The sequence below is a fragment of the Syngnathoides biaculeatus genome, chromosome 9 (genome assembly GCF_019802595.1).
Source record: "Syngnathoides biaculeatus isolate LvHL_M chromosome 9, ASM1980259v1, whole genome shotgun sequence".
Classification (NCBI taxonomy): domain Eukaryota; kingdom Metazoa; phylum Chordata; class Actinopteri; order Syngnathiformes; family Syngnathidae; genus Syngnathoides; species Syngnathoides biaculeatus.
The window spans coordinates 29,236,258-29,340,590 of NC_084648.1; the positions used below are offsets into that span (position 1 = coordinate 29,236,258).

Consider the following 104,333-nt stretch of genomic DNA (forward strand, 5'->3'; position numbering starts at 1 on the left):
TGCTATATTGCAAGTTCTCCCACTTAGAAATCATGGAGGGGTGTGACATTTTCATCGGAGGTGCATGTGCACTGTGTGAGAGATAATCTAAACGATTTATTTGTGGGATACAGCTGCAAATAAGTATTTGAACACCTGATAAAAACAATGTTAATATTTGGTACAGTAGCCTTTGTTTGCAATTACAGAGGTCAAATGTTTCCTGGAATTGTTCACCAGGTTTGCACACACCAGGAGGGATTTTGGCCCACTCCTCCACACAGGTCTGCTCTAGATCAGACAGGTTTCTGGGCTGTCACTGAGAAAACGGAGTTTCAGCTCCCTCCAAAGATTTTCTATTGGGTTTAGGTCTGGAGACTGGCTAGGCCCCGCCAGAACCTTGATATGCTTCTTATGGAGCCACTTTTTGGTTTTCCTGGCTGTGTGCAGCGACAACCTATCTTCAATGCTCTGACTGAGGGAAAGAGGTTGTTCCCCAAAATCTCATAATACATGGCTGCTGTCCTCCTCTCCTTAATACAGTGCAGTCATCCTGTCCCATGTGTAGAAAAACACCCCTAAAGCATGATGCTACCACCCCCATGCTTCACAGTAAGGATGGTGGATGGAACTCATCATTCGTCTTCCTCTAAACACGGTTAGTGGAATTATGACCAAAAAGTTCCAGTTTGGTCTCATCTGATCAAAAAAAAAAAAAACTTTCTCCCATGACTCCTCTGTATCATCCAAATGGTCATTGGCAAACTTAAGACAGGGCTTGACATGTGCTGGTTTAAGGAGGGGTACCTTCTGCGCCATGCATGATTTCAAACCATGACGTCTTAATGTATTAGCAACAGTCACCTTTTGAAACGGTGGTCCCAGCTCTGGAAACGGTGGTCCCAGCTCTTTTCAGGTCATTGACCAAGTCCTGTCGTGTAGTCCTGGGTTTACAATCAGTGACCTCCTTCAGATTACATAGTCTGGACAAATTATAATCAACCTGCGAAGTCCACCACCATCTGTCCCTCAAAGTTCCTTTCCTGGATGGCGTACTTACCCATCACTTCTTCGTCGCCCCTGTTTCCTTCACCAACATGTCTATTATAATCTGCACCAATCTCAACTTTCTGTCTGTCTGGGATACTCAGAACTACTTCATCCAGCTCCTTCCAGAATTTCTCTTTCATCTCTAGGTCACATCGTGTGGGGCATAGTCGTTAATCACATTATACAGAACACCCTCCATTTCAAATTTCAGCCTCATCAATCGATCTGATACTCTGTTCACTTCCAAGCCATTCTTAGACAGCTCTTCCTTTAAAATAACCCCTACTCCCTTTCTCTTCCCATCTACTCCATGATAAAATAATTTAAACCCTGTTCCTAAACTTCTAGCCTGACTACTTTTCCACCTGCTCTCTTGGATGCACAGTCGATCAACCTTTCTTCTAATCATCATGTCAACCAACATCTGGGCTTTTCCTGTCATAATCCCAACATTCAAAGTCCCTACACTCAGTTGTAGTCTCAGTGCATTCCTCTAATTCTTCTGCTGACCAATCCGGTTTCCTCTTCTTCTTTGTCTTCGACCCACAGTAGCTGAATTTCCACCGACCACCTGCAGGTTAGCGGTACCAGGGGCGAGCGTTGTTAACCCGGGCCACAACCAATCCGGTATGGGATTCTTTAGATGAACGCTCATATTTGTTGTTGCACAGTTTTACGCCGGATGGCTTTCCTGACGCCACCCTTTGCATTAATCCGGGTTTGGGATCGGCCTACAGATTGCACTGGCTTGTGCCCACATAGGGCTGCATTGTGTTGTTGTTTGGAATATGACTATTATTATTAGTAGTCGTAGTAGTAGTAGTAGTCGTAATACTGGTATTAATATTCTCTTTTTAATTTTTATTTTCCCATACATTTTAGATTGGTTTGCATGTTGAGAATACACATGTAGGGAATAGGGATTTTCTTCTCTTGTCCCTGTGTTTGCACAGGAACGGGCTGTGGGAGAGTATCTCAAGGATATGGGGGTGGAAACCTGGGGGTGACTTCTCTCAGAGTATTGGCTATGTGATGCTGACTCTCCCGTGTTTAATGGGTAATGGGGTGGTGCCAGCTGGCGCCCTACTGGTCCTCCCCTCTAGCTGGTGGTGGGGTTGGGAGGGCTCCTTTGTTGCTCTTCGGGGTGGCTTCCTCCTCTCTATTCAATGTGTGGTTCTGCGTTTGCCTCCTCCTCTTCCTTGCTGGCAGGGGGTGGGAGGGGGCTATACAAGTAAACACGTGTAACAAGGATTTGAATTAAAAATGCCAGTGAAAATTTTTATGTGGTGTAGTATGTGAAGTCACATGACTAAGAAAGCGTAACTGGATTGGCTGGGGGTTGGGTTCTGAAATCCTTTGCTAATGTCTGTGAAGTAACCCTGCCTGTTTTACACTGAATTTAGACGTTGAATTTCAGACAGCGAATTTTAGCCAGTTGAATTTTAGCCAGTTGAATTTCAGACAGCGAATTTTCATCAGTTGAATCTCAGGAGAAAATACTGTTTAAATTCTGAAAGGTTGATTTTTTTTTGATATGCCGAATTTGTTAACATTGAAAAGTTAAACTGAAATACAGCTATTGAAAATGTGATCACTTTGAATTCACAATATGAATTTTGTAGCCAATGTAGTTAAAATATGTATTAAAAAATACAACATAACATTTTCAGTGGTATTTTTAATTAAAATCCCAATGGCACATATTTACTTCCATAGGGGCCTGGGTGGATCCCTGCAGGCTATATGGCCTGATGTGCTTTTTTTGTGTCCATGCCTTGTCTGGATGACCGCTGTGTAGAACTGTCTCAGTAGCTCTTGTGACAGGCCGTGCTTCCGCAGAAGCCGCAAGAATTACATTCTTTGCTAATTCGCTAATCTCTTTCTTTGGATGACCTTCTTTATTTTGGGGTTCCATCACCAAGTCTCCTTCTCCCCTTTGTGCAAACTGCAATGGGTCCAGCTGGGGACATGTGACGCTCCTGAGGTGATCCAGCACAAGGCGTTCAAAGGACTTCATGACCACAGATGTCAAGGCATCAGTGGCTGTCCGGCCTGATGAACAGACCTGCAGGAGCCATACCTCTTAATCCCTCAGTTAACACACACACACTACTCACTGTACGTCCATCCATCCATCCATCCATTTTCTGAGCTGATTAACCTAGGGTCACGAGAGTGCCAGAGCCTTTCCCAGCTATCATTGGGCAGGAGGCGAGGTACACCCTGAATTTGTTACCAGCCAATCACAGAGCACATGAAGACAGACAACAGTTACACTCACAATCACACCTTCGGGTAATTTAGAGTCCCCAATTAATGCATGTTTCTGGGATGCGGGAAGAAACCGGAGCACCTGGAGCTCTCCCTGACCCCATAGATTTTAAATGCACTACACACAGACACACACATATCCACTTTACCTTTTAATGTGCTGTCCCCGATCTCTGGGGGCAGTGAGTTGCTGGTGGAGGGGTTTGGCTTTGAGGTAGTAGTGCCTGACACCCCTGCCTTCATGCTTCATCTCCTGTCCTTGTCCTATCCTATCTTGTCCTGTTCATCCTTCACAGGGTGTAGCGCTACAGTCACATACAACATGCATATTTAAAGGTCAACTGACAGCCATATATACATTTTAAAATAAATAGTATAAATATATATTATGAAAACTACATATAATATTATTCGCGTCAATGGCTATATGTTAAAAAAAAATGAGTGGAGAGCGTGTCATTCATGCGGAAACTTGCAGAGGTCTCACTCGATATCCCAGTGGCAGCCATATTCCTGCAATGTTATTTGCAGATGTCACACTCGGACAGTTGCCATTGAGAAGAGGCTCCACCACCTGCTATGGGAGATGAACAAGAGAGATTGCGGGTGGGGGCTCCTTTTTCTCCTCCCCACACGCGGCAAAACCACCTCCCCGCCTGATTCACCTCCAGTCTGAGTACCGTACCTGGAGAAAACTCATGCAGGTACATAGAGAACATCTAAATTCTACAGTTTTTAATTCTAATTTTATTTTTAAGCTGTTACAGCTGTCCTGTTCAGCTCTAACAGCGCCATTTTAAATTATGAGTTTCTTTGTAATGGTAATCTGAAGCTCTGATTATAAATTAAAACAAAGAACAAAAAAAACCAAAGAATAATATAATATTATGGTCTCGTTATAGCATCAGTAAATATTTTCAAACAAACAAACAACCAGTCAGATGCATTAAAGCAGGTACTCGATCGAAAATGAAGCTATGGTGGCTGTAAATAAAACATAAATATATAGAGAGAAAGAACATATTCAACCATGCTTTTTTGAAGACTCTTTCACCCATCCATCCATTTTTTGAGCCACATATCGTCACAAGGGTCGTGGAAGTGCAGGAGCCGATCTTAGCTATCTTCAGGAGGCGGGGAACAACCTGAACTGGTTGCCAGCAAGTCCAGCGGATTTTTTAATTTCTCAATGTTAGACCAATTTTAAAAGAAATGAGCAAACTAAATTCATCCCATTATACCCGACAGTCATATAATGACAATAAAGGCTTTTGGTTGATTGAGTTAAAATCTGAACCAAGTATCACATTCCACCACTAAGAAAAATCATAGTTTGACATCTTATCCAGAAATGATCATGTGCGCTGATATTTATTTATTTTTTTTTTTTAATGACTAATTATATACTGTATATCCATCCATTTTCTAAACCGCTTAACCTCACAAGGGTCACTTGAGTACTGGAGCCAATTCCGGCTAGCTCTGTACAAGAGCCGAGATAAAAAAGTATCATAGTGTATTATTACATGTATTCTAGTATTTTAGAAATACCATCCCCACAGGCACAAAAAACCATTTAAAGTTTTTGTGAAAAAAGACATTTGTTCAACCGATGAACGCCCCGTGATATAACAAACCAATCTGTACAAAAATGGAATTTAATAGAATGAAAGAGCAAATTAAATAATTGATTTGTGTGAGCCTCTATTGTAGACATTATAAGGACTCAAATACATTTCTTGCAAATCTCAACCTCATGAAAATTCATTGCTAAATTGCTTCAATACCACTTTAACTGCGCCTTGTGAAAAAACAGCAATGAAAAAATTATGCAAATGATTGTATTCACTGCGGATTTTACATAACTATACAGTACTGTATATTGCACGTTTCTCCTCTACACTGTCATACATTGCACAAATACATGTTTCTGAAGAAAAAACTAATTCCACAGATGATTGAGAACAAAAAGGAAGGAGTCCTACTCTTCGACGCCTATACATCACCTCCTCTGTCCTCATTCTTGCCCTCAATTCCCAAAGCAATCTCAAGTCACCGGTTCTATTAAAACAACACAGCCTCATGCAAATTGCTACTGTCAAGCCTCTTGGTTTTATTTCTTGTCCTGAAAACAGCTCGATGCTTTAATGGAGAAGGCACCGTGCAAACTTTGCACCGTCAGGTCGGATCAATGGTATCTATAAAACAATCTGATGATGGTCATTGGCCCACATCCATGTAAAATAAGTATCAGATGACACTGAAAGGATGAATACTTAATTGAAAGTAGGTGCAACAAAAGCATGTAATTACAGCCAAGGGCAACAAATATAAGATCACCTACACAGCTTTCTTGTCTGTAACATTTTGCTGCTGTAAATTAATTATCCTAATTGGAAGGTGGCAGTATGCGCTATTGTTTGCTATTGCAGCTACCAACTGTTAATGACCCACCATGCACGCCATGTTAGCTCCTACTCATCCATGAACCTGCAGCTGAATGCGGGGAAAAAAATCACCTGTAGTCTTAACCTAATCTATATCTTGTTTGATTCACTGAAAACCTAGCAGCACTTCTGGTTGCAATTTTGTCATCTTAATGCCATTTATTTCCTCACATTGATTATTTAATACCGTATCTGCTAGGTATTTCCATACATAAATATAGTAAGTACTCTATTGAATACACATCATCATTATCTGCCATTTGTGGTGTTTTGTTGGTAAACAGCAGGTTTGGACAATCAATTACTGTTCAGCACCTTTGAAGGGCATAAACGTTATAAAATAATTTCTTGAGGCGGCATGGTGGAGACCAGTTGGAGTTTCTGCCTCACAGTTGTGAGGACCAGGGTACATATCCCAGCCACGCCAGTCTGGGGTTTGTATGTTCTACCCATGCCTGTGTGGGTTTTCTCCAGTTTCCCCCCACATTCCAAAAATATGCACGTTAGGTCAATTGAAGACTCCAAATTGTCCCTTAGTGTGAATGTGAGTGAATGTGTCCTGCAAATGGCTGGCAACCAGTCAAAGGTGCACCAGAACTCATGCCCACAGTTAACTGAATAAAGCACCAGCAATCCCGAGACCCCTCTGAGGATGGCAGGCTCAGAAAATTGATGGATGCATGTACATATTTGGATAACTACGTTTTACTTTAGGCATAGTTTTCCAAAAGTAACAGTACTCTTACTTGACTACAATATTTGACTACTCTATCCACCTCTTTATAAGTCATGTGTTTATGTGGCATATTTAAAAAAAACAATGGCTACGATAGAACTACAACCCTAAGAGTGGCCTTAAACCTTTACGCAGTGTGTTGTTTCTTTGTTAAATCTGTCCAAAAACAGGAAAAAAAAAAATCAATTTAATAAGGTCTCCTCTTTTTGTAAAGGGGACTGATTTTTCTTAACTTTCTGACAATGTGATGTAGGATTAATTTCATTTGCAGGACTTGAGAATATGTTGGACCTTGGTAAACTCAAGGCTTTGAATTTATCCCTTTTTATTATTTTTGGTAGTTTCCTCCTAAATAGGTAAATGCTAGGTCACTGGGGCTTGTCATTAGAAAATGGTTCAAATTTACAACAAAAGAATTCCTCATTTTCAGAAGCATGCACAAATTCTATTTGACATTTAACATTTATCTGTGTTGTGCATTCTATATACAAATGCAAAATATTGTAAACCTTTCCTCTGCAACTGGTTCTAATGTGAAAATGGCATAAATCAGGACAGACTGTGATAACTGTGGCAAATAATATATGCCCATGTCCAATTTGTATTGAGTATTTGAAATGCTGTATTTCATTATTCTTTCAGATAGCAGATAAAGGAAACACAAAATGAGAGTAGGAGACAGCATCTGTAGTACTGATGTCTCTAATGGAATCAAAGAAAAAAAAACAGATAAGCAGCAGTTACTGATGGGAAATACTTCTTATTCACTTGGGTAGCCATTGACAAATGATGGGATGTGATTCTCACACCAACACGTGCACTCAACCAAGGGTTATGATGGCAGTCTTCCGTCAGTTTTCAACATTAAGTAGAGAAAAGAAAAAAATTTGCAAAGCTTGTACAAGGTGTATAATTGCCTCTTTAAAATACCAGCAAGACACTTTATTTCTTACTTTCACGATGTGCAAGTTCAATACGGAAATACAATATAAACACTGAATGTGTGCTCATAGTTGCAGAGATAGTCGGGGTTTGAGAATGGGAGCTTATGCACATCCAGAATCAGGTTGTTCATCTTGGAGTTCATGTGTCTTGTCAAACTGGTCACAGCATCTTCCTCTTCTCGAACTCCTGAAGACAAGCAAGAAAGGAGAAAAGCAACAGGGAATTAAATGACAGAGACAGAAGGGAATTATTAATTTTTGCTAATATCTTACAGCTTTATTGAAAAGGGGGAAATGGTAGCAGAGAAGGAGAGAGCCTGTTTGTATTTTTCCCGAGAGTACCAAGTTGCAGCTATGAAGGCCACTCAATTTCTGTGACTGATGCGGACAGGTTGCACCAGCAATAGTCTGATCGATGCAATAGTTTTTGTTCACCAGCCAAATCATAGAATAAATTAGAAGCAGTAAATGTAGCCATTTAAAAAAGCTATTTACTTACTGAATTTCAGACATAATCACGCAAAACTTGGGATGATAGAATATGTCCTTCGCTCAAAAACTCCTACTCAATGGGGTGTAGGGCGGTATAGTAATGCAAATGCCATCTATCAGGTCCGCAGAACAAGGACTGCATGGCCCATTTCAATGAGGCCCGGAGATACCTAGCGGTATACTGCCACCTTGAGGAGCATCGGGTGAATGTGTTAAACCCTCTTCAAAGCCTTTAAAGCCTCTTGTTGTTATGGGAATGGGCAAATGAATTAAGAAACCTTTTGGTGGGTCAACATGGGATTTGTGCTGGATTGCAAACAGCTGCGTTAACAAGGCCCAGTCATTTGGGATGAAAAAGTGTAATGGCATGAATAAAAGGAATGAGAGAAAAGCAAGATAGCACAAAGATGCTTTAGTGTGGTACAATGGAGTAAAGCCACAGTATTTGTGAAAGGGGAGGAGAGACTTTGGAAAGAGATACACACCATATGTAAAGGAGTAAAAACGAGGGAATGGAGGTTGCCGCTCAAACAATGTCAAACTGCTATTGAAAGGGCGACAAGAGCAAGAAAACATCTGGAAAAAAAGTGCGAGCCATTTAAAGAGAGCAATGGCAAGCGCTCAAGCCACCTGTGTCAGAAAGTGTGACAGTCCACGCTGACTCAGCCATCCTTAAGTTCACATAGGAAAATTGACTTGAAAAGCGCTTGTGTAGGAGATTAAGTTATATAAACGAAGTATGGGAGGTTGGAATTATTCTAGCACATTAATTACATTGCTCGATGAGCAATTTTTTCCCCACCTTTCTGACCATAGGCGTTGCAAATTCTAGCGGCTACCATTGGATATCACATATTTGAATTAGTTTCAAAATGTCATCCAGAGCTTTGGAAATAGGAATATGAACTGTACAAATTATTGAATTTTGGAAATAAAACAAATGACTAATATTGAGTTCAATAAAACTACATCTGAAATATGAAAACTTTTAATCAATTGTTGATTGAAGTCACATGGATTCTTTTTTCGTGCAATGTGCAGTCTACAATATGTTATACAAATCTCCTTTACTCAATAAAAGTAGCGGTAGGTCAGCATATTTCAAGAGCAAGTAAACAAAAAAAATGTACATATTCAAATGAAGTGCTTAATTATGGAACATGTGTTTTCTGTTTGGCAACTGAACTGAAAACTGAGAATTTTACATTTTAAACAATCTTAGCTGAAATGTTTAAGAGGTTAGGTTTGTTCAAAATCTTTTTTTGTTTCATATTGGAGTTTCAGCATCTTACTCAACTTTCCTGCTGAGTCTCTTTCTACTAGGCTATGTTTCTCCTGGTCTCTGGGCTTCAAGCAGTCAGTGATTACGACCTGAAATTTTATTTCAAGTGGGTGGCTAACTACTATTTGATTGACCGATTTGCATGAGTACTTAAAACAACAATGGTGCAGTAACTGCTTTGAAGAGTTTGTGCGTCTTCTACAAGCAAAGCCTACATTTACTGAAACACTACTGCGTTTGGCACATTCACATTCAATGGTAAAATCTTCATATTTCATAAAAGCAGGACTTAATTGTAAAAAAAAAAAAAAAAAAAAAAAATGGTAATGATCATTAATTGCATCAAACTGATCTTTGATTAATTTTGACTTGAAGCAATACATTTACATTTTAATATGATATTCGATGTCTTATGTTAGAAATGTATATGTATTAGGGTAATGTGCGCCGCCAACCTGAGCTCTCTGACCTCCTTGCTGGAGTTTGCCATTTTACGATCGTTAGTGTCGCATAACTGTTGCTACTGCACCAAACATCATAAATGGCTGCACGTGTGTTTAACTTAAACTAAGACAAAAAAAATTGATTACAAGGGCTGGTTATGCAGCCGCTTTTAAAAGAACTCTTGCCAAAGAAGTGGGCTACCTCGAAGCAGCGCAGAAGTTCAAAGCAACGGGATCTCAAATTAAGTAGAAATGAGTGTAATGGGCAGACTTTGAATGCTTATTTTTGCTGTGGGGTGGGGGGGTCTTGGAACAGATTAGGCTATTTACATGTAAAATTAGGTAATTATGAAATTGTATGTGTGCATACATCAGTCAATCATATATGAAAAATGTACAGGTGTGGTGAGTAATGCCCGCAGACAAAGTTGTGGGTGTGATTAGGAATGAAATATCAGTACATTACTAAATTGGGGAAAAAAAAAAACAACTTTAAAACTTAACAGCATAATATAACAATTAAGTTAAAAATAAAATAAATACATGACTAAATTAGAAAAAAAATGTCGAACTCAGCAATGATAATTTCTAATCTCAACTGATATTAGAAGAGCATAATATAAACGGTATTTAAAAATTTCTTTTTTTTTTTAATCAATATGGGGTGGTGTGTGTATGTTGGAGAAAAATGGAACTCAAATGATTTTCGCAAATGGCTGCAAAATAATTCACTGTATTCACTGTATAACTGACATACTTGTGAATATAAACTGTTTTTCACCTTTGATTAGGTGACTGAGGTATAAAAAAAATGAAAATAAAAAGATGCACCATCAAGCTTCTTCTGACAAAAAAAAGGATCTATTATTGTGTATATAACAGAATCTAATTGTTCATTACTCAGTTATGATGTTGTTTTCCATTTTTAGAAAATACTCACCTTGAACATAGTGCTGCCCAGCTGGGCAGGGGACATGCTAACTACAACTCCAGCAGACTGCAGGGCAGCAATCTTCTCTTTGGCTCCTCCTTTTCCACCAGCTATTATAGCACCGGCATGACCCATCCTTCGCCCAGGAGGAGCAGTTAGCCCAGCAATGAAGGACACCACAGGCTTAGCGTTAGCACCCTGGACACATCAGAAAAATGGGGACAATTGGAGGTGTGGGGAGGGGGGGGGGGTTGTAGTTAATAAAGGATAAGGATAAAAGGAGGTGAAAAGACACTAAAAGGATAATCATCTAATTTCCCAGTGTGACGTCTTTAACATAGCATCCTAATGGCGTCATCATAGGAACAACAGAAAGAAATATGCGGGGGTGGGGTGTGCATAAATCAGGGCAATTTGTTTTCTGCACCTGCATTTTATTCATTCATTACAAATTAAACAACCCATGTCCTCCCATTACAGAGCCCTGATGATAAGAGTCTTATCTAAGAAGCCCTCTCTGCCTCAGCCTGTATTATTAAAACAAAGGGTCAATCAAGCAGTTTAATTGCATGGGTTGGTGGATGACCGGATAGGGGCCAAGCGCCTGCCATCTCAAATCATCTCATTTCTGAGATGGTAATTAGTCATGCAGCCGCTGATTAGCTCAGCGCCCGTCTGTCTATACTGCTTGCTCCTTGATGGATGTTGTGCTCAACACTTTAGATCATTTCCAAGGTGAGGCGCACTAATATCATCCACCGCAATAACATCATAACTGGAAAGAGGGACTGTCTGAGTGCTAAAACACCGGTTCAAATCATACAGTACCTAATACCCATGCACAGCATAAAAATAAGGGCATACAGTGTAACCCATTAGATCAACAACACAAAATGTTTTAAAGGGATTAATATTGGGGTAGGGGAGGTATGCTACTAAAGTGGCATAAAACCTTTGAGCTGTCAACTCTGCTTGCATCCTCACTTGGTTTTGGTCTTTTGCAAAAACTATTCCAAAAGTTAAACCGCAGTCATCTAAGATATCACAAGCAACATCTGGATATCGCGCAATACCTCAGCTTTAAGGATTAACATTGCACTAGTTTTGCAATACAAAAGGAGGAGCATCAACAATGGATGTTAGTAGATGAAGGGGAAAGAATACAGTACACACTACAAAGAAAGCAGACTCATTCTAAACTGCAGGATTCTGATTACAGTGGTTAACTTCCTTTTTAAACATGAAACGTAGGAAATCTAATTACTGTCCTGTATACAGTAACATGCTACTTTGCCCGTTTCGCTAACTTTGTAACATGTTACCATCATCACAACCTGAAACCAGTCACTCACATTTGACGAGCGTGAAGGCGTGCGAGCGCCATCGTCAAATCTGCACAGTTGAGAACGAAAAATCATGCACGTAAAATGTTAAGAGTAGAAAAAAATAGATATTGAAAAACATTGCTTATTTTGTGTAGTTTTGACATTAACTTACATGTTTATTTCATAAACGTTAACTAAACAAGCCTGTTCCTAAACAATCAGTATTCACCCGTTAACCGTACTGTGCATGTACGGAAGTGATTCCAAAACGCACATGTTCCGAGCTGCTTCACGTACTATCAACGCATTTACTTCGAAAGTCATCAACATAATGAGCCATGTCAAAGGAAATTCGGTTACACCAGGGGTGATCAATGTGTCAATCGCGAGGCAGTGTGACGGCATATTTAAATAAATAAATAAATAAATAAACTTTAGACTCATCCACCTCTTCGCTTGATTCAGGTGTGGTCAATACGTCGAACGCACGCAGATAAAAGGCGTATGCCGGCCTCCTATTTACGGCAGTCGCGGTGATGTGGAAGTGCACCCCCCACCCCCAACAATACATCACGATTGCCGGCAGGAATGTTTGTTACAATGTATCGCTAGCTTGTTGCCACTAACGCTGATTATGTTGAACTAAACTTTCAGCATTTTCAAAACATTGCAGGTATAGACCGTTCGTGTTAATTCCTTGACAGGCCAGATCATTTAACTTTTCTTCAGATAAAGTTTGTGAGATCAAGAATTTTTATTGATGAAAAATTTTAAATACCGTTTATCATGTTCAACTAATAGTTGAAATTGGAAATGATCATTTCTGAGTTTGAAATTTTTGTTTTCTATTATAGTTTTATATTTTAAGGTCTGGGGATTTCCATTCCTAATCACACCCGCAACTTTATCTGCGAGCATGATTGACTACACTCGTACATTTTTCAAATGTGAGTGACAAACACATTCCAAAAAAGCTTGAGGGGTAACAAAAGAGATGGATGCTCAGGAATGCGTGTTTGGAATGTTCCACAAGGGAACAGGTTAACTGAAAACAAGTGATGTCAGGATTGGGGTAAAAAGGAGCATCCCCGTTAAGCTCAGTTACTATAAAGAAGATTAAAAACCAGCATCATATCATTGCGACACGAGTTTAGGGAACAATTAAGAAAAATTTTTTAAAAAAAACTCTGTCAGTTAACACAGTTCACCACTACATCTACAAATACTAGCATGCAAACCCAAAGCCATACATCAAAATACCAAGAAATGCAGCCGGCTTCTCTGAGCCTGAGCTCATCTCAGATGGACACAGAGTGGAAAAGTGTGTTGTGGTCTTTACAAGTTATTTTAAAGTGGAAAGCATGTATGTCATGCGCTCCACATCAAAGAGGAAAAGGACCACAAGTATTATAAGACCAAACTTAGCAAGCCAGTTTCTGCAATGCCACAGATATGCGTTTGTACAAAGAGGAATAGTAACTGGCACATCTCTGAAGGTAGCATTAATGCTGAATTATTCTTTTTCCTTTCGGCTTGTCCCGTTCGGAGTCACCACAGCGTGTCATCTTTTTCCATCTAAGCCTATCTCGTGCATCTTCTTCTTTAACACCCACTGTCCTCATGTCCTATGGCATCATAGAAAGAGTGTGAGTACTCGATGGTCTGCCAGCAGACCAGAACTGAAAATATGGAGACGCTGGACTGTTTAGAAATTGATTTTGTATAAGACATTTTCTGGACGACAAGCCACTATTTATTTCTGGCAAAGTGAGATCTGCAGGATATTTAACGACAGAGGGGGAAAAAAAAAGTCACTAAGTAAACAAAGTACAACAAAAAATTGTTTGAAAGAAATGCTTAAAACATGGCCATTCCCTATAATGCACTTGGGTTTAGACATGCGCAGATGCCTCCAATGTGAAGAGGGAGAAGACTGTACATTCATTGTGGGTAGAAGAAGAATCTAGCTCAATTGTGTGGATAACAAATCTACCTCAATTTTCTGTAAAAGACAAAACTATCCAGCATGCTAGTTTTTGCCCTCAAATCAGGATGCACCACAACACGTAGGAATGCAAAATCTATATTTTTCATTTAATTAATTTCAAATCTTTCACAATAATTGCCCGCATGCAAAGGTCTTCCTTTTCTATGGTCTGCCAGTGGGTTTTAAACAGATTGAGCAGCAAGAAAATCTCTGACCACCAATGAATTAAAAGGCTGGACTGCTACGTGAGAACAGCACAACTTCAGGACTAAATGTGTTTCGAGATAAAAAATATATTGAGAGCAAGAGAAGGACTGAAATTGTGTCTGATGGAGATTTTCAGAGGCTTTTCAACTCTGATACTGAAGACGAAGACTTTAGTGGTTTCAGTGAACAGGAAGATGATAAAAACTGTTTTACTACCCTGTTACAATAACTTTTTGGAAACGAGATATGTAAATATTTACAAAGTCTTTGTGTGAATATCTAATTTCACAACATAGCAGTAAGTACGGTACATATATCCGCGGCGTATGGTCAGGCGCAACTTGTGTATGGGGGGCGGGGATGCTACATAGAGTGGGCACATCTTAAAACCAAATCATTGTATTGTGCATTTAATTACATTTCACACAACGTGCCAACTTCATTGGAATTGGGATTTATACTAAAGTAAGCATTCCCCGTAAGGGTGATTGAGTAGAAGTAGTTTATCCAATGAGATTAAAGTGAGGCTAAGACCACAAATAAGACCAAATCTAATACTGACATGGTTGTATCCACATTGGAAGCCTGGCATTTATCTTGCTCAGTTTTTTTGCAGATCACATTCCCATGCAGTGTTCTTTACTCAAAACTATAAGTGGTTTTGTAAGCTTGAGGAAAACAAGCTGGGCTAAGAGTTATGAAGCTGAAATGCAATCACTAAAACCTTCATGGAAGCTTGGGTGAAAGATAGTCAAGCAAATTATCACACACTAATCTTGTGTAATCCCCTATTTGTGAATTCAGGAATCCAGAAATGGATAGCAGACCTTTGATACAAGTGACAATACCATATGTTGGCAAGCACAGAAGAAACTGAAACCCAGAGAATCTAAAAGGGGAAATTCAATGGTTTGCATTAACAATGTATCCAATTGTTCATGTAATATGTACTCTATTTTGACAATGTGATGTGAAATCCTCTCATTTAATAGTGTTTTGAGAAGATTTTTATTGACAATTACGAATTTTCAGGGGCACTGCCATTTTTGCAAGTCACATGACCTATGTCTGCGGATGTGAGGTGTTATGTGGCACAACAAAGGCTTGATTAAATGGGACACATTTATGCCCAGCTTCTCGGATTTATCCTCATCTGATGAAGAAATAGCAGTATTTGTTGATCTGGAAGACAGAGGAATACTTCCATATACAGCCGTGAGCGGCATGGCTGCTCGGTTGATCGGGAAGACTGAGGAATACTTCCATATACAGCCGTGCCATGAAGTATTCCTCAGTCTTCCCGATCAAGCCGGATAAAGCTGTGAATGGAAGTTCTCCTCCGTCTTCCTGATCAACCTAACCGCGATATTGTTATTTCACCATCAATGAACGATAAAACTGAGAAATCAGCGCTGGGCATAAATGGTGTCCCATGTAATCGAGCCTTTGTTGAGGCACATAACACATCACATCTGCGCACATAGGTCATGTGACTTGCGAAAATGGCAGCACCCCTGAAAATTTGTAATTGTCGATAAAAATCTTTTCAAAACTATTAAATGAAAGGATTTAACATCACATAGTCAAAATAGAGTACATATTACATGAACTATTAGATACATTGTTAATGCAAACCATTAGATTTCCTCTTAAAAATATGCCCGACAACATAAAATCTGACAGCAGATGTAGTGCAAGGTTGTTTTTTCGGGGGGCTGGGGGGGTTTAACCCAATAAGGACATTCATTAACTGTCTCCAGCAATTTGAATTAATAATAGTTATTTTTCACAACCTGACACAAAACAATGAGCCATTATTATTGCCAAACTGGCAGACAATTGTCTGAATTCCCTATTGCTACAACATATCGCAGAAAATTAAATGTAGTCTCGTGAGAATTAGGGCTGTCATTGGAACGTGTGCGCGCAATAGTCTCATTGCAGAAAGTGTAATATTAATGAGCAACCAGCAGAGGGACCTGGTAGCGCATGGTAATGCGATAGGACCCAATGTTGCGTTACATTATAACTCAGAAGGAACAGGCCAGAGTTTTAGATTTTTGTTTGATGAGTATTAATGAGGACACGGGAAACAATTACGAGCCAGCATTTACGGTTTCTCTCTCTCTCTCTCTCTCCCTCTCTCCATAATGTGCCGAACGAATGTATGTCACAACAGATTAAACTTGGTGTATGTGTTGCGGGCTGGAATAACATTATTGAAAGGATGAACTTCAGATGTACACGTCTTGCTTACACACACACACACACACACACACACACACACACACACACACACACACACACACACACACACACACACACACACACACACACACACACACACAAATATAAATGTACAGTATATGTTAAAACAGGTGTAAAATTAAGTAATATATAAGACAGTCCTTTGTGGAGGAGAGGCAGAGTCTGTCTTGCCATGCTTTTCCTGCAGATTTTAAATGCACAACACATATTCACATTTCCTTTTGGTAGCTTTTCGACTTGGGTGGCAGTGACAGTGGCAGGTCATTAATGCTCTGTGACCATCTCACCTCACCCCCACCAGTTCTCCAATTTTAACTTCGCCCAAAATTCCACACAGGCGAGGTAGGATTTGAACCTGGATCCTCCCACTGTGAGGCTGATCCACTAACCGGTCACCTACCATGCCGCTCAACGTAAAAAAGTGTGAGGAAATTGAGCGATGACAAATATTTCATTAGTATGTTTTTTTTTTATTTTTTTTTTTTTTTAAATACTAGACCAGATGCATCTGAGACAGATGTAAGGCCTAGATTTTCTTTTTTATGATTGCACCGTCAGAGTACTGCAATAAAATCATGTATTCTGATAACACCGCATCCCGTTTTCACGATCATTGGGCTTCATCTGGTAAACTCACACGTGACTGGATATGTTCATTACCATTGGGAAGGCAATAAGAGTGGATCCCGCCTACTGTATTATCAGGACAAAATGAGAAAAATTGTGAGTACAAAATGAGGTAAAATGTGAGTTGGGGCTCACCACTGTTCAGGAGAGGATATGGCTCGCAAGCAGGCAACAAAACATTTTATAGCCTAGCAGACTAGTGATAACATTGATGGATGTGCGTAAACATGCTTGCGTTCTGTCAAATCATGCTCTCGGGTTTTGGTACGGCTAATTTAAATAAAGTCATTTAATAATAAGTCACACCGATTATTTCTGTCATGTTTTAAATGTTGGTTATACCTGGCTGATTAGAATACATGATTTAGCTAGAAGAGTGGTTTCCAACATTTATGGACCCAAGGCACATTTTACAATTGAAAAAAAATCTCATGGTGGACCAACAAACAAATGTCACAAAAAGTGGATACATGACTGTATGAGCTTCCTGCCATCTAATAGAAGACCTATTGTTCTATCTGTCACTGTGCCTCAAGACATGAACAGATGACCAAAGATACATTTATTAATATATGGATGGATATTTATCTGAGCAATTAAGTCCACACAAACAAATGAACAGGTCATTTAAATTTTTTTTAGTCATTGATCAGCCCCAAAAATCCTGATCGTGTGAAGTCTATTATTAAGTAGATAATTTTCAGTCCAAGGTTCTACACAGTCAACTTTCAGTGTAAGGTGCATTACCTACTCTCTCACTTGTTTCATTACAACCGTGCCTCAATGTCGAAACTTTGGGTGACAGGCTGTGTTGGTTGCTTTTTGTACCAGTATTTATTTGTGGAGCGAGCGAGCAAGAAGTTATTCTCTGGAGACGCTTGCAGAAGATTTGCATAGATTAGAGTTCTGGGGGTAAATCAAATTTCTCAGCATGAGAGCACCATGAACACACAAAGACCGAAACAAAGCACGCACAGTTAGCAACAAAGGTGCGGGTGTAGCCTGTATTTAAATATGTCAATTACAGTTTCTTGCTGCACAAGCGAATCATCTGGGTGCTCTATATTTTCACAAAAGATGTGCTGCTCACAGACATGGTACATTTGCGAAACATGCCCCATGAGTACAATGCTCAAACACCCATCTGCCATTTTTTTTTTTTTTAAATCATGTTAATCACACAGACTCCTCAGGCAAAAAAAAGGAGGCCTGGGGCTGTGATCATGAAGAAACATTTTCAGAGATCAAATTGTGTTCTTAATTTAGGCTGTACAATGTTATATTGAAGAAGGTACCTTATACTGCTATATTAGAAGCACCGTCAAAGAAGGGTAAGAAAGAGCATAAAGTAAACAATTCTGTGTCCCTTACGGAGTTGTGTTGCTTAAGATAGTCTGCTGCATTCTCCTCTGCATTTCCTCCAATCTCCCCAATCAGGATGATGCCTTCTGTCTTGGGATCCTGCAGGAACACCTCCAGGCAATCTATGAAGTTTGTACCATTGAATGGGTCCCCACCAATACCTTTGTAGGAGACAAAGCAAAAGCCGTTGTATACCCAATGTCTTTCTCAGGAGCATCCACGTGAATATTTGAGGACCACTTGGAAACACAGGCTGACAATGGAATGCAAATCAGCCGAAGAGGATTTTAAGCAAGTCTATCACCACAGCAGCAGTGCACTCCTTCGTGGCTTTCTAATGAAAATTCAGCACAGCTGGAATTGTTTATTGTGAGCAAACAATATATTAGAAAATTGATTTCCTTTCAGCATTAATTTTGTGTTTATTCTACATTGAGTGCATTTATTCTGCCTCATCAGGCGATGTGTTGACTTCTACTTGAAACAACCACTAAGTATTGCGACCTTACCATTTGCACACTACAGTACTTTTTACATACAATTAGAGAAAAAAAAGATGACAAAAAGGTTTCCATTGTATTCCCATCTTTAGGGTATTGAGCAGCTTTATTTTAAAATTTGGTTTCAATCCACAAGATTTTTTGTTTGATAATTAGTATCACACAGGTCCTTTCAGATAGTACTGAGGGAATTAGCCACCCATTTCACATTTTAATGTTAAAAGTTACGTACTTGAGCTGGTTGTTTACAAGTTTGGCAAACAGTTTTGGCATTACAACAATCTGAAATAGGGAAAAAGAAAAGTTGAAGAAACACAGGACAGTCACGTAAGATCACAGATATTGATGAACTACAAACAGATATGAAGAGACCCACAACAGCAGTTTTTGGGAATAAATGAAGGGATCAGAATAGTACTGGATGATAATTGATTTTCTTTTAATATAATGTTATGAATGACTATTTTTTTGGTCTCCAGTTCCCGAAATGGTGACCAAAAAAATCGAGTAGGCTCCGACCTGCACGACCATTCAATAACTAAATCCTGCTGAATTTGGACCGAATGCTGTGAATACTCGACGTGGGATACCCCTGGTGATGATTTAAGTGGGGGGGGGGGGGGGGAAATCAGCATTTGACTAACTCGGGAACATACTGAACACACCCAAGTAACATATGTAATCAAATATTTGCTGAGGAGGTAAACATCAATCATGAGTACTTACACGACCTGCAAAACCTACGTTTCGTACACAACGAGGACCGTGGGTACTTAATAGGAAGTTGGGAGAGTGGAAACGTCAATTTAAACTTGCTTACAGGCCCACACCACCTTAGCTTAGGTGGCTAACAACGAGTCGCGTTTGCAATGAAACCGTGCTGTTGAAGAAACATCGAACGAGAGTAACTTCACGACGTGTAGAACGAGGGACGTGAGGACTGATAGGAAATTTAACAAGTCTTCTGTTAGTACCCAAATATGAGCCATATTGTTCGCGTTGAAGCCTAGCCTAGAGCGCTAACAACCTTACCCAATCCCTTACATCCACATATCCGTTGAATCGTCATATCCATTACATTTTTACACAAGTAGTATGTGATTTGTGTACCTTATGTGCTGACTGTGTTTATTTCATAGCTTTCATCTGACTTTAACTTTAACATAGATTATGTAGTATGTAAATTGTGTATCTTATGTGTTGACTGTATATTTGACTGCTTGTTTTGACTATCTGCAGCCCAAAAGGGGGCAAAATTTCTGTGCGTCCTGGAGGCCGGTCCCAAACCTGGATAATGCAGAGCGTTGCGGCAGGAAGGGCATCCGGCGTAAAAATGTGCCAAACATATACAGTGAAGAAAATAAGTATTTGAACACCCTGCTATATTGCAAGTTCTCCCACTGAGAAATCATGGAGGGGTCTGAAATTTTCCTGATCCTTAGAAAGGTGAGAAATCAGCCCAGGACTACACGACAAGATTTGGTCAATAACCTGAAAAGAGTTGGAACCACCGTTTCCAACGTCACTGTTGGTAATACACTAAGACGTCATGGTTTGAAATCATCCATACAATGGAAGGTTCCACTGCTTAAACCAGCAGATGTCAAGGCCAGTCTTATGTTTCCCAATGACCATTTGGATAATACAGAGGAATGGGAAAAAGTTTTGTGGTGAGATGAGACCAACTTTTTAACTTTTTGGTCATAATTCCACTAACCGTGCTTGGAGGAAGAAGAATGATGTTCCATCCCAAGAACACCATCCCTACTGTGAAGCATGGAGGTGGTAGCATCATGCTTTGGGCGTGTTTTTCTGCACTGTATTAAGGAGAGGATGACCGCGGCCATGTATTGTGAGATTTTGGGGAACAACCTCTTTCCCTCAGTCAGAGCATTGAAAATGGCTCGTGGCTGGGTCTTTCAACATGACAATGACCCGAAGCACACAGTCAGGAAAACCAAGTGCGGCTCCGTAAGAAGCATATCAAGGTTCTGGCGTGGCCTAGCCAGTCTTCAGACCTAAACCCAACAGAAAATCTTTGGAAGGAGCTCAAAATCCGTGTTTCTCAGCGACAGCCCAGAAACCTGTCTAATCTAGAGAAGATCTGTGTGGAGGAGTGGGCCAACATTCCTCCTGCAGAGTGTGCAAACCTTGTGAACAACTACAGGAAACGTTTGACATCTGTAATTGCAAACAAAGGCTACTGTACCAAATATTAACATTGGTTTTCTCAGGTGTTCAAATACTTATTTGCAGCTGTATCCCACAAATAAATGGTGAGAAAAAAAAAAACATTGTGATTTCTGGATTTTGGCAATTTTAGAAGAAGTTATGAATAATATGAAAGAAAAGCACAATAAAAGGTAACACGGATGACATTAAATATTGTACCAATGGCAATCTGGAACAGCCTGCAGGTCAGAGTGAGATTTTAAAGACTCTGTCGTAGTACCACCAATAAAGGACTTTAATAAACTCTACAGAATTAAAATTAAAATCCATTCCAGCAGTGTGCCCTTTATGAAGTCAGACTGGAGGACAAGTCTTAATTAAAATGTCAATCATAATGAACCCAAGTTGCTTTTGTGTTAATTTGGGTATCAGACTTGAAATGTCAGATAATTTGGCCAGATTTCAAATGTTCTATTTTTAAAAATTTACAATATACTTGAAAAAAATAGAATGGAAACAGCCATTTTAGCCACAGTAATTTTTTTGATTACACCATTACCTGCATGATCAGATATATTGACAAATGTGTGTGTATGAAATTATTATACATTTAAAAATAACCAGTAACAGGGTTCATACTCAATCTGACCAAAAAAAATTAAGGGCTTTTTAGGGCCATTCTTAGGGGCTGACACGAAAAATTTAGGGCTGACACGGAAAAAATTTAGGGCCATCGTGGGAAATCAAGAGTAAGGAAAAAAGACTCACCCAATGGTGCCATCAACCGTTCTTGGTTCATCAAATGTTCCAGTACCTCAGTACCTGTGACAGTGATCACCTGTCGCCCCTTGTGGTAGTTCTCATTGATATGACCATTGTAAACGTCTTCACGTAACAGTATACAGAAAAACAGATTCTAACTACAATTGCAACTATATACACAAATGTCTTCTACTGATGTCTGTTTCAGCACCCCTACTCTAGCTCCTTGTGCCTACTCAGTGCCTCCTCTTTGTTGCTGCAGAGGTGCCAAAGTGGCTCTCTTGTCCTTTGCTCTGCCTCTCTCGGTGATAAACCTCAGATTCCTCTTTTCTTCTGCCTCCTCACACAGCCTGTCAGCCTTCTCAATAAGCGTTGATATGTCAGTCTCTATTCTGGCTTTTTTGGCTTTGAGGCAGTAGAGGTGAAAAGTGGGCAGCGATGCCAAATGTAGCCAGGTACGAAGTCTTCCTTTCCCCACGGTGGAAGTTTTTAGCAATGTCACTGTCTGGGAACATGACTGCAAACACTTTCAAATTATTTTCACAAGATTTGTAAGTGTAATGGCTGCAGATCACTTTCAAAGTCCACACGATCTCTGCCTTTTAACGAGTCCATCTTAGTGTATTGAACTACATTCATAAAGCCTGACTTCTGGCTGGACAACTGTAGGTGCGCATTAGGGATCGCAACCGGTTACAAATAACCGTTTTTTTTTTTTTTAAAAAAACAGAAACCGTAATTGGACTTTCGAAATAAGTTAAAATTTCTTCCGGTTCCGGTACTCCACATTGCGCTATTTTTTTCAACATCATTTCAACTTTTTTTCAAGTTTCGCTGTTAGAGTAAAGTTGGACTCAAAAGAACATTCAGTTAAATCAAAGAAACATCAAACATGGCATCGAGGAAACTCTCCAAAGTATGGGAGTAAACTTGTTTTATTGGCAGACATCAAAACACTACTCACATAACGGGGGGAACTCTAAACTCGTCACTCTGGAAGAGCAACAACAAAAACAGTCCGTGCAGAACCCCGCACCCTAACTTGAGGTCCCGTGGGTGAATTATGTAAACACCAGTATGGTACAATTTTTTTGCTACAGCTGTTCAGTTAAAACCGGTTATGAAAGTAAGCGTTTTTTTGCGATCCCTAGTGCGCATGCACTGCTAGTACCACTGCCTGAAGTTGATGCTTCACTATCTTGATATTTTAGAAACAGATTCATACCAACAGAAGATGAGAGTCTTCGCCAAATCAGCGTGTCTCCTGTTTTTCCGGTGCGACTCCAGCGCTTTGACGCCCATCTTTTCAAGCTGGTAACTCTGCTTGCACAGATGGCAGTAAAACATGTGCCGATCTTTTGGATCTCGCCGAACCCAGCTCCCAAACTCCTTACTTTCAACCAAAGCTTCTTGAAAAATGCACTTCCCCGTGATACAAGTTGGATCGATGAAAGAACTACACTACGTCGTAACGAAGACGAAGTGAAATGCCTACTCACGGAAACAAACAATGGAATATCGACAAAATGGCGACTTCCGTTGACAATTTCCGACTGTTTTGGACGCCAGACCGATCGCAATTTTTTTTAAAATAAAATTTATTTATTTTTTTTAGGGAGAATTTTGGCGGTAGAGGTCTTCCAATTGATTTTTTTTAAGGCCTTTTTAGGGGCTTGACCGGTTTTCGGGGATTTTAAGGACTTTTAGGAGCCCCTAAATGTACCTTCGAAAATTTAGGAGTTTTTAGGGACTTTTAGGGCCGCGTGCGAACCCTGTATTTAAGACAGTCAAAAAAATATTCCAACACCCTTGTTTGTTCAATTTAATGCCTGGTAGCACGGAAGACATTTTGCATTTAAAATACATGAGTTTAATTGTATTATTAAATGTTTCTTATGATCAAAAAAAAAAAAACACTGACACCTGCTACAGCTAGATAGATCGTTTATTAACGCATCAGCTAATTTCATTGGAATAATTATATTTGTCCAAATATACACTTAGTTGCCCCACACTTTAAAATAAACAAATTGAAAAAACAAGGTTTCTAATATTTTTTCCATGACCTGATTTCTATTCATACATAATTCACTTTACTCACAAATAATACTGTACTACACCAAGCTTTACGTGTGCAGCATTGTTGTATTTGACTTCGCCCATTGTAAACTGTACATGTGTACCCACTCAGTGGCAGCCCGGGCCATGCTGTTTATCATTGCCTACAGACCCACAATCTCGCTCTATCTGGATGAAGTGATTTTCTTTTATATTTCAGGTGGATTTTTAATTCTTCTTAAAAAAAAAAAAAAAAAAAAAAAAAACCCTTCCAGTGTAGTTTCAGATGACAAATGTAGCTTTTATCCGGGTTGAGTGCTCCACGCTGAGCTCTTATGAGACATCGTCCAATGCTATCAATCTCCTACTGGTAACCCTGACTCTCTTGTGCATTGAATGCTGTTTCCCTGTCACCACAGGAAATCCACTGCATAGAATACTGAGTTTGCTCACAGAGCCTCGTGAGTTGTAGACGATAAAGTTATGTGTCCGCAGCAGGCAGGAATTATTGTTAAATCACAAAGTCACTGTGACTAACAAATTTGTGAAAGACTAGGTCAATTTCACATGCCACCCCCAAACCTGATTACCACCACAATGCACCACATTTCACAATGTGAAATGGGCTATAAGATCTCAAGAACCAACGTACCATGCAATGATCCATCTATATTCAAGAATGAGGAAAACAAGTGATTGCACTCCATCAGTCTGGAAAAGGTTACAAAGCCATTTCCAAGGCTTTGGGGCTAAAGTGAACCAATGTCAGAACCATTATCCACAAAATGGAGAAAAATAGGAACACTGACAAACCTTACCAGGAGTAGAAGATCAAATAAAATTTCTCACAAATCCGATGACGACTCATCCAGGAGGTCACAAAAGAACCTCAAACATCTAAAGAGCTGCAGGCCTCGCTGGCCTCAGTAAGGTCAGTGTTAATGACTCAACCATAAGATACTGGTCAAAAATGGCATCCATGGGAGAGTCTCTATGCAGAATACCCCCCTGTCAACAAATAATACAAAAACTTGTCACACATTTGCCAAAAAAACATCTTGATGAACAAGACTTTTGGAGAAACCTTCTTATACTCTTTGGAAGATGTGTGACCCATTACATCTGGCGTCAAAATGGCACTGCATTTGATAAAAAGAACATTAGGCCAACACTGACAGATGGTGGTAACCGTATGATGATATGGGGCTACTTTCCTACCTCAGGACAAGGACAACTTGCTGTGATTGATGTAAGAGAATTTTGCTGTGTACCAGAAAGTCCGGAGAACATCAGTTAGTGCCCTCAAACTTAAGGGCTCTTGGATCATGCAGCAGGATAACGATCGGAAACACACCAGCCATATTACCCTATCGCTTTGAGCCATATTTAGATGATATGGAGATCACTTCTAATTAACAACAGACTCCCCAACAGTACGTATGACAGTATGTAGCGAACTCAGGAGGACCCATGGTGGACGAAGTACCAACTTCAGGGGTGCCCAGACACTGTGGCTGGTGGGGGGGGGGGGGGGAGCTCCTTTCTCCTCCCACACATGGCCAAACCACCTCCCTGCCCAATCCACCTCAATGGTGGCGATGAACAACACCGGCCCCGGCGGCCATTGACACATTTAGCACCCCTGACTTACGTACTTTAAGTTATTATCACGTGGATCTTTTGTTACTTTCTGAAAGAGGATTTTCATGGCCGGAGATGCAAAAATGGCATACGTATGTATATATGACAACATCATGATGTGTGGTGAAAAAACAGATGAGTCCATTCCGGCTGCATTTTTTATACATTAAAAACATACTAAAAATCATGCTTTCATGTTGGTAGACCTTTGAAAACGCAGTTCATGCTGGAAAACCCTCTAATATGGCAGAGTTGAAAAAATTCTGCAAAGATGAGTAGGACAAAATTCCTCCAGAGCAATGTGAAACACTCATCACCAATTTTCGCAAATGCTTGATTTCAGTTATTGCTGCCAAGGTTGGCACATCCCATTATTAGGTTCGGGGGAATTACTTTTTAAACAAACCTTCATAAAGGTTTGGATTTTTTTTTTTTTTTTTTAAATTGAATTGTCATTTGAAAACTGCATTTTGTATTTCCTTGGGTTGTCTCTGAGTGATATTAAAATTGATTTGATGATTTGAAACCTATGTGTGAGACAGGCAAAAAAGAAATCAGGAAGGGGCAGAATACTTTTTCACGGCACTGTATGAGCATTCTCGTGCATGTTTTTTTTTAGGTACCATTCCAAAAACAAAAACTGGTACTGTGTGTCAAAATTACTCAGTGGGGTACTGCGACCAATACTTAATGTAACACTGGTTTGCTTAAAATAATTTTCTTGATATACGTGTTGTTGAGAAGTGACCGTGCTCACCGTAACAGCCAATTGATACCTTAACACAATCTAGCTAGTGTGGGCAAACTATGGCCCGTGGGGCACATCCGTCCCGGTGACCAGAAGTTCACGAATTATATCAAAATCATGACTACATTCATTGGACCTTGTCTGAAATGCCAAACGGTTCTATCCATCAGTTTGTGCTGTAATGTTCGCAGTGATCTTACCACTTTAGGAAAGAGAGAATAGATTAATTATACCAAGATAGTAAACAGACTACAGGGAAATGTGGGTTTATAGCATTTCTCAGCACAGCATGAATGCATGCTGATGATTCGAAGAATGGCAATTTCGCCATTTCAAAAATTTTGCAGATCACAAAATTTCCTTATATGTGAAGAGGAAAGAAAGGGATTGGGAGATGATTATTGACTCTAAAACGTACAGTGATGGCGCAATTTCACTATCCCCACACTATTTTGATTTTCCTTTGTAAAAAGTGTATTTTTTGTTACTTTTTAATTAACATAATACAGTTTTACTGCCGTATTATGTGCGCAATGCATTGTGGGTCATGCTGATGGTCAAATTGGTCATGGAGGTAAAGGACTGTTGCACTGAAGGATTTAAAACATTTATCTTAAATATTTCAAATGAAAACTGAGGACATTTAACGTGTCTTGGTATGCTGCAAATATCAAAAAGCCACTTAAGAGTACTCATACGTTTTCGTACACACAATTGCCTTCGTGAAACACAATCTGCATTCATTTATATAGATAACTGTCTAAATTTAGAGAAGCGTACTGGGAAGTGCGCTGTTTAGTTATACTGTTTTCATGACAATACTGCACTAAGTTGCTGATTTAACAAATATATATTGGTTCTTGTTGATGTAACTGGAACTTGTGTGCCATACATTAACAAGTAGTGGGTACAGTTATTTTATTTTATTTGAGTGGATAAGTGATATTGGAATAGTGGTGTAACCTGTTACGGTGTTGGCCTCACAGTTCTGAGGACCAGGGTTAAAAACCCAGCCCCGCTTGTGTGGAATTAGCATGTTCTCCCCGTGTCTGCATGGGTTTTCCCTGGACACTCTGCTTTCCACCCACATCCCAAAAACATGCATTAATTAGAGACTCTAAATTGCTCCTAAATGTAATTGTGAGTGTGACTGTTGTCTGTCTATGTGCCCTGCGATTGACTGCCAACCAGTTCAGGGTGTACCCCGCCTCCTGCCCGTTGAAAGCTGGGAGAGGCTCCAGCGCTCCCCGCGACCCTTGTAAGGATAAGCGGCTAAGAAAAAATGGATGAATGAATGGATGGATGGATGGTGATATTTCTCCCACTTGGCAGCTGCTGTTCTGAGAATTGTCACAACAAAATCCAGACTACGAATCACTGACAAAAAAAAAAAAAAGCGGTCAACAAACATCTCGTTATAAGTTATTTTTCATATGCAAGCATGTTTGTGACTTGGCCCACTCATCAAATTTTAAAGGCCCACTCATCAAATTTCAAACAATGTGGCCCGTGAGCCAAAACATTTGCCCACCCCTGAGCTAGGTGATATTCAGAGAGCACAAACTTTATGAATTGTCTCACCACCAGTAACAATATGATTAACTTGAGTTCTTAGCAGAGTGGGGTGATTTAGTGGGACAGTTTAGCATATTTCATCTGTGTTTAATGTTAATGCAGCATGCCAGACACTAATGAGATCTTACCAATGCAGAGGGACTGGCCAAGGCCAACTTGTGTCGTTTGGTGGACAGCCTCATATGTCAGAGTTCCTGATCGTGACACAATACCTGAAATTCAGACAGAAACAAATGTTATGTTATTTGGGGGAAAGGACTGTAGCTCAGACATAGTGCTTCTGGAATGACGACCAACTAATTATGAAACTGCCTATTTCAGGTTGACTCTGAATGCAGGAACCAATTAAATTACGTTTCCATTTCTTCTTCTTCTTCTTTTCCTTCCGGCTTGTCCCGTTAGGGGTTGCCACAGCGTGTCATCTTAGATGAACACATATTTGTTTGGCACAGTTTTAATTTGTGTAAATCAATTCGAAATAAAAAAATTCTGGAAAACGTACCAATCCTTCCTTTTTTGTGAATGTGACCAGGCATGATCCCAATCTTGCACTCTCCAGGCTGAAAATAAACAGTTTACATCATAAACATTCGAAAGAAAAAAAAAAAGACAAGTCTTACCACAACTTTGTGTAGCTTCAAAGTCACTTCATACAGAAAAAAATTCATGAAAACATTTGGCAAGCATCTAATTAGGTAGTCTCTGTTGAGTTTGCACTGTATAAATCCATACAAATAATTCTGTAAACTATTACTTATAATCCTGCTCACCAGAACACTATTTAATTTAACATCTGTGTTCAGCCTTTTGAATAGGAACAACAAAAAAGCAAATGTGTTCATGTGTTTACATTAATGACTCCTGGGCAGTTGGGGCCAATGAGACGAGTGGTGTTCTGGCGGAGAAGTCTATGCTTCACTTTCACCATGTCTTGCTGGGGGATACCCTCAGTTATGCACACCACCAGTGGAATCTCAGCATCGATAGCCTCAATGATGGCTGCTGCAGCGAATGGAGGGGGCACATATATCACAGTGGCATCAGCTCCTGTGCCTTCCTTGGCCTGGTATAAGGAATACAGGCATTGCTGGATTAAAAACAACAACTGTGAAATTATTAAACAGTGCCATTTAGTGTCTACTCTGAAAAATGACTCCGAAAACATTGTGCATTTTAAAAATTTAACTACATAAACGTTTAAATCTCTGCTGAAAATTTTCACACTGACCTCTTTAACCGAGTTGAAGACAGGCAGGTTAAGATGAGTCTTGCCACCTTTACCAGGGGACACACCTCCCACTAATTGTGATCCATAGTCAAGAGACTGCTGACTGTGAAATGTCCCCTATATTGAAAGAAACGTCAATGTGTGAATTAATGCGATATGAGGATAACTCATCACTGCTGCAGTGTTCAATCCATAGAAATCATTCCCAAACAGATAAAGAATGTCAGTATCAATGTTCATCTTTTACCAGGGCTACAATAAATTCATTCATTTATAGCAGGGGTGGCCACAACATGCAGCTCTCGGTCCACATCCGGCTCTTTGCCTCCTTTCATGCAGCTCTCATGAAGGCACGAAACATTGAATTTTTTTTTTTTTTTTCGGTTTGTTTTTAAATGTGTACGCACACGCTTTGCTTGAATTCATTACGGTAGATGAGAGTGCACTTTGGTTGTGGTTATTACGGTATTTGATGTGCACACTTTGCTTGATTTTATTACGTTGTTACGAGTATTGTGACAACAAGCTTAGTGTGAGTGCGTGTGCGCACGTCGACGTGTGAGTGAGACGCGAATGTGCAGGCGTGTGCAGCAGGAAGGTGAGGGGGGTGAAATTGTGGATTACTTTATACTTTTATGGTATTGCACCGTCTAGGTCATTGTAGATTCATCACATCCCAATCCCTTTCTTGCTCCTGTACACACATCAGCTAATTTAGTGCCCTAAATGCTCCATTTGCAGCCATGTTAGTGAATGCAGTGTATGTAAGTGGAGAGTTTGAACTATGAAAGCCATAAAAAAACTTGAAAAAAATGGATGTTGTGACATAAATGATCAAAATAATAAACGAGTCCTCAAGTATGTCCTCAAACTGTGGCTTGCAAGCGGTCCCCAAACTTTCTTGAATCTCAAACTAGTGATGTAGGGTACACACATTCAGAGTCCTGAATTAGTCTAGTATGTCTGTTTTAGGTCATCTGTGTAACAGGTACAAACCCTACTGTGTTTATGAAAAACAGGAGGTACTGCATGCATGCAAATTGGTGTATCAAAGCAGACGAAATTGAAATCCCATGCCATGTTTTGTTAATTATCTCTAAAGATGCTGAGACACTGGAAAAGGGTCATACGTCAAAAAGAGGATAAAGTAATGATTTTTTTAGTTTGGATTACAACTATTTTAGAAGAATTGAAAGCTATGAATCAGTAGTTCCATTGAAATGTAATAAACATCTCTCTGTGCTAACATTGCTGCCCACCCTCACCCCCCATTATCATCATCATCAACGGGTAAATTAATTTGAAGGATGACTTGCTTATCAAGGTAGAACTCCAATGTGTTCTCAATATTCCTGGCTTCATTTCTCATTCTTTTCTAATTACCTAAAGTGTTCACTGGAACAATTTTATTATGCTGAGGGCAAAATGGTGGATGAAAAATGGCATGTGGCTAAGCACAAAGAAAGATATAAACTTGTCAAGTTTTGTTACTCTCCTTCAGCACACGTTAAGAGTATCGGTTTTGTCCAAGATGTATTGTTTACTGATGCAAGAAGAGAAACTCAAGTCCATGACCATAAAGCTCAATTCCAATCAAACTGGCAAAATCCAAAATGATCAAACACTGGTTAACTATGAAGTTGTTCCAAAAATAACTTACAGGAAATTATACTGACAAGTAAAGGAAAGGGGACTGAAAAATGTAATTTTATAGGTATTGCTGGAATAAGTGGGTGTCTATGAGCTGGTAAAAGCTTCTTTCAGCTTGTCCCTTTCGGGGTCGCCACAGCGTGTCATCTCAGATGAACGCACATATATGTTTGGCACAATTTTTACGCCGGATGCCCTTCCTGACGCAACCCTTCTCAGGGAGTGGAGGCCCCAGTGGGATACGAACCCACAACCCCTGGTTTACCAAACCAGTGCTCCAACCACTGAGCTACGGGGCCTCGTCTATGAGCTGGTAACAAGGAGTAAAAAAAGGTAGGCTCTTTACATGCAATATAGTGTATCCTGCATTGCTACAGTATGTGTGTTCCAATTTTGGAAAAAAAAAAAAAAAATTGCATAATCCGACATACCACAGGGACAGCACTGTGAATCAGCTGGTAAAGCGTTGGCCTCACAGTTCTGAGGACCTGGGTTCAATACCGGCCCCGCCTGTGTGGAGTTTGCATGTTCTCCCTGTGCCTGTATGGGTTTTCTCTGGACACTCTGGTTTCCTCCCACATCCCAAAAACATGCCACATTAATTGGACACTAAATTGTGTCTTCGTGAGTGCAGCTGTTTATCTCGATGTGCCCTGTGATTGGCTAGCAAGATAGTTCAGGGCGTAACCACCCCCCCGCCCGTTGACAGCTGGGATAGGCTCAAGCACTCCCCGCGACCCTCGTGAGGATAAGCGGCAAAGAAAATCAATGGATATATCGACATACCACAGATGTAGTTCATCTGCTTAAATTCTCCACCATAGCGCCATAAGTAAATTACAGATAAGTATTGTCTCTCTCTTCTAACAGTCACTATTCATCATAATTTTGGGATTACATTACATAGAGATGAAATGGACTTTTGTGAAAATTCCTGAAAATACAAAAATGCGAGCACTGAAGGTGTGAAGTCCTGCTGGGGAGGTCCGGGGGCATGCCCCCCATGAAATGTTTGAAGAAAAAAAAAATGTATGGCTGTGGTGCATTCTGGCGATATCTGTGAACAAAATTCAGACAAAAATTGAAAGTAAAATTTCTAAATCCTGACCAAAAAAAGAAATTGGGCAGAAGTTCCCCAAGGGCCAAGCCCAGATTTTTTTGCCCCCCAATCCCCTATCACTGGATAGCACAAAATCACATTTATCATTAAAATATGCCATTTTATCTCAAGACAAATGAATGAAGTGAACTATTCAGTAAAATGACATCTAAAATTGTCCTTTTCACCACAATATACATATAGTATAGATATAGAATATACACAAAAATATATCCTAGAATTTCTGCACCATACAGCAAAACATGTTAAAAAAAGTTGATCTGTAGTAATTATTATTAACGTTTAAGTCTCAAACTTGTTACGTCGCGTTGTACTGACACACTCCACCACATTGCTCACTATCTTAGATATAGATAATATAGTAATACTAATAGTATAATGAGTTGCCTTTAATATTTTGAGATGTATATACACATATATAGTCACTCACATTTGAAAAATGTATGGGTGTGGTCAGTCATGCTCACAGATAACGTTATGGGTGTGATTAGGGATGGCCTTAAAATAACTTACGTGATTAATATAACTTAACTGTAAATTTAAAACAAAATAAACAAATACATAAATAAAAGAGAAAACTAACATTTCAAACTCTGAAATGATAGTTTCCAATTTCAACTATTAGTAGAAGATGATATAAAACGGTATTTAAAATTTTTCATCAATAAAATAGCTTGATCTGACGAACTTTATCTGAAGAAAAGTTAAATGAACTGGCCTGTCAAGGAATAAACATGAACGGTCAATACCCGCAATGTTTTGAAAATGCTGAAAGGTTACTTCAACATAATCGGTGTACATGGCAACAAGCTAGCGCCAATCGTGATGTGTTGTTGTGGGAGGGAGGGGTTGGGGGTAGCACGCATTGCCGCGATTGTCGGAAATAGGAGGCCGGCTTGCTAGAGCGCGCCTTTTTGTGGATGCGCTCGACGTATTGGCCACACCTGAATCAAGCGACGAAGTGGATATAGTCGCACGTCTTTTTTTTTTTTTTTTTTTGGGTGGGGGGCACACTGTCACACTGCCTCGCAATCGACGCAATGAGCACCCCTGGTATAACTGAACTTCCTTTGACATGGCTCATGATGTTGATGACTTTCGAAATAAATGCGCTGGCAGTAGGTGAAGCACCTCTGAACATGGGCTTTCGGCCTAACTTTCGTACATGCTCAGTACGGTTAACTTGCATTTCCTGATTACGGGTGAATACTGGTTGTTTTGGAGCAGGCTTTAGTTAACGTTTAGGAAATAAACATAAATTAATGACAAGATTACACAAAATAAGCGACGTCTTGAGAGAATGCAAGGGGAGGGGCGTTACTGTTACTAGTGTTAGTGCCTACGCTCGTGAAAATAAAACAACGAACTCAAACGCATGTTCTTTCAATGTTGTCAACTAATATCTGGATTAATTTTAGGCAATTTTTCCTCAATTTTCCAGAGCAATTTTCATGAAAATCCGGAGGACTTCCATCATTGGTTCTAGGTTATCAACATAATAAACTGTCCCGGTTAGTGATGAAATTGATTTTTGTTTATAAGAACATTTGTAGTTTTTTAGATATAAATTAACAACATGAGATCTGTTTATTTAAGTTCTTGTTTTTTTTTTAATATTTTTCCCCAAAGTCTGTTTTGCACGATTACTGTCAAATAAAGAGAGAGACGTAAGTCGCAGGTGATCCTCCGTCAAATTCATAAAAAAAATTCACAAAAAAAACCTTGCAGTGTAAATGAAGGACTGGGTAACATGATGGGTAGTTTTTCCCTTATCTTCCCCTTTTATATACAGTGAAGAAAATAAGTATTTGAACACCTTTCTGAATTCTAAGATCTCCAATTTAGAAATCATGGAGAGGTCTGAAATTTTCATCGTAGGTGGTTGTCCACTGTGAGAGAGATAATCCAAAAAGAAAAATCCAGAAATCACAATGTATGTTTTTTTAAGGATTTATTTGTGTGATACAGCTGCAAATAAGTATTTGAACACCTGAGAAAACCTGTATTATTTGGTACAGTAACCTTTGACTGCAATTACAGACCTCAAATGTTTCCTGTAGATGTTCACCAGATTTGCACACACTGCAGGAGGGATTTCGGCCCAATCCTCCACACAGCTCTTCTCTAGATTAGACAGGTATCTGGGCTGTCACTGAGAAACACGGCGTTTCATCTCCTGCCAAAAATTTTGTATTGGGTTTAGCTCTGGACCACACCAGAACCTTGATATTCCTCTTACGAAGCCACTCCTTGGTTTTCCTGGCTATGTGCTTCGGGTCATTGTCATGTTGAAAAACCCAGCCATAACCCACCTTCAAATGTTCTGACTGAGGGAAAAAGGTTGTTCCCAAAATCTCACAATGCATGGTCGCGGTCATCGTCTCCTTAATACAGTGCAGTCATCCTGTCACGTGCAGAAAAACACTCCGAAAGCACCCCCATACTTCACAGTAGGAATGGTGTTCTTGGGACGGAACATCATTAGTCTTCCTCCAAACATGGTTAGTGGAATTCTGACGAAAAAGTTCCATTTTGGTCTCATCTGAAAACAAAACTTTCTCCCATGACTCCTTTGTATCACCCAAATGGCCATTGGCAAACTTAAGACAGGCCTTGACATGTGCTGGTTTAAGCCTAGGAACCTTCCATGCCATGCATGATTTCAAACCATGACGTCTTAAGTGCATTACAAACAGTCACGTTGGAAACGGTGGTCCCAACTCTTTTCAGGTCATTGACCAAATCCTGTTGTGTAGTCCTCGGATCTCTGAGACCCCACGAGGTGCTATCTTGCATGGGGCTCCACTCCGATTGAGCTTCTTCCATTTTCTAATGATTGCTCCAACAGTGGACCTTTTTTCACCAAGCTGCTTAGCAATTTCTCCTATCCCTTTCCAGCCGTGTGGAGTTGTACAATTTTGGACAGCTCTTTGGTCATGTTACAAGTGTGAGTCCTACTTATGACATGGGATGGACAGGTGTGTTTATGCAGTTAACAGCCTCGTCCAGGTGCATCTGATTCAGGATAATACATGGAGTGGAGGTGAACTTTATAAAGGTGGACTAACAGGTCTTTGAGAGTCAGAATTCTAGCTGATAGACAGGTGTTCAAATACTTATTTGCAGCTGGATCACACAAATCGTTAAAAAAAAATAATATAATACATAGTGATTTCTGCATTTTTCCTTTTAGATTATTTCTCTCACAGTGGACATGCACCTATGATGAAAATTTCAGACCCCTCCATGACTTCTAAGTGGGAGAACTTGCAATTTTGTAGGGTGTTCAAATATTCATTTTCTTCACTGTACCCTCAAAGGTCAGCAACGAATCCAGCAAATCTGTCACAATCAAAATGCAGTGTTAAATTCTGTTCCTGAATTGCTACCATTAACATCTATAGTCATCTGTTGCATAATTTACACTATCTACAAAATAATTAGAAAAGACATATCGTATTACTGTGTATGTGGCGTTTGGAGTGGAATGGTTAAAACATGAATAACATGTAAAGTTCTAAACATTATTATTTTTGGCCCACCCAATATATAGACACCACATTTTTTAAAATACCCCTCAAATTCAACTCTTGTCTGACTGTACATGTATAACATTTGCTTCGTTTAAGTGTGTTCATTCTTATAGTAACAGCAATTAGCCGGCGGAGGGTGCAGTGTTGCAGCCGCTGGCCGACACTGCCCAGCTCCTTCACAGAAGAAGCTGCAGTACAGTGAAACGTATCACGTGTGAGTACTGATAGTGGATGCTATTTATCTGTGCTGTTGACAGGTAAGATACACGGGAGTGGGGGGCGGGGGGGTCGTTGCTTAATTTGAGATGCATTGCTGTTGATCTTGTATAGCATTTCTAAGTTTTGACACTTTAATTGAACATGACAAAGCCCGTGTTGAAAAGAACTATGGAACAGGAAGAGAGTATGCAACTTCCTGTTGCTTCACAAGAAGATCGACAGGAGTGTTTGAGTGATTTTTAATCAGTCTAAGTCTAGTCCGGCTGTATTATTTTTTATGTTTAACTTGTCATATTTGAATTCTGTATATTCTTTAACACCGGAATTAGGATGGAACTCACTTATTTAAAATATTGTTTCAAAGAGATTCGTCCAATACATTTATCTTACATGCTGTGTGATTCAGATTCGTAGAAGAAGCTCCAGTACAGTGAAACTTATCGCGTGTGAGAACTGTTAGCGGGAGCCATTTATGTGCTGTGAGCTAAATCTGTATTCTGTGCCATTTACAGAAATAAAATAAACAACTTTAATATGCTGGACAAAGAACTGGGTGACTCCTTTAAAGTGTAACATGTTAGTATTTTGACCACATAACGTTTATGGAAATTTCCTATCTTGCAGCTGGATAAACCTGGGCATTCTACAGGTAGTGGTACAGGAAGAAATCTGCATCTTTTGAAACGACTTTCTATGCAGGACAACGCTCCATCACATGCATCTTCATCTTTCTCTGCGTGGGTGCCCACTAAAGCATTAAAAGACTAAAATCTGATACAATGACCCCCTTCCTCACCTAACCAGAACCCAATTGAACCCTCCGTACAGGGCACTTAACCACACCTCCTGAAGTGACGTCACGCCACGTGCGCTGGCGTAAGACAATTAGTAAAAATGGCAAATACAATACAATACATTCTTAAATGAGACAGACGTCATGCTTCTGAATACATTCAATCATTCACACGTAGCAATGTTATGCTAGTGAAGAACTTCTCATTCATTGATACGAGACGTGTATTGAAAATCAAATGTAGGGCATATCTTCGTGCAAACAGTCTGGTTAAGCTTCGGCCGCGAGCCGGCAAGAAAGCGACACGTTTGTGCAGTCCGAGCATCGCTAAATATCGCTCAACAAAGAATAAGTGTGTCAATCGTTCACACGTAGCAATGTTATGCTAGCGAAGAACTTCGAATTCATTTATACGAGACATGTATTGAAAATCAAATATAAGGCATACCTTCGTGCAAACATATCTGTTCCGGTTGATATTAGATGGATTTAGTTGATGATGCGGTCTTCCACAAAGTTTGATCCATCGAAGGCATTTTTCGTACTGGGTCTTCGGTTTTGGAAAGGGTACGAATCGAACTCCACCAACTAGCCTTTCAGGATACCTGTCGTCACTATTACAAAGTCCGTGACTACACCTCTTAACCATATTTTTTGTTAAATAACCCAAATACGCGATAAAACGCTAACAAAACCTATACTGGACCATGCAGTGTTGTCTGAGAAAATGGCGGGAGCAAAAAGGGGCGTGGTTTATGCTGATCTCTGGCCTCTGATTGGTCAGTGACGCGGATTGCACAATATCCACGGAGGGGTCAATTGAGAACGTGTGGGCATTTTTTTTTTTTTTTTAATTAATGGGAGATATACAATGAAGAAAAATTCTCTTGGAACAATGTTTATGAGCCTGTGGTTTCTGCTGCAATAAACTTGATTCCCCCCACCCCACTCAAAAAAAAAAAAAAAAAAAAAAAAAAAAAAAAAAAGGAGTTGTGTTGACTGTAAACACAGAGGTGACCTAACACTACACCTTAGGATGGACAAAACATTCACACAAGGCCTGGACGAGCTTTGGTGCATTCTAAGGTGTTTTTTTCGTTCTTTTAACTTATTAACCAAGATCATTTACCCTACACACACTAGTTATACCTTAGTAACATTACCATCAGTAATTAATGTCTTGTACTGTATTTACGTTTCGTTTATTGGCGTGACATTGACGGTGACACTTTTGACAATGCTAAGCAGAGATTGAGTGGACGTTTTGTGTGGAGGAAAAAAAATCAAAAACGCATTATGACCAAACTTCTCCTCTGCTTGTATATTTCGCCGATAATAAAGTAGCCTATACAGACCTTTTCCAAAAAATGACAACACATTTAGCATGGAAAAGTTTATTTCCATTATTACATTTAAGTTTAAATTTCATAGTTTATAGATTCTGGGCCCTCAATTAATACCATTTCAAGTTTTATTGGTTTATATTTACATATTTTGGGCTTCCATTTCACAAAACCAGGAATTGAAAAAAATTGAATACTGTTAAGAAATCGCAGTTGGAGAGGGGGGAAAAAAAAAAGAAATTAGGGGTTGTTAAGTCAATCAAATTGTGGTACTTTCAAAACTATGTTAATCTTCAATACTTGGTTAGAAATGCCTTTGTTAGAATCACTGCCTTGATGCGCTGTGGCATTGAGGCCATTAGCTTGTGGGTTTGCCTGGTAGTTATGGAAGCCCACATTTCCTTGATGGTTGCTGTCAGTTCTTTGTTTTGGGGTCTGGAACCCCTAATTTTCCTCTTGATAATATCCCATACATTCTTAAAGGGCCACTGTCATGAAATGCATGATTTTTAGTATGTTATTAATAATAAAAAAAAAAGCAGCCGACATGGACCCATGCGTTTTTTCCACGACCAAACATGATTTTGGTGTACACAACTTTTTGTAACTCCCGCCATGAAAATCCTCTCGAGGGATTTATTTTCAAGAAAAAGCAGGAAGTGACGTACAGGGGGGGACCGCCCTCAAGTGGACTTGTTTGTTTCTATTAGTTTTACATCTGGGAAGGTAGCTCGTTGTTCCTTCGTGTTAGCCAAAATGCTGGCTCATTGCATTGCTTGAACACTCGGGAGGATAGATTTACCCTTCATAACTTTGCAAGAGACCCGGGTCGTCGTGAAAAATGGATTGCACAGGTGCAGAGGACGAGAGCTTCGAGGGTTCCAAATGACAAGTAGGTGTGTAAACAGCTACTAAAAAAAAAAAATAATAATAATAGTTTGGGGCGGACCACATAATCGGTCTCCTATAACTCTAACAAAAGATCCGCGTACATATGACAGGGGTGCTAAAATGTGTTGATGTGCGCGTCAGACAGCGAAGGCTGGGCGTCGGGCTCGTGGACGGCGGCGGCTCTGAACAACTCATCTGACAATGCAGCACTCAGCTGCGTGCAACAACAACCCCGTAAAGCTCGACGGTGTTGTTCATAACCGCCGCCGTCCGCGATGAACAACGCCCTAAAGCAGCCCGGCTCGGCTCCACGATAAGCCACCTCGGCGCCGAAAATGAGTCACGATGGCTCATCCCCGCCGTGGAAGACGGGGAGGCGGTTTGGCCGTGATCGCATTATCATCTGAATATGGCTCGAAACAGTAGGGTAATATTTTCCCGGTAATTTCCCTAGGTTGTGTGATGTTTTCTTCAAAAAGAGCTTCCGTGTCAGAAGGGGCGTGTTCGTCTCCCATAGCAGGGTTCACCGCGTGTTTTCATCGGCGAATGTCCGGGTGACGTCACGGACGGGATGCAGCCAATATGGGAATCACTCGGATGTCGTAGAATGACACTTCTGCAACTTTGCGCATGGATGACGCGCTCTCCGCTCATATTTATTTTTTCGTATAGACATTGAAGTGAATAATGTTATATCTATTTTTCATTACAATATCTATTTTACAATGTTAATATGGATGACACTTGACCTTTAAATGGGGTTTAGATATGGTGAGTTGGCTAGACAGTCAAGCACTGTGATGGCATGGGCATCAAACCAAGTTTTGGTGCTGGAAGATTAAATTTGTATCTTCATACAGATCTTCAGCAGAAGGAATCATGGAGTCCTCCAAACCACTGGTTGACTTTTCTGGTGACCTTGGATTTAAGAAAGCAGTTTACCAACACTTGCACTGGACATTGCAACCCAAATGATGACCGACTATGGATATCTGACACTGGAGCTGAAGCAACTTGGGTTCTGTTCTTCACCAGTCTTGCTGCAAACCTTTGGACCTTGAATCCAAAATGAAAGGCACACTTTACTTTCATCAGAAATGTCCAAGGTCCAAGGTTTGACCACAAGTGAACAATCCAGTCCTCCTTCTCCTTGGCCAAGTTGAGATGCTTCCTACATTGGCTCAAGCGCAGAAGTGGCTTGGCCCTGATTTGAAGCTCATCTCCCAGATGGATCTGAATATGGTGCTTTTTGTAGCTATGACTCCTCTCGCATTACACTCTTTCTGGATCTCTGCTAGATTCTTGTCTGCGATAATCCATTGAACCTCACAGTAATCTCTTTTGCTGGTGCAGTTTCTCCTGACATGTTTGATCCTTGCACTAGACCAGTGGTTACGAAGTTTTTGCTGTGTCCTCCTTTTGGAGATGAAATTATTTTCTCTCTCTCTCTCAAACGCACACCCGCACACACAGACACACAAACACGCAATTTTTCTATAAATGTGCATGGGCTTATCTTGCAATAGTAAAACATGGAGTCACTTTTCCAGTTGAAAAATTACACTGGTGTGTTTATCAAACCAGTAAACAAAAAATAAAAATCTAAACTTTTTCTGCTAAAACTTAACGTCTTGAATTCCTGCAGTCATTTTACTGGATTGTGTGGGACTGTCTGTTCGGTAGTAAAATTAGCTCCAACTACTGGTTGTAACCTAATAATTAAAAGTGTTCATGTTAAACCTGCACAATAACCCTCCCACACCCCTAATTTGAAAACCACAGACTAGACTTTCCATTGATACAAATCAATTCAAATTCCTGCCCCGCCTGTGTGGAGTATGCATGTACTCCCAGTGTCTACATGGGTTTTCTCTGGGTGCTCCGGTTTCCTCCAACATCCCCCAAAAACATGAATTAATTGGACACTCTAAATTGCCCCTAGGTGCGATCGTGAGCATGACTGTTGTCTGTCTCCATGTGCCCTGTGATTGGCTGGCAATCAGTTCAGAGCGTATCCCGCCACCTACCCGATGACAGCTGGGTTAGGCGCCAGCACTCCCACAACCCTTGTGAGGATAAGGGGCTCAGAAAATGGATGGATTGATTTTGGGGGTTTTATCAACTGGAAGACAAAATTTTGTAAAAAGAAAAATACCCAAAATTATGTCTCTTTTTTGAATGGAATTACAGAAAAACCTTACCATGATATTCAATTTTTTTGGGGGGGGTTTATATACAGAAAAGGAACAATATAGTAATTTCAGAATATTTATGTAATCGTCAACTATAGGATTATAAAGAAGAATTAGACATCGGGGTGAGTTTTACTTCTTACAACCTTCAATTATAATTGTTGTTCAAATATTTGCTTTGTTGTTTCCTATAACTTTTTTTATACTCAAAATGTACAATTCATTCACTGTATTCAGAAATAAAACACCAAATTGACTTCATTTGGTCTTTAAACTTTTCCTCCTTTGTAACCATTGGTATCCTTCTGTGATGCCATTTAAAAAAACAAGTCAAATAAAAAGCAAAACAGGATGTATCATTTTGGATGCTCAAACTGAGGTCTCATGGGATTTGTTGACATTGACACAGGATGGTGGTTAGAACTTCAAATTGTGTTTGAAATTTGTTTGGTTTTGGGGTTTTTTTGGGGTGGACAACTGTCTCCTTGGTTGGAAAATGTCTCCTTTGTACATGATAAGCATAGCAAAAGTGTTTCAGAACAAACCTGCTTTCCTGTAAAACCCTGACAGATGACCTTGGTGTTCTTGGTGATGTAGAGGTTCTGCCTGGTTCCTGTATAACAGTGCCTGACGCCACTTTGCTGCACTGATCCGAGACAAAAGCAAAACCTTCAATGCAATATCATTTCCAATTTGCAAGACATTCACATTTTTTTCCAAGACAAACTAAGTACACTCTAATCAGAAGCTATATTAGGTTAGGTACGGTTAGCATGTAAGTGACAGTCTTGGATTAACTAGTTCAGATTAACCCAATGGCTGGAGACCAGAAAGATAGGAATGAAGCCTGAACTTTGGTCCATCACACAACTCGTCACAGGCAACTGTGCAAAGTTCAGTTGCAAACACGAAAAGGTGATGACCAAGATAAAGTTGCGAGTTACGTCTCAAATTGTGAAAGCAGACTACTAGCTGAAAGAGTATGAAGAAAGGTTGGTTGATGGTTAAACAATTGCCCAGACCTGTGAAGCAGCTCTCAAGAGAGTAAAGTTCTGGCAGGGCGCTAGCATAAAGGAAATAGTTAACTCACAGTGCCTTTCTACTACCCTAACCCTAACCCTAAATGCTAAGGACGCTAACTTGCATGCTCGCATGCTAACTGTCAGATAATATTACGTGCCACCGCTCGCTAATGCAAAACAACAGCACAAAAAAAATTCCGCTAATACACAAATGTGCATAAATTTTGCAACCGTAGTATGACTGTATTTTAATGAATACTTACAAAGCAGCCTGGAAAATAACCTGCAATGTGACATATTCGGTCATTCACCAATGACACTGGAGGCTCCGGACCTTAAGCAGTGAAGCAAGCTGCCCATAACTATCCCCGTTTAAAATGGCAACAGTTTGATTGACGTGAACAAATAATTTTTTCCCTCCATTTACTATATATTTCATTTTCCAAGACTCGTTTTGGATTAAGATTGCATCACATATCAACAAAATAATAAAGCTTCAGGCATATCATCGGTGTCTTTATATGGCTGGTGCATTATGGATGTTGTAGTGACAGGTAACAATGACCAAATGTCAAAATCCAACGCTGGGAGGCGCAAACACCAAGCTAATACAGTTTGGAATTAGACAGGCCGCATTGGTTGATGCTCATAGTTGGAGGGCGATTTGTCGAAGTAGATCGCCAACAACAGAACTCTGAATAAGCGGACGATAAACGCTTTTAAAAATGGATGGATTCATTGAAAGTCATTAGATTTTGATTTTTGAATGTACAGTTCTGTGCCTAATTATTTCACAATTTTCATTAATCATTTCTCTATTGAGGCACCACTGCGGCATACTATTTGTACCGGCTTCACAGTTCAGGGGTTGTGGGTTCAAATCTGGGCTCTGGCCTTTCTGTGTGAAGTTTGTATTTTCTCCCATCTTACAATGCAGAGCAGTGCGGTGTGTTCAAAATTTGGTCGGATTTTCTTTCTTGCTGGAGCGGGATTTTTCTGTTGCGTCGGCACTGTATGATGGGCTGAGGAAGAAAATGGTCTTAAACTATATGGCAGAAGGAACACTATTTCTTAACCTGTTATTGAACTTTTCGTGACATGGTTTGGTGGTGTCCCGTGATGGTTTTTTTCTCTTTTTTTCTTGGGTCTACACGCGGCAGACGGATGCGCGCTGTCGTTTCGGTTTACTTCAGAGTTCCAATGGTTTGAAACAATCTTGTAGAACCGCCCTCATTCTTATATCCAATCAAAATTCACCAACTCCTCGGCTGGAGATTGGTTGCACAGCCCTTACCTTGGCGTATTCACGACATGAAATACGCTCTTTGTTAGCTTCTCCCAACTATTGTAGCACCAGAATTACGTTGCGGCGAAGCAACTGTACTGCGTGAAGAACGCACAGGCATAAATGAAGCGCAGGGACTATTCAAGTCAAACGCTAAAGCTGCTATACTAAGCATTTCAAGATGGTTTTAGAAACTATCTCAAGGATAATAAAAATTCAGCTCCCAGCATACCTGAAGAAGCTTCCCCTTCCGGAGACGATCGGCGGATTTGTAAGGTTAACAGGTGAACAAACAATTGCTATACACTAGCTTGTGAATATCCTGAGATCTTGACTAATGGTGACACTTATTAGCTCCAAGCGCCTAACCTTCACTTCACCCACGCATACAAACAAGTTAAACGAGTCGGCTGCTGTAAATGGGAATGTCACTTTAAGTAGGCTTTGTAGAATATAATTTTAAACCGAATTATTTAATGAGGAACGACATGTTTGATTTGGAAGATTGCAAAAATTGCATTAGTTCAACGGCTCAGGTATCGTTGTGCATTGTACTTACGGTTGTTTTTTCACACATTTCCTTAAATGTATTGAATACATGGACTTTGGCATATAACTACTGCATTGTACTTTGTACTGAACATGGAAATGATGGGAGCTCCCATCATTTCCATGTTCACCGAGACACAATCATCACACAGGGAATGAAGTTCAGAGGGTAACAGGCTGTCATTTGTAGTGGATAAACAGCAGTAGAAGCAAGTGTTTAGACCTCTTATAGGGTTTGTGTGTGTCTGCAATAGCCACCTTGGTATGATAGATACAAGTTTAAAATCGGTTATGTAGTTTGACGGGACTATTCTGGGAAAGAAAAAAAAAAACTGTTCCCCCTCGGGTGCCGTCCACCTTCTTAATAATTGTGTCCATCCCTGTGTCTATAGTGTCCGAATGGCTGCGGTTGCTGCCTCTGCTGGGGATTTTGGCTCTGCTGGGGTACATGACCATTCGGCCCTTTTTTCCAAAGAAGAAGAAGCAGAGAGACTGTCTAATCAACCTGAAGATTCAGAAGGAGAATCCTAAAGTGGTCAATGAGATTGACATTGAGGACCTTCACAGTGCAAATGTGTGCTACTGTCGCTGTTGGCGCTCCAAAACTGTAAGTCATTCCTTTTTTTCCTATTTGACATTAAATGTATCGTCATTGTTGTCTCTGAGTAGTTAGACAGGGATCTAAAACTCCTTTTCATCACAAGCCACATCTTGGAAATGGTATCCCTCCGAGGGCTGTTATAACTGTAATGTGAATATCTCATTTGCCCATCCCGTAATTATATGTACACGATAGATGCTTTGCAGTGACGTCACGCCTAACACATGTTTTGTGTTTACGACGCCGTCTTGCATGGCAAGATTGTGTCTATGTATCATGGCGGACTCGTCATTGTCGGACCTAAACTCTACAGTTTTATCAGATATTGCACAACAGTTGGACATTTATCACAAACAGAAAAGATACAAGCAATCCTCTCACCACCGCTACCAACATACATGTGTACAGAACATATACCTACAAGAAATGAAATGCTTGCTGCACAGTCGAGAGTACATGGTGGGTGCCCTGTTGTCCCTCTTCATGGCAGATACCCATCTGTCCCACCATTCTTTATTGAAATGTGCAGTTTCCTCCTGCTGTGGATCAGGGATAAAGGACAGGATGTCAGCAATACATGGACACTGACCGGAGACGAAGATAAGTTTCTAAAAACTTATTACGAAAAATTCTGTGATTACCTCACTCCGAAAGCAAAGCCCGTATTTGCTAGGTATAAGTTTCACGAGAAAGTGCAAGGTAACTGTGATCATTTGAGCACTTTGTGACAGAATTCAAGCTGTCGGGTAAAGACTAACTACATAAACAGTGATGAGATGGTCAAAGACCGCATAGTTTTCACTACCAACACACAAGAGTGTGCATTGAAAGTTACTGAGCCAGGATCCGGAGCTCGCCCTCGAAAAAACGATCGACATAGCCCGCTCCCACGAGTTATCAAAAGTGCAGCTAAAGGCTATGGCTAGCAACAGCCATAAGGTTCACATTATCCACTGCAAACCTGGAAATCAAAGTTTCACTGTGGGTGCTGGTAAGCATATTGCCTGCCCAATGACCTCCGTAAAGATATGTAACAAGTGTGGAGGACACCGCAGTAAATTAGCTGACTGCCCAGCAAAAGGTAACCAATGCCTGAAGTGTCAGACCCCCTTTGGTCTGTTCTAACAACCATAAGCCACACAATGAAATACCATGATGAAAAGGCCGTCGTAAACAAGAGTCATGTGACTCATGACGTCACCTGCAAAGGATCTATTGTTCCTGCATTTGATAACTATATACCTGTATATTTTTTTCAAATATGTGACTGTACAGCGACCAGTCCAGGGTGTACCTAGGTTTTTGCCAAAGTTGGCTGGGATAGAGTCCAGCACACATGCGATCCTAATTAAAATTAAGTGGTATAGAAAATGGATGGATGACTTATGTCAAAAGTCAAAGAAAAGCGTGGCCACGTGATTGGCTCACCGACTCCATACCACCACCTCAAGGGGTTCTCCTCCACATTCACAAATAAGTACATGATTTGGTATTGTAATGTAACTTGTGCTTGCATAACCAGACCGTCTAGGTTTTGGTTTGCAGCTGGATTCCTCTTGTTGACTCTGTCCCTCTGTCTGTCCCCTAAAATCTTTTTCTGTCTGGCAGCATTTCAATAAACATCAGAATAGTTACAAAATAAGGAGAAAAAAAATGTTCCAGCACAAAAAGAAAACATGCACTATTCTGCAAGGCAACACAGCTGAGCGAGATGGGTTAAAAAGAAGAAAAATGAAAAAACAAAGTGGCAACCAAACATTTTGGGATACAACAATGGTTCAATTTCCTGCCGAAATTTAAAAAAAAAAAAAAAAATCCATTCAGGAAGATACATGAGGCAGTATGAAGCAAACAATATTTGCTTTAGTGGGCCACATTTTATATATATATATATATATATATATATATATATATATATAAAAAGCAAGCCAGATTTGAGAGCTTGAGTAGTAAATTTAATTGTCACTCTGTGGTCATTTAAATCTTGGTGTGAATGGTTGTGTGTCCCGATATCCCCTCCTATAATTGACAAGCTCAAATGTTCTCCAGCTGCCCACCATCCCGATGGGAATAAGCAGTGTGTATTCATTTAATATGATGGCTATTATGTTTTTTCTCTACAGTATATGTATCTAGATTTTAAACCTCCTCCAGCTAGGAGGAGGATACAGTTGAGCAGCTGGCTAATAACATTTACACGTTTCCTCTTTTTAGTTTCCTGTTTGTGATAAATCGCACTTAAAGCACAACGAGCTGACTGGAGACAACGTGGGACCGCTTATACTCAAGAAGAAGATTCTATAATAGACCACCTACTTGGGAAATACCCTCTCCCCAGTATTTAGGTTACATTTATTTACACTCTGTAATCATTTTTTATTTGCACATACAGGTGAGAAATGTAGTGTAATGCAGTCATCATCTGAAGTTATTCTGATATAGTAACGGAACGGTTAGCCATGATGCGGTTTCAGCAAACTCACTCACATACTGTATGTGTAATTTTTTTTTATTTTAGTCTCTCTGAGAGCATACATAAATCAGTGTGACCACTTTGAGAGTACAACATCCAGTGACTTTATATAAGGCTCTTTAATAAGTATAAATGTCCAAAGTAAAAATTTCCTTCTATTAGATGTGAAGTAAAACTGCTATGCAGTCTGTAAACTTATTGTGCTATATACTGCCAACTTTAACGACCTTGCTGCATTATTGTGACAACCAGGCCTTTCTTTTCTTCATTGTGACTCTGTACCAAATTGAAACTTTCAATTTGAAATACTCATGCTTAAGTTATTATATTGGAAACTCCTTGCAGCCTTACCGATGTGCCCATTGATGCAGTCGAGTTGTATCAGCATTGCAGTAGTTTTAGAAAGCCATGTTGAGGCTCAATTGAGTGACGTAAGAGATTTGAGTCTGCTTCCCTTAATGCACTGTACCATAACAACTGTAAATACTTCCTTCTGAAGTAATTCCTGATACCTACCAATATTTTTGCATAAATATTTGCATAATCATAGTTGCATTTTCATATTTCCTGGCTCATGGTTTGAATTCATTTATTCTATACTGAGCAACCAACCATATTGCCACAGTAATGGTTTGAACTAACTGTTAGCCCATGAAATACTCGTACAATACCTCTAAAAGGTTTGGAGACACACACTCCTAAGTGAGAACGGTATTCATCTAAAAATGTCAACTTTTGGTCAAGGGTACTGATCATTGTCACCTAATAGCTACCCCTACGACTGAAGAAGTTAGAGAGAGATTGAAAAAAAAAAGTTTATTTAAGAATATTTAGTACAAAACTAATTCTCAGTTCCATATATTTGTCATAAATACTAATACTGCAATCAAACTCTTCGTATCACACTTTAAATAAAATTAACATCTTGACATCCCTTAAAATACACTGCAGATTTTGGAAATATAGGTAACAAGAAGTTATTTTTAAAAAATGATAAAAGATTTTTAGAGGACTGAATAAGATTCAGCTTGAATTTTGAAGCAAAGGAAAATGTGAATTACTGTATATACATTTTCTTGAGCTTTTACACATTTGGATTAAAAACAATAGCACTCGCGTCAAACGCAACATAAGCATGTTAAAAAAACACAACTCAATTTACCAAATAACTAAATAGGCTACTAGCTGCAATTATTAGTATTACCACTTGAGTTCGATTCCCTTATTTAACAAATTTGAATAACCAGTCATTTTTAAAAATGAAAACATTCAGGAAACTATTTCATACAATTACAAAAAAATAAATAAATGACTGAATGGAAACTACAGTTCGTACGCTGCATGACCGTGAACATGTTCAAACCCGGGTCGTTGGTTTGAGGCGTGGAAGTCAGTGGTTATAAACACATACAGTAGTCTATTCACAGGTGTGATCCTGCAGGAGAGAGAAAAGCAGGAGCTGTCTGGAAGACAGCAAGACGTAACATAGCAGGCCACGCAGTGGCTAAAGGAGAGCTGACATATCCAACATGTCATTCCAGTTATTTCATTTCAAATTATAACTGAAATGAGTGTTTCCTAAAGAATAAATACATCAACAGCGATGAACAGTGAAGATGATTATAGACAATACTGTTGCGGCAGTTGCAAACAAATGCCCTCAAATCCAAAATGAAGGATGATGTCATTCAGCACCCCATTGCCTGCAGTGACACTGGTGATGTCAGAGAGTACTTTCATAAGTGACCGGCGTTTCATTGTCATCATCGCCACCTGCTGCAGTGCCTGAAGGAGATGCAGAGGGAGCATAGGTAATAGTGGATAAAATTTTGTGTCATGCTTTGTCTATACAGTACTTCTCAAAGTATGTTCCAGAAAACCCCCTTGTGTTCTAGAAAGACATGCTTCAATGCTGTGATACCTGTAATAACTAGTGAACAGGTAATGTTTTAAGTAACACATTTCAAGTAACATTTTATTCGTAAACTCTGAAGCCTTATCTTTGATGAACACTACTTTTGGAATGGAGTTCCTTACTTGAATTTATGATGTCATCATTACCATTTAGCTTTTTGGCTTCACATTGATACTCCTGTGAAAGGACTATTCCCTGCACATTTGTGGTTTGGCATTTGCAGCTTCACCATTTTTTTTTTTTTTTCAGATCCCCCAGATATTTTTTTTTTTAACCTAATCCCTTGCTTACAAGTTTCTTTAAAGAAAATGGGAAAAAAAACCCATAAAATCTACATTTTCATGGCAATTACAGTAAGCGTTAGTTACTGATTTTCATCATTCTCTGTCCACATGACCCGACTGAGAGCAGTGATTTCCTATCTTTATGAAGCCAAGGAACACATTTTACAAGTGAAAAATCTAATGGAACACCAACAAATAAAAATGTCACAAAAAGTCGATGTATGTACTTACTGCGATCTAATAGAAGACCATTAATTTGTTCTCTCTGTCATTATCCCTCACTGGCATAAAAAGATTAACAAAGATATGAGTGTCCATAAAAGGCCCCTGTGACAGGACCCAGTTGGTATCCACTTTGTCCATATTTAGCCAACACTGCCCCCTTTCCTCAAATTGGTTGACTCCATGTAGAAGACCAAGTTGTGAGAGCACACGTGTGTTTTGTTGATGTCGCTGGCATGAGATTGGCACGATGGGCTGAGATCTTCGCTAGTAATGTAGATAAGCTTGAGAAATTCAGATGACCTCATTTCAGGCCTCTTGGCAGAAAATTTGGTAAAATATAGTAGTGGCACGGTTCTGTTCTGTCCATACTTCTGAAGACCCAGGTATAAATCTGGCCTCCCCTGTGTGGACTTTGCATGTTGTTAATTGAAGACCCCAAATTGCCTGTAGATGTGAATGTGAGTGGGAATGGTTGTTTGTTTATACGGTATGTGCCCTGCGTTTAGCTGGTGACCAGTTCATGAATTATGGATATGTAATAGGCAGGCCTACTGGTTTTTGTTTGATTTTGTTCAATATTACATGTTTGGCAGGATTTAATTAGAGGTTGAGTGGTCCATTTTTATAAAAAATAAACTATTCTACAGTACTGACATTACAGCAGAGGCTGAAAGGAATGATAGCCAAGCTACAGTTGTTTTACATTTCCTCACTACTTTACAACTACAAGGCATGGGTGATGGAATCTGAGCCGGGTTTGTTGATAAATATGCACACATGTTACCTACTTAAGAAAAAGGCTGATAAATTCAGTTTGACTCGCTCACCACAGGCTGAGTTCTTTGGTTTCTGCAGCAGGCATGGTCCACACAGGCCGATGATAAGGGCTCCTACTGGCGCCGTGAGAAGAATGGAAAGCACAGCTACAGTCAACACGTCCATGCCGTACTTCTGCATCTCCTTGTCTTGCCTAATTCTGGCCATGTCCAAAGCTGTGGACCCAATGGCTGCCTGGCAATTTAAAAGACAGTTTACCTCTACGTTCCCTAATATAACATTCAACAAACTTCTGAATTAATGTATTTTAAAAGAGGCTACCTGCACTGTGGCTTTGGGCATCCACGCCAGAGAAATGAACAGCTTTTCTCGAATGTTAAAGCCGGCGAACAACACGCAAACGTAGGTGAATAGAAGCCGGACCACCAGGGCAATCAGCAAAGAAGCAATACCCAGACCTCCAGAAGAAAATAAATACCGACAATACTGTCACACAACATTTGAAGAGAGAATATACCTCATTGTAAATTTAAAGTCCAACTATACAGCATTCAAGATCAATCATTTCCATCACCTTGAAAGCATGTACACATAAAACAGTAATTTTGTGGTCATGTACCCCCCAAAATGTTTTGTAACAACAGAAAGAAAATTAAACAAGATAATCTGTAAATGGTAAATGTCAAGTTTTAATGAAAGCTCATGAGCAAAAAGCTCAAATGAAAAATGTAAAAGTGTTCACATTAATCAAGTTTACCATATTTAAAATCCAATGTTATGGTTGAAACAGACCCCAATAAAACCCTCATAATCCAAATACAACTATAGTATATTTATTTAGTATATTAGTATCTTGGGTAGTATATTTATTTATTCACAATTCAATTCATTGTAGCATTTTCAATAACTTTTAGGACCTGTGTGGACAATCTGAAGTGATTCCATATGTGCTCTCACCAACTATGTGTCCCTCCAACTCTGTCACTCGTATCTCTGCTCCGATTAAGCCAAACAGAAGTGGCTGAAACACATCCCATGCCCAGCCCACCACTTCCTCCACGCGTGCCTGAACACACACACACACAAGCACGAAGAACATGATGTTAATTCCTGCTGCCTCTGGGATGTAGCTGAGTAGGAAAACCATTGCATTGCACTGTAAAAATATCACTAATGTTCATCAAATTATAAAAGCTGTGAACTTGTTTACCTTTTCCGTACCCCATCCAAGGCCAGCAAGAAATGCCAATACCAGAGTGCAGAGGCCACCAGAACCAGGAAAGCCAGCCACACCACTGCCAAACACAGCAAAGACAGACAGGCCGAGTACCAGGAAGGATCGCTTCATCACCAAGTGTTTCTACAAAGGCAAAAAATGGCCAATGAGTACACATTTTATGTTCTATACACCAGGCCAATCATAATTTGAAGGTTAATCTGACCTTTTCCAGAACCATATCATTCATAAAAATGTAAGATAAATACACCGATAATTGTGGTTTGTCGCTTGTGTTTTACTATGGACACAAGCATGTTTTGAAACAGGAAAGTTAGTGGAAATTTATAGTAGAACCATGCTAAATTTTTGTTTTTAAATAAGTTTGAAACATGCACTGACTGAAAATAATATACTGTACTAAGGAATTAAGATTTCATCCACATCTACCTGATTGTGTGGGTGTGGCTAAAAACTAGCCCTGTGACATCATAGCGGTGGGGCATACACCCCATTTTATAAACAACAGGTGTCCTTAAAGTGGGACTGACATCCCTATATACATTCTAAAATAGATATTGTAATGAAAAATACATATAACACTATTCACTTCAATGTCTAAACGAAAAAAAAAAGTGAGCGGAGACTGCGTCATCCATGCACAAAGATGCACAATTGAGTGTCCCTCGACATCCAAGTGGTCGCCATATTAGTCGCGTCCTCTGCCCTTGACATCATCGTGACTTCCGCCGTTGAAAACGCGCAGTGCCTGCTACTATGGAAGCCGAACAACAGAGATATTTGCATTTTTCTGACCCCCCTTCTGAACCGAAGTTCTTTTCGAAAAGGACACCACCACACAACCGAATGAAGTTACAGGGGTAATATTACACTATTGTTTCGAGCCATATTCAGATGATATCCGATCACGGCCAAACCGCATCCCGTCCGATCCACTCCCGCAGCGGAGATGAGCAATCGTGGCTCATCGCAACCGGCCGGTGTGGCTTATGACAGAGCCGAGCGGTGCTGTGACTAATCACAGTCGAGCTGGGGCGCTTTATGCGCGCACGCGACTGAGTAACGCATTCTCGGCTGGGTTCTTCAGAGCCGCCCCCGTCGCAAAGTCTGACGCGCAGCCTTCGCAGAAGCTATGACCGCCGAACGTGGCGCCTCAGCCAGTGAGGCTGCGTTTCGGTGCCCGTGGTGGCATATAAGGAGGAGGTGGAGCCGAGCTATGTTGCTTTTAGGGGTATATTCAAAGTCGCCGCAGTACTATTTTTTTTAGTAGCTGTATGCGCACATCAACTCATTCCATACGCGGATCTTTTGCAATGTTATGAGAGAGACCGATTACGTGGTCCGCCCCAAACTATTTTTTTTTTTGAGCTGTATACACACTGTTGTTTGGAACCCACGAAGCTCTCGTCCTCTGCACCCGTGCAATCCATTTCTCACAACGAACAGGGTCTCTTTCAAACTTATGAAGGGTAATTCCATTCTCCCGAGTGTTCAAGCAATGTCCAGCAATGCAATGAGCCGGCATGTTGGCTAACACAAAGGACCAACGAGCTACCTTCCAGGAGGTAAAACTAATGGAATCCAACGTATATTATATAAATACGTCACTTCCTGCTTCTTCTCGAAAACAAATCCCTGAGAAGATTTTCATGGTGGGAGTTACAAAAAGCTGTATACGTCAAAATCATGTTTTGTGGTGAAAAAAACACATGGGACCATATTGGCTGTGGGTTTTTCATTAATAATATAGCAAAAATCATCCGTTTGACGAAACTTGACCTTTAAGGCCTGTTTATACTCGCACGTACGGTGAACACACTGATGTCACTGTTGGATTAATAGGATATAAAATTATTTCATATTTGCTTTCTTGGTTTTTTTAATGCTTCATTGCTTGTGTGATGTGGTGCAATTGAGAGGCCCATTGGGTGCCATGGAAACTTTGCTATGATGTACTTAAACAATGTGATGTGATGAAGTTACATTGGATGCCGTGGAAACACCAGACACTGATGCAGAAGACAACAAAGACTGACGATCTCAAGAGGATGGTGAAGACATCGCAAAGACTCACATGGACATATTTTTGACACAGTTGCTTTGTTTGTCACATTTGCTTTGTTGTGATGCGAACCACGCTAAGGAATAAAAAAGTGGAGACGTGGAGATGTGATTAGAAAGGGTTGGAAATTGTGAAAGAGACACATCCCACGTTCTCCTCGCAAGCCATAAGTTCCTCTTGTCTTCCTTCCTTGAGAATTTTACTTTAAATGTCTTAGGCTGATTAAACCTGACAGTCACTGCGGCTATCTCATGAGTAGTTTGCCTTTATACTCTAGCACAACTCACGTGTGGAGTTTTTGAAAATATGCTCCAGTACGTCTCAAAGTCAAGAGGTGTCGCTGCAACTGGTATTAGCTTGGACACCACATTGTAGAGATTCATCAGCACATTTGTTAATGACCCCATTGGGGTCATTTTCGGTAGCTGTTTTTCCTTTCCTTTCCTTTCCTTTCCTTGCCGTAACAAGAAACAAACAAACAACAATAACAACCGTGGAACAGTCTCTGCTTGAAATAAAAATGGACCTAAATAACCATATTTTACATTTTACTGTAAAATCGTTCAAGAAGGTGGGAATGTGACTAAAATGTGGAGCGGAGAGAGTATCTCAAGGACATAATTTTACTTTTTCCCCCCCAACCTAATGTGATGTGCTTGTCCTGGGCAGTCACCTAATTTACTTTCAAAAAGAATGGACAGCCTTTGTGGAGAGAGAGGGTTCTGCTCTGTGTCTAAATTAACAGATGGGGAGTATGCCAAAACATGCATACTTGATGTTGCCAATAAACGTTTTGACAACTTCGCATAAAGACAAGATAATCAAACGAATAAAAGAAATGCTTTAGTCTGCAAGAACTGTTCACCATTGTACCATCATGATTGCAAATCAAATTGAATTACGTTCATGAGTAACAGATGGAAGTCTAAACACCTGCATGAAGCTTAATCTAACGACATATGAAACAGACTCCAAAGCCATGAGTAAAACCAGGCAGCATCAAAAGTTGCATTATGGTAAGAAATACTTTTGTCATCATTGGTTAGCAACATTGTAATAATATTTAAAATAATTCAGAGATTTATTGTACTCTCAAAGTGTTGGTCTCATATAAATGCGCAAATACACCTGTATTTAGTTTTTAATATACTGTATGGCTCTTTTGAAATTACATTTTAAAATATTTGGCCTTTATCGCTCTCTCAGTCGAAAAAAAGTTCCTGACCCCTGCTTTTGCGGCAAAATGGATGAGATCCTGCCTAATCCAGCAAAACAATACGAGTGCCGTTAGCCTCAGTCTCCTTCCCTCCAGGTCTTTACCCCGAAAATTCCTCCAGGGGACCAAAGGAAGTTGCATGGCTTATGGAGCACCATTCGGTGGCCACTAAAGCCCATTGCCTGTTGAATTTTAACGTGGGGAAAACTGTTCTAATGGGGTGATTTGTGGTCATTATGCTGGGTCAGAGGCTGCTGCTCTGCTGCTCTCAGCGCCAACCCCGCAGCATCTGTAAGCTAAAACCATTTCTCAATTCTTGATCATTTTGAAGCCTGATTTGACATTCTTTGATATTTTTTAATTAATTAATTAATCAGGCTTGTTAACATGACTCTTCTCCGTGATGTGTCAAATTTATAATTTTTTTTTTTTTTTACTGATTGGTTGCACTTTTTACAGAATTTCTGTCGCCTTTTCAAAACCTTGCATTTTCAAAACTTCAGGCTAACAGGCAGCCTTATTCAAAGTATGGTCTTTCGAGCACTCAGTCACTGCTTGGGGTAAAAGCCAAAATGGTAAAACTCAATGACTATGCAAAGGCGAAACACATACTCATCGGACAGGGAATTGACAAGGTGTGTAACCTCTACCTGGTCAACACTGGGAAAGTACTGGATGACGAAGCCAAGAAGGATCCCAGCAACCAGGCCACCACCCACTTCCAGCCCACCTCTCAAGAGGTTGTACCATGTGGAACCTACAGTACATGGAAGAGCAAGATTTTTAATAAATTTAACACAAACAATTAAAAAGGCAAAAAGCCCTGTTTTTAAAATGGCTTAAGACTAATAAATTAACTTTGGTGTTTTACAAACCCAATTCCAATAAGGAGGGACATCGTGAAACAAAAACAGAATACAGACTGACTCGGGTCAAATCGAGGCGTGGAGAGTCCAAAGCAAACATGGTGATGCAGCATTTAGCTATTATGCTGCACACAAATGGAATAAATTGCCAACAAAGGTGAGGTCAGCCCCATATGTGAATGTTTTTAAATCCAGGTTAAAAGCTCTTTTTATTCGTGCTTTTTAGAGTATTTCCACTTTTTAAATCATATTACTTGCACTGTATGCGGTTAATTTTTTAAAATATATATATTTTGTTGTCATTTTTATCCCATTTTAAATGTTTTGCTTTCTTTTCAAATACTTTTAAATCATGTAAAAAATGTTAGTTATTGTTAATATATTTATTATGGACTTGCAACAAAGCCAAAGTATCCTCCTTGCTTCGAAGAATCTTGTTCACAGGACAAGCTCCTACACACATACAACAGTATCTTCGTACAAGTGGCCAATGACAACTCCATCATAAGCAAAGAATGTGCGAAATAATCATCGTACGATGTACCACATCATCATCTGAGAATGCACCTTTGTTCATTTCATCTGCTCACCCCTCCTTTTGACCTTGTCTGTTTTCTAATAAAGAGTACGTGAGAGGCTGGTTCAGAACGTGTTTGGAGACTTAACTGGCCTGTCTCTCACATCCTCCTGATCAGAAGAAAGACGACTTCTTGTCCGTTATTTGTGCAACTATTCCAGCAAGTTAGGTGATAAACCTAACACTTTCTTTTCAAATACTTTTAATCACGTAAAGGACATTGAGTTACCTCGTGTATGAAATGCGCTATACAAAAAAAAATGCTTTGCTTTGCTTAGTCTGGATATGTTCCTCAGATGGCTAAAGGCAGTTTTAGTAATTGATTTCATATGACGGTCAAGTTGGAATCTATCAAAGCACCAAGGCTTCAGACTTGGTCTGTGGTTTTTAAAAATAGTGAGTCCAGGTATTTACCAACAGCAATCAATCCATCCATTTTCTGAGCAGCTTAATTCCAGCTGTCATCAGCCAGGAGGCAGAGTACACCCTGACCTGGTTGCCAGCCAATTGCAGGATACAATTCTCGGTTTTGTTGAAGAAAATTTCAGCTCATCCAGTTATCATCTTTGAGGAGTGATCTATTTGTGTCTTCAGTTCCCAAACATTTATTGAATGTTAAAAGAAAAGGTATGTAACAGTGGTAAACATAACCCTGCCCCATCTTATTGGAATGTGTTGAAGCCATAAAATTACAAGTTCATGACTATTTGCTAAAAACACATTTTATCAGTTTGAACATTTAAAATCTTCTTTTCATTGTGTATTGAATTCAATATAGGCTTGACATGATTTCCAAATCACTCTATTCTGTTTTTATGTTTAAAAAAAACATCCCACCTTCATTGGAATGGGGTTTGTAAATTGCAAGTGCCATTGGCATCATCTGAGCTTCATTAACATCTGTTTCATCCTTCCCCATTACCTGTAGCAAATGCCATGCCCAAGCATGTAGTGAATCCTGTTATGGCAAGAATGTCATCAAAGCTGCCCGCTGCCATTAACAATGTTGGGATGCCCTGCTCCACACCGTAACCATCCTTCTGGAGTAGCAACATGGAGGGGACCACCACTGCTGGAGATACAGCGCCAAGCACAAAACTGCAAAGAGAAAGAGATGGCCCCACTGACTGAATGAGTGTGTTCTACCACTTGAAGCATGACAGAACTCAAGGGGGAATATATTTACCCAAGAATGAAGCCCCACACCCAGGGTAAACCCAAGAGGAAGTGTGAGACCAGAGCTATTGTGCAGGCCTCAACGATGCAGGGCCCCACTGCCACACGTAAACACACAGATTTCAACTTCCTCAGAGCCTGGCCAAACAACATTCAAAAGATTATATTCAACAGTAATGAGTCACGTAATTCTAAATATAATTGACTTTTATTTTCTGTATTTACAGATAGAATGGAAAAAAGTCAAAACACTTTAAAAAAGCTGTTTCACATTGTGGTGATCTAAGATCCATCCATCCATTTTCTTTGCCGCTTATCCTCCCAAAGGTCGCGGGGAGTGCTGGAGCCTATCCCAGCTGTCAACGGGCAGGAGGCGGGGTACACCCTGAACTGGTTGCCAGCCAATCGCAGGGCCCGTTGAGACAAACAGCTACACTCACAATCACACCGAGGGGCAACTTAGTGTCCAATTAATGTTGCATGTTTTTGGAATGTGGGAGGAAACTGGCATGCAGGCACGGAGAGAACATGCAAACTCCACACAGGCGGGTCCGGGATTGAACCCGGGACCTCAGAAATGTGAGGCCAGCGCTTTACCAGATGACCCATTGTGCCACCTGATCTAAGTTCCTGTTTGATAAATATTTTTCATGTTTTTAATGCTTATCTACATTAGTTAAAAAGTACTTATCTACATTATGTATCGATCACTTGATCCACCATGAAATTTCTAGGTTTATAATCATATGTTGGCAGAAGATCCATAAAAAAATTAATTCTGAAAGAACATATTTTTCATATAGAATGCTGCAAAATTTTCAGAATTAGCTTTATTGGTCAATTGTGAAAAAATTGTGCAAAGGGAGCAGTGTAAAGTGGCGAATCATGCGATAGTCTACAAAATATATAATATTTAAGGTGGAGGTGGGACTGCATCAGGGATCCGCGCTGAGCCCCTTCCTGTTTGCGGTAGTAATGGATAGACTGACAGATGAGGTTGGACTGGAATAGGCAAGAGAGTGAGTATATTGGTAGAAGGGTGTTGAGGATGGAGCTGCCAGGCAAAAGAGCGAAAGGAAGACCAAAGAAAAGGTTGATGGATGTTGTGAGGGAGGACATGAGGACAGTAGGTGTTAGAAAAGATGCACGAGAGAGGTTTAGATGGAAAAAGATGACACACTGTGGCAAACCCTAACGGGACAAACCGAAAGGAAAAGAAGTCTACAAAATATATTATTAGTACTAATACTGAATGAACCAGCAGGATGTGTCCCAACAGTGGCACAAGGGAGAAATTAGTAGATTCGCTGATCAAGAATTTAATGACTTAATTGCCAGAGGGGAAAAAAAAAAAACAGTTCAAATGCCTGCTAGTTTTGATTTGCATTGATCGGTAACGCTTTCCTGACGGAAGGAGCTGGAAGAGCTGGTGACCACGATGTGGAGGGTCCAAAAGGTGAACCCTCTTTAGTAGCTTCCAACCCACTTACTGTATTTACCGGGAGTTTGAATTAAACGAAAAGATGGAAACATTTTTCGTATCTCTGATACCTAATCAGTGGTGCAATACTAAACTAATACAACAACTTACCGAGGGATCCAAACCCAGACCAGCTCTGGCTAGGATGACCGCCAGTGCAATGTTCCTGAGGGAGGCGGACCACTTGAAATTTATATACACACCATTTGTTATTATTGGGATATTTCTCAGCATGAAACCCATGAGTAGCATACCTGGAAGAGGAAAGTTACACAAATATATCATTTGATCTTCCCAGAGTTCAAATAAAATTTTTTTTTCTCTCAGATTGGACACCTGAGGCTCACAAATCAAACTGTGTTACTATAATGTTACATTGTGAATCTAACCTTTCTTAAAATGTCATGTTGTATTTTTGTCTCAAAACATGCAAACCTGAGTAATTATACAATGAAGAAAATAAGTATGTAAACAGCCTGCTATATTGCAAGTTCTCCCACTTAGAAATCATGGAGGGGTCTGAAATTTTCATTGTAGGCCCATGTCCACTGTGAGAGAGATAATCTAAAGAGAAAAATCCAGAAATCACAATGTATGATTTTTTTTAATGATTTATTCGTGTGATACAGCTGCAAATAAGAATTTGAACACCTGAGAAAAACAATGTCAATATTTGGTACAGTTGCCTTTGTTTGCAATTACAGAGGTCAAACGTTTCCTGTAGGTGTTACCCAGGTTTGCACACACTGCAGGAGCGATTTTGGCCCACTCCTCCACACAGACCTTCCCAAGATCAGACAGGTGTCTGGGCTGTCGCTGAGAAACACGGAGTTTCAGCTCCCTCCAAAGATTTTCTATTGGGTTTAGGTCTGGAGACTTGTTAGGCCAAGCCAGAACCTTGATATGCTTCTTACGGAGACTCCTTGGTTTTCCTGGCTGTGTGCTTTGGGTCATTGTCATGTTGAAAGACCCAGACACGACCCGTTTTCAATGCTCTGACTGAGGGAAAGAGGTGGTTCCCCAAAATCTCACAATGCATGGCCGCGGTCATCGCCTCCTTAATTCAGTGCAGTCGTCCTGTCCCATGTGCAGAAAAACACCCCCAAAGCATGATGCTACCACCCCCATGCTTCACAGTAGGGATGGTCTTCTCGGTATGGAGCTCATCATTCGTCTTCCTCCAAACACAGTTAGTGGAATTACGACCAAAAAGTTCCATTTTGGTCTCATCTGACCACTAAACCTTCTCCCATGACTCCTTTGTATCATTCAAATGGTCATTGGCAATCTTAAGCTGGGCCTTGACATGTGCTGGTTTAAGCAGGGAAACCTTCCGTCCCATGCGTGATTTCAAACCATGACGTCTTAGTGTATTACCAACAGTCCCCTTGGAAACAGTGGTTCCAGCTCTTTGCAGGTCATTGACCAAGTCCTGTCGTGTAGTTCTGGGCTGATTCCTCACCTTTCTAAGGATCACTGAGACCCCACGAGGTGATTTGCATGGTCTCCACTCCGATTGAGATTGACCGTCATGTTTAGCTTCTTCCATTTTCTAATGATTGCTCCAAAAGTGGACCTTTTTTCACCAAGCTGCTTGGGAATTTCTTCATAGCCCTTTCCAGCCGTGTGGAGTTGTACAATTTTGTCTCTGGTGTCTTTGGACAGCTCTTTGGTCTTGGCCATGTTACAAGTTTGAGTCCTACTGATTGTATGGGGTGTACAGGTGTCTTTTTGCAGCTAACGACCTCACACAGGTGCATCTGATTCAGGATAATACATGGAGTGGAAGTATCTTTGAAGGTCAGAATTCTAGCTGATCGACAAGTATTCAAATACTTATTTGCAGCAGCTGTATCACACAAATAAGTAGCTAAAAAAAAAAATCATACATTGTGATTTGTGGATTTCTCTTTTTAAATTATCTCTCTCACAGTGGACATGCACCTATGATGAAAATTTCAGACCCCTCCATGATTTCTAAGTGGGAGAACTTGCAATATAGCAGGGTGTTCAAATACTTTTCTTCACTGTATGTACAATAAATACTGAAAATGTAAAAAAAGAAAAAAATGCCAACTCATAGCTGACTAATATGTATCCCGCCAGACAATCGCCGTTTGTGATATGCAGTAGTACTAAATGTGAAAGTACCATAATATACATCTGATGTTCAATCGTGCATAGCATGAGAAAACCACGTTCCACAGGTTTAACACTGGAAGAAAAAACATTTTGGTATTGATGGACTAAAAATAAAAATCTTTCATTTTTTATGCACTTTTATTTTGTCAAGGAGATGTTTAAATTCCTACCAAGAAGTGGAGGGAATGGTGGAAGTCTGGGTAACTGGATCAGAGCCACTAGTTTACCACCAATAACTGCACAGATGAAAAGCACTGTAATGCCAAACAGGTTACCCCCTGGAAGACATTCATCCTCTGTGACAGACCACACCACTCCAAAGAGCACTGCGGCCAGGAGGACTGGGGAGGACACAAAACAATAGTTTTGCAATATTATGCTTATCCTCACGTGGGTCGCGGGGAATGATGGAGCCTATCCCAGCTGTCAATGGGCAGGAGGCAGGGTACACCCTGAACTGGTTGCCAGCCAATCGCAGACTATGAAAACAGACTATGAAAACCATACACGGTAAATATATAGTTACCTCAACACATTATTTTTCAGACGCATTAGCCCTGGTAATTGAATGCTCCATATATTGTTACCAATTAATTTAAATTGAAACAAGAAGTCATGGAAAATGTGTGTTAAGAAGGGATCTAGTGGCAAAAATGTTTGTAATATTTTAAAAATGAAGAAAAATATTACAAGTAGAGAACAAAGCTGTTTAACAAGAAACCTGAAGTTTAGACACACTAACTAGAGTGGTGGGTCACATAAAGTGGTGCGGCGGAATGGATCTGCCCCCCAGGCTTTAAAGTTGACACCAGTATTATAGATTATCATTGACAGTAATCATAACATGATTGGAAGCTCATTGAGCCCAAAGGGGTCCCCTTCGAGGTTTACCTTTTGTAATGACAGAGGCTATGAGGCCTCTTGGAGGACAAGGGCAAAATCTGTGCAGCAACGGGCAGCAGACCATTGGTGGTTCTGTGTTAGTACCAGCATCCACAAGAGGGTTGCGAGGAAGAAAATAGGTTGTTTCCTCTGTGACATTTGGACTGGAACAACGCCGTACTACTACCTGGATCTGGTTCACATTAAGGTGCTGGAACGAGACATAGAGCATGGAACAAACTTTAACACAGTATTTTATTTTTTACCAGTAATTGCTAGTATGGTAATACTGATTTTTTTTTTGATTATTTGAAGTCGTCCACCCTCACTATCTCTTGTCCTTGGAGCTTCACTCTTCCTCCTCCGCCCCTCACATTCATGCACATATATTCCGTTTTACTTCGGCTAATCTTCATTCCTCTCCTTACCAGTGTGTGCCTCTTTCTCTTTCTAATTGTTCCTCCGCCTGTTCCCTGATTTCACTGCAGATCACAACATCATCTGCGAACATCATCGTCCACGGGTATTCCAGTCTTACCTCACCTGTCAGCCTCCATTACAACCGCAAACAGGAAGTGGCTCAGGGCAGATTCCTGATGCAGTCCCACCTCCACCTTAAATTCTTCTGACACACCTACGGCACATCTCACCACTGTTCTGCTGCCCTCATACGTTCCTTTGCTGAATGCCATACTTACCCATCATTTCTTTATCGCCCCTGTTTCCTTCAACAACATGTCCATTGAAATCTGCACCAATCACAACTCTCTCTCTCTCTCTCTCTCTCTCTCTCTCATGACTACTTCATCGAGTTCCTTCCAGAATTTCTCTTGCAACTCAAGGTCACATCCTACCTGTGGGGCATAGCGGCTAATCACATTAAACACAATACTCTCAATTTCAAATTTCAGCCAAGACATCAATCACTCCAAGACATTCTTAGCCAGCTCTTCCTTTAAAATAACCCCTACTCCATTTCTCTTCCCATCTACTCCATGGTAAAATCATTTAAACCCTGCTCCTGAACTTCTAGCCTTAGTCCCTTTCCACTTGCTCTCTTGGAGGCACAATACATCAACCTTTCTCCCAATTATCATGCCAACTACCTCCTGAGCTTTTCCTGTCATAGTCCCAACATTCAAAGTCCCTACACAGTTGTAGGGTCTGTGCATGCCTCTTCTTCTTCTGCCAACTAAACCGTTTTCCTCCTCTTTTTTTGTCTCCAACCTACATTATCTGAATTTCTACCTACACCTTACAGATTAACAGTGTCGGGGGTGGGCGTAGTTAGCCCGGGCCACGATCTATCCATTACGGAATTGGTTTTCGTTTCAAAAATGACATTGTGGAAAGAAAAAGTCCACCTCCTATTCCACTATTATTATCACTATTATTATTATTATCCTATTATTTTTACTTGGTCCATGTCTCTCATTCATTGTGATGTCCATAAGCTTTAGTGAGGGCTTAAAATCGGAGGCAATCCACTGACAAGCTTGTAAGTTTTGCTGTGCTTTGCATCGTTGTTTACCTATGAGGGGTGACCGAAAGGTCAAAATACCGTTGTGATCTGAGTGGTTGCTCTACATGTCAATCAAGTAACAGGATTGTTAATAGGTTGACATCGTAAGTTCTGCTGCACTGAGCGCCATTGTTTGTGCTTGTTTGGTCACTTGAATGTCAAATTCAGTTGTCGTCTAACTGGCCGCCCTTTATATCAATCAAGCGATGGGATGAATGACAGGCTAATATTTTTTGTCACGCCATAATCGACCAGTAGATTGCGATCGACGTAATGACCACCCCTGTATGTGTAATTAATTTTGTTGCACGTTTAATTTTACTGTTTAAAGCACTGTCAGTGAGTGCAGAGACTTTTTGTGTATGCAACACATGCAGACACAAACACACAGTCTGTGTCATTTATATTATATTGACACTAAAAATACGCTGAAAAGTTATATTGGAATCTATTTTCCACTTGGAAATTTCTTTGTACCTTTGGATTATTTTTTAACTTTCTGACATTAAAAATGTCAGAAAATTAATAGAACCATTTTTTTCACCCAATCTCAAAATCATTTCGGGACATCACTTACTTGTTTCCAGTAGCACTATCCTGTATTAACACTTGTTTGATAAAGCCAAAAATTAAAATGTATTTCCAATTGTTGGATTGTTTCCTTATTGGTTAGTGACCTGGTTTCAGCAGAAGTATGTGCATTTTGGTGAAAATAAAAGGGAATTTGGAAATTGATTTGTTTTTGCCAGTGAAAATGCAAATGGTGAACTCCTCTCTGTCTAATCCTAATAGCTACGTAATCCTCCATGAACCACAAAGTAGCTCATTCACTATCATATGGACAGACTAAAGAACAAAAAAAAAGTGCTATGATTTTCACACTTTTGTTCGAGGAATTAATTTGGTCTGTAACTAATAGAACAGCAGCCAGCCAACTGTGACTTTGAACAGTGGAGAAGCTGCAGAAGTGAACAGAAGAAAACAAGATTGCATTTATTGTATTATGATAAAGTGTATTTAAATACAAATACAATAAATTTAAATACAATTGAGTGTTATTGGGTGGGGCGTTTAAATGTCACACAGTATGTGTTTTAATGAAAAGATTTTATGTTGCAACTGGCTGTTCATAGTATGACTGAGATTTCTGGAAATTGTATGTGGCTGCACAATAAAGACCAATCATGGCCATTGTCTCGCTCTTGTCAGAATGCATACAGCTGATTGCAGAATTGTGGTGAGATTATTATTTTTTTTAAAGATGTTAATGTTATGTTGTAATCTTTTCTGAAGTCAGTGTTTCACTGTGTTATATTTTGATTTTAGTGTTACACAAACGTACCGCTAGGCCTAACAATTGGAACAATGTAGCAAAATCAGAAGCACAGGCACAATAATAGGCTGTGACCGAGCACATTAGTATGAAACTCGATTGTTATCAAGGCCATTGAATGACATACTTTAGCTAAGGTTACAAACAAAAGTTACATTTACCTCGATGTGGTTTCCTGATGGCAACGGGATTCTATCCAACAGTGGACTGGGTGCAGGACTTGGTGCAGTACTGGGTGCAGGACTGGGTGTGGGACTGGGCTCTGGAGTGGTGGGTTTGGGTCGAGTGTCTTCCATGGTAGTTTTCTAACATATATCTGGGCCACTCTTTCTTAATGTAGAACATTCAACTGAGGGGTGATTTTGCTGGCCAGAGAAGGGGCAGTTCCAGCACTTGAGCGTGTTTGTGTCCACTTCTGACTTCAATTCCAACAATAGAGAGAAGAAAACCGTAGTGTTAGCGGACTAAACACATTCGGTAGTAATGTCAGTAATCCGCTACTGGCAGGCTATTGCAAGTGGTTACTTAATAAGCTTTACTCCTTATCGAGCAATGAGTAGCGATCAAATCACTGCTTTCTGTGTTTCACTCTTCAAGTTATTCATCTAACCACTCCTATTGTAGAACACATCAGAGTTTTAATCACAACCTTTAAATTTCAGGTGGGGCCGGAATTTGAATCCCGGTCTGAGGCAGATGTGGCACCTAGTATATTATATCCTGGGAGGCATTAGGTGGCACGGTGTACCAGCTGTAAAGTGTTGGCCTCACAGTTCTGAGGACCCGGGTTTAATCCTGGCCCCGCCTGTGTGGAGTTTGCATGTTCTCCCTGTGCCTGTGTGGGTTTTCTCCAGGCACTGCGGTTTCCTCCTGCAGCCCAAAGACATGCAACATTAATTGGACACTCTAAATTGGCCTTAGTTGTGATTGTGAGTGTGGCAAATGGATGGATGGGTAATTATATGCCACTATCCATTTTCTGAGCCGCTTATCCTCACAAGGGTCACAGTAGTACCAGCGCTTATCCCAGGTATCAATGGGCAGGAGTCAGGGTACACCCTGAACTGGTTGCCAGCCAATTGCAGGGCACATAGAGACGAACAGTCGTACTCACAATCACACCTACGGGCAATTTAGAGTCTCCAATTAATGTGTGTTTTTGAGATGTGAAAGGAAACCAGAGTATCCAAAAAAATATTTCCCGCAGGTATGGGGAGAACATGCAAACACTACACAGGGAGGGCTGAGATTTGATCCCCAGACCTCAGAACTGTGAGGCCAACACTCGAGCCAGTTGCAGCACAATGGCACGTATGCTCCTACATTATATGCTATTATGTATTTTAATTTATGGCACGTTCTTTTTTTCCCCCCTACGCATCTCTGAGTGCCAAATTAAAGCACACCACAAAACCTGTCATTTGAAAATTCTGTTAAATGCTTGACCATTTTTTTGTTAAGATGGCACCTGAGACTTTCTATTGTATAATTATTTACCATCACTTTGGTAGCTTTTTAAAAACTGTTCTACAGAACAATACAAGTACGAACAAATGTACACATACAAATTATGAGATGGCACCCATTATAAAAAAATGAACTTAAACAAGTCATTACCTCAACTTCATTACTTTCCAGATACATTACACATGTACATTACACTGCTTCACTCAAATATTCTCAGATTACAGTATTCGTTTGACAATTTAAATGTAATATTTATTTATTACGAAAGTTATTAAAGTTGATAACCGGATCACAGAAAACCTAAACCCGAATTACTCAGACATTAATGCATTTTCACCAGTTTTATAAGTCACAACTTTACTATTTGTCACAGGAAAATAACACTGGAACCGATAATGATGGTCTCCTACAAATCATTTAATCTTTCAAATTTACAAGCATACCTATGTGGTCTGTATACTAAATAAATAACGAGTGGCATTACATACTGCAATGTGTTGTCAACCACTAGCTGGTGGCACCGGCAACAGCCGTTGGTTAATCCAATATTATCAACAAAGCCAACTAATTGATGCTTACATGCTTGGCCATATGGTGCAGCTAGCAGTGGAAGAAGGTGAACGTGGATGTTTCTGACAAAGTCTGCCGAAACTCTGCTTTCGGTCCACATTGCCTATGCTAACAGCTTGCTAACTTTGGGAGCAGTATGAGGAGGGCGGTCTATCTTCGACGAAGGGGTTAAGTCCACAACTGGGCGTCATACTAAGGGCGTAGTAACATGGACTGCTACCCGGTTAATTTACGGGAATCTGCGGATTCCACGCCTTAACGGACATTTCAGAGGTATCGCTAAAGCGTCCCGGTGCCCTCGATTTGTAACCATTTCAATTCAACATCACATTAGTACTCTAGCGTGATTTAAGTTAACTGTCAATAAATCAATTAACATAACTTGTCACGATATAAGTATCCAGCACGCATCTTCTTCGTGAACAAATTAAAAATCATCGTGAACAAATTAAAAATCATCGTACTTAATTCTCTTACGGCTACGTACATAAACTGACACGGACCTCAAACGCACAGATACCAGCAAAAAATAGTTGTGGAATAGATTTTGTGCTTAGTGCATTTGTGAGTCAATTTCAGTAACTCGTGTGCGCTAATGGGTGCTCTACATCCAATGCCCACAACATAGCATCGCAAATATCTTTATGTTCCGAGATAAACAATGACAATAATAAATAAATAAAAATACAGAATCCGCTTACCTCACACCATAAAAATAGTCAACGCTTGGAAAATGGCATTGGCAGCCTTTCTGGCAGGTTAGCCGGGAGGCAAATGGTAATAAAAGGGATTAGTAAGTAATGTCAAGTCCCTACCGTGTGGCATTAGTGTTGGTTTGTGAGGAGGGAAGAAGTGAAATACACATTTAGTAGACACAATGGGATTTCGTATTTATTATATTAGTAATCACTTTGGCATTCAATTGTGTACACATTGTATTTATTATCCTAGTAATGGAGTTGTGATTAATTGGTTTATTTCTAATTTGACAGTTCACAGGTATTTCCTCTCACAAAATATCAATCATCTTAGGTAATAACAATGGAGCAACCTAACAGTACCATCTATAACAGTGGTTCCCAAAGTGGGGTCCCAGACCCCCAAGGGGTGAAAAACGTTTTCCCAGGGGGTCCACGACACAATGTCCTAGACAGAGTAATAATAAAATGTTTTTCTGAAGAAAATAACAAAAAAAATGCTTTTCTTCTATTTCGCTATGTCTCACATCCTATTTATCCTATTTTGAGTCCAGCCTAGATGAGTGATTAAGGCAGCGCCACGCCCCAGCCCTATGGTGCCGGTAGCTTAGCGGAGAGAGATAGTTGTGTCCAGCACTACATTATTGGCAAAAGTTGAGGTTGGGGGTCCGGGAGCTTTTTGAACGACTCACTGGGGGTCCGGGCCCAGGTTGACTTTGGGAACCACTGATCTATAACTAATTAGACAGCCTTGCTTAATGCTCTTTAAAGCCTCCAACCTCCATCGATGATTTGCTCCGTGCCAGTCACGTAGGCTGACTGTGGAGGAGCACACACACACACACACACACACACACACACACATTAGGGGACTTCAACCATGATAGGTACACATGCATCATTATATAAACTCCAATAAATAAAATAATGAATATTTTCCCCATTTAATTACTTGTATGATTCAGACTGATGTGGGGTCTTCAGCAATTGACACCTTAGGTTTTGCTGTTTCTGTAAGCATACCATGCCCTAGCCCATGGTTCACCAATTGATAGTGGAGAATATGGAAAAAATCTTAGCTTGAAAAAAAGTTTTTCTGTCTCAGAATGCAGTTCAGCACTAGTTTAAGATTTATAGCTGTCACACTATCGAGTGGTATCCCTGGCTAATGTTGTACCTGAATGAACAAAATTCATGAACTTAATTTGGGCAAATATGAACCGACTTGGTTCATTTCTGCTTGATGAACGTTGAGAACGTGCTCATTCTGGCATCAAAGCAGTTTTTAAACTAAAGTTAATTTTCAATTAAGAGTGTCAAGTTTTTTTAGCGAATTTCAGGACAAATTATGTCCGAACATTTTCTACGAGCCTTAAAATTTTGGAAGATTAACTTTGTATCTAGCAACCAATTCATTGCAGTAGTAATTTATGTTCACGTGTTTTCAGGGACACTCTGTAGATGGGAGAGAATGTGTTCTTTGTTAGGACAGTTAGTTTCTTTTTAAACTTGGTTTTGCATTCATATATACAGTATTAGATATGATGGCGACGCAGAGTAAATGTCTTTTGCGGAGCTAATCAATGATTGGTGATTTATGACAAAGCATAAAATTCTCATGATCAGTCGATACCAATCTCACACCACTTGCTGTGGTTGTCATTTGATTTTGTAGCTGTCCTGAAAAACATTGCCAGTTAAGTGCATTTCACTCAAGACAATATATACAAATTGAAATTCCACCACTAAAAAGGCCCCCCCAAAAAATAAATAAATAAATTGAGGGACTAATGTTAATTCATTACCGTATATCATAACAACCCCGATATTCAATGTCAATCTACTAATAAAGGGTTCAAATGGATTTCAGTGAAGAAAACGTATTTGAACACCCTGCTATAAGAACAAAGCCGATGTTCAGAGGTGTGGAAACTATAGAGGAATAAAGATGATGTGTCACACAATGAAGATATGGGAAAGCGTAGTGGAGGCTCAGGACAGAAGTATCTGCAAGCAACAGTATGGTTTCATGCCTTCAGTGAAGAAAATAAGTATTTGAAAACCCGCTATATTGCAAGTTCTCCCACTTAGAAATCATGAATGTGTCTGAAATTTTCATCATAGGTGAATGTCCACTGTGAGAGAGATAATTAAATAGAAAAATCCAGAAGTCACAATTTATGATTTTTCTGACCCTCAAAGACCATTTAGTCCACCTTTAAAAGTCAACCTCCACTCCATGGATTATCCTGAATCAGATGCACCTGTGTGAGGTCGTTAGCTGCATAAAGACACCTGTCCACCCCATACAATCAGGAATCACTTATGGAGCCATCATTAGAAAATAGAAGAAGCTAAGTATGACGGTCAATCTCAATCGCAGTGGAGCCCTATGCAAGATATCACCGCGTGTGGTCTCAGTGATCCTTAGAAAGGTGAGGAATCAGCCCAGGACTACACGACAGGATTTGGTCAATGACCTGAAAAGAGCTGGGACCACCGTTTCCTAGGTCACTGTTGGTAATACACTAAAACGTCATGGTTTGAAAACATGCATGGCACGGAATTTACCCCAGCTTAAACCAGCACATGTCAAGGCCCATGTTAAATTTACCAATGACCATTTGTATGATACAAAGGAGAAAGTTTTGTGGTCAGATGAGACCAAAATGGAAGTTTTTGGTCATAATTCCACACACCGTGTTTGGAGGAAGACGAATGATGAGTTCAATCCCAAGAACACCATCCCTACTGTGAAGCATGGAGGTGGTAGCATCATGGTTTGGGGGTGTTTTTCTGCACTATATTAAGGAGAGGATGACCGCGGCCATGTATTGTGAGATTTTGTGGAACAACCTCTTTCCCTCAGTCAGAGCATTGAAAATGGGTCGTGGCTGGGTCTTTCAATATGACAATGACCTGAAGTACACAGCCAGGAAAACCAAGGAGTGGCTCCGTAAGAAGCATATCAAGGTTCTGGTGTGGTCTAGCCAGTCTTCAGAGCTAAACCCAATAGAAAATTTTTAGAGGGAGCTGAAACTCTGTTTCTCAGCGACACCCCAGAAACCTGACTAATCTACAGAAGATCTGTGTGGAGCAGTGGGCCAAAATCCGTCCTGCAGAGTGTGCAAACCTGGTCAACTACAGGAAACGTTTGAACTCTGTAATTGCAAACAAACGCTACTGTACCAAACATTAACAATGGTTTTTTTCGGGTGTTCAAATACTTATTTGCAGCTGTATCACACAAATAAATTGTTAAAAAAAATAATCATAATACATTGCGATTTCTGGATTTTTCTTTTTAGATTATCTCTCTCACAGTGGACATGCACCTATGATGAAAATTACAGACCCCTCCATGATTTCTAAATGGGAGAACTTGTAATATAGCAGGGTGTTCAAATACTTGTTTTCTTCACTGTATGTGTTTTGGGCCATGCCTTACATTTCTGTATTTTCTTTAAAAATGAGATTTTTACTAAGTGGTATGTGAAGTCCCAAGTCTGCAAATATCCATAACATACTCACCTCATCTGAGGCCAGGTACACACAGAGGTATGCCACCTCTTCAGCTGTGCACATCCTGCCTGTTTTCTGCCTCGCCATGAAATCCGCATAAGCCTGTACAGAGGGGTTCAAGAGTAGACAGTAGTATGAATCCAATTCAGAACTTCAGAACAATATGATAATAATCATCAGAATAATATATCGACCAGTACCTTTTCTGGGTCAAGTTGCGCTTGGATCCTACCCCTCAGTGATGGAGTGTCAACAGTACCTATGGAAAAAAATAGTTCACAGAGCTTCAAAAAGCACATTTTCTTCCTGATTCTCATTTGCATGTTCCCTACTGAAGAAAGTGTATGTAGACAAGCCGTGAAACTCTTATTCATACAACCTATACAGTGTTAAAGATACAATACAACAACACTGATAATGAGGCTGGGAGATATCTCGATGATTTTGATTTGATGGATATTTTATTCATGCTCGATATTTAAAAAGGGGATCCTCAATTTTATTTTGTAGAATTTTTGCTGCTGCGCGACACTTCTGCCAACACATCAAAGATTGTCACAACTGGCAAGCCATAAATAGTCCCAAAAAACGACGTATAATTTGGAAAGACCCATACTTGGGAAAGCATGTATAAAAGATGTTACAACAAAGACAGGCATATCGATGTAAAATCACCTGAATATTAATCACGGTAAGAGTGCAACGCATATATAACGTGAAAGAGAGCCACAACTCCTTGCCATTTAGCAGCTACGAGCTAGTATGATTGCATGAGCGATCACCCAACGTGTTTGACATTGGGCTGGCCATCGCCGTGAGCGAAGTGTACCAGACTGTTGGGTATGCAGTATGGCATTCTGAAAAATGGGTCTTTTATTTTATTTTTTTTAATCCGCTTTATTAACTAATCACCGCATTTTATTTAACCCGCAAGACGTGTCTTTATTTTTCTTGCTTTTCCGGCAGACCAGGCATGTTAAAGTGCATAGGTGCCACCTAATGTTTAAGTGATGACCAGAATCAAAATCAGAATCAGCTTTATTTGGCCAAGTGTGTAAAAAACACCCAAGGATTTTTTCTCCGGCAGACGGTGCTGCCCTGGTACGAAATACAGAATAAAGAGCAACAAAGCAGCAAGAACAAAGAATATTTCTATTTATAGGAACTATTCCTATAACCACCTACATACAACAAAGCCAAACCCTAAGAAAAACATTCAAATAACAACTCTTGAATCAATTATTTATTCATGATCCCAATTATTTTGTATAATTGAAAAATTATTTTCATCCTATTACATAATACAATATATGTACTGCTGAGGCAACACAGTGGCTCAGCTGTAAAGTGTTGCCCTCACAGTTCTGAGGTCCAGGGGTCGATCCCGGCCCCACCTGTGGGGAGTGTTGGAGGACGCTTTTTTTTCTCCCCGCGTGTTCGTTTAATTTCGGGTAGTGAGAATGTTGGTTATCCAAATACAGGCTGGAGATGATGAACAATTTCTTCAAAGCTTTTACTTACAGAATATTCTGGGCACAAATGAGTGACAGACAATGGCTGTAGCAGATCAGAAGTCCAAAGATACAGAGGACTTACAGCATTCCCCTACAATCAGCAGGGTCCGCATCACAAACGTATGAAAGGAAAATAAAGAGCATCACAAGAGAACCGCATCATAAAATAAGAGCATCACAAACTATCTTCATGATAATGACTAAACTGGTAATAACTGGCACATTCCTATGCCCTGGTCTCTCCAGTAAGGTTAACTGATGATTTGGCATGTGTGAGCAAAAGATATGCATCAATAAAGAGATACACATCCATAATACACTTCAGGAGTTTGCATGTTCACCCTGTGCCTGCGTGGGTTTTCTGCGGGCACTACGGTTTCCTAGCACATTCCAAACACATGCAACATTAATTGCCCCAAGGTGTGATTGTGAGTGCGGAAGTTTGTCTCGATGTGCCCTGCGATTGGCTGCCGACCAGTTCAAGGTGTCCTGTACCCTGCCTCATGCCTGTTGACAGCTGGGATAGGCTCCAGCACTCCCGTAACCCTCATGAGGATAAGCGGCTCAGAAAATGGATGGAGGAAATGGATATACTGTCATAATGGTCCCACAGTAATGTTGTTCACATAATGTACAAAACATGGAAATTCAGACAAATTGTTTTGGAAGTGAATTTCTATAGGTTGGCAGCTCTGCAGTAATAGCCATATATGATTAATTTTAATAATACCTAATAATTAATAAAAAATTCTTCCAATGTTTCAGTGTTGGGTTTCTCATTTTTATTTATTTATTTATTTTGGTTTAGGTCAAGAATTTTCAGTTCAGTGGATCCCAAATTTTGAGATCATTATATTTTGAAATGCATTAGGGAAAAGTAATTTATTTCATTGTGATGTTTATAAACGTGGGATCCAGCACTCCTGTGACCCTTGTGAGGATAAGCAGCTCAGATAATGGATGTTTATAATTGTTAAATAAATCAATTTGGTCTCGTCCAGTTTAATAGACTTGTAAACTTTCATATCGAGTCATACTGAATATCAAAATTGAGGCGAAAATTGTCAAATTTAGGTCATGTTAGCCAGCAGTAACTTATAAACATTTACTGGTATAAACTTCATTGACCATTTGAATGGCGTCACAATACCCTAGGAAAAGTAACAGGAGACTGACTTTTCTGGGGCCTCCACTTCCTGAGAAGGGTTGCGTCAGGAAGGGCATCCGGCGTAAAAATTGTGCCAAACATATGTGCGTTCATCTGAGATGACACGCTGTGGTGACCCCGAAAGCGACAAACTAAAAGAAGCTTACTTACTGCATGTTCTTGACTTACCAGGACAAACACAATTGCAGCGAATGCCTTGCTCAATGAAATCAGCAGCTATAGATTTGGTGAGGCCAATCACGGCTGCCTTGGAGGTGCTATAAACACACCTTTTCACCACACCTGTGTCAAGGAAACATATGTCACACACGCACGCCCGCAAAGCCGTTATCTGGTATAAGAGGATTAACATGGTCATACAACAGTGCCTTGATGTCCCTTTAAGTAAGCGTTTGTTACACAAGTGGATCCAAAGGCTACTTTACCTTTTATGCTTGATGCAACAGATGCCATGTTAATGATGTTTCCAGACTTTTTTGCCAACATCTGCAATGACAAAATGAACTGGTATGGTGGAATTAATCTATTGTATAATATAGTATAACAGAAATTAAACTGTTGGGTTCAGTTTATGTACATTTTATTTGGTATCAAAAGCAGATATCAAACGTTATCAGTTAGGTCAACTTAATTCGTGATTGGGCAGTTGCTGCCCACCCTGACAGGTTCGGAGTAAAACAGCTTTTCTCAGCCTACAAACGGTGACAACTAAATGAATAAGCATATGTCAGTCAATTTACAGCTGCTGGAACAGGGTCAAGTGGATAAGGCATTTAGTGAGAAGGGCAAGTGTCACCTTGGGCAGGAAAGCTCTGCACATAAGGTACATGCTCCGGATGTTCACATCCATGGTAAAATCCCAGTCGGCCTCTTCACAGTCCAAGATGGTGCCATGGTGCACAAATCTGTATTATGAAAAAAAAAAAAAAAAAAAAAAAAAAAAATCAAAATACAGTTATCATAGCTGGGTTTGCTTGCTTCCAATGAGTTTGATCCAGATACACAAGAAGTTCGCATCAAATAAAATTCCATTCGGATTTACACGGGTGAAGTATTCCTCTTGCCAAACAGATCAAAATCTATTTATTTGTAATGTAAACAGTAAATTGGCATGGTGTCTGCCCTGTGTGTGTGTACGTTCTGTCTGGATGTAAATCTGCAGTGACGTCATTTACACCCCTGAAAATGTGGCGCTTTCCTGTCCTTGGTAGTCTGTGCTGTAGAGCCAGTTCATTGCGTATTGTTTACTGCAGAGATGCCCAGACTTTTTTACCTCAAGATCTACTTCTCAAGCATCCAGCCACTTACGATCGACGGGGGGGGGGGGACATTTTTTTTTTGTTTGTTTGTTTTTTGATAGAATGATCAATGATGAAATAGAATGACCAAGTCACAAAGATCTACCCACTACAAAAATGCAAAACATATTTATTTTAAAGTATATTGAGGATTCCTTAAGTGTAAATGTATGTTTGTGTGCCCTGCATAACCGCAGGAGCCAATATTACACAACATAATTGACTTTAAATTTTTTTTTAACTATCTGAGTTCACATTGATGATCACAAAACACCATACGAATGAAAATGCACACCTAGGCTGTGTCACTCACATCAATGGATTCGTCCAACTGCAGTGAGAAACATTCACAATGTCTGATGTCCTTCCACACATCAGCCATGGCTTCATAATGCCGTTTAACTGTATTCTTTTACAGCTGCAAAGATTTTATTGAAGATAATATTTCCGACTTATTTTTAAAAGTTTGGAACAATGAGTCAGCTATGCCTCTTTTACCATCTCTCCGTCTCGGAAGGACTTCTTGTTATCAACGATGATGTGACGAACCCGGAACAATGTTTCAGTGGCGGCTTTTGCTGTTGAACTACAGTGAAGAAAATAAATATTTCAACACCCTGCTACATTGCAAGTTCCCCCACTTAGAAATCATGGAGGAGTCTGAAATTTTCATCGTAGGTGCATGTCCACTGTGAGAGAGATAATCTAAAAAGAAAAATCCAGAAATCACAATGTATGATTTTTTTTAACGATATATTTGTGTGATACACCTGCAAATAAGTATTTGCACCTGTCTACCAGTTAGAATTCTGACCCTCAAAGACCTGTTAGTGCGCCTTTAAAGGTCCACCTCCACTCCATGTATTATTATGAATAAGATGCACCTGTCGTTAGCTGCATAAAGACACCTGTACACTCCATACAATCAAGTAAGACTCAAACTTTTTACATGGCCAAGACCAAAGAGCTGTCCAAAGACACGAGAGACAAAATTGAAGAACTCCACAGGGCTACGGAGAAATTGCCAAGCAGCTTGGTGAAAAAAGATCCACTGTTGGAGCAATCATTAGAAAATGGAAGAAGCTAAGCATGACTGTCACTCTTAATCAGAGTGGAACCCCATGCAATATATCGCCTCGTGGGATCTCAATGATCCTTGGAAAGGTGAGAAATCAGCCCAGGACTACATGACAGGACTTGGTCAATGACCTGAAAAGAGGTAGGACCACCGTTTCCAAGGTCATTGTTGGTAATAAACTAAGACGGCATGGTTTGAAATCATGCATGGCACGGAAGGTTCCCCTGCTTAAACCAGCATGTCAAGGCCCGTCTTAAGTTTGCCAATGACCATTTGGATGATACAGAGGAGACCAAAATGGAACTTATTATCCTTAGTATCCTGTATTATCCTGAATCAGATGCACCTGTGTGAGGTTGTTCGCTGCAAAAAGACATCTAAACACCCCATACAATCAGTAAGACTCAAACTTGTAACATGGCCAAGACCAAAGAGCTGTCCAAAGAAACCAGAGACAAAATTGTACAACTCCACACGGCTGGAAAAGGCTACGAAGAAATTGCCAAGCAGCTTGGTGAAAAAAGGTCCACTTTTGGAGCAATCATTAGAAAATGGAAGACGCTAAGCATGACTGTCAATCTCAATCGGAGTGGAGACCATGCAAATTACCTCGTGGGGTCTCAATGATCCTTAGAAAGGTGAGGAATCAGCCCAGAACTACATGACAGGACTTAGTCAATGACCTGAAAAGAGCTGGAACCACTGTTTCCAAGGGGACTGTTGGTAATACACTAAGACGTCATGGTTTGAAATCACGGATGGCACGGAAGGTTTCCCTGCTTAAACCAGCACATGTCAAGGCCCAGTTTAAGATTGCCAATGACCATTTGAATGATACAAAGGAGTCATGGGAGAAGGTTTAGTGGTCAGATGAGACCAAAATGGAACTTTTTGGTCATAAATCCACTAACCGTGTTTGGAGGAAGACGAATGATGAGCTCCATACCGAGAAGACCATCCCTACTGTGAAGCATGGGGGTGGTCGCATCATGCCTTGGGGGTGTTTTTCTGCACATGGGACAGGACGACTGCACTGAATTAAGGAGACGATGACCGCGGCCATGCATTGTGAGATTTTGGGGAACTACCTCTTTCCCTCAGTCAAAGCATTGAGGATAGGTCGAGGCTGGGTCTTTCAACATGACAATGACTCGAAGCACACAACCAGAAAAAACAAGGAGTGGCTCCGTATGAAGCATATCAAGGTTATGGCGTGGCCTAGCCAGTCTCCAGACCTAAACCCAATAGAAAATCTTTGGAGGGAGCTGAAACTCTGTGTTTCTCAGTGACCTGTCTGATCTAGAGAATATCTGTGTGGAGGAGTTGGCCAAAATCCCTCCTGCAGTGTGTGCAAACCTGGTGAACAACTACATGAAACGTTTGACCTCTGTAATTGCAAACAAAGGCAACTGTACCTCATATTAACATTGGTTTTCTCAGGTGTTCAAATTCTTATTTGCAGCTGTACCACACAAATAAATCGTTCAAAAAAAAAAAAAAAATCATACATTGTGATTTCTCGCTTTTTCTTTTTAGATTATCTCTCTCAAAGCGGACATGGACCCACGATGAAAATTTCAGACCCCTCCATGATTTCTAAGTGGGAGAACTTGCAATATAGCAGGGTATTCAAATACTTATTTTCTTCACTGTATATTGTGTGAAAAGCGACTGCTGTGCAGCCAATGTGAATTTTAGTTTGTTCACTTTTCTCATTCTCAGCTTGCTTTTCAGCGGAATGTCGGTGTCGTCTTTTCCATGAATAGTTCGAAAAAAATCTACATTCCACTTCACTGGCAGATGAGGCAAACGCACTTCGAAAATGACATCGTTAAAAACTTGTCCGCCTCCCATTCTGTATGAAAGTGATACGTTTTTGTGTTTTTTACTGCAGCATCCATATTCATGTTTAAGATTTCTTAAGCGATAGGGGGGAACTCACTGATAGCATGTTTTCCTGTACTGTCATTCTGTCTTTTTTTTTCTAACTACGCCGTCGTGATCAACTGGATAGAGGAAGTGTGAGCATCTGAATGTTCCAGTGAGCACGGTTGGGTCTACAGTATAATATGTAAGCGGAAAGCCAAACATAGCACCATAACTTTGCCTCAATCAGGTGCTCCTCACAAGATTTCTGACAGAGGAGTGAAAACAATAAGCAAAAGAGATGTCCATATCATTTTAAGAAAACATTTTTGGAAAAGAAATTGAACATTGTAGGACTGTTAAAATATATTTCGAACATTTTCTAAGTACATTTGGGATTAACTGCATTACAGAGTGACAGACTGAATCAATAGTAACATCGAAGTACAGTAGTGCACGTTTTGTATCAACTATTTCTGATGAAATTATGCAAAATTATCTATTGTGGCAATAATAAAGGTTATCTTGTAAATATTCAACATACAAATACACTTTTTTCAAACGATGTGTGCAATGACATTTATTTTGGGTCTTGGTCCTTGTGTGGCTGTGTACTTTTAGTGTTTTATATTTAATCCAGACACTGCTGCCCGAAGTTGTCTACTCTGTTTGAAAACACAGATGTGTCCAGATTTATGTCACAGTTGTACTCTATCACTTTATGTTGGTATTTTGTGACTACATGTGATGATATTGCAGTTAGCATTGCTTCATTGTGTTCTGTTCTTTTATTTACTCCTCAACCTCCCTTTGTGATGATAGTTGTCAGAAGTCTAATTTATTTACTGCCATGGAGGCAATGATGAGTGAATTATGTCGAGATTACACCAGATGTCAAGCAAATCTTCACGTCACGTAGGAGCGCCTCAGCATCGTGTTTCTCCTTAAGACAGCTGCAGCTCGGGAGGTTGGGCAACTATTCCATGTTGACGCACCATTTTTATTTTGGTTTTTACATCATAGTGATTTCATCATACTCACATGTGAATTTTGTACTGGCCAGAGTCAGAAGCATTTTTGTGGCCTGACATAGCACCGTACTGGCTGTTAATGTTGCACACTTGATTATTATTTTTTTAAAGACCTGGAACAAGCAGTTTTATGGGTATGACGAGTCAGGGCTCATTAATTTCTGCAACAAATTACAGATGATCTGTGACATTTGACATGTCTGCAATCGTTCATATTCATCTTTGTTAATGAGTCTTCGGTCCTGCTGGGAAACTTTGTGTTAGTGTTTATGGAGAAAGTTAATGTACCCTGCAACATTTAACAGGACATCTATGTGGTCATGTTCCTTAGCTAGGGCATCCACTTGGTCCTTCTTGGTCACATCTACCACCTTGGTCCTAATTCCTGTTGAGGAAGAGAAAAGGTAGAATGATGACTGAGCTTTTTTAAGTTGTTTGAAATGATCTGTATATTCATATAAACAGAGCTGCCAACCAACTGAAATTGATTTCCAGAACAGTGCATCCATATGTGTATCTAAATTGTCATATTTTCACAATTTCACAGAGAACTAGGATAAAAGTGACTCTGCATATTGTACAATAACACAACATAATCATGACTATAAACAATCAATGGTCCTTTATGGGGACACAAGCACGAATCTGTACGCAGCTCCCAAGCCTGGATAAATACACAGCATTGCGTCAAGAAGGACATCAGGCTTAAAACTTTGCCAAACAAGTATCACCATTGATCTGAAGAATCCCATACCCGATCGGTCCGGTCCAGGCCTGGGTTAACAACGTCCGCCCCCACTAACGTTAACCTGCAGGGCGTATTAAATTAAGGAAATTAAGATAATGTGGGTTGAAGATGAGGAAGAGAAGAAAAATGTATTCTTCGGCGCAAGGAGAAGAGGAAATCTCAAAGCCTACAACTGAGTGTAGGGACTTTGAATTTTGGGACTATGACAGGAAAAAGTCAGAAGTTGTTTGACATGATGATTAGGAGAAAGGTTGCTATATTGTGGATCCAAGAGAGCAGGTCGAACGGTAGTAAGGCTAGAAGTTTAGGAGCAGGGTTTAAAATATTTTAGCATGGAATAGATAAGAAGAGAAATGGATTTGGGATTATTTTAAATGATGAGCTAGCGAAGAATATCTTGGAGGTGAAAAGCGTATCAGATCAAGTGATGAGACTGAAATTTGAAATTGAGGGTGTTATGAATAATGTGATTAGTGGCTATGCCCCACGGGTAGGGGCCGAGATGTGAAAGAGAAGGAACTGGAACTGGTAGGAACTAAATGAAGTGGTTCTGAGAATCCCAGACACAGAGAAATGGGTGATTGGTGCAGATTGTAGTGGACATGTTGATGAAGTGGCAATGAAGAAGTGATGGCTAAGTGCGACATCCAGGAAATGAACTGTGAGGGACAAATGATGGTAGACTTGGTAAAAAGGCTAGAGATGACAGTAGTGAACACTTTTTGTTTTTGTCACATTGACACTAAAATTTTCACACCACAGCAAACAGAAAAGCATAACAAGTAAATAATAAAACAAATAGAAGACTCACAAAATAAAAAATTAAGAACAAAACGTGCAATTTAAATGGCATTTACCTTCTATCAGCACGTTTTGGGCCACGACTGGCATTAAGAGTGTCGCAAAGCATGCTGGGAGGAAGAAAATTGCATATAAAATGCATGTTGTGTGTATATTATTTCGTGAGTCATTCTTTTCTTTTATTTGCTAGTTATGCTACTCTGTTTGGTGTGGTAATTTTACTTTCAATGTGACATCATGAGTGTACACAGAAGGAGTGCTCAATGCGTCGATCGTGATTGACTGGTCAATTGCGAGACGGCGTGCCCCCCCCCCCAAAAAAAAGATGTCACCCAATGTTCCCTCTAAACTGCGCGCGTGTGCAATTGTGCATCGCTGATGCAGTCTCTTTGCAGATATTTTGCGTTGGGCGCAAAAAAAAAAAAAAAAAACAATGCAAATTCAAAGTATAACATACAGCTATTACAGCTATTCACTTTGTGGGATTTTGCGATGTGATTCAATGAGTGAGGGATGACTGGTTGTTACATCCAATGGCACAATGCACTTACGTACTGTAAAAAATGAAAAGACCAAGCCACTTGTTTCTTTGAGGCAGCGCACGGAACTTTCTCCGACAACGACTGCTGCTTCGTCACACTCTCTTTTCCTAGTTTAGCCTACACCGCCCCCCCCCGCTCTTAAAGACGTACACTCATAATTACAAATGTTACAGTACTTATGCAGTCCATCAATGTTTTTTAATGACAGCGTCCACCACCGCTGCTTTAGTTAGCAACACAGTCTGGGAAACGTAGAGCAAAGACGAGCTAGAAATGCTGCTTATGTTTACTTTCGATATTAATGGAGAAAGTTAAAAAAAAAATGCTGTTGTTTTAAGATGCAATGACTGTTGGAGTATTTGAATAATTGTAGAAAAAGTGGTTAAACTGGACGACATTTTCTCTTTTCTGAGTGGGAAAGGTCTGGTCTGAAGCCAAAGTAGAAAGTGCAGGATGAGATGGTGTGTAATTTTGAAATTCCACCGAGCCTGATCCAGGATGAAAGCACAGACAATACAGTGCACAGAAATACAAAAATCCAATTCTGTATTTTAAATACAGGAGGTAACATTACATTAACCTTAAAGTGGTTTGGGAGCATCATCATCACCAACCCACCCCTGTTAGTCATAACGTGCTTACACCAGGAGTGTGTGGGCTTCTTCTGTTTACAGAATTTCAATTGTTCCTCTGCCTTGTGAGTGCCATCCTTTGGTAGCTTCCATAAACACTAAAACACTTGTTGGCATGTGTGATAAAACTCTAATTGTTAAAGTGTACTGTGTTGGACAAGTCACAAAACAACATTTGCAAATGTTGTAACTCATGCGCAGAAAAAGGAACACCACATTGGAAGGCATCATCTCCAATGTGGCTCCTCATCTATTAAGAAGAGAATTTAAGACCTTAATGATCATGAAAATACGTGGAAATAATTAAAAAATATAGACCAAATTTGTTTTCATATTCATGGGAATATGCAGGGCCATAAACGGTCAACCGCAAATGGGCAAGGGTACACTGGAAACATACATACAAGCACATAGTACGTGTAATATACATCATTGCAATATAGCACTTTACCAGCAGGTGGTGGTATGAGACCTTTCTGAACAGTGGCTACCTTCAATATTATCCAGTTCCTTGAGCTTCTCCTCATTAATATCAGTTGCAGTGACACGAGCCCCCTCCTTTGCAAAGGCCTGCCAATTTAAAACACAAATCAGTTAAAATAGTTGTGCAAAGGAGAAATATTAATAATCCCCAAACTTTAACTTGACTATATTTTTGCAGGTGACAGGAATCTTTCAATGAGCGTGTCTCAACTGGCGTTTAGGAATAATACCAATGAAGAGGTGTGACATTAAAATTCCATTATTGGGTCTCTAGTCAGAGGACTTCAATTTCTAAACCTAATACCTCAACCCACAATCCTGCTCCTGCCAGGTTGTAGTTGCTGGATAATGTCCTCAGACCTTGTATCAAAGCATCTTTCAAAGACTAAATTGAAATGGTCAACAGATCCGTCACATTACCAAGCAACTTTTGGGTTTTGAATCAAATAGTCTAAGACTGTGTGGATGCACGCACTCTTAAACCCTTCACACTGTACAAAATATTGCAATACTCACCCACATATTGTACACAAGGGTATTGCTTTAGGTGAAAGAAAACTGACCAAGACCGCACAATCCCATATATTTACTATCAATGATATTTCCTTACAGCAATGCTATGCATGCAATAAAACAGATGTCATCAACTAAAATGGTTGTTGTTGAATGATAATGGCTGTGTAATGTTGCGAAATGAATACCACTTGCAGTTTTGTTTCAAAACTCAGTCAAAAAACTAAAAAAATAAAAAAACCTACTGCTGTGGGACAGACATTTTATTACTCAAAATAATATATACAATATGCCACAATACAGTAATGGGACATCATTAACATTTGTCGTTTGCATACAAATGCAATATGTGAGTCAATTCTTGAAACTTCATTGACTGGCATACAGCAGCCGATTAAATAAACATTTTGCGCTGATAATGTGGAATATATCAGTGGGAAATACTTATTAAATCTCATTACTATTGCAGCAGCACGTCCAATCCCCTGTGCAGCAGCTGACAACACAATCACTTTCCCGTCTAAGCGGCCCATGGCGCACTGCTAAGATGGAGCAGCTCCTGTAAGAAAACAAGAAATAAAAATACTTCAGGTCAGTTGTTTTCATAAAGGCGCTATCTATAGCTGCTAAATATTTTTTGTGATTCTACCATAGAGTGCTACCAGCCAAAGGGGAAAAGTCTGGAGATGACAAGAGAACCAAGGATGGAACATCCTGTGGCATGAAAGCACAATAGTACAGTACCGCATGGCTAAAATGACAATAAGTCAAGATCATTAGTAAAACAAAAAAGGAATACAATGTTCCCATACCGTTGTTGTGAGTGAAAAACAAAGCTATGGGTCATTGATGGCGCTCTTTCTTTTCTGCGCAAGAATATCCTTTTAAACAGAGATACCACCCTGAATTACATTTAAGAACTGCCACCGGGGGACCTACTGGCCGCCCCCGATATTTAGGGCGGCCGATCGTACTAAACCCCACCGCCGGACAAGCGCTCCTGAGCTCTGTGTGGTTCGCTGAAGATCAGTCAATCTCCTCCATGTCCAAGTGTCCTGTACAGTACTACGCGTACGTACACGTACAGCGTGTTTAAAACAACATCCCAACTTGATTGGAATTGGGTTTGTCAATGAGCGGATGATGTGATTGATTTATTTTTGCAATTGTATGACAGTTAGAAATCCATCAATCCCATTTTCTACGCCGGTTATCTTCAGTAGGGTCGTTGAAATCTAGCCCAGCTGGCTGACTGAGGCAAGAGGCAGGGTATAGTCTGTGCTGGTTGCTGGCCAATTGCAGGGCATACATATTGTAAACAAACAATCATTCCCGCTCACATTCACACCTATGGTCAATTTACAGTCTTCAATAAATCTACTGTGCATGTTTTTGGAATGTGGGAGGGAATCAGTTTATCTGAAGGAAGCAAAGTTTCTCCTTTGCTGCTTGCCATACTTACCCAAACGAGGGAACACTGTATTACTTAAAATACTAGCATGTGTAAAGTAAATTGAAATTTTATGAAGCATAGAAGGGATTATTGAAATTACTATTGACTCATGGAAAACAATTTTAAAGTCAACTACATTTACAGAATGGATCTTGTCATGTTTGGAGGTTTTAATGGAATTCCCAAAACTGTGTGAGGATCCCCATATCAAAATATTTGCTGCTATTAATAAATACATTTTTTTAAAAAGTAGATCGTAGTTATCAGCTGGCCAAGTGGAATGCAGCTTCGGTGATCGCTGAGGCAAAAAACACGGGCGTGGGAGGAGTTCGGTGAGGCCATGGAGAACGACTTCAGGACTGCTTCGAGGACATTCTGGTCCACCGTCCGGCGTCTCAGAAGGGGGAAGCAGTGCACAGTCAACACTCTGTATAGTGGGGACGGGGCGCTGCTGACCTCAACTCGGGATGTTGTGAGTCGGTGAGGAAAATACTTCGAAGACCTCCCCAATTCCACCAACACGTGGAATCTGAGTCTGGGTGCTCAGAGGCGGACTCTTCGATCTCTGGGGTTGAGGTCACTGAGGTGGTTATAAAGCTCCTTGGTGGCAGGGCCCCGGGGGTGGATGAGATTCGCCCGGAGTTCCTAAAGGCTCTGGATGTTGTGGGGCTGTCCTGGTTGACACGCCCCTGCAACATCGCGTGGACATCAGGAACAGTGCCTCTGGATTGGCAGACTGGGGCGGTGGTCCCCCTTTTGAAGAAGGGTGACCTGAGAGTGTGTTCCAGCTATAGAGGGATCACACTCCTCAGCCACCTAAGTAAGGTCTACTCAGGGGTACTGGAGAGGAGGGTCTGTCGGCAAGTCGAGTCTCTGATTCAGGAGGAGCATTGCGGCTTTCGTCGTGGCTGTGGAACAGTGGACCACCTTTACACCCCAGGCAGGATCCTCGACGGTGCATGGGAGTTCGCCCAACCAGTCTACATGTGTTTTGTGGAGTTGGAGAAGGCATTCGACCGTGTCCCTCGGGGAGTCCTACGGGGGGTTCTTCGGGAGTATGGGGTACCGAACCCCCTGATTCGATACCTGTACGACCACTGTCAGAGTTTGGTCCGCATTGCTGGCAATAAGTTGGACTCGTTTCCGGTGAGAGTTGGACTCCACCAAGGCTGCCCTGTCACCGATTTTGTTCATAACTTTTATGGACAGAATTTCTAGGCACAGCCGAGGCATAGTGGGTGTCCGGTTTGGTGGCCTCAGCATCACATCTCTGCTCATTGCAGATGGTGTGGCTCTGTTGGCTTCATAAAGCTGTAATCTCCAGCTCTCACTGGAACGATTCGCAGCAGAGTGTGAAGTGGCTGAAATGAGAATCAGCACCTCCAAATCCGAGACTATGGTCCTCAGTCGGAAAAGGGTGGTGTGCCCTCTCCAGGTCGGTGATGAGATCCTTCCCCAAGTGGATGAGTTAAAGTATCTTGGGGTCTTGTTCACAAGTGAGGGAAGAATGGAGCGCAAGATCAACAGACAGATTGGTGCAGTGTCTGCAGGGATGCGGACTTTCTACCGGTCCGTTGTGGTAGAGAGGGAGCTATGTCGAAAGGCAAAGCTCTCAATTTACCAGTCGATCTATGTTTCTACCCTCACGTATGGGCTTGAGCTACGGGTCGTGATCCTGGATACAAGCGGCCAAAATGAGTTTCCTCCGCAGGGTGTCCGGCCTCTCCCTTAGAGATAGGGTGAGAAGCTCGGTTTTCTGGGAGGGGCTCAGTGTTGAGCCGCTATTCCTCCGCATTGAGAGGAGCCAGAAGGGGTGTCTGGGGCATCGGATTCAGATGCCACCTGGACGCCTCCCTGGTGAGGTGTTCCGGGCATGTCCCACCAGAAAGAGACCCCGAGGACAACCCAGGACACGCTGGTGAGACTATGTCTATCAGCTGACTTGGGAACGCCTCAGGATCCCTCCGGAAGAGCTGGAAGAAGTGGCTGGGGAAAGGGAATCTGCGCTGAAGTTACTTCCCCTGCGACCCGACCAGGAAAAGCAGTAGATAAATGGATGGATGGATGGATGGATGGATGGATGGATGGATGGATGGTCTATATAGCATGTGATTAATTTGGTGTTGCTGTATCTTGGAGACCTTTGTGTCACTGTTGTCATTCCATAAGAATTAGTCACAACTGCATCCCTCAAAGCAAAGATCCCCACTACTTCTTTAAAGTGTCACTGACATCCCTATATACATTGTAAAATGGATAATGTTAGGAAAATTACATATAATATTCACTTTGATGCTTGTACAAAAAAAAAAAAATGAGCAGAGAGCATGTCAGTTGCGGAAGTCTCACTCGACATCCAAGTGGTAGCCATATTGCCTGCAACGTCTTTTGTAGATGTCACACTAGGACAGATGCCATTGATTTCGGATTTTTACGACACCCCTTCTGAAACAGAAGCTCTTTTCGAAGAAGAGAACATCTCACAATCGAGTGTCGTGTCATTTCTCGCCATATTTAGATGATATGCGAATCACTTCGAACTAACAACAGACTCCCCGACAGTATGCATGACAGTATGTAGCGTACTCAGGAGGACCCATGCCGGGTGAAACACCGGTGGCCGGTGCGGGGGGGAGCTCATGCCGCACACAGACAAACCACCGTTCTGCCCGATCCACCTCACCGGCGGCAACAAACAGCGCAAGCAATGACGAACAGCACCACCTGCAGCTGCGTACATCGACACATTTAGAACCCTTGACTTATATTATGAAGTTATTATGATACGGAGCTTTTGTTACTTTTGAGAGGATTACGTCATCCCCCCAACTATTATTTTTTTAATAGGTCTATACACACCTACGTGTCATTTGGAACCCACGAAGCTGCCATCCTTTGCACCTGTACTATTATTTTTTCATGACAAACCAGGTGTTTTGGAAACGTGTGAAGAGTGAATCCATCCTCCCGAGTGTTTGAGCAATATCCAGCAATACAACGAGATGGCTTTTTGGCTAACACACAGGAAAAAACAGCTTACGCGCCAGTAAAACAGGTATAAATGTACGAAACTGCCAGTGTGGGCTTCTAGAAAAAAAACGTCACTTCCAGCTTTTGCTCCAAAACGAATGCCTTGAGAGGATTTTCATGGTGGGAGATACAAAAATTCATATAAGACATCATGACGTGTGGTGAAAAAAAACAAATGGGTCCATTCCGGCTGCCTTTTTCTTTAATTAAAAACATACTAAAAATCGTGCAATACAGGTCGGTAGAACTTTAGTTACTTAGACATTCAGCATTATACTTTTCCACGTTGCAATCAACATAATCCAAGACCGAATAAAAATAATAAAATAAATAGATAAATAAAAAAAACGGAAATGTGCAAAATTAGTTTAAGAATTTCCTACGTGCCAGTAATTAAATAAATAAATAATTTGTAAGGCAACCGCAAATTTAGTTGTGTTTACTGATTTGTGCAGTTGTAGCGGCGGAGAAAAGTAGTCGGAGGCGGAGTGTCGGACACAGGAACAAAACTTGTTTTGTGGGCAGACATCAAAACACTACTCGCATAACGGTGGGAACTCTGTGAACCTTCACTCCGGAAGAGCAACAACAAAAACAGTCCGTGCGGAACCCCGCAACCCAACTGGAGGTCCCGCGGGTGAATTATGTAAACACCACACAAGTCCCCCCAGAATTCACCCATAGTCAAAATCCGCGTGCCGTGGAGGGATACGACCCGACCCCGGCGGGTGTGCACTGTAGGGGCTGAGGGGGGCGGGGCCGCACTGTCCATTGAGTCATGGGACAAGGGCCCAGGTGGGGTCAAGGGCACCCTGGCAGGCGCAGGGGCACAGGGCAAAGGGGGATGACCCCGGCACGGGGGGAGGGCCAACCCCAAAGGCTGGGCAATGTCCAGGTGCGCGGTTTTGACCCTGTCCACGGAAAAGTCTCGGGTCTGCCGCCAATGTCCATGAGCAGGCTCTTATCACCGTGCTTCAGGACCCTGAACGGCCAGTTGTATTGGGGGGCGCAGAGGTCCACGGTGGGCGTCATGACGAACAAACACAAAATCCGCAGAGCGCAGGTGACGGGGCAGCCGGGCAGCTGGGGTGCCATGTTGCGACGTGGGAACCGGCGCGAACCCTTTTGCGGCCCCCAGCAGGGAGGATCGTTGCCTGGCTGGGGACCAGTGTGCTGTGGCGTCCGGGATGAATTCGCCGGGGACCCGCAGTGGCTGGCCGTAGACGAGGAGAGGGGAACGGCTTCGGGCCAGCGGGTCCACCATATTGAGCAAGTAGGTAAAACCGTGCGAGGGAGGAAGCGGACCTACCCAGTCGACGTTGACGTGGTCAAACCTCCTCTCGATCACGTCGGGGTCACCAGTGTAGCGCAGTGTAGAAAAGGAGTCGGAGGCGGAGTATCGGACATCGGAACAAAACTTGTTTTATTACTAGACATCAAAACACTACACGCATAACGGCGGGAACTCTGTGAACCTTCACTCCGGAAGAGCAACAAAAAAAAACAGTCCATGCGGAACCCCGCACCCCAACTTCAGGTTCCGCCGGTGAATTATGTAAACACCACACAGTTCATGTATACCTGTTGGTTTGCTAAAGTTAGCATCACCTAATTAATACATTTAGTGAATCAGGCCTGAAGCATCCATCGTGCGGGTTTAATCTGTGCGCCAGATTTTGATGTTTATGATACTCAGTATCAGCATTCAAACATATGCGCGTATGAAGAAAAAGGACATGCAATACGGTACACTTAATGTATCTTACAATAAGTAGTCACACCCAGTGAGTCAGAATTGACTCAAACAACACATACTGGAATTGTGCAGAAACAGTTCTCACTCATATTCAGGGGTCCATATGCACGTCTGGATTGTAGTCTAGTGTACTTCGCTTTTAAATCGGTGCAAATAAAACTAACGTCCTGACTCAAGAACACAAAGTGCAAAGTACAAATCGAAGGACAGTCTGTATTGGATGGCAATAAAATTGCATATACTGCAGTGCCACTTCAGCTATTATTTCTTCTTCGTTTTTAAAATCAGTTAAATTTTCATAAAACCAATGTAAAAGATAGAATGGTTCTTCATCTTAAAGGTAATGTCCATGTGGCAGTTTGTTACTTGCGACAAGAACATAGAGAACGTGTTAACTAGTATATATTTAAAAACAAGCTCAGCATAAGTGCTGAAATCAGGCAAAAACTTGGAAAGTTCGGTGGTGAACACTCACCTCGTTGGCGGAACGACCAGCAACGATGCAGCTGCACTGCGTCACGTGATCTACTCACAGACCTAAAAAAAAAAAAAAATGGATAGCGCATACACTTCGAGCGATTGGTTGAAGCCAGTTTCCGCCATCTTGGTACTCCCAAAACGCGTGGAGGACATGGTTTACAGGTTGCATTCTTTCTCAAAGTTTGGCATATAGAATTAAAACTGGTCGTGTGAGCTTGACATTTTTTCCATTTCTGGTAACATGAAGGATTTTTAATTCGATTTGGTAAGTCAAAAAAGGCTAAGTGCAAAGGAAAGCCATAGAACGCCATGACTACCAAATAACCTTGCATAACTTTTCCCAAAATACGCTGTGAAGCACGATCATCTTAGCATAACTTTTTAAGTCAAGCAGAAAAATTGGTGGAAATAAGGACTCGCAATATGAAAATACATGCTTGTGGTGGTCAAGATAATTCACCTACGGGACCTCGAGTTAGGTTACGAGGTTCCGCACGGACGTTATTGTTGGTTACACCTCTGGTGTTAGTTTGTTAGAGAGTTCCCGCCGTAACGGGTTCACTCTGTTGTCTGCATTGAAAACGAGGTTTGCTCCTGTCTTCAACACTCCTCCTCCGACTCCTTTTCTTCGGCGGTACACTGGTGACCCCAACGTCAGTCCCGGCGTTTCTGAGACTGAACCGAACATGGCAACCGCCATCCTCAAATTGCAGGAGTTTTGGGAGACGTCCGCGACAGGATCTCTGATGACACCGCACACTATTACCACGTTGTCTCTGCCCTTGGTAGCTCAACGACGGCCAGAGCAGTGAGTTTCATCACATCTCCCCCGGCCCGAGATAAATATGCTGGGCTCAAGGCGCACCTCCTCAAGGTTTTCGAGCTTTCACAGCCATAGGTAAACCGACGTCTTTTGGCTATTAATGGACTGGGGGACAGCAAACCTTCCGAACACATGGAAATGATGCGAAACCTGCTGGGCGCGAAGGATCCCAACTTCCTTTTCATGGAACTGTTTCTCAGACACATGCCTCCACGTGTTCAGACGGCGCTCACTAACACTTTTATCACTGAACCCCATGCCCTGGCTGAGGAGGCCGAGCGTTTCTTCCTGGCCATCCAGCGCTTCTCCCCTGAGGTGCTGGCCCCAGGTCGTAGTTACTTGCCTCCGGGCGCGGGGGTGCCATCCAGCAGGGGCCCCATCGCCACCATCGGCCACGCTGGCACAGGCTTGTGCTACTTCCACGCCTGTTTTAGCGCGAAAACGAAATGGTGCCGCGCCCCTTGCAACTACGACGCATCGGGAAACAGCAAAGCCCGCGCTCCATAGCGGCTGTGAGCATGGGCGCGAAGAACCGGCTGCTGTTCGTCAAGGACACCCTTTCCGGGCGCAAATTCCTTTGCGACACCGGTGCCCAGAGGAGCGTCCTGACTGCCACTGCGGTTGACGCCGCTGGGGGGACTCAGGGGCCACCCCTACTGTCCGCTAATGGCTCCCCTATCCGCTCTTATGGCATAAAGACTGTGGACTTGTGTTTTGGGGGTTGGCTTTACATGGGACTTTGTCACTGCTGATGTCTCGTTCTCTCTCCTCAGCGCTGATTTTTTTTTGTGCCCATGGGCTGCTGGTGGACGCACTGACTTTCTCCAGGGTTGCCTGTGTCCGCAACGAGGCAACTTATGCCGGTCTCTCCAGTTCACTCTCAGATGGCACCAAGTATCAGCTCCTCCTTGATGAGTTCCCCGGCTTGACACGGCCCACTTTCTCCTCAGCCGCAATTAAACGTGGGGTCGAGCGCCATATCGAGACCAAGGGCTCCCCGATTCACGCTAGAGCCCAACAGCTCGACCCCAAGAAGCTAGCAGTCGCTAAGTCCGAGTTTGCCAACATGGAGCACCTGGGCATCGTCCGCCACTCTGATAGCCCTTGGGCGTCGTCGCTACACTTTGTCCCTAGACCAGAGGGTGGGTGGCGACCATGTGGTGACTACCGCCGCCTTAAGAACGGCACTACACCCGACCGTTACCCTGTCCCCCACTTTCAGGACTTTTCGGCCCACCTGGCAAGCAAAGCCTGTTCTCCAAGGTCGACCTGGTGCGCGGTTATCAGGTCCTCGTGCACCCCTCAGACGTTCCCAAGACGGCTGTAGTCACACCCTTTGGCCTGTTCGAGTTTCTGAGAATGCCGTTTGGACTTAAAAACGCGGCCCAGTCTTTCCAAGGGTTAATGGATTCGGTGCTCAGAGACTTGCCTTTTGTGTGCATACCCGCCGGGGTCGAGCCATCGTCCCTCCACAGCACAGGGATTTTGACTATGGGTGAATTCTGGGGGGGGTGGTCTGGTAGTCTACGTAATTCACCTACAGGATCTCGAGTTAGGTTGCGAGATTCCGCACGGACGTTATTGTTGGTTACACCTCCGGTGTTAGTTTGTTAAAGAGTTTCGCCGTAATGGGTTCACTCTGTTGATGTCAATATTAAAAACGGGGTTTGCTCCTGTGTTGAACACTCCGCCTCTGATTCCTTTTCTTTGGCGCTACATGCTAAACGCATTGTTCATTTGTTGTCTCCGTGAAGTCCTATTTCAGACAATAAATTTAAACTTGGTTCCTCGCATTTGAAAATCAAATTCAGTTTCCAGAGTTCTGTATTATGTAATTCATCAAAAAATTTCCTAGAAAATGTGTTTTCATGCTTGTCCACTGATGACGTTTGGGAAAATATTGACATCGCTTTTTTGAGAAAAACCGTCGGCCTATGGGTTGTTTTCACGTGACGTCACCTCTTTGTGCTGCCTCAAACGGCGGCCATTTGCGATCCCTGAGCTCCGTTACTCATACATAGGCATGGTGGACGACATAATGTTTCGAACTGCATTTATTGAAGACGCGACTGACTATTAGGCTACCTGGCATACACACATCATGGGACTCAGGACTGCGTCACAAAGGCGCAGTATTGCGCCCTTGATCTTTTAGTCTATTTGACAGAAATCACGAAGGAGAACCACTTACCTGTATTTTAACACATGAAAGTTAGCAGTAATGATCTATATCTTCCTCATGCATGTAGAGTGGAAACGTTTTCAACTTCAAGATAACGTGGTACCATGGTTGAAAATGACCTATCGCATTTAGATATTTGGCAGACTAGTCTAATGTTAAAACTTAAATCAAGTCAAAGTAAATCACAATCTCATACTTATTCTCGTTAGATACTGAAATATTAACTGTGATATATCCCAGAAATGTTTTCAGTGTAACTGAATTTCCTTTGAGATCACTTCCGAACATGTCCGTACGGTTAACTTGCATTCCTTGTTTCCGGGTGAATAATGATTGTTTTGGATCAGGCTTCTTTTGTTCCCAACGTTTATGAAATAAACTGTTAAATTAATGTCAAGACCATGGACCCATGTCTGAGCAAACACACTAAGCCCGTGACCGCCCCCTTTGACCCCTTTGAGCAACATCAGACATCTACACTGTGGTCAGATCCTTGTCATCTATTGAAGTTACATGGCTCATTCAAAGATTCACTTTACACCATTTATGTTCTGTAGGCATTTGCGAGTTTGGACCCTATGCGTGTTCACGAGTCGAGGAAGGTTTGACTAATGATTAGAAAAAGTTAACGGCAAATGGATTTATTACAAAGGAATGTGCAATACAGACGTCCGTGTCTTATCTAGGTATCTACCGCACACGAGACGTGTGTCTTCTGGCAGGATAGTTAAAGAAGAAGACAAAAGCTGCCCGGGAACACAAGGTTTATATGTGTATGGGTCCATGGTAAAAGTGGCTGAAATGACACCCTTCCATTTACCAAACACATTCATCCAGTTATCCCACATAGATGTGTCAACACCAGAGTGTTCCTTCATTTTCTTACTCAGGGTTCTAAGTCCATCTACGGCCGTAGTGAGGCGTCCGCCAGTTAGGTGTTATTCGGCAAACCCCTCCTTTCTCGGCCAACAGTGCATCTAATGCAATTCTATTTTGGAAAGTCATAAAAGATGTAGCCTTAAGTTGCTCATGTACAGCTTCAAGTCCTTCAAGGGTGAAATTGCCCAAACGTTACACATTATAATGTATGCAATTGGTACGGTCGACATTTAGGTTACGTTAGGAACAACGGGGAAAAGAGCGGAAATTACAGGTGTATTTTCAAAACCGGTAACTACCTGATCAGCCAGTTCATACTCATCAGGGACGCGAATAGCGTCAATTTATGTGGTTTCGTCAGCACCGAGCCAGGTAGGTTTGGACCTACGTGAACGGTGTAATAGGCCAAGAGATTCCTTGACGTGTTCAGGAGCAACCGCCAGATCATCTTGGGTGAGAGGAACAACGGAAATGGGCAAAAGTAAAGTTACTCGTGCACATCTGCCCATACTGTTGTGGGGGAGGCGGTCGAAGATACGGTCCCCTCTGCACCACCACCACACATCAGTATGGCTGACAGGTTGGAAGAAAGGTGTTTCCTGGGTCTCTGCACACTGATCATCAGAGATATTGTGAATTGGGGCACCATTACCTTTAAGGAGAATACTGGTGAAGTTTTGGTGTACGCAATTAAACACCGGTTTGTTCTTTTGAGCCGGTGTTACCGGTGGGCAGTATCCCAAAGTTTGCATTCATTTTTAGTTGCCACATAATTTTCATAAGATCTGGAACACAGGTGGAGTTGACAGAAGAGGAAACGACATGTAATAAAGGTCAAGGTCCTATGCATACAACACAGTCACTTGGGGTTTTATTAGCTGCTTGTTCTGCCATTAGTAATCAATTATTGTTTATTGTGCTAATGCCTGTCAAAACCCTAAACCTCTCATCAACAGTTCAGCCCGTTGCTCACACGATATAAATTCATACCTTCCGTTAATTCAATGCTGTGCGTTCCAACATACTACAGTAACATGAATAACATACGGTGGCGCAGCTGTAAAGTGTTGGCCTCACAGTTCTGAGGACTGGGTTCAATCCTGGCCCCGCCTGTGTGGAGTTTGCATATTCTCCCCGTGCCTGCGTGCTTTTTCTCCAGGCACACAGGTTTCTTCCCACATTTCCCAAAAACATGCATTAATTGGACACACTAAATTGCTCCTGGGTGTGATTGTGAGTGCGACTGTTGTCTGTCTCCATGTGCCCTGCGATTGGCTGGCAACCAGTTCGGGGTGTACCCTGCCTCCTGCCCGTTGACACCTGGGATAAGCTCCAGCACTCCCACGACCCATATGAGGATAAGAGACTAAGAAAATGGATGGATGAATGAAGAACATTGAGTATGGAACACTTGTGAATTTGAATGACGAGCTGTTTTGTAAGTTATAGTTAGTCTTCAAGGTAAGATGCATCTTTGAGGAGTAAGCATAGAGAGCTAACTGCCCGCTGTTCCGGTACTAATGGCCCACGTCAGGACTAGCCCACTTATAGAGAAGAGTTAATAAATGCTAAAGCCACCACGGCCTCTCGGGGCCACCAAATATGTCTTAACATGTTTTTTCCCCATTTTTTATTTAATTGGCAGGGAGTATCGTTGGTGTGATGATGAGTCGCCACGTTCAGTGTGTGCTGGAGTGGTCCCTGCTGGTGCCTGTCGGGGTTCCCTGCTGCTGGTGGTCGTGGTGGGGCTCCTCTGTCACTCATCGAGCCTGCTTCCTCCTCTTGCGTCCCAATGTGGTCACCTCTTGCTCTTCCTGTGGGGGGACTGAACAGTCCCCTGCAGGCTGTGGTGCCTGCTGTGGGGTTTTTGTCCCTGCCAGGTTTGGTGGGGTGTGGAGTTAAACCTCACACACTCGGTGACGGTAGTGAGTGCTGGTGGAAATGTGGTGGTCGGGTAGGGTTCCAGGGTCGGTTTGCGGGTCTGGAAGGCAGTCCTCTTCACTGGTGGTTGTCCAGCCTGATGGGGCCGAACTTCGGTAGTCATGCCTCTTCATCACTTACTTAGAAAACACTCACACCACTTTTTTACTAAACACATCTGTGCACATATGAAAGGGGACATGGGTGTTTGGAACAGGTTTCAGCATGCAGGGTGGTGTGGGTTGGTTCCTGAAGCTTGCACAGGGTGGACAGTGGCAGGGACGGTGCAGGCCGGTGGACCGCCCTGGGTCGCTTGGTGTGGGATGTGTCCATTTGCTCTTGGATGGACCTTGGGGCCCGATCGCGCCCTTTGACCAATTGGATGGGTTCTCAGCCCATCAGTGCAAACACAGCACACTTCTGTCAGTATTTGTGCGCATATACTTCGCTTGCATGTGTTCGCAGGCACACACCCCTGGGACTCTTTCATTGGATGTGGGGTCTCTCAATTATTGCAACAAATAACTCATGAATATGAGAATTGCCTGTGTATCCTCCCCCCCTGCACTTATACTGTAGTTCTATTGACTTTTATGATTTACTTCACTTCACTTGTACAGGTCGGTTCACAACCCTTGTTCTGCATACTTCCTATCCTGTCCATGTCCTGTTCTACCATCGCTTGTACTTTCCTCACAGGGTGTAACACTACAGCTCCATCCAATGCTCATATTTCGTGTTTCATTGTAATAGATATGCAATGATATTCTTTAGTGATCCTGTTTAAATTCATGCTGTCTTTTGTCTTTGTATCTCTCTCCGCTCGAGCAACTTTGTTCTGCTCAACTGATTCTCAATAAACTTCAATTATAACACCAAGAAATCACAGCGGAACCTTATAACCGCCTCTGTGACACGGTAAAACTCTTTGGTGTAAAAGGGATGCAGATCTATTCTGCTTGACTTAACAGGCCAAAATAAATAAGTAAGTAAATAAATAAGTAAATAAATACATAATTGGTGGGTACAAATTCAACTTCAATTTAATTCAATTAAAATGAAATAAGAATGAAATTAATATGAACAATCACAAAAAAGCAATAATGTGATCAAACAAAAGGGAAGCAAGGTAAACTTTGTAGAGTATACTCTGAAATCTGTTTTTCTCTCCAACCATTCCCCAATGTGCATCCCCCCAACAGCGACACATAACAATATACACACATGGCAGTTCGTCAGAGAGCATCAAGAACATGTAAATACATTAGTTATTTAATGTTAATCTAAATTATTAAAACATCTGTGACAGCTTTATTTGTTTTAGATTTTATTTTAAAAATGAATAAATCTAAGGTTTGGCTGGCAACCAGTTCAGGGTGTACCTTGCCTTTTCCCCTAAGATAGCTGGGATAGGCTCCAGCATATCCACAACTCTTGTGAGGATAAGCATAATGGAAGATGAATGAAAGAATGAATCGAAGGCTGGGGCTTGATGGTGTATAGAAATTACAAATTTGTTCATGTTTCTCTCTTACTACTTACACCTTATCACAATAACATTTTCTCTTTTTATTTTTGATTTTGTGACCAGTTCTCAAAATACTAAAAAAATTCAAATGCAAATGCAAATTCACATAAGGCACCTCATTGTATGGATGGATATATATCTCATATAGCTCAACATATGGAATGAAACTTCTTGATGAACTCTCAAACTACCCATCCATCCATTTTCTGAGCCACTTATCCTCACGAGCTCCTCCCAGCTGTTATCGGGCACCAGGCAGGAAGTTCCCTGAACCGGTTTCCAGGCAATCGCAGGGCACATTGACTCAGACAACAGTCGCACTCACAATCACACCTAGGGGCAATTTAGAGTCTCCAATGAATGCATGTTTTGGGGATGTGGAAGAAAACTGGAGTAACGGGAGAAACCCTACACAGGCACGGGGAGAACATACAAACTCCACACAGGCGGGGCCTGGCCCACATGATACCTACTGGTAGGTAACTTGTAACTGTCCCACATTAGTGCGATGAGAAGAATAGTGCCGAGTTAGCGAGAGAGGGGCAACTCTTTTCGAATGCTTAGAAAGAAAACCTCCAAAACTAACAATTAACTTTTCAGTATTTTTTTTTTTTTTGTCGCAGGCCACACTGAAGTTACGGTATCTCTCAGAGGGCTGGTATGACTGTGAAACCATAAAAATCATTAATCGCTTAACCTTATTTACACATTAAATTGATTAACTACTTTTCGAAACATAAATCAAGGGCAATAGATTCTTCAACAATTGCTGATGTTTGGTAACACAGAAATGCTTGCAATATCTCAATGCTTTAATTTATGATATGACAATTTGTTGACTGGAGACCAGTTCAAGTTGTAATATATCTTTTGCCCAGTTACCTGGGATAGGCTCCAGTAATGCCACAACCCTTGTGAGAATAAGCAGGTTGGAAAATGGAAAAAAATCAAATATTGGTACAGATGTTGGCGGCACGATGGTACAGCTATAAAGTGATGGCCACACAGTCCTGAGGACTGGGGTTTGAATCATGGTATCTTGAAAAAATCATAATAATACAATGTTCCCCCATTATTCGTGGGGGTTACGTTTCTTACACCCCCAAATAACGAAATAATCAGGGTATACTCGGCCTCCTGCCCAATGACAACTGGGACTGGCTCCAGCACACACGTGACCCTTGTGAGGATGAGCGGTTAAGAAGATGGATGGATGGTACAGATTTTAATAAGAATGATGGAAGTTGACACATGATTTGCCTTCACAGCCACATAAAATCATGTGGCAGGCTGGATCTGGCCCCCGGCCTTGAGTTTGAACCCTGTGGACAACACATTTAAAGGTTATTTGAAAAAGGATAGAGAGTTCTCTACTTTTTTTTTTCAAATCGTTCAGATTTTAGAGGTGCTAGGATTGATTTTAACTGTGCTTCAGCAGAAACGCCTGTAGTTAGAAGTATTTAGTATGTATTTAGTAAGCATAAAAATAACTGCAAACACTTCACATCAGCATCATGCTCACCTGTCCCACTTGAGTTATTAGTGTCAGATCCGACCTGCACAGGTTAGTTGCATGAAATATGGATGAGCTATTTACACTTTTAAGGTGACCAGCCTACAAGCTTGTATTTGAGTGAGCGAGAGAGGGAATCAAGTCAGCACAATATTTTTCAACATCTCTCAGAGGGAAACACTTTCATCAGCGGTCAATAGCAAAGCACAATAGAGACGATGCTGGACTAATCACATTATTGCTGTGTACAAGGTCATATGTTGAAGTATTTTATACTTCAAACAAAATCATTTGACTACAATGTATTCAAGTGAAATAGATCAACGTGTCCCACCGGATTTATATTCTGTCTATTGTACTGTAAAAACAATGCAGTATAATATTTGCCATTATATTTTCGAAAAGCAAATAACAGAAGTTTCGGAGACTGTGCAACAACAAACAATAAACACATTTACATCGCAGTCCATACCTATCACCCTAACCTACTGCACATCCTTCCCATCTCAATGCGTCTGTCTGGCCAACCTATACAGACCTTTCCCCCCTTCTTTAGTGGCAAACCTGGCATACATGTTGTCACGACCCATCGGAACGGAGGTAGGACCCAAATGCAGGAGTACACGGGAGACGCAGAGGTAATTCGGAAAAACGTTTATTTTTCCAAGGTCAGGGATCGGGGAGGCAGTCAGTTGCAGCAGCGGTAGCCTAACCGCCGACGAAGCAGGAGGGTGGAGCAGCCGCGGAACGGTCGCCACCGGTACTCCTGGACACGGATGAGAAGCGGCTCCGGAGACGTCGCCACCTCCTGGACAGCAACGTGAGCCGGCGGCGGATCAGTCTCCACTGCCACGTGAGCTCTGCTTGGCAGCGGATCAGTGGCCACCGCCGTGTGAGCCTGCAGTGAAACAGCCAAAACTGCGACGTGGGAATGGCGAGGTGGCGGATCCGTTCCCACTGCAACGTGCGCTTGGCTTGGTAGCAGATCAGTTGCCACTGCCGTGTGAGCAAAAGTCAGTCACGAGTCCGTCGAAACTGCAACGTGGGCGTGTCTTGGCAGCAGATCCGTTGCAACAGCGACATGAGCCATGCTTGGTAGCGGATCCGTTGCCACTGCCGCATGAGCAAAATTCAGTCGCAGTCGCGACGTCAGCGTAGCTCGGCTCGTTCTCTAATCCTTACCGGATCTGGGCCGTGAGAGCCGCCAGTTCGACGCTCTGTCGCTCCAACTCCGCCCGCATTTCGCGGCAGAACACTTTGTGATTTGGCGGCCCCTCCTCACTCTGGACTGGAAGCTTCGCCACCAGCTGCGGTTCTGCCGGTCTAAGCCGGTGAGGAGTGGGTGAACGAGGACGGCGACTTTGTTGCCGCGCAGCGGGAGGCACACGGGGGCGCCCAGCCTGGACGTCTCCTCTGGCCGCCACGCAGAGGACACGGGTGGATGGCCAAGCGGGTTCCCTCAAATGGATTGGTGGACCCGGACCTACCGGGCAAAGACGCTCGGGAGCTGGAAAAGCGGGAAGGTGAAGCTAACTGACTGGGATTAAAGATCGGGAAAAGAGATTCATAGTAAAAATAATCCGAGTCATAGTCAGGCAGCCGGTCATATAAATCACGGCCCTCCTCGTAGTCCAAAAAATTAGAGTCTAACAGAATGTGAGGTGCTGGACGGGTCGTGGTCGGGACGTATTCATAGCTTGCCGGCGGAGCGTGTGACACGGAAGCGGAGAACGTCATGGAGCCTACCTGGATCGGACAGGCTTGGTCCTCCGGTAGTCGGTCTACCTTGCGTCGGTCCTGGCGACACCGGGTCTTTCCTGCTGGGTCCTGTTTTGGCCAGATCGTTCTGTCACGACCCATCGGAAAGGAGGTAGGACACAAATGCAGCAGTTACACTGGAGAGCAGAGGTAATTCGGGAAAAACGTTTATTATTCCAAGGTCAGGGATCGGGCAGGCAGTCAGGTGCAGCAGCGGTAGTAATTACGTCGGGCGTGGAGTGCAGGTCCACGGGCAGGCAGGAGTCGGTACACGGGAGATCGATCAAAGCAGGCAGGAGTATCAAAGGAGTCAGGCTTACGGGGTTGGTCAGAGGACAGGTGGAGGTCGGTACACACGTGAAAACGATCAGAGATACGGGAGTGCTGGAATGGGGCATGAACCGCAACGGTCTGGCGCCAGACCAGTCGTCCCCATGGTCCTATATACACCGGGACCAATCAGCCAGGATGAGGCGCAGGTGTCTGCCTCCCAATCAGCGCAGCCGCGTGGGCACCCGTGCAACCAGGGCTGGACCGGCAGGATCATGACACATGTCTTGGGTATTGTTTATCCTTTGCCACATCTTGCTTTGTCCCGCATTGCATCTCCATGTATTCTTCTTACCTATACTCTTTTCTTGTATGATTTCCTGTACTTTGAGATTCCACCACCAAGTCGCCTTCTTTTCTTTCTACCACGATACACCAAGTACATTGTGCCCTTGCCCATTGGCTGCCCCGAAAATTTTGCTCTCATTTTTTTTTTAATTTACTATATTTTCACAACCATAAGGTTTACCTAGAAGTCTAAAATCCTTCCCTAAATAGACTTACATCATAGTGTGCCTTTTGTGCACACTGAGTTCCAAGATCTCTAAGTGTTGCTCTGCAACTAGTCCAATGAAGTACACTTGAACTCACCAGTTACATTGTTGGCATGCATGCTAGCATGTGTTTCAGAATATACACAAACTACCATATAATGGTGTTCATGAGGCATTGAGGAACAATTTCAATTTTACATTTGTAAGCAGAAGAAGCTCATATTATCCAAAATACTCACAGCGTCGGCAAGTCATTACTCAAGATGTTGGTCACACTGACAATGTCACATCAAAACTAAAATGATCACACTTCAGAATACAGAATAGCATAACTAGCAAATAATAAAACTAATAAAATTTGAAAAATCCTGCAGATTATGGAGCTCAATGTGCACTTAAGGTGTGCTCTTCATTTTTTGGAAAATGTCATACTTTTAAGTGCACTTTCTGGTTGCAAATGTATAATATAATACATAGGTATTTTAATACTGCATGCATTATACATGATTTTCTATTGCCTAAGGAATGTAACCCCAGTGAAAAATGGGTGAACACTACTCTCTTGCCTGTCACTGCATTGGAACAGTCTTGTGAAAGTTCCTTCTGTCGAACAAGAGCATGTCTCATCTCTTCTCGAAAAGATACACAAAAGTCTGCCTTGCTCCATCACATGGTTCTCTGCACAGATTTTGTCCACTTAATCTTCCTTCCAATGACCAGAGTCATTCTACATACCACCATCCTATGCTGCCTCGCTGCACTCTGCCCTACCGCGGTCAGTAACATACTTAAGATTACATCGTTTGCATGAACTCTAATCCACCTTGTAGGTCACCCTATGTTCCTGCCTCTTCTGGAAGAAAGTGTTCACTACAGCCATTTACACACTTTTTGCAAAGTCTACCACCATCTGTTCTTCCCTCAATTTGACACTTTTTTCACCTCCAAGACATTTTTAGCTAACACTTCTTTAAAATAGCCAATGGTCATTAGGTAATGGGGCACCGGGCTGTGGGTCATCACATGGTTTTCTGCACAGATTTTGTCCACTTAATCTTCCTTCCAATGACCAGAGTCATTCTACATACCACCATCCTCTGCTGCCTCGCTACACTCTGCCCTGCCGCGGTCAGTAACATACTTAAGATTACATCGTTTGCATGAACTCTAATCCACCTTGTAGGTCACCCTATGTTCCTGCCTCTTCTGGAAGAAAGTGTTCACTACAGCCATTTACACACTTTTTGCAAAGTCTACCACCATCTGTTCTTCCCTCAATTTGACACTTTTTTCACCTCCAAGACATTTTTAGTTAACACTTCTTTAAAATAGCCAATGGTCATTAGGTAATGGGGCACCGGGCTGTGGGTCATCACATGGTTTTCTGCACAGATTTTGTCCACTTAATCTTCCTTCCAATGACCAGAATCATTCTACATACCACCATCCTATGCTGCCTCGCTACACTCTGCCCTACCGCGGTCAGTAACATACTTAAGATTACATCGTTTGCATGAACTCTAATCCACCTTGTAGGTCACCCTATGTTCCTGCCTCTTCTGGAAGAAAGTGTTCACTACAGCCATTTCCACACTTTTTGCAAAGTCTACCACCATCTGTCCTTCCGTCAATTTGACACTTTTTTCACCTCCAAGACATTTTTAGCTAACACTTCCTTAAAATAGCCAATGGTCATTAGGTAATGGGGCACCGGGCTGTGGGTCATCACATGGTTTTCTGCACAGATTTTGTCCACTTAATCTTCCTTCCAATGACCAGAGTCATTCTACATACCACCATCCTATGCTGCCTAGCTACACTCTGTCCTACCGCGGTCAGTAACATACTTTAGATTACATCATTTGCAAAAACTCTAATCCATCTTGTAGGTCACCCTATGTTCCTGCCTCTTCTGGAAGAAAGTGTTCGCTACAGCCATTTCCACACTTTTTGCAAATTCTACCACCATCTGTCCTTCCGTCAATTTGACACTTTTTTCACCTCCAAGACATTTTTAGCTAACACTTCCTTAAAATAGCCAATGGTCATTAGGTAATGGGGCACCGGGCTGTGGGTCAATAGCACAATTGTCAGTGTGTGCGAGGTTAGAGAGATCGCCTGCTGCTTTCTGAATACTGGAGCCAGGTCATGATCAATGGAGGGGACACTGTATTGTACTGTAAATCAGTGGATTCAGTTAGATTTTGGCCACTTGGGTGCACTGCAGCAGAATGCAACTACAGTAGTTCTCAAAGTAGTAATTTCGCCACGAGGTGATCTTAGGAATGGTCAGTCAATACTGGGGTTATGGAGTCTCAGCCACGGCAAGCCAAGAACGAGGGGAATCTCAAGGGAAGGGAACATGAAAACTTTGTCTTTGAAGAAGGTTATTCGATAATTTGAAGGTAATGGGAGCGGTCTTCTGCTGAATGATATCCCGTGAGATCAGACGCACATCAAGGGCAGTGTAACTTTTGGGAGTCATCAGAGCCAACCGATGAATTGTCATTTGTTTAACTAGGCGGAGGTCAATATAGTTCTTGTCAGCTTCCAAATGCCAGGAGTGTGGCCAAGCCACTTCCCTCTGCGTGGCTGCCTCTGGCAGCAGCTCCTATCCTCCCCCTTGGCACTAATGATGCCAGGTACTTAAGCATTGGGTTGATCCAGAGCAGATGGCAAACTAAAAACAAAGAATAACAGAATGAGGCTGAGAAAATCTCAAGAAGCAAGTAAAGATAAGGTGGCTAGGGTCCAAACTTGAATACTGCGTTGATAGTTTGGCAACAAGTAGCAGCAGAGATAAAATATTATTTCTGCCTTATTTTTAAAGTCCTGGAACACTGCCTCACCTTGTTCAATGTAGCTCTGCACCAATGTATGTTGATGTACCTTACATCACTGCATGAGCAAATCTTGCAGAACACAACATAATTAACAATGGAATTTTTTTGTCATTACTGAAGTTTACTTAAATGATTGCACTGAAATGAATCTGCCAGTGATGCATAGTTCAGACAGTAGCTGCTGACAGCCAGTCTCAAGCGCACTTCCAAATGTTCATCAGATAAGGTGGAAGAATTCTTGGACTTGATGTTCTTCACGTGGGAAAAGGCTGACTCACATAAATAAGTGGAGCCGAATAATGCAGTCATTGTACTTTAGCTCTGTGAGTAAGTTCCAATACTCCAGTGACAAACACTCATGATCGCTGATGTCCTTACACATTTATTGGGTTAAATCCTCAGCCACGGCTTCAAAGTGCTGTGTAACTGTACTTATTGACAGCTGGAGAGCTTTGATTGAAGATAATATTTTTGACTTAATTTTTAAAGACCCAGAACAAGTGTCAGCTGCTTTAACGATTGCCTCTTTTACCATCTCTGCTTCTTGGAAGGACTTTGTCATGAACGGGGCTTGAGGGCGGACCCAAATGCACGACTCCAGAGACAAGCAGACAGTGCAGAGGAAACCTTTATTTGGTCCAAGGTCTGGGATCAGGCAGACAGTCCAAACAATCAGAAGTAATAGTACGGCAGACTTACGAGGGTGGTCAGTGGACAGGCGTGGGTCGGTACACGGAGCATGACAGACTTGTTCTTAACGATGATGTGGCTCACCTGGAATAATATTTTGATTATGGCTTTTGCTTCTGAAGTATCTTCTCTGAAAATAACTGCTGTCCAGAGAAGTGTGATTTCAGTTCCTTCACCTTTCTCTTTCCTAAAAGGTCGCTTTTAGGCGGGAAGTCAGTGTCATATTTTCCATGCAGTTCTAGAATACCACTCCACATTTCCATCCTTTGGTAATGTGATGACAGACTGGCAGATGAGGCATACACAGTGAACAAATGAAAAGT

At 41.3% G+C, this 104,333-nt stretch overlaps 5 protein-coding genes across 13 annotated transcripts; 1 reads left to right on the forward strand and 4 right to left on the reverse strand.

Moving 5' to 3' along the window:
- Nucleotides 1-7,379: 7,379 nt before the first annotated feature.
- suclg1 (succinate-CoA ligase GDP/ADP-forming subunit alph) lies at nt 7,380-42,272 on the reverse strand. The gene is made up of 9 exons (XM_061830775.1): nt 42,062-42,272; nt 41,322-41,422; nt 29,036-29,152; nt 28,658-28,870; nt 28,310-28,367; nt 27,936-28,019; nt 18,361-18,512; nt 10,585-10,773; nt 7,380-7,614 (listed from the first exon to the last, which is right to left on the reverse strand). Exons 1-9 carry the CDS (start codon nt 42,093-42,095, stop codon nt 7,588-7,590), a joined length of 975 nt encoding a protein of 324 aa, XP_061686759.1. The 5' UTR covers nt 42,096-42,272; the 3' UTR covers nt 7,380-7,587.
- An 809-nt stretch (nt 42,273-43,081) lies between these two features.
- On the forward strand, nt 43,082-47,255 carry cisd2 (CDGSH iron sulfur domain 2). Its single transcript, XM_061829917.1, has 3 exons — nt 43,082-43,367; nt 44,025-44,239; nt 46,448-47,255. The coding sequence occupies exons 1-3, from the start codon at nt 43,265-43,267 to the stop codon at nt 46,535-46,537; spliced, it is 408 nt and encodes a 135-aa protein (XP_061685901.1). The 5' UTR covers nt 43,082-43,264; the 3' UTR covers nt 46,538-47,255.
- A 252-nt stretch (nt 47,256-47,507) lies between these two features.
- Nucleotides 47,508-67,278, reverse strand: si:dkey-162b23.4 (sodium/hydrogen exchanger 9B2). 9 transcript variants are annotated; one of them, XM_061829910.1, is made up of 15 exons: nt 66,447-66,955; nt 64,562-64,819; nt 61,555-61,756; nt 61,054-61,155; nt 60,834-60,899; nt 60,673-60,736; nt 58,633-58,775; nt 57,052-57,139; nt 56,788-56,963; nt 55,073-55,179; nt 51,118-51,267; nt 50,865-50,973; nt 50,229-50,365; nt 49,958-50,141; nt 47,508-48,491 (listed from the first exon to the last, which is right to left on the reverse strand). In XM_061829910.1, the coding sequence occupies exons 2-15, from the start codon at nt 64,694-64,696 to the stop codon at nt 48,430-48,432; spliced, it is 1,725 nt and encodes a 574-aa protein (XP_061685894.1). In that variant the 5' UTR covers nt 64,697-64,819; nt 66,447-66,955; the 3' UTR covers nt 47,508-48,429. The 9 variants fall into 9 exon arrangements, with proteins under 9 accessions (XP_061685894.1, XP_061685892.1, XP_061685893.1 ...); XM_061829908.1 differs by lacking the exon at nt 61,054-61,155 and adding an exon at nt 65,050-65,270 and having other exon boundaries at nt 60,834-61,004; XM_061829909.1 differs by lacking the exons at nt 61,054-61,155; nt 66,447-66,955 and adding an exon at nt 67,139-67,278 and having other exon boundaries at nt 60,834-61,004.
- Nucleotides 67,279-67,391: 113 nt separating this feature from the next.
- Nucleotides 67,392-89,114, reverse strand: bdh2 (3-hydroxybutyrate dehydrogenase, type 2). Its single transcript, XM_061830373.1, has 10 exons — nt 89,046-89,114; nt 82,793-82,890; nt 81,827-81,905; nt 78,901-78,997; nt 74,136-74,244; nt 73,765-73,825; nt 73,508-73,621; nt 70,858-70,916; nt 70,667-70,759; nt 67,392-67,954 (listed from the first exon to the last, which is right to left on the reverse strand). The coding sequence occupies exons 2-10, from the start codon at nt 82,862-82,864 to the stop codon at nt 67,901-67,903; spliced, it is 738 nt and encodes a 245-aa protein (XP_061686357.1). The 5' UTR covers nt 82,865-82,890; nt 89,046-89,114; the 3' UTR covers nt 67,392-67,900.
- A 9,721-nt stretch (nt 89,115-98,835) lies between these two features.
- LOC133505918 (uncharacterized) lies at nt 98,836-103,882 on the reverse strand. The gene is made up of 3 exons (XM_061829467.1): nt 103,853-103,882; nt 99,642-99,741; nt 98,836-99,402 (listed from the first exon to the last, which is right to left on the reverse strand). Exons 1-3 carry the CDS (start codon nt 103,880-103,882, stop codon nt 99,074-99,076), a joined length of 459 nt encoding a protein of 152 aa, XP_061685451.1. The 3' UTR covers nt 98,836-99,073.
- Nucleotides 103,883-104,333: the final 451 nt, after the last annotated feature.

Excerpts from the sequence above, each read along its gene's own strand:
- suclg1 (XM_061830775.1), bottom strand. The coding sequence starts at position 42,095 with ATGTCACATTGCAGGTTATTTTCCAGGCTGCTTT. Across the intron at positions 28,368-28,657 it reads ACTGCCCAGGAGTCATTAAT|CCTGGAGAGTGCAAGATTGG; the intron begins GTAAACACATGA and ends GTTTATTTTCAG. Across the intron at positions 28,020-28,309 it reads TCACAAAAAAGGAAGGATTG|GTATTGTGTCACGATCAGGA; the intron begins GTACGTTTTCCA and ends TCTGAATTTCAG.
- cisd2 (XM_061829917.1), top strand. The coding sequence starts at position 43,265 with ATGGTTTTAGAAACTATCTCAAGGATAATAAAAATTCAGCTCCCAGCA. Across the intron at positions 43,368-44,024 it reads CGGATTTGTAAGGTTAACAG|TGTCCGAATGGCTGCGGTTG; the intron begins GTGAACAAACAA and ends CTGTGTCTATAG. Across the intron at positions 44,240-46,447 it reads GCTGTTGGCGCTCCAAAACT|TTTCCTGTTTGTGATAAATC; the intron begins GTAAGTCATTCC and ends TCCTCTTTTTAG.
- si:dkey-162b23.4 (XM_061829909.1), bottom strand. The coding sequence starts at position 64,696 with ATGGAAGACACTCGACCCAAACCCACCACTCCAGAGCCCAGTCCCACA. Across the intron at positions 50,974-51,117 it reads TTGGATGGGGTACGGAAAAG|GCACGCGTGGAGGAAGTGGT; the intron begins GTAAACAAGTTC and ends GTGTGTGTTCAG. Across the intron at positions 50,366-50,864 it reads GTTGGAGGGACACATAGTTG|GTCTGGGTATTGCTTCTTTG; the intron begins GTGAGAGCACAT and ends TTTCTTCTGGAG.
- bdh2 (XM_061830373.1), bottom strand. The coding sequence starts at position 82,864 with ATGGGCCGCTTAGACGGGAAAGTGATTGTGTTGTCAGCTGCTGCACAG. Across the intron at positions 78,998-81,826 it reads GGAACTGGATAATATTGAAG|GAATTAGGACCAAGGTGGTA; the intron begins GTAGCCACTGTT and ends CTTCCTCAACAG. Across the intron at positions 67,955-70,666 it reads TGTACCTGGCCTCAGATGAG|TCAGCCTACGTGACTGGCAC; the intron begins GTGAGTATGTTA and ends GCTCCTCCACAG.
- LOC133505918 (XM_061829467.1), bottom strand. The coding sequence starts at position 103,882 with ATGACAAAGTCCTTCCAAGAAGCAGAGATG. Across the intron at positions 99,742-103,852 it reads CCTTCCAAGAAGCAGAGATG|AACGATCTGGCCAAAACAGG; the intron begins GTAAAAGAGGCA and ends GGGTCGTGACAG. Across the intron at positions 99,403-99,641 it reads ACCAAGCCTGTCCGATCCAG|CTCCCGAGCGTCTTTGCCCG; the intron begins GTAGGCTCCATG and ends CCGCTTTTCCAG.